The 144,179-nt window shown below is 46.7% G+C and overlaps 1 protein-coding gene across 1 annotated transcript; it reads left to right on the top strand.

The window, feature by feature from the left end:
• Window positions 1-77,768: 77,768 nt before the first annotated feature.
• LOC147697116 (uncharacterized) lies at window positions 77,769-131,065 on the top strand. Its single transcript, XM_086936109.1, has 3 exons — window positions 77,769-78,207; window positions 113,106-114,211; window positions 130,850-131,065. The coding sequence occupies exons 1-3, from the start codon at window positions 77,769-77,771 to the stop codon at window positions 131,063-131,065; spliced, it is 1,761 nt and encodes a 586-aa protein (XP_086792235.1).
• Window positions 131,066-144,179: the final 13,114 nt, after the last annotated feature.

The raw sequence follows: 144,179 nt of genomic DNA, 5'->3' as shown, positions 1-144,179 counted from the left end.
AAAATTTGTTCTGAAAAAAAAAATATTTTAAAACACTTCCCACCCTATTCCCCTTAAATTCCACAACCCGCTCCTAAAACAAAAAAAATCAAAAATGTAAATTTTAAAATATTTTCAAAATTTACATTAAAAATATTTTAAAACACTTCCCACCCTATTTCCCTAAAAACCCACAACCCGCTCCTAAAACATAATTTGTTTTAAAATTTTACAATTTTAAAAGCATTTCAATATTTATTTAATACTAGCAGCCCGCCCCAGCGTTGCCTGGGGCAGAAAGGGGCTGGGGGCAGTACACCTGCTCCCGCCCCTCCCCCCTCCCGTCCCGACTCCCTCCCGCATGTCCCTCTCCCGTCCCGACTCCCTCCCGCCTGCCCCTCTGTGCACACCCGCTCCCCTCCCGCCCTGATTTGAAGCTTTACTTTACCTGTGCTGCCGCTTCCGCTCCTCTTCGCCATGACGCGCCCGTGCTCCTCACCTCACCGCAGCTCCATGTCTGCCGCTCCTCCTCATCGTCATCACGCACGTCGCGGTCATCAAGCACGTCGCAGCCAGCGCTACGTACCGGCCGGCGCTACTTTCAGGGCACTACTTTGTTTTAAAACATAATTTTTTTATTTACTTTTTTTTATTTTATTTATATAGCCTATGTCCATCTACACACCCTGACATTTTCATAGATGTATCGGGTGTGTAGATTGGCGCTGTGGTTCCCGAGTTTACCTGGCCAAAAGGTGCAAGTTCTCTCTTTATAATAGTAGTATAGATATATTTTAAAACACTTCCCACCCCATTCCCCTAAAAACCCACAACCCGCTCTTAAAATTTATTATACATTTTTACTAAATATTTTTTTAATTTAACATATATTTAATAACATAACTTAACAAACCTATAAATTATTTTAGACAAAAAAATAACTATTGCAACATTATAAACAATCTACAATTCACAAATCGATATTCTAACACTCAATATTTTGACTTTCGATATTCTGACACTCTATATTTTGACTTTAGATATTTTTAACTAATACAAATAAACGATATTTTGAACACTCGATATAAACTACTCAATATTTTTTACTTCAATATTTTTTTTAAAACTTAAAAATTTATAAAACTGACATCGATATTACTTATCTCGATATTACTGCCATCTCGATATTCTTGAGTCGACATTCTGTCCAGTCGATATTAAAAACTCGAGATTTAGACTGCACACCGCAGCACATTAGCCTGGGCGTTGAAACATCTACTGTTCTTTAACATAAGGGAAGTAAGCACCAAACTCCAAGCTCTGTTTTTAATATAAAATCAGGGACTTCGATGGTCATACCACTCAAAGTACAAGATTTGAAAAAAATATTATTGTACTGTTGACAACTTTTGACTAAATTGGTCCCCAATACCAGGCTGTGCGTTTTACCACTAATAGCCTAGTAAATCAATACAATATAGAAATCTAAATATGATCAATACACTTCAAATGACAATAAGAGTTTCCTGGTATGAAATGTTTTAAAGAAACCGTGAAGATTCACAGTTTAACTGTATTTCACACATGCCACAAAATATACAAACACAGATTTGGCATTCAAATAGAAGTCTAACAATTATATTTAAGGTTTCAAGGATTATCTTCATCTACCATATCCTCAGATACAACAATAAAATCAGATTCTGAACCCAAAGAACTCTAACTTTATTTTGTTTTCCAAAATGTGAGACCAAATTTAAATATATATATATATATATATATATATATATATATATATATATATATATATATTACCTACTGGCGGTCGCCAGTAGGTATATATAGTTAGGATTTTTTCTCTATGGGATTTTTGAAAATTCTATGTCTAATAACTTTGGCGTTTGTGGACGGAATTGGCTGAAATTTTCAGGAAAATAGCACATTGTGTTTCTGTGCAGCCCCTGAAAATTTGGGGGGGGGGTTCGTCAAGGGGGGGCCGAGAAAAAAGGGGGTCCCAAAACGCGTTTTTCCCATGTTAATTTCCATAGGGCGGTTGGCCTCACTTTTAGCTCGAACGGCTGAATGGATTTGCACGAAACTTGGCAAAATTGTAGGGACTGTTAGCCCGATGTGCCTTTGCTAGGTCTCAATATATGTCCTCCAGTGGATTTTGATAAATTAACGTTCAAAAAAAGATATATATCTGTAACAGCGCTCCGGGCAGCGCTCCGGTTCGCGTACTTGACGCGTAACGGAACTTCGCGAAGCGAAGCTGATTGGCTCTCCGGTGTCTGTCAACATTCTAAACAGTCCGGAGCGGCCGCCATCTTGTCTCTCGGTAGGATCGAGAGACAAGAGGAGGCCAAAACAAAGGGGGAAATGACCATAAGGGGGAATAGTAGATCCTCCCTGACCCCCTAGGTTTGATGTGGAGGCTTTAAAAGGGCCCCGTGGGGTAAAAAAAAACAAAACATTTTTTTTTTTTGCGTGGGAAGCTTCCGGTTCGCGAACCGAGAAGCGGCCCGGGGAGCGTACTATGAGGGAACAAGAATGATAGTCTTTTCAAATATTGTATGTTAATCTATATATATATGTATATATATATATATATATATATATATATATATATATATATATATATATATATATATATATATATATTCACTGAAAAAACCATAGGTTATAGACTATATATAGTTAGGAATTAGCATTTACAAAACCATGAAAATTCACTGAAAAAACCATGGGTTATAGAACATATATAGTTAGGGATTAGCATTTACAAAACCTTATTTTACTCACACAAAACCATTGAAATTTCATATATAGTTAGTTGCACTAACTATATATCGCGCACCCGCAATCCACTGCTGATCATGTCACATATTACATCATTCATGACATGGTCAGTGACATCACTGATGTCATCACTGATGACATCTCAAATGACATCACTGATGACATCACTGATGACAACATCCAGTGACTGTATGTTTCTGAAAAGTCAAAATATGTCTTACATATTGAAGAATGAGTGGATGTATAAGTATCTGGATGAAGAATTTAGTTGGTGCATGACTGACTGTATGAGTGAGTGATTAAATGTGTCTCACTGAGTGCATGGGTTAGTGACTAAACTGTCTTAATTTGTGGATCATTATATCTGTTGTTCTGTAAACTTCTGCATGTGTTGATCAGTAGCTTTATGATTAAGTATATGGGCTATTGATTGGTTGCCCAAGTATTTGTATGGGAGACTGAGTGTGTGTGTGGGTGGCTGGGAGGTGTATGACTCTGTGCATAGATGTGTGAGCAGTTGATTCACTAGATGTATGGGTTCAAAATTACATGTGGAAACAGCTGTATGGGCGGTTGACTGTGTGCATGAGTGTATTGGTGAGTGAATGGATATCTCAGTGCTAAATGTCAAAGTAAGTACATATGTAAACCACAGTACATGTGAGAGTTGACATATATAAATAACTGTGCATAAGAGCCAGTGAATTTGTGAGTGGCTGTATGGATCATTGTGAACTTGTATCAGGGATTGTATACGAGAGTAAATATGTGTTAGTATATGTTTGAATTAGTAAGGTGTGTATAACTGTATAGTTCAGGAAATGGAAGTGTGATTGATTCTTTGCATGACTGACTAGGTGTGTGAGTAACTCCATGGATGAGTGACAGTCTGTGAGTGTCTATTTACTCTGAGTGTATGTAAGATTATATAAAAGTCTGAAGAGGTTCACCGTATTATCACATGAATGATGTCATCAGTGATGTGATCAGTAATGTCAAATGAGACGTCATCAGTGATGTCATCAGTGATGTCATTTGAGATGTCATCAGTGATGTCATCAGTGATGACATCAGTGATGTCACTGACCATGTCATGAATGATGTAATATGTGACATGATCAGCAGTGGATTGCGGGTGCGCGATATATAGTTAGTGCAACTAACTATATATGAAATTTTAATGGTTTTGTGTGAGTAAAATAAGGTTTTGTAAATGCTAATCCCTAACTATATATGTTCTATAACCCATGGTTTTTTCAGTGAATATATATATATATATATATATATATATATATATATATATATATATATATATATATATTCAAATTTGGTCTCACATTTTGGATATATATATATTTATATATTGAAGCTACCTCGATTTGCACCTACTTCGCGCACTCAAAGGACGGGTGCTTTCGCGGGCGGTGCCTCCCGCAGTAAATTGAAGCTCTGACTCGCCTCGTATTTCGAAGAAAAGAGAAAGCACTCTCAGGAGCGGGTTCACAGTTTTATTTCAAAAACCCACAGCGACCAGACGCGTTTCGGCGTTTTGCCTTTTTCGATGGTAAAGTGCGCGTCTGAGGCAGCCATTTTTATTTTGCATACACACGTGGTGGTATTCGACATAGAGAGATGACGAAACGGCAAAAAGTATGAGCGCCATCTTGGCATGGTCATGTACATCATTTACAGCCGGCTATCCGCCATTGCATTATTACAGAGGAACAAGACATTATAGTTCATCCTACTGATTGATAAACATTATGCGAAATCCTCACAATGTTACAATACGTTACAATAACGCCCTGGATGGGCTTTTGACCAGTTTCTACTCTCCCCAGTGTTCGTCCTTCAATCTCGCCCTGAATGGGCCCTGTCTTTACATAATTCATTTACATCTCTATTAAAGATATGCCCACATATAAATACAAGCATTACATATTTACATTCCTTATCTGTTTCATCTTAACTTAGTTTCCTTATCTTTACATTGATCAACATACAGCCATGATCTATTTTTCACTTTTGGACCTGTTATTTTCCCAGATGTACCGCTAGTTCTTCATGGGTATTAAGACCTTCCGGGTACTTCGTTTGTAAATCAATGATGTAGCGAGACTCTTGTCTTCGCAACGTCATGAATCTATCACCCCCCCTTGGGTGTGTTGGGACATGGTCCAGTATAAAGAATCTCAGCAATTCCCTGTCACTATTGTGTTTCTGTTGGAAGAGACGGGCTACCGGATAAGTCATGTCACAGTTTTTTATGGCCCTACAGTGTTCAAGGACTCTTTTTTTGGTCTCATGGATGGTACTCCCAACATATTGGAGTTCACAGGGACAGACCAAACAGTATACCGTGTATGGAGTACTGCATGTGAGGAATTTTTTGATCTTTTTTGGTTTGTCCATTCCTGACATGCAGTACTCCATACACGGTATACTGTTTGGTCTGTCCCTGTGAACTCCAATATGTTGAGACTATAGTGCAAGGGTGTCTTCATTGAGGGGAAGATTGTTTATGTGCAGGAAGATCCACCTTCCTGCACATAAACAATCTTTAAATGGCGTTTTGTAACTTCTATGTGCACATAAAAGTTACAAAATATAAAAAAAAATGTTTTAATGATTGTTTATGTGCAGGAAGGGTCACCTTGCTGCGCATAAACAATCAATGACCTCTTGCAGTTTCTATGTGTGCTGCACAACGCAGCACACATTGAAATAGCAAAAAAAAGAGGAGAAATTAATCATTTTTTTTTCCTTGTTACGCCTGTTTAAGACCAGGTTTTCCCAGGTCTTAATTTATACTGCACTTGTAAATATGGGGCAGCATCTAAATCAATGGGCGTTGCAGTGGAATGCCACCGCACCACCCATTGCCCTCCCCTTTCACGCTAAGTATAGCATGAAAGGGGGTCTTATTTACAAGGCAGCGTTAAGCCACTTAATGTGGCTTAACGCTGCCTTGTGAGTAAGGTGAAACCCCCATCACCACTATCGTCTTGAAAAGTGATGTTTTGCTGGTGAGAGGGGCTTGTAAATATACCCCGTTGATTTTTGTATGACGCTTCGATTTTTCACAATCCTGTGACTTCAGTGATATATTAATGGCAGCAACCCATGTAAAAATTATTCCAGCACCAATTGCTGTGGTAGGAAAGTCCAGCCAGCGTTCAGTGTGAATACTGGGGTGGTAGTGTAACACATTTTAAATCAGAACAAACATTCTTAGCACCTCATGCGCTCCTTTGTACCAGCTGTGAAGGCATTTGTGTTTTTATAATGCCCTTCCCTCGTTTCTAAGCACTGCAATTAAAAGGCCTTTCTATTGCTTAATGTAATGGTTCTCACGTTATGGCCCGCAGAAAGATGGGCGCATGAGTTAACATTGCTTGGACTGGGACGTCTCAGCGGCGAGCGTTTAACTCGCTGCACCATGCATCCTGCGACATAGGCCTTGGGAGTGCTCCTGTCACTCCGAGCTCAGTCAGCCAACACGTGCGCCATTGTGCTGGGCACATGGATTTGTTACTCCTCTATCACATGGCTTGAGTTTATGCCGTACAGTTAATTCCCATGACCCCCACAGTGAACTCTTGCTGTAAAAATCCTTCATATGAGTACACATGAATAGTTGAGTCGGATCATTAGCTGCATGTGACCTCGTTACAGTGAGTGTGTGAGAGAGAGAGGCTGTGATCCCTTCCTTCACACACACACACCAAGAAGCAGCTTTGGGAACCGCGGACTAATTATGCGCAGAATTACACTTTGTTTTGAAGTTTTTATATAGTAAGAACTCCTCTAGAAGGTATTGGAGCGCTTTACATGAGCACCAGTTGCATTACGCAAGATTACATTACTACTTTTTTTTTTGAGGCACGGGGAGATTAAGTGATTTGCCAGGAGCACAATATGTTGAACCTTATGCTAGATTTGCGTCCTTGTCCCATGCGCCGGCGCACAATGGGCTTCCGGGCGCCGATGAACGCACCTTTGCACCATCGTGTAAGGGTGCATGCGTTGGGGGATGATTATTTTTGTGCAGGAAGGCAAACCTTCCTGCACAAAAACAATCACAAGAGGCTTTTTCTACTTTCTATGTGTACTGCAGAATGTAACGCGCATAGAAAGAGGAAAAACAAGGAGAAATAAAGATATTTATCCTTGTTGTGCCTCCCTTACGCCTCCCCTAGGGAGGCCTGCATTTTTGGTGCTGCCTTAGACTTACAATTTCTCGTAAATCTGGGGCAGTGTCAAAAAGAAATGGATGTTGCTTGGAAGACCCCCATCAACATCCATGGATTGCTCTTATCACACAGTTTTCGGGGTGAAAGGAGCACATTTATACAGTCATGAAAAGCCACGTAACGTGGCTTTACGTGGCCTCACAAATATGCTAGTGGCACATTGCGCCACTGGAACGTCAAAAAAAAAGTGATTTGCCAGTGACCCAAAAGTGCAGGCCATAAATGAGGCCCTTAGAGGCATACTTACTCATCTTTTACTCAGTGCAGGGCAGGGAGCAAAGTTGGAGGACTGCATTGCGTGAAAGGGAGAGAGCAGAACTGCTCCATAATGTTTTTTTTACAGTTTTCATATAGTACGATCTCGACCCGAAGGTATCATAGGCTTTACATGAGCACCAGTTGCATTACAGATGGACAAATTCATTTTTAGGCATGGGGAGATTAAGTGATTTGCCCAGGATCAGAGGATGTTTGGGCCTCCAGCCAGACTGGAAACCGGTTCCCCAGCTTCAAAGCCGGCCGCCCTAACTAACAGCACAATCGGTATCATAATCCTGCCAGGCTGGCAGGACTGTGACTGCTGCCCTCACTATAACTACTGGATTCCTGCCCACTCACCCAATGCAGGGCACATGAGGTCTGAACAGTTTGCCTGCTGTAATTGAGAAGGTTCCCGTTGTGGCACAGGGGGGGGCACCCAATCCTTCAAGGGGTCCAAATACCTTGGAGGCCCCCACATTCAGCTCAAGGTCAATGAATATCTGAGAGATGTGAGAGACTCATAGTCCCTCATCACTTTCTGCAGAAGTGGGGATGGCATCATTTTGTGTGACACCACTGCGTATTGTTACGTTCCTGATTCAGGGGTTCTGAAAATGCCCAACTGGAGGAGAACTCACTTGAAGGCCTTAGCTTCATGAGGGCAGGACTGCTAGGTCTCACTTAAGGTTCTGCTGGAACAGAAAAAGGCTGTATTTTCTCAGTTAAGCTTTGGAGGTAGTGACCTCAGGGAATTCTTCAGAGCAGAGGATGAATACCACTCTCAGGAGTTAGGTGATCTGCTGATCTCACTGTAATCTTGTGGAAATCAGGAGGCACTCAGGCATCATGCTCAAACCTCACAGTGTTTTGCCCTGGGACTGGTACTTCTTGGGATAGAAGGTGGTATATGAGCATCCTCCAGGGAAAGGTTTTCTGTCATATTCTGCCAGTGCACCTGGACCAAAGATCCAAAGGGGGAAATGGCCTTTACAATGCGGGCTAAGCCACGTTTGCCATTTCCCCGCAAGCGTAACCACACAGATGGGCAGGGAGAAGCGTTGGAACAGGAAGCTCCGAAGGTGGACAGGTAACTCGGTCTGGGGCCGGGTTTGAGGGGGAGGGTTGTTTTTAGGAGTGGGGGTCAGTTGTCGGTCTAAGGGGGGGTTGGGGCATTTAGGGTTTTAGGGGTCAGGATGGGAGGAGCGGGTCGGGGTCTTTTAAGGACTGGGTTGGGGGGGGAGTTTAATGGGTGGCAGGGTTTTCTGCCTCACAGCAGTGGAAGGGGTTGGGGTAGTGTAAAGGACAGTGCAGGGTATGTTTTAGGACTCAGGGCGGGGCAGTTGGGGTCAGGGTAGTTTACTGTAGGTGCAGCATTTTAAGTCTCATGGAGGGGAAGGGGCAGTTTTAAGGGCAGGGTGGGTAGGTTTTAGGGCTCAGGCTGGGGGTGGATCATGGTAGTTTTTTGAATGGGGGACAGGGTTTTAGGCCTTAAGGCAGTGGAAGGGGTTGGGGTAGTTTAAAGTACAGTGCAGAGGTATGTTTTAGGACTCAGGCAGGGGGATGGGCTCGGGGTAGTTTACAGTAGGTGGCAGGGTTTTATGCCACAGTGCAGGGAAGAGGAAGGATTGTTTTAAGGGCAGGGCAGGACAGGCTTGAGGGTGGTGGGGGGGGGGGGGGGGGTAGGGAGCTAGGATTTTAGGTCTTATTACAGGGAGGGGGTGTTGGGGTAGTGGTAATCTTTACCATGCATATCCCTTTACCAACCATGCCTTTACCAAGAAATTGCTTGGTAAAGGCATGCATAGTAAAAGAATGCATGGTTTTGATGCATTTGTAGTTAGGACAGCGTAGTAGAGGGACGCATGGTTTATCCATGTCAAACAACCTCCAAAGAGAGCTACTGTATTTGTAATTTCTGGGCAGAGCACTACCTGCCCCAGCCACATTTCTTGAATTTGGAGGTTAGGGCTTTGGAGGCAGTGCATTTCCTCACTCAGTCATACCCCCACAGTGATGTGAACCCAGAGACCACTGATTAACTATCACATGGTGTGCCACCCACACTCTGGGACCCTTTTCTTGAAATGGCCTGCTACTCTGACCTGGAGAACAAGAGGTACTGTTGTGGGGGGATCCTCAGGCCACAAGCAGTGGTGAGTCTCCTCTTAAGGTACCTACATACCCGATTAGACCAGTTCCTTTGCACTATAGATCTGTCCTCTGCCATACATCACAGTACGTTCCTGGGAAAAACATCTCTGACCATAATCCTATAGAATTATCGCTGCATTGGGGGCAGGTCCCTACGCCTATCTCAACATGGCAGCTGCAGCCTATGGCCTTGGCAGATCAGGTGTTCCGTGCTAGATTAGCCGACACAGTTACTACGTATTTTGCTGACAACAAGGGCACAGCTTCCACCAGGTCAATTGAATGGGAGGTTTTTAAAATCACAATATGGGGGGTTGCTATGGGAAGGTTTAGTGGGAATTAGGAGAGAAGTGAACTGAGACTTGGCAGAATTGGAGGACAGACTGCAGGTGCTAGAAGTGGCTGCTCAGTGACATGTCACAGGAGTGGAGCAATTGCAGGAGGCAAGGATTAGGTACACCGAGCTATTAGAGCGGCTCTGGACAGTATACCTCCATGCATACACGCTGCATACGCATGCAGAGGTAGATAGGGCTGACACGCTTGATTGCTCCCCCACTGACTCCCACTCCCACCTTGGTGGGCTAGGATGCGCACGGCGCATTATTAACCACCCACAGCAAAATATAAAAAATAATAAGACTTTCCACGACCCCTACACCCTTCTGTATGGTGCACAACCATCAGAGAGAACGGAAGAGACGATGCAATTCCTTACAGGTGTAGACCTTCCCACGGTAACGGATGCATCTGCTGAGCTGTTGGCATCACCGATAACCATTGAAGAGATCCGGGTTGCAATAAAAGAGCTGGCACATGATAAGATCCCAGGCTCGGATGGCTTACCTGTAGAATTTTACTCCACATATGTGGACTCATTTTCCCCAAAGTTATTACAACTGTATGTCACCTCCCTTGAGTAAGGCACACTGCCTCCACTACTATGGAAGCAATAGTCACGTCCAGATTGAAACCAGATAAAGCTCCCACCGAATTGACATTGTACTGACGGTTATCAATACTTAGGGGCCCATTAGGATGGCGGGCGGATTGACTCCGCCAGGGTAGCGGTGGCCACCGCCACCCTGGCGGAGGCAATCCGCCCGCCATCCTTCCCTGCATTCCCCCCGCCATATTACGATGGCGGAGGGGACCGCAGCGGTGAGAAAGACCGCCCGCCTGTTTTCCGCCCCGGTCGCATAGCGGCCGGGGCGGAAAAGGGAGAACATGGTGGCGGTGTCTATCAGACACCGCCAGCCACATTAGAATAGGTATTTGTCAATGCCTTTACGTGGCGGCAATGCCACCACGGAAAGGCTTGCGGTGTTCACTCTGGGGGCCCCCTGTGGGCCCCCAGAGTGAAGGCCAAAGGGGGGAGGCACACGGGGGGGTACCTGTGGTACCCCCCTGCCTTTGCATACTCGAAGAGGCAGGCACCGCGCGGTGCCTGCCGCTTCGAATATGCAAATGCGTGCTTCTGTTTTTAACATTGTGGCGGGCGGAGCGGTGAGCACCGCCCGCCACAATGTTAAATTGTGGAATGCGCCCGCCACTGTGACGGGCGCATCCTAATGGCAATGTCGGGACCCCCGCCCTTCAGGCGGGCGGTCCCGAGTTCCGCTAGGGTGGCGGGCGGGCTTTGCACCATATCTCCTGCATATCGTCTTTATAGGGAGACTCGCCAGGGTTGCCCCCTGTTGCTCCTGTTGTTTGTGTTGGCATTGGAGCCAATGGTACAGCGACTGCGCTGCGTGATGGCCCCATATGGCATACCGTTGCAACCAGTAATACATTCCGTCTCGCTCTACGCGTACATTATGCTGTTATTTTTTAGCCACCTTGGCATGGACATACGGGTCATTGCCGCTGTATTCTCGCAGTTTGAAGACATCTCTAGTCTGCACCTTAATGCCACAAAGTCAGTTGCATACTCCTTCTCTAGCACATACGAGGGGACCGGCCTACAATTTGGTCCAGTGCAGTTCAGAATAGAACCCACAACATTTAAATATCTTGGGCTACGAATGTATAGGTCCGCCGCCGAGACTATCAATGGGAATGTGGTGCGGACTATAAACTCACTCTGGTCGCTAGTATCTTTCTGGAACACCCTGCCGTTGTCCATGGCGGGCCGGCTATCAGTGTCCAAAATGGTCACGCTACCTAGACTTTTTTTTTTTTGTAAACAGATTTATTTGGGTTTTTCAAGGTGACATCATAGGAAAAACAGCCCAGAGGGCACAATAAAGGAGCAAGCAGTGCAATTAAAGTCTGATGTAGGTATCCCCCCGCTCATTGTCATAAGGTCCTTCTACTCCTCCCAGCGTCAAGCCTTCCATTAGGTGGGCAACTGGAACGGCCACCCACCATTCCACCTCCCCTCCCCACATCGAGCCTTATGTTAATATCCCAAGCACCCTCTCAGGGTGGTTACCCCAACAGGATTCCTCATGCCAATGCCACCCTCTACCCCGCCCCCCTTCCCCCAACTCACTAAAATAAATAGGAAAAAGAAAAATATCCCCCCCCCCCACCCCCTCAGGCATGTCGCTGCCTCACCAAAAATGTCCGTTCATGACCACCTAGGGCATCCACCGTGTTCCATGTCGTCTACGTCCCGAGCCCCAGGGGTCAATATCGTGAAGAGAGTGGAAGGGAGCCCCCAACTAGTCCGTCCCAGGACCCACCCCATGCGCCCAGCTGCGAGGACTCATTAGATTCAGTCATCCGGTGCTGCACCCAACTCCCCCAGTGGGTTCTCTGCGTCCACAGGCGAGTGCTTCACCAAGTCCACCAGTGCCACCCATGCACGCGCCATTTCCATTGACTTTTCAATTCCAATGCGCATAGCCAATTGCTACCTAGACTCTTATACCATTTTGTAAATATTCCTGTGGTCCTGCCGGCCGGGAGTTTAAGGTCACTTAATACATTGCTCATGTTCTTGTTATGGGGACAAGGGAGACATGGACTAGCACTATCCAAGATGCAGCTGCCAAGAACGGTGGGCGGCTTGGGGGCACCTGATTTTCAAACGTACTGTATTGTTGGACAATTGCAGTGGCTGGCGTATTAGTTGGCGGGCCACAAGTTGTTTGAAATAGGTTACACCCCGGCGCACTTATGGCAAGGGAAGTTAGAGGCACTGCTATGTCCTGGGGCAGACATGATGCGAGACCCTCCGTTCCTGTTGTCCATTGACATCCACTACTGGAAGCAAGCTCAGAAATCTGATAAAGCCCTAAATCCATATGCTCCGAACATCCCCCTTTATGGTTTGCCTACCCGACATGGTGTATTGTCGGCTGGCAAGGTACCGGACTGGATAGAGGTGGGTACATCCACAGTTGGGGATCTCTTCCTAGACGGTACACTGATGACACATGATGAATTTGTCCGCACTAGAGTGGTGCCGGAGACTCTGTTCCTCATGCATGCATTAGTTGTACAGTATGTCCGGAAGTATTGGCTGGAGGCGCTGACGGAACCCCCTGCATTACAATTGTTGCGGTCACTTCACATCATGGGCCAAGGACGCCACCTAGTACGCTGGCTGTACCGCAGACTGCGAGAGCACCTGCATGCACAACTATTGCCTCTCCGTCAGAAGTGGGAACTGGCACTTGCGAGGGAATTGGAGGATAGGGAATGGGATGCTGCCCTAGAACATCCCCGACGGATGTCCCGTAATTTTCGGCTGAAATCAATACAATTACTAATACTACACAGAGCTTATCTTACACCACAGGCTATTCACAAGATGTACCCCTTAACTGCTGCACAATGTCCACGATTACCCACCATCCTGCCGATTTTACTCATATGTTAGGGTCATGTCCTGCCCTGGGGAGGTTTTGGTATAAAGTTACACGCAGGTTATCTACACTTATGGAACGCACCAGTTGGGACGCCATGGAGGTGTGTCTATTAGGTCTCCTTCAACTCCAGAAGAAGACAAAACTACTACATCGCTTTACAGGGTTGGCTCTGATGCTCGCTAAACGACTAATAACACAGCGGTGGAAGTCTTGCAGGGTGCCACAGGAGGGCAAATGGAGAGAAGAGGTCATCAGATGGGCGGTAGAATATAGGGGATTAAGGAAAAGACCAATTGCGCTAGAATGGGCTCAAGTGTTAGAGCAATTTAAGGCAGAAACAGAGGAGGACACAGTGGAAGCCCTGGTCCCCTCTGTTGAGTTAGCCACGTCTGCCTAATTCTGGCTTGGACAATGACCCGGACAGGAAGGGGGACTGTGCTCAAGCCCCCCCTCACTCTTTCTTCCCCCTGACCACTCAGCCACTTTCCTGGATGCCAGTCGGCACCCTTTCTCCCTCCGTCCTCCCCCTTCCCCCCGCATAGAGACACACTGGAGCAGCACTATCTTGGCTGACCATCAAGACACTGTCCAGGTGAAACAGATTGGAATAAAGCAGCCAAGTTTATGGTTCACAGTTCGTAGAGTGGGAAAGTTGTTGGTGGGATACCGAGGGTGGGTGTCGGGTAGGAAACTGATGATCTGCAATGATATGAGATTTACTGTTCTGAACGCATTATTGTGGTTTACATTGGAGCCATGAGCTGTTAACTCATGTGCCCAGTAATTGTATGCATCAATACAATGTCACACAGGCACTTGTTCAGATATTCAAGCAATCTGACGGCGTATATATAACTGAAAATGTACTACTTATTGTTTCATGGTATGTATTTGAAAATGCTAATAAAATTGTGTTAAAAAAGAGTCTCCTCTTGAGGTGTCTAAGAGACATTTAGGACAGCCTCACAGACTTCCCAAGTTGTTACCCAGACCTTGAGACTGACTCCAACTCCTGGTGACTATCACTGGAGATCCAGTAACCAGCACTCAATCTGCTCTCACACCTGGATTAGATACTGCTGGAATGCTTGTGTGTATTGCTTGTCTGTCCAGCAACGTATATCTCTTCAGCTTCCAAGGTCCATGCATTGCTTCAGTTCTCACTCTTCACTGGGGCTTTCCACCGGCAACGCGTCTCACCAGCGCTGTGATGTCTTGCCTCAGCCAGAGACCAGGCTACTACTCCCAGCCCTCAAAGCCTTTCATGGACTCAGCAACTGGTGGTGGACTCTAACTGCACCACCTACTTCTGATCTACCTCATACGTCATTGTACCTATATATAAGCACCTGAACGCTTAGAAAGAGAGGGTACTGCTTAGGAGTTAAAGTATGTGTAGCTATCTACAAGCGAAATTATGGTAATGTACAAACTTTGCTGCACCTTCTTTCCACACTGCACACTGCCCTCATGCATCCAACACTAGGGTGAGCACAGGGAGCCAACTGGAATCTATGAGCAGGAACCTCATGCTCTGATCGTTGAATGTGTCTCCAGGGTGACAGGTGCATGACCTTTCCTGACAGAAACTTGAAAATAATAAAAACATTTTTCAAGTTCTGACAGTCATATATAATGTCTTTTTTTAAAACCGATTTTATTAAGTTTTCATTTTTAAAATTGGTACAGTGCTTAGGTACGAGTCATGTTACAGATAGAAGTAGAGATCTGGTAACCCATGCCGAAAGTGGGCTAAGTTAACACGCAATATCTAGACATATTTGGTTTACCATCCTGACAATCCGATAAATAGAAACTACAGCTTCTAACAATTCGTTCTCTTTCTAGACCAATATAATCGGAACGTAACCCAATGTACCGCAATCTGCAATTAAACTAAAACATTTTTAGTACCCACCCCCCTCCCTACAATCCTGTATAAGTGAAGAACACCTATATGTATGCAATGTCTTATTCGTGGCCCAGACCTGCAACGCACATCACTTTATCTACAGTTAAAAAGAAAACAACAACTTTGTATGTTAGATCTATCCCTTCATACATATGCATTTATTTCGTTCAGGTTCGGTTTTTCCGTTATTACAATTGCAAGTTACTATGGGTGCTGCTAGGATCTAAGGGCCATATGTATCAAGGTCAAATGGGTTCGGCGAACCCATTTTTGCAAAATGGTATGTATCAAAGAATTTGGGTGCAAAATAAGGGTTTGCAAAATTTGCCATTCCTTATTTTCCGATTGCATTTAAGGAATCGCAATTTTTGCGATTCCTTAAATGCAATGTATCAAGGAAAAAGAAATTCCAAAATGCCCTTAAGGAATTGCAAATTACCACCAACTTCTAGTTGGTGGTAAGTTGCGAATTCTTTAAAAAAAGCATTTTTTGGAAAATCCAATGGTGCCATGTGACGCTCATACATGCCCTTAAACCTTTAGCTTCCTTCCGTCTTATTGCAGCCCTTTCTGCGCTGCCCCAGCGAATTAGCTCGCTATGCCAAGCATGTTCCGTGGGCGGTATCTTTGATTTCTATCGCATAGTGATGGCTCGTTTCGCTAGACTGAGTGCCAGATTCACAAATTTGTACTTTGTGTTTGGACGAATTCTTATGTAGGCCCAGGATACATTCCTCTATAGTGTTGCCTATCTCTCTTTGTGTGACCTCCCGTGTACGTCACCTGATAGATTCCTAAAACTCTTGTAGGTGAGTGCACGCCCACATCATGTGTGGTAGGTCAGCACCCTCCAGCTGGCATCTTGGGCAGTGATGTTGTGTCTGTGGGAACATTTGATCTAGTCTGTGAGGAGTGACATAGGCTCTGTGGAGTAAAATGGTTTGTATAAATGTAAATTTCGCATTTCTGGACACCTTCTTGGGGTGCTCTATGATTTTTGCCCATTCCTTATCTTCTAGATCCCGCCCTATGTCCTCTGTCCAAGTGTTGGGCAGTGCATTGAGTTTGTCGCCGCATGTGCGCGTATCCCTACGTAGAGCCACTTGATTAAGTGTCTGCCTCTGCCCATGTAGTATACTGCTTTAACTAGTTCATGTGTGCCGGGTTCCTGTCGTTGCGGAGCCCATTGTGTTTTAATATATTGCAGTAGTGCAGCGTGTAATAAGTATAAATGATCAGGTGCCCCTGTTTCTCTCACGAAAATGTCATTGTCCATAAGTGTACCGTTATTAAATAAGTCAGTCACCGTACTAATCCCTTCTTCTAGCCAGGGTGCAATATTGTGCTTTGTTATTCTTCCAACCTTCAGTGGTATCCCCAACAGTGGACTATTTCAGGCATATGAAGGATGCAGGCATGTATATTGTAACGTCGCTTTCCAGCACTGCAATGCTGTGCGCAGTAAAGGTGGGAGGTTCTGGAGGGTTTCGCAATGAGGTAATAACGAGTATGTATCTTGCGTGGTGTATCCTATCTCTTGTAGATTACGGCCAGCTGTCCAATATGAAAGCCACTGTAATTGGCTTGCATAATAGTATGCTCTAAGGTCTGGTACTCCCAAGACTCCACTGTCTGTGCCAAGTTGTAGCTTTTTAAGGCTTATTCTCCGCCTAGCATCCCCCCATATAAGGTCTATAAGCATGGTATTCAATAATTTAAAGGTGGTATGTGGTATTAGGATTGGCAAATTGGTAAAATAATAGATAATTCGTGGGAGGACCACCATTTTGGATATGGCCTCTCTGCCAATGACCGACAGCGGTAAGGTAGTCCACAAGGCAATACTAGAGAATATAGCTCTGACCGCTCTGTTCAGATTGCCCTCTAGCGTGTTTGTATGTGTCTGATATACTTGGATACCCAAGTATTTGAACGTGTGTTGCTCTACCGGGAGCACGTTGGATCCGAACGCAATTTCGGTGGGGTATTAATTCCCTTGAAAGAAGAAGGCGTGTGACTTGGTTGGGTTAATAGCTAGGCCCGAAATGTTTTTACCCTGTGTACTTCTCAAGGACTACACTTGTTTGAATAGTGTAATTAGTGAGGCATGGAGTGTATTAAAGAAATGTTGAATTAACTTAATGGAAATGTTCACAAATAAATATAAAAACTTCTGAAGTATGACCATTTTGATTAATGCTATTCTATCCGCGAACGTCAACTGGATACTTGCTCCGTAAGCCGTGTGATTGCCGGTCCGTAGTTGGTCTGTATGATTACCTGCGGGTCTCTATGTATCCAAATACCCAAGTATTTAACTGGGTCCGTCCCCCATTCTAGCGGATACCCCAAGTCCACCTTTGACGTGCATTCCGTCAAGGAGTGCACAGCCGACTTAATCAAATTAATTCCGAGTCCTGAGTGCCACTCAAAGCGGATATATTCCAGAATTAGCCACTCTAGGTACACTGCAGGTTCACACACATATAGCACCATGTCATCTGCATACATGGATACTGTCAGTAGCCTTTGGTAGAAAGGTAGCGCCGCTTGTGCATGCCCTTGACGCAATATACAAGCCAGTGGCTCCAGAACTATTGCATATAATAAAGGCGATACTGGGCAGCCCTGCCTCTTACTGCGTGTGATCTGGAATGTATCAGATGTCTGTCCATTAACACATACGCGTGCTACTGGATCCGTGCACAACAGCTTTATCCAGTTTGTGTAAATGTAGGGCACCCCCATACGATGCAGCACTGCAAACCTATTTCACGAGGAAATGGAATCAAATGCCTTAGCAGTGTCGAGTAGGACCACCGCTGCAGGTAGTGTAGGTTCGGGGAAGTGTAATACCGCGAATAGCGTCCTCAAACTATGTGCTGTGGATCGTGTATGGATAAACCCTCACTGATCAGCACCATGTCAGGAAGCAATAACCGCAGCCGATTTGCCAAGACCTTCGCTAAAATCTAAGTGAGAAGGTTCTATAGGATTCACAGCTCTCAGGTGTCTTCCCAGATTTCAAGATCGCTACGATCAGCGCTTCACGGAGTGTGTCCGGAAGCCGTTGCTGCTCATATGCCTCTTTGTACATTGTACATCACTTGAAGGTAAGGCACCAGTAAGTCAATGTACTCCTTATAGAATCCTACTGGCAGTCCATCTCTGCCCGTAGCCTTTCCATTGGGCATCACAGATATAGCGTCACAAATCTTATCTACCCTCAGTGGATGCATTAGGAAATCCTGCTGTTGGCGTGACAACCATACCAAGGCTATGTCCTCTAAGTATTGCTCTATGTCGTCTGTCGCGTTTGTCTACGGTCATACATAGCTTAGTAGTATTGTACAAAGGAATTAAGATTGCACGGCGTGTCACAGCGAATGGTGTCATCCTCTGCAATAGTTTTCACTATATGGTTTTTAGCCCATGGTTCAGCAATTCTAGTGGCCAAGGCCTTCCCAGGCCTGACCCCCTCTCTATAATACCTGTCTGTCCATCATCGCGACATGTGCCTCACCTCCTGATCTGCTAGGTCGTTATATTCAGTGATCTTCGATCGAATGGTAGCCAGCGTGACTCTATTTAGTGTGTTTTCATAGCTTCATTCAAGGTGCACCAGTTCCTGTTCCAACCTCTTCATGGATCCCCTTAAAGATTTAAGCACGTATTGTAAACTTGAACGCCTCCCATAGCATGCCTAAGCTTTGTCCTGATCCAACATTATTAGTAAAATAGTTTCCTATGGCTTCCCGCACTCCTTCACAGAACTGATCTTTCAGTGCAGAAGATTGCAATCTCCATTGACATTGTGGTCGTCTATGCGTAGGTATGGTCATGCTAAGCAATACTGGGGAGTGATCTCACAACGTGAGAGGCAAATGTCTAACAGTGGTGATCCATGAGTTCACATCACTCGTGGCCACCAGTAATCAAGGCGCGACTACGACTGATGAATATACAAGTGGCATGTGCCCTCCAGCACCTCAGGATTGCTCAACCTCCAAGTGTCTAATAAGTACAAATCTTTTATGCCATCCTTAAATGCTTGAGTGGCCTTCTTTACTGTGTACTCTGCAGTGTATCAGCGGTTGAGTGCAGGTCTTACACAACATTAAATTCATCTCTGCAAATAATCGCAGCTGGTGCTAATCTATGTACTTTACTCCACAGTGTTTCATAGAAACCAGGGTCATCTATGTTAGGCCCATATATATTGACAATAGTCAACAATGTACCTCATAACTTCCCCTGCACCACTATATATCGGCCATACTCCTCTTCATCCACGTGCAGACTTTCAAACTGAATATTTTTCTTGATTAAAATCATAATGCCCCTTGCATACGAGGAGTAGGAGGACACCAAACGTACCCCAGCCCATCTAGTGGCCAATGCTGCTTTGAGTTCCTATGTCAGAGCCAGCAGTGTTCAGTGCATCTTAATCAAATAAACCATCCTCCATCTGTGGGGTCACACCAGGGAACAGTGCCACACTTCCCTCAGAGTCTGATCCGTTCACGTTTTCATCTGAGGAGGCTAAGTCCTCAGCACGTGTGCCATTTCCGAAGGTGGAAGCTGTCACAAGCGCTTGTTTCCTGCCCTTCTGCAGCTGATGCTGCGACTGGTTGGTCAACTGAGTTTTCCTGCTCATCGGCCTGCTAGGGTGATAACCTGTTTCTCCAACGCGTCTGCGTCTGCTGGATGAGCTTTGAGAGGTGGCTTCCATTAGTGAAGTCGGCTCCATCACTTCTAACCCCTCCTCAACATTGTCAGGGCTCTCAAAGAAATGTGTTTTCTGCTCATGGATAATTTTCAATCGGGTCGGGAAATGTAGTGCATACTTCAGTTTCAGGCCTTTTAGTTTCTTCTTGACTGTCATGAAAGAAGATTGTTGCCTTTGTACTAAAAGCGTATAATCAGGATCAAGCGATATTCGGCTATTCTCGAATCTGATCTGAGATAGTTCTAGCCACTTTTGAAGTAGTATGTCCTGGTCTCTATAACTCAGCATCCTGACTATGAGAGGTCGAGGAGGGGCACCTGGTTTTGGCCCACCGGTAGGTATCCTGTGCGCTCTTTCCACACAGTATTGACTGTAAAGTTCCTCAGAGGTGATATGGTCCCTAAACCACTGTTCCACGTATCGGGTTGCATTGGTTCCTTCGCTTCTTTCTGGCAGGCCAATGACACGGATGTTATTTCGCCTTGCTCTTCCTTCGGCATCTTCGACACGGTCCATTAGGCTGGTGACTTGTTTCTGTAATTGTTGTATTTGAGTTGTGTATTGTTTATGTTGTGGAGACCGTTCCTCCAACGTTAGGGCATTGGGTTTCACTTTGTCTGCCAGCTTGACTTGTTCTGCCTTAAGCAGGGTGAATCCGGTCGTGAAGGCACCAATTTGTTGTTCAATGGTCTTGCTGGAGTCCCGCACTTCTTGCAGGATTAGGTCGAGTTTGTCCACTGGGCCTTCTTCATTAGTAGGCGGTATATAGCTGGGTATTGCAAAATGGTGATATGCTCTGTATTTTCCAGGGTTTGGTCAGTGTTGGGGGTGGTGCCCTGCTGTTTCCTTTTGTGCGGCCCATCACTATGTTTGCCAAAGCATGCACGAGGCTTATGGCTGCGTTGCTGTTTGTTAGAGAGGTGGATTCACTGGAGCACTGTGGTTCCGGACGACAATCTAGGGCCTTGTAGATGTGCGACACAGTAGAGCAAGGTAGGGCGACCCCACGGCCTTGTGCTTGTCTATTGCGGTCTCCCTCTCTGGGTCATGGCCCCCTTTGGAGGCACGCATCTGTTTGTAGGCGCAGCCCTCTGGTAATCTAACGCCCCTTCAATGCACACTCACGCCAAAAATTCTGTAAATGAACAGAGCGGCAGCTTGTAATGTAATGGCCACTCAGGCCCGGGTGTGTTATTCACACCGGTATCTATCTCACAGGATTCCTGTGCACTCAGTACCCGGGGAGGGGATCACACGCAAAGTCTATACCTTCATCCTTGGTGTCTGAGAGCGGGCCCATCCTGTGGAAAACAGATTGCGGGTGCGCTCGCTAGTGTGCTGCAAATCAGCGTGTTTTCCTTCTGTGTGCTTTTGTATGCATATGTCACCCGTTGTCTGCCCTCAGCCTCTCCACGCCGATGCACTCTTAACTGTAGTGATGATCCCGTTAGCCCAGGTCATACACCGCCGTCTTCAGCTCCCGCACTAATATTAGAGCCGCATAATGATGTGTATTTTCGCCGCGTACCCGCTCCCTGCGCACCAGGCTCTTCTCGGCTGTGTGCCTTCAGCCTCCGGTTTGCCTGCAATGATCCGGGTTCCCACTATTGACAGTCTCTCTCCACGCAGATCCTCTGCTATTTTTGTTGGCTGCTATAGGCCATATGGCGCCTCTGATCGCTGTATATGTGAGGCCCTTGGGCTCGCCGCAAGCGGCCGCGCACACTCACCGTCCTCAGGTCCGGGCAAAGCCGCGAGAAGCACCACCTTCATTCCGACGGGTCCTGGTGCGGGGAAGCTGGTGTTCCGATATTCACTGTATCCCCGTGTGTGGCAGCACCCCCTACGTCACGGGGTGGAGAAGGGCAGAGAGCGCCCGCGGGGTCCTTGTGCCAACATTGTTCACAGACTCGAGCCGCCAGCAGCCCGAGGCGGTGTACGAGGCTGGAACAGTTCTAAATTCATGTTAATGAATGTCATGTTAATTACCATCTATGATGGAGATTTGATTACAGCAGGAAAGGGAGAGGGGTCTGGGAAGAGGCACGCTGATGTTGTTGTAATGCAGGCAGCTTAGCATCGCAACATGCACTGTGATCATTCGTATAATAATTTGTTTAACACGCTTCCCAGGTACACGGTTTACATTTTAAATAAATATGTAGCAGCTTTAATGCGGGGCAATACCGGCCTGCAGGTGGGGGATCCTGCTTGTACGGAGACGGGCTGTGTACAGAGGTCGGCACAAGGACCCCGCGGGCACTGTCTGCCCGAGACGTGAGCCATGTACGAATAGAGCATGCGCAATGATGATGACACAGAATGATGGTGGGCGTGGTACCACGTCATCAGCTGTAATGTGCGCATGCGTACGCATGCGCAAAACAGCGGAGGGCACTGCCACACGGGGGGCAGCGGATTATGGAACACCGGCACAAACACCCTCCTGTTCCGAGCTCTCAGCTGGGACCGTGTACTGTGCACACCACTCGCTGGCGTTGTGGTGGTTGAACTACTCGTGGCCTCCTTCATCGCTCCGCCTTTCCACTCGCGTCTGGGCCCCGAATAGCACTTCTCTCCTCTACTCGATGGCAGTGGTTTTGGGAGCAGTACCAGTTGTCGGCGCCGCTGCGTGCTTCAGTTGCGAGTATCGTTGGACCTCAATTTCCGCTGATAATAGGGCTATTTTTCAGGATTGTGTAGCCCGGGTCCGGAGCTCGTTTTGAAGACGACCGCCATGTTCGGCAGTTGGCCATGCCCCCGACAGTCATATATAATGTCTTTGTTGAATTATTATCCTTTGGACATTTCAACTACCACCAAAATCATGTGAACAATGATAATATCCCTTATATCATACTTTGTCCAACAAGCATGGTCACTGTGTGTCGAGCTGATTATGTCCTTCTGGGGTGGTGTTAATTGGCATATTTTATACAATCCCTATATGCTCTTCAAGGAAAAACTTTCAGTGCGTTTAACATGTGCTGACCTACCAACTAATAAAACATACTCTGACAGAGTAAGGAGGTGGTGGCTTAGAGGGATGGGACACCAGTAGAGGGTGGGGCTTTGAGACCTTCACATCCAGTAGTTAATTTGTAAAAAAAAAAAAAAAATGTGCTCGGGCTCTTGTCAGGAGGCAGCGTGCACCAGCCCATTTCTCCTGCTATCGCCGGCTAAAACAGAACCAACTACTAATCATTAAAGTGGAGAGAGGATGTGGCGTTTGGCCAAAGCTGCCGACTTCAGAGCCGGGGAACTAGGTTTGAGTCTCCATGTGGGGTCAATATCCTGTAATTCTGAGCAAATCACTTAATTTCGCGTAAATTAATATGTTCTTAAGTGGTGCTCATGAAAATCACCAGTGTTGATGAGTGAGTGCCAGTGCTCACCGGAAAACACTGGCTCAAATTAAGCATTGCTCACATCCATGGAGACATTGGGGGGCTGGCAAGGGAGTGGTATTGCCGGACTGGGAATTCAATGCAGCTGTGAGAAGCCAGGTGTTAGAAATGGGAATTCTGGTTGGCTAGGGCATGCGCCTAAGCCAGGCAGAAATCGCCACTCTAGTCAGGGCAAGGTAGTTACACGCTAAAGATAACCCCTGCTCACCGTCTTGGTAGCTTGGCAGAGCAGTCAGGCTTATCCCAGAGGCAATGTGTAAAGCGTTTGTGCAACACACACACACAGCAGCAACACACTATGCACACCAAAAAAGAAATTCCACACAAGGTTATATAAAAAAAATAGCGTTTGTATTATCCAGAAAACACCTTAGAACATTATCACATAGATACACTGTGCCAACAGGCACTTGTCAGGACTTTACAGGGAGTGCATAAATCATTATGCCAATCGGGCCACAGTTATAACAATATATCAGGCTGACCAGTAACTACTGGTAATATGGCCCTTGGCACAAAGCACCAGGCACAAACCAAAAAACGAAACTGAGCATGGCACATTACGCATACACCGAATTAGCATAAGTGTACCAAAGTAAACACTTGCAGTAATTTACATTAGCCCACAGGCTTCCTGTAGCGCATCAGGGCGTAACCTATAACTTGCCAGAGGGCCACACTACCTTATGGGACCAAAATCATCCACACAGTGTGGAGTACAGAAGTCTCCGCTCCCCTTTAGGGAAATGCGTGAATGTACTTGGGTCCTATGGATATAATCAGGTTCAATTGATCTATGAACCTTAGAAGTGATATTGTTTAAATCATATGTACTTAGTATAAAAAAACAAATTCCCTTGTAGGCACCACTTCTAAATGTGGCATTCATAAAATAGTAATAATAAATCTTCAAACACCAATACGCTGCATTTATCAACACTATTCCAAGCATACCAAACTTGATCATGCTACCTTTCTCATGTCAGGAATTACCACTGAAGCACATATCAGGGAATCCCCAATGCATGAGAGGGCAGCCTCACAGCAGTGAGAAAACAAAAAGGCTGTTTGTCACTACCAAGACATGCCACACAGTTAAGGCACATGTCCTACCTTTCACCTACACTGCATCCTGGCCATTGGGCTAGCTAGGGCCTACCTTAGGGGTGATTGATATGTAGTAAAAGGAGAGTCACAGACATGGTAACCACTTTATGTGCCAAGTCGCAGCGGCAGTAAACTGCGTGGCAGAGTCCTGAGACAGGTTTGAAAGGCTACTTTGGGGGTGGCGCAAGCAGCGCTGCAAGCCCACCGGTAGTATTTAATTTACTGGCCCTGGGTATATGAGATACAATTGTACAAGGGACTGACAGGTAATTTAAATATGTAAAACAGGTGTAGACCAATCTTACTAAGTTTACCATAGAGTGCACATGCACTTTAGCACTAATCAGCAGAAATAAAGTGCCCAGAGTCCTAAAACCACCAACGACAGGCCAAAAAAATATAGGAGGAAGGCAAAAAGTTCTGGGAAGACCCTGCAAAAAGGGCAAGTCCAACAAAGGGTCAGTATATGGTGCTCACTTGTGTAAGTGTAGCATCATACACTAACCGAGCAACCCTTATGGTGATTTTAGGGGTTTAGATAACTATAGAAAGCTCTGTAAGTGGTAGCTGTGGATAGCAGCCTTCAGGCTTAATCTAGGGGGAGTGCAAAGCATCTCGGTTTACCAGTATCTAATTGTTTAGTGTAGACTAAATGAAAAAGAACCACACAGTGTACTTAGAAAAATAGATATTTATTACAATCACTCACTAACACATTACAATATCTCCCATCCGGAGATATTCATAATGCATACAATACTTTGGACATAGGCCAGTAGTTAGCACCAATACACAGTGGTCCCCAGAGGGGAGACAGACCATATATCAAATTAATGGGAAGTGAACCACGACCTAAGTCGAGTCTGGACCTAGGAGACGTAGGGAATCCAAGGTGAGAATCAAGGAATCCCCAATGGTTGGCTGTGAAGGAATATCCAACCATATACTCAATACTGATCAGTGGGTACGCTGCAGTTGCAGTCTTACAACAGAAGGACGATCGATTCTGTTGGAAATCAGAGGTGAGTTTGAGTCAAAGAGTACCTGAAAGCAAAGGGGACAGAGTCTATCCCAAACCGGAACGTCCATGGAAGACGAAGGCCACTCGAGTTCAAGGAGACAAGTTAAGTGAAGAGGCTTCAAGCTTGGGAACACCGAAGCGCTAGCTCTAGCGGAGCCACCGGGATGCTGAGGACAGCAGTCAGTCGGTACAACCAACCGCATGGGAACAGGTCAGTTTTAGCGGGAACAGCCTCGTCAACAGAACCTCCCGATGCTTACAACTCTGTTGGCACGAGTCGGCGGGGTAACCGATGCGGTCACAGGGTGATTCAAGTGATGCAGCGACACAGTGCATCGGGGTTTGGTTCCAGGGCATTCTACGAAGGATCCTGGCCTCAACATCGATGAGAGGACAGCTCAGGCCTTGAAGGCACGCAGAACCACCACCAGTGTTGTGGAGCCTTGTGGAGTCCTTGGGAGCCCATATTTGGCAAACCAGTTGATCTTGTTACAATGCCTACGGATGCAAGGTAGTGACTCCTTCACTACAAGGGATATTCCTTTGGATGTTTTAGATGATGTCCACAGGCCCTGGATGGAACCTACATAGAGCATGGACACTGATGTTGCAGCGAGCTTACAGGACGACGAGCTGAGGAGTCCATGGACTCTTTTCTATTGCAGTCTTGGTCTGGGAGCAAAAGGACGTTGCGATCAGTTCGAAACGGTCAGCATGACTTGGCCAAGATGTCCTGGCAGTCAAAGAAGAAGTGGAGATGGATCTGAATCAAATCCAACGATGAATCTAGGGACCCACCTACAGGTAAGCCCTTAAGTACCCTAAGGTGAGGGTTGGGATGATTCAGGGATCCCTCCCGGAGGAGGGGTAGGACAGTGGGGAGTATACTCCCATGCCCTTTGTCCAGTTTCACACGTGGAACCAATGGCTCCCTGGTCTGGTTTAAACTGGATTATACAAGGAGGGCACCAAATGTGCCCTTCTAACAGCCTATGCGGCACTGGCAAGCGTTTCAGCCCAGCCCAATACACTAAGTCCTGTCTGGGAGGTTGTCACACCTACGAGCAACAAGAAACCTATAGTACTCCCTTTCCTTGCTTGGGCTCGACCGAGCACCAAGAAGGCAGAATCATGTCTGTGGTCGGCAGCAGCCCTAGGTTGCTGTCAGGGTCTGTTAGATCGGTCTCGAGTGGCATGGACGGCCTCCTGGAGGGGCCCTACCGTGGATGGAATCCTACCTCCAACACCAGCAACATGTTTGATACCAAACATGCCCAGGTTCGTTCCGGTCAGTTTAGAGATGGTCATCGCATAATGATGCGATGACCCTGTATATGTTATATGGCTGATGCACTTACAACCCTTGAGAATTGACTCGTTAGGCTGTAGGGATGTCCTGCTCATGCAGGGACACCCTCACACTTAGGACCGAGGACCCTGCCTTCAGAACTGGATGGCCTGCTAGAAAGGTGACTTATGGTTCTCAAGTGCAGGGAGGGGAGATATAAGGAAACGTATTTCTCTTGTGAGTGGTGCATGCACAAACTCACACAAGGTGCAATGGCAGGCCTGTAGTTGCAGTTTTGAGGGTCCCCCCGTGGGTGGCAAAATACAGCCGCAGCCCACAGGGGACCTATGGGGTACCCATACCCTAGGTACCTTAGTACTATATACTAGGGACTTACCAGGGTACACCAGTAGCCAAATAGGAATGTACCATGGTACTTACCATAACCATTTTAGGGAGGAAGCACATTGCTTGGGGTCCTGGTTGGCAGGATCCCCATCAGACTAGTCAGAAAACAGTTGAACACCAGCATTAGGTGGGGGTAACCATGAAAGTAAATCCTACTTTCCTACAGCAGCCCTGGCAATTTTGTCAGACCAGGTCTATGGGGAGGGGAGGGGGTGCAAGTGTGAAGCACTGCAGCTTTTGTTACTGGGGGTTGATATTGCAGCACCGCTCCAAAACCGCCTCCCAGGAAAACGCCAGATCCCGGTATGGCCAGTAAGGCCCTGGGTCACCTTGCTACTCCTAACTCCCCACAAATATGTATAAAAACAGCAGATTAAAGACTTTTGAGGCCCTTCTTCTGTTCTAGGCAGGTTTCAAAATCCGTAATGATTTTAAAAGGGCAGTGCACCCACAAGCGAGCTGGAAACCTTCTCTGTGTAGTGGTTTCCTTTTAACCCCTGCTCACCCTGCGATAGCGGCAGTTCACAGGGTGACTGAGTAAAGTGTGCCGATATCGTTTGACATCCAGTGGCGCTCATTTGTCAGGTCTGCTTCACCCATTTCTAAGCTCCTTGGAAACTCTGCATTGACAGACCAACATTAGATTAGAGAACTACTGGCAAGATGGCCCTTAAGTTAACTGCTTGCTGGTGATATCCGTGTGATCCTGATTTATGGTTTAAAAAAAATAAGAGAACACCTTTAATTGATGTCATTTGAGAAGAATCTGTAACATAATAGTAGTGGTAGTCAGTGAACGTCCACAATCCGTTAGAAGCCTTAACCTCATGCGCGCTAGCGGAATTCCGCTCCTGCGCTGAGATTTTTTAAAACGCATGTTACGTGACGAGCTGGGCTTGTCATCGGCGTGCGAGGAGGCTACGCCATGACGAACCCAGCTCGTCATCAGCGTGGAAGGGGTTAATGGGTGTTGGTAAAACTAAAAGAATCAGATCCAGGGCCATGCAGGGGCACACCAGACAGCTTCCATGTCTTGTGGACTGGCTGTCCACAACAGAACTTCAGGGAGGGGGCGGGGTAACACTTCAAACAATGGGGCGAAGCTATTCTTAGAGCCAATACAAAAAAATAGAGTAATTAATTGTGGATTTTAAACATATTTGGTCAAACCCAGATGATTACAACAAACATGTCATGATGGATTTGATGGTGTTTATAGTCGATCCAGATCTTTAAAAAGGTGAATGAGTCATTTAGTAACTACAACAAAGCTGCTACTGAATTCAATACAAAACACTTTAGAATCTGTTTCTGAAATATATTTCAAGTGGAGGACCCTTTTTGAAAGTTCTCTGAAAATTCTTTCAGTGCAATGACAATGAACTCATGCAATATTTTTAATTCCATCATCAGAAAAACACTCCTGCTTGACTGTTGACCAAAAGGATTGTTTTCATTTATCATGAAGACGTTGCAACATATGCTTGTTTGAGGCTGTGATGGAGCGAGGTGGAAAAACAACATTTTGTATATTCCTCGTGAAGTCACTTTCTCATAACAGTAACATGAATTAATCGTGTGGTTTTGAAAATTAATCAACATAGAATAGAATGCACACACAAGTACACGTGTGAAACTAATTTGCTTATGTTGCAACTATAATCGACTAACTAAGTGATGTTGTTATGTCTAAGAATTAATACAGCAGCTATAAATTAACCAAAAGTGGCATGAATGTGCTTTCTGTTTGTTTATTTGTGGCAAAAACATGAAGACTGGTGAGTAAATCAAGCATATATGTATAGAAGTTTTTCAGCAGTTAAACATTGGTTGCATGAGATAGGTAGTTCTATTATAGGTAGAGTACTAATTCCAGTGACAATAATAATAGTAGTGATTTTGATATTAAGATTATGTTGCATGATTAGAAAGGGAAGAAATGTTAAAAGATCGATAAAGAAGGTGCATCAAGAAAAGCAAGAAAGAGAACGAGAAAAAGGGGACATAGAAATGGAAGAGTTTCAAGAGAAACTCCATAAAGACAGCAGAAAAATGGAAGATACTAGAGTATAATCAATACTAATGAAAAGAGCTTGAAACATGTTAAGATAAAATTTGCTAAATTTTAGGAGATATTTGGTGATAAATCACCAAAGGAGGGAGTTGATGGAGCGAGGTGGAAAGACAACATTTTGTATACCCCTCGTGAAGTCACGTTCTCATAACAGTAACATGAATTAATCGTGTGGTTTTGAAAATGAATCAACATAGAATAGAATGCACACACAAGTACACGTGGGAAACTAATTTGCTAATGTTGCAACTATAATCGACTAACTAAAGGATGTTATGTCTAAGAATTAATACAGCAGCTATAAATTAACCAAAAGCGGCATGAATGTCCTTCTGTTTGTTTATTTGTGGCAAAAACATGAAGACTGGTGAGTAAATCACACATATATGTTGCTTATTCTGCTAGGTAATAACTAACAGTGATACCTTAGTAAGGGGAGAGGTAAAGAGAAGGGTTATAATTCAACAATTAACATTTAATTGTGTTTGTTTCTATAATAGTTCCCGTTCTGACCTGTGAGGCCTAGAACAAAATGGACGTTTCTGTGACTCCGAGATTGCAGTGCAGTACGCATGCGTATGATGAAATGATCTGCAGACAAATATGAGCTGCCTGTGCCTGTAAAGAGTGGGTCAAGGACAGCTTGCCCTGAAAGCCCAGCTGAGTGCCAACAAAGTGGATGTTTGTGTTGAATACGTGAGAACAAATGCAAAAATAACAACTTAAGGACACAAGTGAAACGGATATAAGAAAGGACAAAGAACCATTTTCATAGCGCTGACCATGCGGAAATTAAACAATAAGATGATGAGGTTATGCTCATCCACCCCTCAAATTGACCAATCAGAACTGCTGAAAAGGGTATAAAAGAGTATGTCTGGACTTAAGATAAAACTCTCTCTTTTTCGATTTTCATCTATGTATCCTGACATGCTGCCGGAATGCTGAATTTTCCTGAGGCGTAAGAACTTTGAAATGTTTCTGAACTTTAACTTTACTTGAATGAATGCGGAGTCTTTAGATGAGGTTACTAGCTAGAGAGAATAGGGAGATGAACTTTGGGAACTATTATGTCTTTTGCTAATATTCATGTCCTACAATCTCAATAATAATGTGCTTATTTTCTGAACTTTGAATTAAATGAAAATTAAATGTATGAGTTAAAACTCTTTCTTTTCCTTAAATCTATTTTGCATTAAATGAATAAACAAGTGAATAAATACAGGTCATGCTAGAAGTTGTCTCTTTAAATAAAAATTAGATAAATGAAGAATTAAGCTGGTCTTATTCATCCTTAGCCTCATTTTTACTAGCAGATTCATCGACAATTAATGGTGGTGTGTCCGGATAAATTGTCTCATTGATAAAACCATGGTAAAAACAATTTAAACTGCAAGTGTACATATTATAAATATTTAGCTTAGTTTTAGACACTCCACTATGATCCAGCAGCTCTCCTTTGATTCACACCAATCCATGAAGTAGAGAGAAAGTATGTATGAGTGACTCGCAGTGTTATGGGCCCCACTGATGAGTAAATGTATGATTTAATACTTCAGGGAAAGGTGATGAGGTTTTAAAAGACATTTCTGGAGTAGCGCTGTATCAGTAATTGACTTGGTAGCAGAGCATTGGTTGCTATAGAATTAGCTAGGATAATGTATAAAGTGATTTGATGTACAGAATTATGACTAACATCTGTTGAGTTTGTATTATGTTATATGTAGTGTGGAGAAGGCTTCCGGAAAGTGTGGGAAGTTAGTTACTCTATCTGCAGGCAGAGGAAGTGTGGCTAGTGAAGTCGCACATTGCATAGTCGGTTTCAAAAAGGTAGTGATATCGTCGTATATCACAGTGGTATCGTCGAATATCACATGTTTAGGGACTTTACGTGTGAAAGGATTAATGCATAGCGAGGACAGTCTATAAAATCTTAGCCGTCAAGTACAGGAATCATTGTGTATCCTGATTTAAAACGTACTGCTGGGAGAGTAATAGAACTTACCCTGAGCTTGAGAGAAGGGTAAGGTAGAGGGATGTGCTACTTTATCAACGAGTGTAAAATTCTGTGGTAGAGAAGAGGTGAGCGCTGTCTACTGGAAATACAGAATACTTGTGCAATTGAGAAAACTATCACGTTGGTTTAGCGAAACAGACAAATGGAGTTGTTTTATGTTGTTACTAACCGATTGAGTTGAATAAAAGTGTAAATACGGCTTCTCGATAAACCTTGTAAAGGAGGGGTCAGTCGAAGCTGCAGAAGCCGGAGCAGGGCTGACGTCAAAAGTGTCGCGCAGGGATTGGCCCTTGTGGCCAAGACAGAGTAAGGGCTGATTGGTGCATCAGTAAAGCAGCGAGACTATTGGTTAAGTACTAAGACAACGTATCTTGTTCTAATTGGTGCAATAGTGTGAACCGCCCTGTGATAGGCTGGTGTTACAAAGCAGTATATGGACGAGTGAGCAATCTTTTGAAAGACAGGAAATTATCAGAAAAATTGAGTTTTATTATGGAGAAGAAAAGGAGAAACCTTAATGGTTTAAAAGATTGAAAAATGTATTCAAGAAAGACAAGACGATAGTAGCGAGAGAGGGAAAATTACTACCTCTGCCAAAAACGCCTGCTTTTACATGATGACGAAATATGACTATCATACATGCATTTGGCTAGAGAATTGGGCTAGATATACCAGGAATGATGGTGCATTTGCATTTCCAGAAGTAGGATCTTTTAGTTTGGCAGTTTTGCAAAATTTGAGAGAAAAGATGATGAAGCTTGAACCGAGACCTAGACCGACACAGTTTGAAGCACTAGTTGAGTGGGAAGATGAGATGCATGAGTTAGAGCGAGAAAGGTTGGAAAATCATCAAGGACCAAGAGGTAGATTACGTGGATTATGGGGAGAAACACATGAAAGTAGAATGCGAAGATAGAGAAAAGCTGATATGTGTGTTGGAATGTATCCGGTTAGATTGGCAGATGAAATAGAAGGGCAAAAATGCACAGAGAAAAGGAATAATGTGGAATCAGGAAGAAAAAATTATGGAGATGGTGAATCAGTAGATACGGTGTTGGAGGCGATATTGAATAGGAAACCACCACTATATCAACCAGGTTCTATATGGACCACTCCAAATGCTCCACCGGTAGAGGATAGGTTTGCTGAAACCCCAAAACAATTTACAAATTTTAGAGACCTTCCGGAAAGAGTAGAAATTAGATATGATTCAAACACCCTAGTGGTAGAAACCAGACTTACTGGTACTCCTAAGCAAAATGATGAAATCAGGAGAAGTGTAGCAGGAGTAGAGAGTCAAATTGAAGAACACCCAAGTACTTATGAATATATACGTTCTACAAATGAATTAACTGAAAAGATACAGGAACTTGCTAAAAATATAGAAGCTGTAACAGTCCCAGTAACAATAGGTCCTGTAATTCCAGTGTTTGAAAATCAGAAAATAAAAGAACCAACTTTGACGATTCCATTAAACCAGAGTTTACAAAAAGTAAGAGAAAAGATTTATCCAGATTTGTATGAAATTAGGCGAACAAGTAACATATACCGCCTGACTTGACGTTTAATCAGAGTTTACCATATAAGTTTCCAACCGGAGCAGAATCTGATTCTGCGACACCCGAAAGAAATGCAGAGAAAATAGATTTAGCACAAACCCCAGTAGGACCACCAGAACAAGAATTAAGTGATTGGCTTAAAACTTTAAAAGTAAAAGAACATGAGCCTAAAGTATTAGATGTGGCTAGACTAAAAGTTGACATGGAAGAATTAATTATTGGAACAATTGGAACAATTGGAACGGACAGACTAAAATCATATCAGGACGATGAACTAATGTTCATGTGTAAAAGTATTACCTGGAAAGCAAAATCTATACATGACCAATTGTAAGGATTAGCAAGTGAATTAGATGTAGATTTTGCGAATGAAACATTACAGAAACCCTACAGAGTAGATTTTACAGAAAAGGACATTGAAAATATGAATACTCAGGAAGATGAACCCAAATAAAAGAGCTAACTGTTTTATTAAGAAGATGGGGAGATGTGAATAAATGGAAAGCAAAATGGGCAAAGAAAAGAGAAGAAGCTAGTGATAAATCTACATTAGCGTTCCCTGTGAGAGAAAAAGAGACAGTAGTAAATTAATTTCCTATGAGAGAAATACCGGGAGGAGATATATACATGTTCCTTGGACTAGACAGGACATATTATCATTTGCTAATGATTTCCCCAGATTGAGAGAAAAACCAGTATAATGGTATCAACAGGTAGATAGATTTGTAAAGGTTTCAAAGGTACTATGGGAAGATCTAGATGGATTATTTGACATAGTAGTATCAGCAGATCTATGGTCTGGGTGCAAAATAACAGTGAACTGGCCGAAAACCGAATATCCTCGAGACAAAGTGACAGGTGCTCCTTTGCCTGAAGTGATGACGAAATATGAACAAGTAATAGTGTTTTTGAAAAATAAAATCCCACCAAAGGAGACAGATTAGGTAAAAATTGATAGGACTTTGCAAGAACCAAAAGAATCTGTACATGCATTTTATGAGAGACTGTTGTTAGTGTTCAAACAATAGAGTGGGTATGAGGAACTAAATGAAAAGGATATGAGTCATTTTGTGTATCGATTTGTGTTTGGATTAAGACCAGAAATAGGAGACATGATTAAGCATATTTTGATGGGATGGCAGTCATGCTCCGTGGACGAGGTACTGAGACATGCAAAATACTGTAGTGATGAAATTGAAGTTAAACAGAGAAAGCTCAAAGAGAAAGCCATGTGGGCACAAGTGAAGGTGGCACAGTTGAAAAATAAAAGTACAGATGGGAGTCAAGGAAAAACGAAGGGAAATTTCCATAAACCTAAATTAGTAGGGAACATAGAAGAGCTTAAGAAAAAGTGTCCTTGTCATAATTGCAGTAGGATAGGGCATTGGAAGAAAGAGTGTAAGTATCCACCAAGAGTTAATCCCGAAAATACATCATTGAATCCTCAGGTGCAGAATGAGGTAATTCAACAACCGTCGCAACAGCAGCAGGTAGTTACTCAGCAAAGTCAGGTGCCACAACCGCCACTACCACACAGTGTAAATCTGCAGAGATACACTGCAGAGACAGGATTCAGCAGAGGGGAACAGGTAAACCGATCGCCCAGAGTGAATGTGAGTCCTCAGTATTGGTTACAAGAGAATGGCGGGAGTGAGTCGGATGATAGTTTCTGATGGTGCCTGAGAGAGGAAGAAGAGTGTGTGCTTGGAGCAACTCTTGAGGAAGATCAGTGTGGTCCGTTTGTGAATGGAAAGGTGAATGATGTAAAAGTAACTTTCCTAGTGGACACTGGTGCTACCCGTTCTACGTTCAAAACCTTCCTCTCTCAGGAGAAAAATTCCAGATCGTAGGTGTAGCTAATAGACAGATTAAAACCTCCTTAACAAAACCAGTGGAAGTGGAAATTGGAAATTTCAAAGATATGCACCGATTTATGGTGTGTGACAGTAGTCCAGTTAACGTGTTAGGCAGGGACATTCTAAGTAAGATGAACTGTGCCATATATTGTTCACCAGATGGCATAGAGCTCCAAACCCCAGATGAAGATAGTTTGTATAAAATGACCATGGCAATGATAGAATCAGAAAAGAATGAATTGTTTCCTGTGTTTGATCGAGAGAAGATACCTGTTGAATTGAAAGAAGCAGTAAAAGAGCAAGCATGGGATTTTACGGGAGAAGATATTGGATTAATGAAAGATGTAGATCCTGTAAAAATTTCTGTAAAAGTAGGAGTAAGTTACCCAAACATTCCCCAATATAAAATGACAGCAGAAGTAATTGAAGGAATAACACCAGTAATAAACATGATGATTGAACAAGGCATTTTAAGAGAGATAGAAAGCAGTCCTTGTAATTCACCGATAATGGGATTGAAAAAGCCCAACGGAACATTTAGGATTGTACAAGATCTTAGAAAGGTTAATAAAATTGTTGTCCCATGTTGTCCGATTGTACCAAATCCAGCAGCTATTCTATATCAAATTCCACATGATGCAGAATGGTATACCGTAATTGACTTGTGCAACGCGTTCTTTACAGTTCCATTACACCCAGAAAGCCAGCCAATATTTGCGTTCCGGTTCAGGGATCGCATTTTGGCATGGTGCCGAATTCCTCAGGGGTATACCGAGAGTCCGTCCATTTTTAATCAAATCTTAAAGAAGTCATTAGAAAGTTTGAGCATGCCTGGAGAATCTGTATTGGTCCAATATATTGATGATCTGTTAGTGCCATCAAAGACAAAAGATGAATGCATAGCAGGTACTGTTGCATTATTGAACCATTTAGCAGAGGAGGGACATAAAGTATCTCCATCAAAATTACAATTTTTTCAGAAAGAAGTGCAATACTTAGGTCATAAGATTGCTAAAGGAACTAGACAAGTTACTGCAGAAAGAATCAAAATGAAACAAGGAATGCAACCACCAAAAACACAAAGACAAGTTAGAATGTTCTTAGGAATGGTGGGTTACTGTAGACTGTGGATTAGTGGATTTTCACTAATAGCAAAACCCTTGCAGAGATTAACCAAAACAGACATTAGAGACCCTATTGTATTAAATAAGACTGAAATGGAAGCATTTGAACAGCTAAAAACAAGTTTATCTGAAGCTCCAGCTTTAGGAATGTCTGACTATGAGAAAAAAATTGAGCTGTATTGCAGTGAGCGAGAAGCATGTGCATTGTCATTATTAATTCAAAGGCATGGAAAACTGAGGAAACCAATTGCATATTTGTCAGCTGTTTTGGATCCAGTTGCAAAGGCCTTGCCAGGTTGTCTGAAAGCAGTAGCAGCTACAAGTGTGAGTTTGGAACAAAGTGAAGGAATAGTGATGGGATTTCCTGTGAGGGTATATGTACCTCATTCTGTGGAGATTCTCCTCACTAGTACAAAAACACAGTACCTTACTAACAATAGAATGACAAAATATGAGAAAACAATTCTAGGTGCAGATAATGTGACAATTTCACGATGTGTGAATGTAAATCCATCCACACTGTTACCCGATGCTATGGAAGCTGAAGTAAAAAATGAGGTTGACCACAAATGTTTAGATGTTCTTGAGTACTGTACCAAACCAAGACCTGACATTAGGGATGAACCATTACCTGAATCTGATTATGTGATGTTTGTTGATAGTTCATGTTTGAGAACAGAGGAGGGTGCTGTGAGTGCTGCTTATGCAGTGTGTACAGTGGCAGATGCCCTGGAAGCATCTTGTCTGAAAGGAATTCGTTGTGCTCAAATAGCGGAATTGATTGCTTTGATTCGAGAATGTGAACTAGAAAAAGAAATAAGAGTTACCATAGTGACCGACAGTCAGTATGGATTTGGTAGTCAATGACTACGGGCAACTGTGGTCCCAAAGAGGTTATCTGACCTCTGCAGGATCCCCCATCAGAAATGCTGAATTTGTAAAAATGTTGATTGATGCTATTCAGTTGCCTGATAAAATTGCAATGGTAAAATGTGCTGCGCACAAGAAAGGGGTTGACTACATCACTAGAGGCAATAGGTATGTCGATTCCATTGCAAAATACTGTGCCAGAAATCTTGCATCCATAAATCAGGACAGAAAAGAAGAACATGTTTCAAGTCCTTTAATGCTAACAACAGTAGTTGAGACTTGGCAGGAAGTGAGACAGATGCAGGAAGAAGCTAGCGAAGAGGAGAAAAACATTTGGCTAAAAGCAGGATGTAGACAAAGGGAGGAAGATGAAATCTGTGTTTACAAAGATGAAATACCAGTAATGCCTGATAACCTGATTTCAAATATAGCCCGAATGTACCATGGTCAAGCTCATGTTGGGAGGGATGCCATGTTCCGATTGTTCAGACAGACATGGTACAATCCTAAGTTTAGGATGAGCGCTGAAAGCCTTTGTCACATATGTTTGGTCTGTCAACAGTTTAATCCAAGAAGAAAAACTGTTATGAGTTTAGGAACCATAGGACGGGAGGGAGGTCCATTCACACGAATGCAATTGGATTTAATTGAATTACCACCATGTAACAGACTCAGGTATGGGTTGGTAATCATTTGTCTGTTCTCTCGGTGGGTAGAAGCTTTCCCCACCCGGAGGAATGATGGACTAACTGTTGCAAAATTGCTCTTGCATGAAATCATAACACAATACGGTTTTCCAGTAACAATTGAAACAGATCGTGGAGGCAATTTTCAGAATGAACTATTACAAATGATTTGTGAAGCACTGGACATTCGTCAGAAACTGCATTGCGCTTACAGACCAGAAGATTCAGGGGTAGTTGAACAAGTGAATGGAACAATAAAAAGCAGAATTGCAAAAATGTGTTTAGCAACAGGACTAAAATGACAGGACGCATTACCACTTGTTTTGATGACCTTAAGGAGTATACCTGACAGAAAGACTGGACTAAGTCCACATGAGAGTTTGATGGGCAGAGTGATGAGACAAGCGTTTGTACCAGTTGATGAACTGTTAACTATTAATGATGCCATCATACTGGATTACTGCAAACATCTGTCTGACTTGGTAATATCTGTGTTCCATCAGGTGGGAACTGAGTCAAACACGAAAGAGAAATATCCAGCTCATGATCTAGTTCCTGGAGATTGGGTTCGAATAAAGGTACACCGAAGAAGAAACTGCTTAGTGCCTCGCTGGCAAAGACCAAGACAGGTTATTTTGGTCAGCACGACTGCAGTTAAATGTGCTGGAGTAAAAAGATGGGTGCATGCCAGTCATACCATCCGTGTGCCTGAGCCTGAAAATCCACAGGAGGAAGGTGAAAGCACAACTGATTCTGATTCTGAAGGGGAACCAGAGAAAAATCCCGATACTGAAGCTCGACAAGAACATCAACATCTGGAGGTATCGGATGCTAGTTCTGCATCTGAAGGAGAAGGTGAAATTGTTGAAATACCACATTTTGAAGATCTACCTGAAAGTCGAGATTTGGTAAGAACTGATACCAGTAAAGACATTGAAGAATGTGGAGACAAAACTGGTAATCACGAGAATATTGAAGAACAGTCAGAAAGCTCTGAAAGAAGCAACCAAAATCCTGACACTGGAAAGGAGGAAATAACTCACGACAAGGATGAGATTCCAAGTACCAGTTATGGAGATGTTCCTAACAGAGTGAAAGTGCTGAGCAAAGAGAAACCAGATTCTGAAAAAGAAACTAACATTATAGATCATAGATGAAACTGTTGAAGATACTGAATGTTAAACTGATGACAGTGGAGATGAAACTCAATTGAGAAAAAGCTCAAGGAAAAGAGCTTGGAGAGTGGAACTTAACACTACAGAGCCAAAGACAAAAAGAGCTTGTAAAGGAGATAACTAGCCTAGAGAAAATGATGGATTGAAATTAAAACTGGTTAACAAAGCAAGAAAACCAGAAGATCAAGTAAATGAGATAACAAGTCAGAAAGAGTTGTTGGGAAAGAGAATAGAAGTTGTTCAAATGACAAAAAGAGTGAGGAGACCAGACCAGACCAGAAATATAAATCACCTGAATGGACTTACATGTTTTTGCCTCCTATTGAGGAAGTAAACAGCAGCCAAGAAAACCTGAACTGCCCAGGTCAAGAGAAAGAAAGTGAGTAAAAGAGACTCAAAGAAAGAAAAGGAAAATTTCATTTGAAATTGCAAAGCAAAAGCAAGACTTGAAACATTGGTATAAGAAAAATGCTATGAGCATAAAGTGAAAGTCTATCAGAGACAAAAATCCGAGTAGAGAATACTGTAAAAATCACTGTGTAAAAAATAAAAGAAAAATGGCTACTAATGATGTAACTACGAAATGTTCTATTTTTATAAAATGGTGTTGAATGTGGTTAATATGTACTGGACTATTAAGGTTAGTATGGTTAATTTTAGCTATTATTATTCCCTTTAGAGAACATTTTGAGAAGATGAAAACAAATGTTACCATGAATGGACGTAATAATGAATTGAAAACTGATAAAGTACATGTGTATAAGCCAGAAATTCATCAAGATAAATCGATTAGCGATTTTTCGAAAAAATACTTTTTCAAGGTTGTTATCTGAGTATGTTAGAAACATGGACGCAAGTGATTGCTATGCCTGTGGGAAATTGCAAGCATCAGTGTCAGAGGGGGTGACCTACCACCATCTTTCACTTAAATATGGAGTTACAAGTAGTGAAATAGCAAGTTTGTTTTACAAAACAGGCAAATTAGAATATTATTATTCAAATTCTGATGATGTCTTTGCAAGATTGAAAGTTATAAATGAAATAAACAAAGTTAAGCCTGCGAAAGTTATGGGAGAATGTTTCTTAGAAACTCAAGAATTGACTCATGATTAAGGTTTTAGACATAATTTGACTTGTGGAATGAGAAATGATGAAAAAGTATTTTTAGATATGGGTGAGGAAAGGAGAATTGTATACAAAAGAAATGAAAAAGTGAAGCATGCTAAATCTAAATATTGGGAATCTGAAGATGAAAAATTAGATGGACGAAATGTAAATGTGGCCATAAATATAGATACTCCATCATTAGGTCAATTCTGTATTCGGAGAGACAATACTGTATATGACAATTATTTTGTGGGAGCAAGTAAATGTGAAGACACTTATCGTATAAAAGCGGGTTGGGGATTTAAAGGTGGTAATGACCCAGTTTTTCTTGGAATATATTTCATGTGCGGGAACAAAGCATATTACAAGTTGACAGATCACTGGTACGGAACCTGTTATGTAGGCCTGGTCTTTCCTCAAATTTTCCATGTAGATAGAGGTACTAGCGGGATTCATGAGATAGGTAAACCTTTAAGTCGTAGAAAAAGAAAAAGTGTAATAGAAATAATAGGTGATGTCTTTGGAGCACTCATACCAGCAGTGGGATATCTTTCAATGCAAACAAAATTCAGAAATTGTCAACGATAGTAGATCATTTGTCAACAGACACTGCAGGTGGATTTTTAATGGTAAACACTGAGCTTGTTGCTATGAGAGCTATGGTGATGCAAAATCGTCTTGCTCTTGATATAATTTTGGCAAAAGAAGGAGGAGTTTGTGGAATTGTGGAAGTACAACATTGTTGTACTTACATTCCAGATAAAAGTCAAAACAGTGGGAGATATATTAAAAATACTACAGAATTGCACAAAGAAATTGAACCACTGGAGGTTGATGGTGTCCTTGAACGACTTGGTAGAAGTTTTTCAGCAGTTAAACATTGGTTGCATGAGATAGGTAGTTCTATTATAGGTAGAGTACTAATTCCAGTGACAATAATAATAGTAGTGATTTTGATATTAAGATTATGTTGCATGATTAGAAAGAGAAGAAATGTTAAAAGATCGATAAAGAAGGTGCATCAAGAAAAGCAAGAAAGAAAACAAGAAAAAGGGGACATAGAAATGGAAGAGTTTCAAGAGAAACTCCATAAAGACAGCAGAAAAATTGAAGATACTAGAGTATATTCAATACTAATTAAAAGAGCTTGAAACATGTTAAGATAAAATTTGCTAAATTTTAGGAGATATTTGGTGATAAATCACCAAAGGAGGGAGTTGATGGAGCGAGGTGGAAAGACAACATTTTGTATACCCCTCGTGAAGTCACTTTCTCATAACAGTAACATGAATTAATAGTGTGGTTTTGAAAATTAATCAACATAGAATAGAATGCACACACAAGTACACGTGGGAAACTAATTTGCTAATGTTGCAACTATAATCGACTAACTAAGTGATGTTGTTATGTCTCAGAATCAATACAACAGCTATAAATTAACCAAAAGCGGCATGAATATCCTTCTGTTTGTTTATTTGTGGCAAAAACATGAAGACTGGTGAGTAAATCACGCATCTATGTTTCTTATTCTGCTAGGTAATAACTAACAGGGATACCTTAGTAAGGGGGAGGTAAACAGAAGGGTTATAATTCAACAATTAACATATAATTGTGTTTGTTTCTATAATAGTTCCCATTCTGGCCTGTGAGGCCTAGAACAAAATGGACGTTTCTGTGACTCCCAGATTGCAGTGCAGTACGCATGCGTATGATGAAATTATCTGCAGACAAATATGAGCTGCCTGTGCCTGTACAGAGTGGGTCAAGGACAGCTTGCCCTGAAGGTCCAGCGGAGTGCCAACAAAATGGACGTTCTTGGTGAATATGTGATAACAAATGCAAAAATAACAACTTAAGGACACGAGTGAAACAAATATAAGAAAGGACAAAGCGCTGACCATGCGGAAATTAAACAATAAGATGATGAGGTTATGCTCGTCCACCCCTCGAATTGACCAATCAGAACTGCTAAAAGACATTGATAGTTACTTTATTAGATAGATTAAGTAGGGAAAAAGGGTATAAAAGAGTATGTCTGGGGGGCGTGGCTTGGCGGGCGAAGATGGCGGTCGCAGCCTTGTAGAGCTCCCGCCGGCCCGGACTTAATTCGATCATTTATCCTGACCCCCGAGCCCACTGTTGGTACCCAGTGATTGCTTTCGATCTAGTGAAGTCTCCTGTCTACCTTGGTGTGTCGATCCTGCATTTCTTCCCTTCCTGCGATCGGAGGGAGGCGGCTGCGGAGTGCGGCCTGGTGGCCGGCCGGAGACCGGGGTCCTCGAGTTTCGCGACGCCTGGTGGCAGTTGCGACCTGGCGGGTGCGTGTGGCATCCGCTACGCCGCCCTTGGCTCATTTCTTCGGCCGCGATCGTCTGGAGATCGGGACGGTGCCAACAGCTCCTACCCATCAGCTCACCCCCTGAATGACCAACGAGCGGTGGCGGTGAGGCGTGGCCCCGCGACAGTCTGGAGACGGGGTTCCTTGTGCCCCGAGGCGGCCGGTGACGGACTGGTGGACGGTAGTGGCATCCGATCTGCCTCTCCTGGCCCGGCCCGCTGGCTACGGCTGCCCACAGACCACGGACCCACAGATTCTTCCTTTTGTACCTTGGACGGCTGCTTGTGGGGACGAGTGCGGGTGCGGCCTGTCCCGCCGGGGTGACGCCGGGACCTCGATTTTCGCGACACCCGATCACGGCGGCCGGCCTGCATTCCTCTCTGGGGCCTCATCTGGGCCGTCCCGCTCAGGACTTGTGACAGTGCCCGAAGGTTCGAGGGTGGTGTCCGCCCTGCCCAGCGCTTGCCATGACCAGGGACAGGGGAGGTGGCCCGCCTAAACATGGCCCCATCGATAAATTGACCGGGCCGAGTGGTGGCGCCGGGGCGGCCGGTGGCAGCGGCGGCCCCGGGCCGGACAATGCAGCTATACTGGCGGCCATCACCCAATCCCGAGACATGCTCGATGCCAAGATTGGAGCGGTTGGGGCGGATGTCACGCTCCTGCGCCAGGACCTCCGCAACGCGGTGGAGCGGATCGCTGGGGCTGAGACCCGTATCACGGAGACAGAGGCGGACATTAGTGGCCTAAAGAAGTGACTGGCGGAGGTGGAGAGCGTCCAAAAGACACTGGCGGCCCGCGTGGAAGATGCAGAAGGGCGCGCGCGGCGCAACAACCTCCGCTTCATTGGCTTTCCGGAGCGGTGCGAGAAGGACAACATGGAGCGGTTCCTAACCGGGTGGCTGGAGAGCTGGCTCCCCGAAGGGGCACTGTCTACGTGCTTCGTGATTGAGAGGGCCCACAGGGCTCTGACCCAGCGGCCACCGGAGGGTGAGCGCCCACGGCCAGTTATCGCTCGCCTGCTGAACTATCATGACCGGGATGTTATCCTGCGGGAGGCGAGGAACAAGGGCTCGCTCGCCTTCGAGAATCATACTATAATGATTTTCCCGGACTACACGAAGATGGTGCAGCAACAGAGGCAATCCTTCATGGACGCTAAGGCTAAGCTTAGGGGCCTCAAGCTCCAATACTCGCTCCTGTATCCGGCTCGCCTGCGAGTAATATATCAGTCTCGGACCCATTTCTTCGATTCGCCGGAGGAGGTGTTCCGCTGGACCGATGAGGCGGTGCGACTCCGGCCCCATGCCCAGCCGGGGCTGGACCCGGGCAGGTCCCAGGGATCGTCGCCAGAGCGGACGGATCGCCCGAACAGGAAGGGTCTCGCTCCAAGAAAAGATCGGCTTCCGCCTGTGCATCGCAATCGGGTGGTGCCAGGGACTCGGAACACTCCGATGCGGGCAGCTGAACATTGCTGGGCCTACACGCACTTTGTATGCTGCATACTGAACTGCTCTGCTTTGGCTGGTGAGACTGTTTCATTCTGTCCTTGATGTGCCAGTCGGTTCCCATGTGAAGAGTTATTGCCATGGGGATGCAGTGGGGCTCGGAGGGTACCATTTGTGGGCCTCAGACCCTCACGGATGTGAGTGTTGTTGGGGGGGTGGTGTGTGTGTATCATTGTGGGGTTGTGGGGATCCATTGGTGTGGCAGGCCCTGGGTCCTCTGTTTTGGACCCGGGTCTCCCCATGCCGCGACAGATACTTCAATGTTTTCTGAGGTATTGGGGTGGTGGGTGTGGGGCGTGGGGGGGTGTTCTGGTGTTGCACTTGTTGGGGAGGTTCTGGGTTGGGAAGGGGGTTGCTGAGTTTGCGGGCTGGGGGGGTGGGTCCACACATGTCTGAGGCTTTGATTCTTGTCGATTTGCGGGTTGCACCAGGGTGGGAGGGAGGGCCGGATTCTGGACGGTATATTGACAATGGCTGATACTGCACTTATGTCTCCTTCAAAGACCCTGCGGGTGGTGACATGGAATGTGCGGGGTATCCTGGATAAGATCAAGCGTGGGGCTGTGCTGCGGTGGGGGAAGAGGGAGATGGTGGATGTACTCCTGCTCCAGGAAACTCACATGCTGGGCTCCAAGGCCCTTAGCCTTCAGAGGTTCGGTTACCAACAGGTCTATCATGCTGGCTTTACGAGGGGATCACGGGGGTGGCCATATTGATACATCGTAGGGTGGCCTATGTCCATGAGAAGCAATGGATTGATCCTCAGGGCAGGTTTGTCTTTGTTAAAGGCCTACTGGGTTCCGAGCCGGTGGTCTTTGGAAGTGTCTACGCCCCTCCCCCCCTGCAATGGGCATTGTCTGAGCGGCTGTTTGCGTTGTGGGATGAAATCCCCGAGGTCCTGACCGTGGTGGGGGGTGATTGGAATGAGGTCATGGATGTGGGCCTGGACCGCCTGAGGCGAGCGCATGTAGTGTCTGACCCCCCCCCCCCGTGGCTGCTCCCACCCGATTGTGTGCGACTGTGCGTAGTCTGGGCTGGATTGATGTGTGGCGGCATTTTCATCCCGCAGTGCAGGCCTTCACGTATGTATCGGCGGTGCATGGGTCCTTCTCGAGACTCGACTATCTGTTTGTACCGGGTGCCTGTCTGAGCCGTGTCAGGGACGCCACGATACTCCCCAGGGGCCTCTCGGATCATTCCCCTGTCCTAGCCACCGTGACCCTCCCCTCTAAACGGCAACCCTTTCGCTGGCGTATGTCCGCCTGGCAGCTGCAGCGGCCGGAGTACGTGACGCATTTACGCGAAGAGATCAATCATTTCTGGCGCGAGAACTTGGTGGGGGGTGTCGATGCCATTGTTGTGTGGGAGGCGCTGAAGCCTACGATCCGGGGCATTGATATAGCTTGGTGTGCGGCCGCTCGGCGGGAGCGTCGGGAGGCCATCGTGACTGCCGCGGCCCGCGTGGAGGAGCTGGAGCAGCGTGGTCGACTCGGGGGTGATGAGGGCGTCGTACGACAGCTCCTGCAGGCCCAGCAGACGTATTCCTCGGTCCTGTACGAGGAGGCCCGACAGGCGTGGCTCGCCACGCGCAGCAGGGTGTATCAGTGGGGCGATAAGTCCTGCACCATGTTACATAGGCTTTGCCAGGCGACTTTCCAGCCCCTTGAGCTGCCCGGCCTTACGGCGGAGGACGGCTCGGTCATGACCGACCCGGGTCGGTTGGCGGCTAGCTTTGCCCGCTACTACGAGGCACAATACGCTCCTCGTGACCCCTTGGTGGAGGGCGAGATTGCCTCATACTTGGACGACCTACTCCCGCAGGCAGTCCCGGAGGAGACTAGAACGGCCTTGGAGGCCCCGCTTACGTCCGAGGAACTTGGGGAGGCCCTTGGCCAGTTGAATACTGGGAAGGCGCCCGGCCCGAGCGGTTATCCTGCCGAATTTTATAAAAAGTTCCATGTTCAGCTGGGACCCCACTTTCGCAACGCCCTGGAGGCAGCGCGGACTAGAGGCGAGCTGCCACCTGACTGGCGTCATGCCGAGATTGTAGTCTTTTTGAAGCCAGGCAGGGCGCCGGACCGGCACGACTCTTACAGGCCGATCTCCCTCCTCAACATCGAGGCCAAGATTTTGGCGAAAGCCCTGGCGAACCGCCTTCTGCCCCACATCGCCGACCTGGTCCACCCTGACCAGGCCGGGTTCATGCCGCGCAGGGCCACCCGGCATAATATCCGGCGGGCGCAGGCAGCGATCGACGCCATGGGTGCTAGGGATGAACAGGCCGCACTCCTCCTTGCGGATATGGACCGGGCCTTTGATTCGGTGAGTTGGGCGTATTTGTTCACCTTGTTGGCCCGCCTCAATCTAGGGCCTGTCTTCTTGTCCTATATCCGTCTCCTCTACACCAATGTTACGGCGTCGGTCCGTGTAGCCGGTGCGGTCTCAGGGCGCTTCCAAATCGGACGTGGTACTCGGCAGGGTTGCCCGCTGTCCCCCTATCTGTTCGCCCTGGCCATGGAGCCCCTGGCGTCGCGGATACGAATGGATGCCCATATGCGTGGCTTTGTCTGGAACGATACCCTAACAGATAGGATTGCACTCTATGCAGACGACGTCCTCCTGTTCCTTACCGATCTGCGGCGCTCGGGCCCTCGAGTTTTGGAGATCATGCGGGGGTTTGGCGAAGTCTCGGGGCTCCACCTTAATCTGTCTAAATCGACCCTGTGGATTCTACATGGCGGAGTGGTTGCCGACCCTTGGGCCGCCGACCTGCGTGTGGCGACGGACGGCCTGAAGTATCTGGGTGTCTTCCTCTCGACCTCGCGAGCCGTGGCCTGGACACGCAGTGTCTTGCCGGTGTGGGAACGGGTCCAGACTGATGTCAAAACATGGTCCAGGATGCCCCTTACAATCTTTGGGAGGTCGGCCATCTTTAAGATGGTGGCGCTGCCGAGGCTGTTGTACCAACTCCAACACTTCCCGCACCCTATTGGCATGGAGTGGTTCCGCCAGGTGAACTCTGTGCTGAGCCGCTTCCTGTGGGATGGCGGTGCAGCCAGGGTGGCCCTGAGGACGTGCTTTCTGTCCACATACTGTGGTGGTTTGGCCACATCCGACCTCCTCTCCTACTACCAGGCGTCACATCTACTTGTCCTTAATGACTGGTGGTACGGGGATAGGAGTGACCCGGCCTATGCCCTGGAGAGACATCTCATGGGAGATCGTACGCTCCACACCATTCTTTATTCGGCCCGTATACGCCGTGGGTTGCCGTCGGTAACTAAAGTGGTCTTTGCAGTGTGGCGGCAGTCTCTGCGCCGCATGGGTTGGTGGGGCAAATTAACGGCTGAAACGCCGCTGTGGCACAACGGCATGCTCCCGGAACTGGCGGCCCTGGCCGGGTTCGAGGGTTGGGAGGCTATTGGAATTACACAACTGGGCCAGGTCGTATCAGGCGCCACCCTCAAGTCCTTTGAGGAACTCCGTGTGGAGTTCCAGATGCCTCAGTCCCAGTTCTTCCGTTACCTACAGCTGAGGCATGCCCTCGCCCCGAGCATTGCCGGCCTTGACTCCCTGCCGGAGTTCAGTCCGATTGAGGCGAAAGTGTTTATGGGAGACTTGGGAGACAAGAAGGTCTCTAGGATCTATCAGTCACTTGTTACTCACTGCTCATCCACTCTCAGCTCCCTTCGGGAGGCGTGGGAGGTAGACGTGGGCGCCCTGGACGAGGATGATTGGAGGGAGGCGCTGGAGTCCCCGCGCGGCACCGCTATTGCGGTTCAGCTCCGCCTGATACAATTCAAATACCTGCATCGTGCCTATTATACACGTGAACGTCTGTGGAAGGCTGGTTTGATTGCGTCATCGGAGTGCCTGCGCTGTGGGGAAGTGCCTGGCTCCCTGCTGCATACGGTGTGGTCGTGTGGTCGCCTGGCTGGATTCTGGAGGGGCGTATGGAGTTGCCTGGCTGAGGTCCTGGGCTGGGATCTTCCTCGAACCCACCGGCTAGGCCTGCTGCACATTATGGAAGGGGTTGGGGGCAACATGTATAAGCGTCATCTGTTGCTCCTGGGCCTGGTGGTTGCTAAGCGTGACCTGGCTCGGGCCTGGAAATCTGTGAGGGCCCCCCCCCTGTCTGCATGGAAGGCTGGGCTGGACTACTTTATGGGTCTTGAAAAACCGGTCTTTGAGGCGCGGGGCTGCCCACGCAAACATTTCAAGATCTGGAAGCGGTGGGCCGACTACCGTGGCCTGTCCTTGGAACCCCCGGCGGAGCAGGAGGAGGACATTTGATCGCAGTGACTCTTCTGGCCCAAATGGCAAAACCCTGGTTGCATTATACCTGCTTCTTCTCTGTGTATCGTCTTTGTGTTGCTTCTGTACATGTGTGGCGGGGGGGGGGGGGTGTTGGGTACGGGTGGGGGTGTAGTTGGGGTTGGGGTGGGCTGTTAGGGCATTTTTAAAGCTGAGCTTCATTGACACTTGCTTCATGGAATACTATGTATGTCACTATTACATTGATACTGTTGTGGGGATCTTGGTGTGTGAAGATACCACATTCTTGATACTTTTTTGCTCAATAAAATTGGTTTTGAAAAAAAAAGAGTATGTCTGGACTTAAGAAAAAACTCTCTCTTCTTCGATTTTCATCTATGTATCCTGGCATGCTGCCAGAATGCTGCATTTTCCTGAGGCATTAGAACTTTGACATTTTTCGGAACTTTAACTTTACTTGAATGAATACGGAGTCTTTAGATTACCTTAATAGCTAGAGAGAATAGGGAGCTGAACTTTGGGAACTATTATGTCTTTTGCTAATATTCATATCCTATAATCTCAATAATATTGTGCTTATTTTCTGAACTTTGAATTAAATGAAAATTAAATGTATGAGTTACAACTCTTTCTTTTCCTTAAATCTATTTTGCATTAAATGAATAAACAAGTGAATAAATACAGGTCATGCTAGAAGTTTTCTCTTTAAATAAAAATTAGATAAATTAAGAATTAAGCTGGTCTTGTTCATCCTTAGCCTAATTTTTACTAGCAGATTCATCGACAATTAATAGTGGTGTGTCTGAATAAATTGTCTCATTGATAAAACCATGGTAAAAAAATTTAAACTGCAGGTGTACATATTATAAATATTTATTTAGCTTAGTTTTAGACACTCCGCTATGATCCAGCGGCTCTCCTTTGATACACACCAATCATGAAGTAGAGAGAAAGTATGTATGAGTGACTCTGTAATATGCGCCCCACTGATGAGTAAATGTATGATTTAATACTCCAGGAAAAGGTGATGAGGTTTTAAAAGACATTTCCGGAGTAGCGCTGTATCAGCTGCACACGTGTACTTGTCTCAGAATATGGAGCATACTGGGCTAACACCTGATTTCGGGATGTGTGACTGGCAAGTCTGAAATTTGATTCTTAATATGTCTTCCATTCATCTGAGATTGAATACGTGAGTGCTAATCAGTTAGCAATCTTACTGACTTTTAACCTATTCAGCGCTCATGACGAGCCCAGCTCGTCATGAGTCACAGTAGAGCTGTGCTAATGACGAGCTGGGCACGTCATAACGGCCGCGCTCAGCACATGCGTGATTGATTCCCCGCCTTTGCGGGTGAATTAATCAGTGGGCGGAGTTGTGAAAAGCCCAGCTCGTCATGAGCACAGCTCCACTGTGACTCATGACGAGCTGGGCTTGTCACGAGCACCGCGGCGCGCGCCTCAACCCCCCCCCCCCCCCCCGCACCGTGGGGAATTACTCCCGCAGCGAAGGTGTTATTTACTGTGCAAAAATCTGCACAATTCTAACTCAAAATAATAAAGCTGTTGTTAGCAACTCACATTGAGTGGTTCTCATCTGAGATGACTGAGCTACATACATGCAAGCCTAAAGAACTGGTAAATTGCCTTGAAATAAATTTGTAATGAATAGCGTTCTTGCATGCAAAGGAAACAAGTATTCCTTCAAGGTCCAGAACACACATATAATGTGTGGGCTGATGGACAATATGCTGCAAAGAGTCCATTCCAACGGAAATAGTGCCTTAATAAACAACCATGCTTACAATTCTGTTCTGGAGCCGCTAGCACCTAAAGTGTCAAATCCACTAAAATAGTAATGTTGTTTTAAAATCCTACAAGGGCAATATGTGTTGTGAAATGCAACATTGGTTACAACATTTTCAAAAATTCCCTTGAGAAGAATGACCATATTCTCTATGATGGTTGTTCCTAAATGTGTGTACTAATTAATAGCATTCAGCCTGACCTGGGACAGAAAAAAAGACACCCCTGCATGGGGTACAAGACAGTTACTAGACTGACAACGTGGTTACTACTTTGTCATAGTAGCACTGGTAAAAGGTGTGCACAAAGCAGTGTTTACATTGTGCAGTGAATTTGTATTGACAATCTGTTATACACAACATCAGAATTATGCTGCTTTTGACAGATTCAGGTTTAGCTTGCCAGCAGAATGATTTTTTAATAGCTCTATATTGGTTTTATAGTATACTAGCAGCCCGCCCCAGCGTTGCCTGGGGCAGAAGGGGGCTGGGGGCTGAATTTTTAGCCCGGGGCCAGAAGGTGGCTGGGGCAGCATGTTGTCGAGCGGTGCACTTGCCGACTCCCTCCCGCCCCCCCCCGCCTCCAGCCTCCCACCCCCCCCGCCTCCAGCCTCCCGCCCCCCCCGCCTCCAGCCTCCCGAGTACCGCCGACTCCCTCCCGGCCTGACTATTTACTTTTCTTACCTGACCCGCCGCTCCTCCTCTTCATGTCGCCACCACTGCACCGCCGCCTCTTCATGTCGTCGCCGCCGCAACTCACTGCACCACCGCCCCGCCGCTCTTCCATGTCGCCGCCGCTCCTCCATAACGCCGCCACTCCTCCTTCGTCATGACGCACGTCGCGTCTCGGCCAGCGATAGGTCCCGGCCGGCGCTACTTTCAGGGGACTACTTTGTTTTGTAAATTAATTTTTTTATTTTGCTTTTTAAAAAAAAATTATATAGCCTATGTCCATCTACAGACACTGACATTTTCAAAGATGTATCGGGTGTGTAGATTGTCGCTGTGGTTCCCGAGATTACCTTGCCAAAAGGTGCAAGTTCTCTCTTTATAATAGTAGTATAGACAACAGCCTTGTACCAGCATAGACATCAACACTTTACAACTGGAGCATCAACATAAACAGATGGTAATCCTCACCCCACCGTAATGGCAGTGCAGACCTTGACATTGTTGCTGCTGCCCATACGACCATGCCAACTCAATTTGGGAAGTGGGCAGAGCTCTTAACCGAAATTATATATTACATCCAAAACAAAATTTGACCCTGACCCCGCCCTCTTATGTCACTAAGCGAACGCAACGAAATCCAACTGCTCGCATCCCTCTCGAGACTGCTATCATCCTAGCTGCCTGCATAGAGGCTTCCTTTCATCTACAGATCTTTGCGTCTCTCTCCTCTAACAAATACATCGTATGCTAAGTTATAAGATGTCCGCCTATTGATGTGCTCAAGGCGGTCTGTCATCCGACTTGGGGGCATATTTACAAGCCCCTACCGCCACGGGAACTTCACTTTTAAAGACGTTCCTGTGGCGATACGGGCTTCGCCTTATTTACGAGGCAGTGTTAAGCCACTTAATGCGGCTTAACAATGCCTTGTAAATAAGGCACCCTTTCATGCTATACTTAGTGTGAAAGGGGTGGGCAATGGGTGTTGCGGTGGGCGTTCAGCCGCAACACTCATTGATTTTGACACTGCCCCCTATTTACAAGGGTGGCATAAATAGGAGGCAGCGCCAAAATTAAGACAAAAAACCCTGCTCTTAAATGCCAAAATGAGGAGAAATGCTTAATTTCTCCTCGTTTTGCTCTTTCTATGTGAGCTGCATTGTGTAGCACACTTAGAAACAGCAAAGCGCCATGCATGATTGTTTAGGTACAGGAAGGTGTCCTTTCCTGCACATAAACAATCCTTTTAAAAATTACGAGTTGCAACTTCTGTGTGCTGCACAAAGCAGCACACATAGAAGTTACAAATCGCCATTTAAGATTGTTTATTTACAGGAAGGTCCACCTTCCTGCACATAAACAATCATTCACCCCAACATAGGCACCCTTGTACTATAATGCAAGGGTGCCTGCGTTGGCAGATAAAATGAGTGCCAGCCAGCACAGGGGGAAACGCAGGGCTGCACCGTATTGTTGTAAATACGGCGCAGCTATGCGTTTCAGAAGTGGCGGAATGTGGCGTTAAGCTTTGAAGGCTAACATTGCGCTCTGTCACTTCTTTGTAAATATGCCCCTTGGTTTCCAGTTTTGCCATCTGAATAAGGTTTCACAGGCATTTTGATGCCAAACTTCACAAGTTTGAACAGGTAGGACACAGCAATGCAATGCTTACACAAGGGGAGTAGAGGTGGGCTACCGCTGCATTGACACCATTCTGGAGAAAATCCATGCAGGACATAAGTTAAAGCAAATTCTACATCTCTAGCACAAGACACACCTGCCATCAATGTTGTGGGCTGTATGAATATAGTTCTATACACAAAGAATACAGGTCTAAGAATATGCATCGAGATGATGGTACCTACATATGGGTGTTGCATACTCAGGTACTCAGGCAGGCAGGGCCCCCATAGTCCTACAAATACATATACACACGTATCTATACAGATGCACGTCGCTGATCACATTAACCAATTGAGTTTTCATAACATAAAATAATGTGTATCCCACAACTTTCATTCATTTTTAATTTACGGTGTGTATGTTATATTTTATACATATTTATCTCATGGTGAAAAGTGAACAAAATGGTAGCAGAATATTTTGTTCTTTTCAGCCACGTCTCTAGCCCTGTCCCCATTGCACTATGGATCACAGGCCCTATACCTTTTGATGCATTTACGCCTCGGATTGACCTACAAAATACTTTACACAAGCCTGCTATTAAGGACTAATCTCCTGCGTAGCCCTGCATACATCAGATAAAGAATTGTGAATGTCCTGGAAGCTGCAGCCACCCAGAAGAAGACATTTGGGGGACTTGGAGTCCTTTTAGCCCAATGTGCGGTGTGTGCCCCATTCAATTAATTCATAAGGGAGATGTTAAGATGTGCTTCAGTTGGATTAACTGTGGGACTAAAAAGAGGATGAAACTTGCAACTCAGTTAGGTATTATTGAGATCAAAATGTGGATAACTATCTATGCATGTAAGGGGTATTTGTTTAGAACAAATGTAGTCAAAAGGCAACAGAGTGATGTACAGGTCAGAGGCAAAGATAACAAGAAGTGTGGCAGGGGTAGTTGGGTTCCTAAAGTGGGCGTAAACTGCTCATTCTGTAAATAAGTGTATCTTCAGATCTTTCTTATATTAGAGTAGGGTAGGGTCATGGTGATACCGATAGAGGCCGGAATGGCCACCGGGCGTAGAATTACAGCAAGTTCTCCTTTCTGAAGATCACCACTTCAGTCTTGTCTGTATTGAGCTTAAGGCAGTTGGACTTCATTCAGGTGTCCACTTCTATCATGCAAGTAGTGAAGTTGTTTCTCAATGTGGACGTCGTGTCTGAGAGGGTCAGTATTATTTATTATTTATTTATTTTATGATTTATAGAGCGCCTGGTGACCCGAGGGCATCCCCGCGCTGTAGAGTTGTGAGATCCAGGAGAGGGAAACCGGGGGAACTATTTGGGGAAGAGGAAGGTTTTAAGTTTTTTACGGAAGAGGGGATGACAGGGTTCAAGACGCAGATTGCGAGGAAGTGCGTTCCATTTTGAGGAGGCATTGACCGAGAAGCGGCGGCCACCGATGCGCGACTTCTTGAATTTTGGAACTATGGCCAGATGTTCGCTGTCAGAGCGAAGGTTTCTGGGGGCTTTGTAGGGGATGACCATGTCTTTAAGGGCGGCAGGGCCAGCCCCGTTGATAAGTTTATGCGTGGTGCACAGGGCCTTGAACTCTACTCGCTGGCGCACAGGAAGCCAGTGAAGAGCTTTGAGGGCCGGTTTGGTCGAGGCTCTGGGAGGGAGGTTCAAAATGAGCCTCGCCGCAGCGTTTTGTGCACGTTGGAGCTTGGCCAGGGTGAATTCAGGAGCGCCGAGGTACGCGGCGTTACCGTAGTCAAGCCGAGCTAATATAAGCCCTTGAACCAGTAGTTTCCTGGATAGGGGGGGAAGGAGCGGGAGAATCTTGCGAATTGACCGCAGGAGGCCAAAGCATGTTCCAGCGGTCTTGGCTGCCTGGGTCTTCATGGAGAGGTCCTGCTCCAGCCAGAATCCTAGTGTTTTAATTTCTTTATTAGGCGTGGGGATATTACCGAAGGCGTCCGGCCAAACTGATGGAGGGATGGAGGACCATTTATTGCCTAGAAGCATGATTTCGGTGTTTGTACCGTTCAGCTTCAGGGAAGATTCGCACATCCAGGTGTGAATATCCTGCAAACAATTCAGCAGATTTTCTGGGTGCTTGTCCAGGTGCGAAAGAGAAACGACCAGTTGCGTGTCGTCAGCATAGTTTACTATTTTTATCCCATAAGGGGTCACAACATCTTCCAAGGGGGCCATGTAAACATTAAACAGGGTGGGACTAAGCGATGACCCCTGGGGCACTCCACATGTAAGAGGGAGGGGGTCTGAGCGAGAGTTGCCGTCCCACACCTGAAATGAACGACCGGAAAGGAAGGAGTCGATCCATGCATATGCAGTTCCCACAATTCCTGCCCTGGCCAGGCGATGAAGGAGGACACGGTGATCCACCGTATCAAAGGCGGCACTGAGGTCCAGGAGGATCACTGCCACTGATCCTCCTGAATCCAGGATGCATCTTGCCTCCTCGATGACGGAGAGGAGGGCAGTGTCCGTGCCCTGGCCCGGCCGGAATCCTGTTTGAGACTGACGCAGGATTTTGTTAGTCTCAAGGAATTGGGAAAGTTGCACGTTAACTAATTTCTCAGCCATCTTGCTGATACAGGGAAGGAGCGAAATGGGTCTGTAATTGGCCATGTCGTCCGGGTTCAATTGAGGCTTTTTCAACAGGGCCTTGACGACAGCGCTCTTCCAGTTGGGAGGGACTGTGCCTTGGGAAAGAGAGGTGTTAATGAGATCCCTGATGGTGGGGGCTATGCTGGGAGACACAATTTTTAAGAGTCTGACAGGGGCCGGGTCAAGGGGGGATCCGCTTTTCATTTTGGCCATCGTGGCGGTGACCTCAATGAGGGAGACTGCTCTGAAGGAGGTCAACCGCGGGCTGTTAGTGCAGGCGTCTGTATCAGCATGATTGAGCGGGCTGATATGGGGGAGGGAGTCCAATATCCGCGAAATTTTGGAATCAAAGTAAGTGGCTAGGTCCTTGCTTCTATGCGGGGGAGGGGGAAGAGCAGCGGTTGCTGTAGGGATGTTAAGTAGTTCCTTAACTATCAGGTAAGATTCTTTAGCAGAATTAGTCGCATTTTTTATTCTATTATCATAGAATGTGGCCTTGGCTAGTTTTATAGCTGATTTGTATCATCTTACCGAGCTATTGTAGGTGTCCTTATTACTATGGAGCCAGTCTTTTCTCCACTGTCTCTCAGCCTTTTTGCACTCTTTGCGGAGGTCTCGGAGTTCAGATGTGTACCATAGGGCATGGCCCTTTATCCTATTTTTGATCTCACGATTTTTTAAAGGAATGATACTGTCATGGGAAGAGGAGATCCAATCTCTGAATTGGGTGTCAGCCTCGGACGGGTCCTCCACAAGACTAGGAGTAGAGGAGTCCAGTGCTTTGGACCAGTCCTCCGCCGAGAGTCTGGCCCACGATCTATCTCTGGTGAAGATAGGGGGTTTATGAGATTTCTTGTATGCCCCAGGAAGGTGGAATGTGACCAGAAAGTGGTCCGTCCATGGGAGAGGTTGGGAATTGATGTATTGGAGAGAGGGGATGTTAGAGAACACCGGGTCGAGTAGGTGCCCTTTTATATGTGTTGGGCCGGTGTTGGCAAGAAAAAGGCCATGAGCCGCCAGGTGGCAGATTAGGTCAGCTGCTCCTATGTCCAGAGGATCGTTGAAGTGGATGTTTAGGTCTCCTGTTATTAGGAAGTTAGATGTCAGGTGGGCCGAGGAAGAAACAGTTTCCAAAAGGGGCGCTGCAAAGGGGGCAAAGTGGCCGGGAGGCCGGTACACCAAAAGGCCTGACAGGGAGCTGGTCGGTGTTAGCTGGATCGTGAAGAGGCAGCTCTCTGATTCCCGAGTAGCAATCTCATTGATTCGACAGACGAAGTGGTCCCTGTGGATGATTGCTAGCCCACCTCCTCTACCTAAGGGGCGTGGTTGAGACATGATAAGGAAGCCCGGGGGAAGAGCCAGTGCTATGTCCGAATTTGAATGCTCAGTGATCCACGTTTCTGTCAGGAAGAGTATGTCCAAGTTGAGATCGACAATGAGGTGATTGATAAGCAAGGCATGCTTAGGGAGCGATCTGCAATTGAGTGTCGAAATTTTGAGGACAGGGGGTGGAACCGGGGGTTTTGGAAGCAGTAACTTACCCGGTTTGCAGTTGTTGCAGCTAGAATAGGAAACATTAGGATCCTGCATGACATGACAAGTGCTGTTTTTAATGGGCCTTAGGCTAAGAAGCTCTCTACGTAAGTAGCTTACCTTTGTGCTGACAGGGACGGGCATAGAGTCTGGCCCTGGGCCCGGTCGTGCGCGGACGGGCGCAGACGGGCTTGCCTTAGGCGCTCCCGCTGCGCTCGTCCGCTGCGCTGGTATGGCCGGCACATTTGTAGTCTCTGGGGTGGGCGTGGCCTCGCAGTGGGCGTGGCTATCGCCTTTGGGCGTTTCCTGATTCAGCGCGGGGTCGCTGTGTCAGGGGGTCCAAGAGGGAGGTGAGAGCGCGTTCAAGTCGGCGCTTTTGAGCAAGTGAGCACGGTGGTTTTAAAAGTTCGAGCACGAAAGAAATAGTGCAGTTTTTAAAACAGAAACAAACACACAGTCCTCCGGCTTCCGCCTCAGAGGATGACAACAATCAATTACAATCCGCTTTCAGTCAGCGTATTTGTAGTTTCTGGGGTGGGCGTGGCCTCGCAGTGGGCGTGGCTATCGCCTTTGGGCGTTTCCTGATTCAGCGCGGGGTCGCTGTGTCAGGGGGTCCAAGAGGGAGGTGAGAGCGCGTTCAAGTCGGCGCTTTTGAGCAAGTGAGCACGGTGGTTTTAAAAGTTCGAACACGAAAGAAATAGTGCAGTTTTTAAAACAGAAACAAACACACAGTCCTCCGGCTTCCACCTCAGAGGATGACAACAATCAATTACAATCCGCTTTCAGTCAGCGTATTTGTAGTCTCTGGGGTGGGCGTGGCCTCGCAGTGGGCGTGGCTATCGCCTTTGGGCGTTTCCTGATTCAGCGCGGGGTCGCTGTGTCAGGGGGTCCAAGAGGGAGGTGAGAGCGCGTTCAAGTCGGCGCTTTTGAGCAAGTGAGCACGGTGGTTTTAAAAGTTCGAACACGAAAGAAATAGTGCAGTTTTTAAAACAGAAACAAACACACAGTCCTCCGGCTTCCGCCTCAGAGGATGACAACAATCAATTACAATCCGCTTTCAGTCAGCGTATTTGTAGTCTCTGGGGTGGGCGTGGCCTCGCAGTGGGCGTGGCTATCGCCTTTGGGCGTTTCCTGATTCAGCGCGGGGTCGCTGTGTCAGGGGATCCAAGAGGGAGGTGAGAGCGCGTTCAAGTCGGCGCTTTTGAGCAAGTGAGCACGGTGGTTTTAAAAGTTCGAACACGAAAGAAATAGTGCAGTTTTTAAAACAGAAACAAACACACAGTCCTCCGGCTTCCGCCTCAGAGGATGACAACAATCAATCAGTATCAGTTGCATGTTGTTGGTGTAGGTTAGTATATTGATGTCGTGTGTCTGGATGATAGGCACTGGGGTCATGTAGATGTAGAAGGGGTTTGGGCTGAGGGAGGATCCCTTGGGAGCTCCGATGATAAGTTTCCGGCCTTTTGACACATACAGGGGCATGTGGAGCGTTTAGGTTCTTCAATCAATCAGTGGATTTATATAGCGCAACTAATCACCAGAGAGGGTACCCAGGCACCTGAGAGCCATGATGGTTCAGGTGACTCATTCGAACAGCCAGGTCTTAAGTGCACTCTGGAATTCCAGTAGAGAGATGGAGGTCCATATTTGCAGAGGGAGGTCGTTCCAGGTTTTTGCTGTGAGGTAGGAGAAGGAGTGTCCTCCTCTGTTGCTTCTATGGATGTGATAATATGACTATCGATGAATTTGTCATTAAAGATGAACTATCGTCCATAATAATAGAATCACATGTTCTGAACTCCACATCTACTTCGACACGCAAGTATGTAGTCAGGCAGGCCCTGCGACCTAGGCCCAGGATTATTGATTGATGGGTCACACGTTAAAGGGTGCGTAGCTGCTAGGCAAACACTTAACAAGAAACTCTTGATCAACTCCACAGATAGGCGCAGCAACGTTACAATGGTCAGGGGAGATTGCCCCAACAAGGCGCACATGGCCAGAGTGGGTACATGCGCTTTGGAAAACACTATAAAGTCAGATGCCACATGAGTCAATAACACATAGCCAATGAGGACCTAGCACACGTAGTGATCACGCGCTCTCCATGCCGGGCATCTGGTCACGTTCACCACCGACCACACTGTGTCCTCGAAAGATCAAAACCCACCTATAGTAATTGTTTAACCATCCATCCATCCATCCATTCATTTATGACTCCAAGGCAGCATCCAACATTCCTCACCATATATGGTATGCCGAAAACAGAGGTGAAGCTAGACCCACAATTCCGGGGGTGGAGGGGAGGAGGGGGGTAATGAAAATTTCGGGAGGGGCTAATTCTTCCAGCAACAGGCATACCGGAGATGCAGGGGCTCTAAGAAGGGTGAAAAACAACAAAGCCTTGTTAACATGTAAATGGTCTTTTGTAGACCTGTGAAGTACTTGAGTGTGGCTGCAATAAGACGGACGCCAGACCAGCCAGCCCACAGCACCTCAAAAACTGTCTGCGTGTGCCTGGGAAGCTGTCTCAGCCCAGGCTGACACATGGCAGCGGGGCTGATGCCCTTTGAGCCCTATGGGCATTGCGAGCCTGGCTTGAAACTTTTATTGCGTTTTGTAATTTTGTATATAAACAGAGCAATAACCCACTGTAAACTGAGACAGTCAACAGGCCTCATGCCTGTAATTGTTCTCCTGGCTGAACTGTTTAATTAGACAAACTTTGTTTTTTTAAAGGAGTTTGAACCCAAGCAACAGATGCAAGGGGTGTGGACAAGTGAGAGGCAGGTGGAGCGTGGTCGTCTGGTAGAATGGTGAAAGTTAAGGCGGTGGTTGATATAGGCTGGGTGCTGGTTGTGCAGTGCTTTGTAGGCATGGATCATCCACTTTAATTGGCATCTCTTCTGTACAGGGAGTCAGTGGAGTTTCCTGAGGTGGGGGGTTGATATATGTCCATCTGGGGAGTTTGAGGATAAGTCTGGTGGTGGATCTGCAGAAGGTGTGTAGTGATCCCAGCATAGAGTGTGTTGCCATAGTCTAATCAGCTGGTGATCAGGGCCTGAGTGACAGAACATCTGATGTTCAGGAGGAGCCATTAGAAGACTTTTCGTAACATGCGAAGTGTGAGAAAGCAGGCAGAGGAAAGGAGTTGATCTGGGACTTCATTGTCAGTTTGCTGTCCAGTATTATGGCGACGTTTCTGGTGTGGTCATTCAGTTTGGGTGATGGTTCTGAGGGCCATAAGGAGTTGTTCCAAGGGGTGGTGGTGTTGCAGAAGATTAGCACTTCTGTTTTGTCAGTGTTGAGCTTCAGGCAGTTGTCCTTCAACAGGTGCATGAAGAGCATCGCCAAATGGATGAAGTTCGTTCTTGTGTTGACGGGATCTTCTGAGAGCGAGAGGATTAGTGGGGTATTGTCTGCGAAATATATGATATTAGTCTGTGGGCCGAAGGGATAATGTAAGTATTGAAGAGGGTGGGGCTGAGGGAAAATCATTGAGGGATACATGATTTCCTTGGGCTCGGAGGTGAATGGAGGTAGGTGGACCTTCTGCGTTCTTCAGGTGAGGAAGGAGGTGATCCATTTAAGGGCGTTACCTTGGATACGATTGTGATGCAGTCTTCTAATCAGGGTGGGATGAGATAAGGTGTCAAAGAGGTTGAGGAGGATAAGAGCTGCTGTTTCTCCCTGGTCGAGGAAGTCTCTGATGTCATCGGTGGCAGTAATCAAGGTTGACTCAGTGCTGTGGTTGGGCAGAATCCGGATTGGAGGGTGTCTAGGAGAAGGTTCTACTCCAGTTATTATGTGAGTTGTCGGTTGAAGGCTTTTTCCAGGACTTTGGTAGGGAATGGGAGAAGGGAAATGGGGTGGTAGTTCTTGAGAGCACTCGGGTTGGCAGATGGTTTCTTGAGGAGTGGTATTACTTCTGCATGTTTCTTGTCTTCAGTAAAGGTGGCCTTGGGGACTGAGGAGTTAAAGAGAGTGCTGATACTATGGCTTCCAAGGTTCAAAATGTGGAGGGGGCAGGGGTCCATCGGGGCTCCTGAGTGACTGGAGTTCATGATGGTTGGGGTGTCCTGAGGGGTGAGCTGGTCCCATGCAGTCAGTTGGTGGTCCGTGTTAGTTTTGGTGAGTACATGAAGTTTGAGGGCTTGGGTTCGAAGTTTTTATAGATGGTGGTGATCTTGTTGTGTAAAAAGTCGGCAAGTCTGTGACATAATTCTTGAGAAGGGGTGATGCTGTTTTCTGTGACTGCAGGGTTGGCAAACTCTATGATGATGCTGAATAGCTGTTTCCTGTGGTTGGAGATGGACATGATGCTGTCAGCTAAGGCTTTCGTCTTTGTTTCTTTCACTAGCCTGGGGTATAGGTTGAGAGAGGACTTGAAGGTGGTTCTGTCTTAGGTGTCCTTGCTAGTGCACCATCTTCTTTCCAGTTGCTTGCAGGGGCGTTTTGCTGTCCTCAGTTCCATGGTGTACCATCTTGCCTGCTTGCTGGAGCTCCTGTGTCTGGTGGTCTTGATGGGAGCGATGATGTTGGTGCAGTTGGTGATCCAGGAGTTGACATTTTTGACAGCTTGGTCCAGGTTGATTCAGTGTTAAGGCATGACATATTGAGGGTGTCGGCTCATTGGATCTCTGATACTTTGCTCCAACTGTGGTGGGGGCGCTTGGTGGCTCCGCATGAGGGTCCTGTAAGGAATGGGAATATTCAGTTGAGGGTGGGCCCTTGGATGCTGGTATTGGGTGTTCTTCTGATCAGGGTGGGTGGGAGACTATGTCGAAGGCTGCTGAGAGGTCAAGCAGGATGAGACCTGCAGTTTCTCTCCAATCTAGTATCATCCGGATGTTGTTTTTTGCTGAATGAGGGTGGTCTTGGAGCGGAGGTTTGGCTGAAAGCTTGACTGTGTGGCATCTAGAAACTAGTGTTTGGGAAGGTTGTTTGTGAGGCATCTGTTGATAGCTTTTTCCATAACCGTGGCAAGGTAGGGTAGGAGGGATCTCGGTCTGTAGTTCTCAAACTAGGCTAGACTTGCCAAGGTTTTTTTTAGGAGTGCCTTGACCGCTGCATTTCCCAGACTTCTGGGAAGGTTGCTCTGACGATGGCAGTGAGAAAGGGAGTAGGCACCAGGCAAAAACTGGCACTGAGGGAAAATGTTGAAAAAAGGCACAGGAAAACTGGCACAAACAAGGCACAAAAGAAACGGGCATTAAGGCAAGAACAGGCAAAACACAGGCACAAAGGAGTTAAAGCGAGCGCAAGAGATGCAAACAAGACAAGAAATGGCAGAAAACTGGAGAAAATTGGCAGAATGGCACAGTGGACATGAGAGGCTGATAGAAAGTAGCAGAAACATGTAGGAATGGACAAGAAGGCACGAGGAGCGATAGAGAGCGGCGACAGAAGAGCTAGAGGATGAGAGAGGAGGCCTAGAACAGTTGGAGGACTGATCACAGGTAAGTCCAGGGGGCCTGGGCTGTCACCTGCTTAATACATCGTCATGCCTCCTGGAAAATAAACAACAACACAATGTACCAGGAAACACAGACATGATGATTGAAACCTGATCACATATTTTTCTTAAATTCACGTAATATACCACTCACTGTTACAGTGTGCACCAGAAAAAATCCAACTGAAAATCACAGTGCAAACTTGATTATACTCGAGCCATGGACATTGCATGCAATTTTTTAAAAAACATGCTGGAACACTCTTGGAAAGATATGTTTGTCGCAAGGGCTAAGGAGAGTGACATTAATGCATTTTTATGCTGGGAATCAGTCTTTTCACATTGGCCCATACCAAGCAAATCAAAAGTTTTTATTTTTCCTTGAATAGTCCCATAGCCCTAAAAAAGAATGGGTGGTTAAGAGACTCTTCAATATCCTTAAATTAACTCGCTTGACCCGATTAGGTGCAGAACTAGTTCTTTCTTCTGACATTTGTTAAAGTTGTCAAGAATGTCACGAGCAGAGGGATAATGTCTAGAACTGCATCAGGCTGGCTTCAAAGCGCAAGTTGTCTTGCCGAAGGCCACAACTGCCAGTGGCATTGGAACAATTTTCAGAGTGGGACTGCTGCCATCAATGTTACTTCACTGAAGTCGTAGGGATTATGAAAAATCCAAGCATCTTGCAAAGAACAAGTGCAGCAAATGAGCCACCTCCGTTCAGCAGTAGAGTGGTAGCCAGTGGTGCATTTTGTCGCACACTGTCACAAATATATTACTAAAGCATGGTGTGGTAGCACAACGTCTTTTACAGACAGCACATTTTCATTGAAATAACCATAAGCTTTGCACTGACATACAGTTTTACTGTTAAAACCATATAGTGCACAAGCATTGTGTGGAAATTGCGTTTCTACAAATATGTGTAATTTGAACATCACCAAGTAAAGTGACTTTGACTTGAGCCTATACAAATCATTGTTTCCATCACACTTCAGATTTACAAATACATGTCCTTCCTTTGTGCTTCTTAACTGCTTGTACATATTTGTAGAGTTAATTTACAGGGATTTATATTTTTTGTGTGTTAAAATAAAACTAACACCATACAAGTTTTCCTTTCACGCTCTCTGTGCCCCAGAAAGATTGTCATGTAGTTCACTTCATAAAATTCTTTAATTTTGTAGTCAAACTAAAGAAAATTAAACATCAAGCTGCTTGTTAAAAAAAATAAGCAGCAATTTGTCAGAAGAGGTAGCCTGACATTTGACCTCTGCCTTTGAAGGCACAGCAAATGTGACAAGATGAAAAACAATTTAAAAGACAATCTTTATTGCTCATTCACTTTCTGAACTCCGGCATGGCTAATTTGGGGCTGATGCCCTGCACCCTTACTTTCATCGCCTAAGACAACTGCCACAGTTTTATGATGTTGCCTATCCAAAACCTGTGGTAATGCTGCAGCTTCGGTCCTCTTAACCTCTCTGCAGTATTTTGCCAAGTAAACTAACCAAATAGTTTTAATCGAGCGTCTCACGTCAGCCATTATCGCAGCGTCAGCTCTCGGTGGGTTTACTTCCTGATCAAACCGGGCACAGTTTTTTTCTGCTCCAACTGGTTGCACATCCGCACTGGCGCCTGTCTTATTTAATTTGTGCATGCATCTATGGGCCACTCCAATCTAATCCTTTGGGTAGAGACTTTTCAAATATATAGATCAGCCCCCACCTGGATATCAATGCTAACAACTTTCACTATTTTCCTGATTGTTTACTGGGCATCCATCAATGGATGAAATACAATTGTCTTACACTAAAATCCGACAAGACGGAATAGTTTTATTAAATACAAACATGACCTCAAGGAGTGTTATCCTTTCGTCCTTTTCCCTTGGAAATTCCCCTGGCTCTGGTTAGTCTAAAAATGGACTTTGCTAGGGGCAACAATCTGTGCCTAATCAATCGACAACAAAAATACAATGTATTTTCCTCAGTCTAATTTGAGTTTTTATTTCAAAAACTCTTTATTCTTTATACTCTTAATATCCCATGTGTCAATGCTAATACTAGAGTCCCCCATAGTCTTGAGGAATGGCATGGCTATCCTATCAATAAAATTGATATGCTAACGTGAAAAAAAAAATTATCTGCTTTTTGAAGGTATATTTTTGAAGAGTATATAAGAAGCCTGCTTTTATAATGTGGTTTATAATGTGGCAGGTATACAGCTAAACTCTTCCGGGGCTCTTTTGAAGTTAGAGGCGGGATCAGGAGTGGGATTACCAAAGGAGAGCTGTGGTAGACATGAACCGTAGCAGAGTGACACAGAGCAAGTGGGCGAACAGGGGAGCAAGGCATAATAGGAAAACTCACCCCTTCAGTTGATGGACAGATCCCCCACAGAACTGGGGCAGCAAAGGCACTCTGATCTGCCCTGCCATCGAGCTGACCACCTCACTAATAGGCCCAAAGATGAGGGGTCCAGAGAAATCAATGCAAGGAGCCAGTGTCTTCGTGGGATTCTGGGCAGCTACTTATAAAACACTACTGAAAGGCTCCACTATGTCTACAAGAAGGCAGGCGAAGGGGAAACTCTGAGGGCCTTTTTTATGAGAAGTGTTGCATCGCAGTGACAAATCAGCAATTTAACACTTCTCAGTGCGCCCTCCTTGCGACACCATGGATGTGCCGTATTTACAGTATGGGGCATCATGTCGCAAGGAGTTAAAGAAACCTCAGTATTACTGACGAATCTCTAGGAGCAAAAGTAATGCATTGCTGGAGTGTGTCTGAAAACAGGCACAACGCCAGCAATGTGTCTTTTCATATGGGGCAAGCGCCATGTGAAAGGACCTGCGTCATCCTTACGCCTGCTGTGAGGCAGGCGTAAGGATTTGATGCAATGGCGTCCTAGAAGTGGCACACTGAAATCCTATAGATTTCAATGCAACACTTCTACGAGGCTTTGATGCGGGGTAACGCCCACCCTGCATACATTATACCTGACCCAGGTTTAATGTAGCGCAGGTGTCGCTTCGTAAATATGGAGCAACATTATTTACGCTGCTGCAGCATCACAAACAGTGACGCAACAGCGGCGTGAATGTGATGCAGGGGCTCATAAATAAAGCTCTAAATGCACAAACCACAGGTGCGGTCCGAATGACAGGAAGAGAGCAGATCCTACTGCTCTCAATTTCAGCTCTACGTGCAGATTTAACAGAAGAAAAGGTCACTACTGAGCTGGCTATGTGGAAACTGGGACATTTTGCCTTCATGTTTTTTACAGGAACTCAAATCCGGTGGTAACACTGCAGTGAAGTGACTACAACATCCAGTTCACACTTCTATATTGATATGATACCCTGAAAATAACTCTTTCATTGTATTCCACAAAAGAACAAAATCGCCCAGGAGAGGAGGAGCTAGGATATGGTCCTGGTAGTCCAAGCAAAAAAAGGATTACACGTTTCTACAATGAAATCAGAAGGCCGCTCATCAAGTTATGCGTTTCCCGGCCTCCTCTGTTCAGGCTGGTAATTAGGTTGATGAATTTTACGAGGCAACCTCAGTGTAGGAGTCTCATACAAGACACAGCTTATTTACAAGGCCCTTGCGTCACTTTTACCCATAATAAAAGGGATGTACCGGTGGGGCAAGGGCATGTAAATATGCTCACGTGTCTACCTAGGGCGCAAAATCGAGAAGTGTTCTGTATAATCTTCCCAGCGCTCAGGGGCCTGTCTTTTGACTTTTCCCATTCTCTTCTGGTGACTTACGCGTCCTACAGATGTCCCATACGTAAAGTATACTTCGACAGCGTGCACACGTTCCAGAATAAACTTTCAAGATAAAGGGACGTCAGGCTGCAGATCAAATTCAGGAAATCCATTAGGTTCCTGGCTGCGACATAATCGTCGTGCTCAGCGCGAGGTCAGAGGTCATGGATTGATTCGAATGCTCGGAACGAGAAGCATTCGTGGCTTTAGGTCTACTGAAACCCCGAACCCTCTGACCCGACTAAAGCCCTAATTCCCAGATTACCTAAACACCATTAACCTCAGACCTCTCTTTCTCGTTCCAATCTTTAAATTGTGAAATTGGGATGTATAGTCTCATGACGGAGCCCAGGGCTTTAAGTGGGATGAAGAAACTGGGGGGTCTCTTAAAGGGTCGTGGCCAATGTAATTAAGGGCTTGGCTTAAAAACACGTAAACTACAAATCGGTGCTTAGCATAGTGTGCCACCCGACTTGTATTTTGCTGTTTCTGTCATTGCATCCAGATATATGATACAACAAGTAACATCATGCCTACAACAAGTCAGAATTATTGGCTTTGACAATGGTTGTTAGTTGCATAAGGTAACTAAGCAGCAACTATGGCTTGTATACAATATTGAAAAATCTTCCACTTAAAGCCCTGGTGACACCATGACGATGTTGCTGCTCCCGAGTTTCAACAAGCATTGAAAATGCAACAGGTCTCGCCTTTAATTAAGTTAAAGCCATTTGCTTGGCTAATGGTGCTGTATAGCAAAGCAAATGGCTTTAATTTAATTAAAGGAGCGGCCTATTGCATTTTTAATGCTTGTTTTTCTCTTTCCAGAGTGTCCGATTTCAGAGCATCCTACAAACAGCTTGGGGTAGTGTAGTGTATTTGTTATTACACATAGTCAGAGGCACACTCGTGTCTTTGTTTACTTACGCCTGGCGTTCCTGTTCTGGAATGGATCGGTGGCAGGGACTCAACAGTGACTTCTCTCAGATGTAGTTGAGTTCCAGAGGACTCAACAGTGACTTCTCTCGGTCGCAGTTGAGTTCCAGAGGACTCAACAGTGACTTCTCTCGGTCGCAGTTGAGTTCCAGAAGACTCAACAGTGACTTCTCTCGGTTGCAGTTGAGTTCCCGAGCAGACCGGTCTGTCCAGGTCATGGGCAATCTTCAAGGATAATACATTACCTCTTTATTACTCTAAATTTTCTTTTGCCTTTTTTCTTCACATATTGGCGAGGAGCGGAGACCCACGCTCTTACCCACTGACAGCACGGACTATGTTTTCCTTCTTCAGCAATTTTCAGACTGCCTTTTCCTGCTGTTGGTGTAGTCTGCTTTTAATTCGATTTTCAAAATGGATATATTATGCTTTTCTGGATTCCATTAGCATTGATGCTGCTGTAATTTTTAAAGAAAATAGTTTCAGTCTGGAAGGGTCTCCAAAGGAAATTGTGACAGATAATGGCACATAGTTTGTTTCTGAAGGCATGTGTGCATTTCTCAAAAAGCATGATATCCAACACTTGAGAGTTGCCTTGTACTCCGCTTCATTTAATGGTATGATGGAAAGGGCAAACGAAGCATTGAAGGAAGGTATACAAACTTCAGGAGCTGATGTAGTTAGGTTTTTGAAGGCCTAAGTGTGGAGTTACAATGTTGTACCATCTGGTTGCTGGAAGTAAGTGTAATAAGGGCTAGAACAAGGATGTTTCTAATTGTGATGAATTAATGCCCAACGTGGCTAGTAACACTCATCAATGAAGAAATATTTTGTTCAAAGCATATTATCACCTTCAACTCTTATGATTTTCCCCCCTGCGCTGAAAATCTGTAAATCCCATTGTTCATGACGAGCTCAGCTCGTCATGAGTGTACGAGGGGTGTACCTCATGACGAGCTGAGCTCGTCATGAGCGTCGAAGGGGTTATAAAAGAGGTACTTGTTAGAACCAGTGATTAGGTTTTGATCAAAAAAATACTTATGATGAAGAAAGGTGAATCAAGATTGTCATTGCCCTTACAAGTGGTGAGAGCCAGTAAAGGGGTGGAGTTGTGGGATGGTGGAACAGAAGACAGATGTTCAAGCTCACCTCCAGTAAGCTGTCTCAGTCAAAGAAACCAGAAGAAACATTGGTGAGTCTGGTGTAGCAGGTCTAGATTAGGCAATTGGCTGCACACGCCAGTAAGCGAAAATGTTCGGGAAACACACGTTAGTGCAGATCTTAAGCAAGGTTCTACTGTGGCGTGGGTGAAGATAACAGTTACACCGTTGTGGTAAATCCTGTTCATTGCACTTCTTGTGTGGTTAGAAAACCTGCTAAGCGCCATGAATATGTATTGTATTGAATGTTTCCTTTTATTGTTTTACCATATATTTTATTTTTTGTTCTTGGGGGGGGGTGTTGTGGTGTATTTAATTTATTATTAGACATTGTCAGAGGCACGCTCGTGTCTGTGTTTACTTATGCCTTGTGTACCTTTTCTGTAATGGATCGGTGGACTTATCTCAGCTGCAATTGGGTTCCCGAACTAAGCGGTCTGTCCAGGTCGTGGGCAATATTCGAGGATAAATTAATAAACTACCTCTTTATTACTTTTCGTTCTCCTGTGCCTTCCTTCTTCACAAGAAAATTGGCCTCTGTGTTTTTCATTCTTTATGATCAAAATCTGTGCCTGGGAGCCTTCACAAACTGTTGTGCTGAGGCAAGGGAGTTCCTGTTACAAGGGCCAACCTTAGATGAAGTTAAAACATTTAAGTGAAAATTTGCCAACTCTCCTCATGTCGCAATTCCTGGGAAGTGTTATTGGCTGTTGAACGGGGGTGAAATTTACAGGAGCATGATTGATCTGTCACTAGGCACCTTTACCCACTGAGCAATCTCCTTACTTGGGATGACTGTGGCTGTAATTGGTGTTCCAATGAGACTGATTAGACCGAACGTGGCCTCCAAATGTAAACAGAAAGGCCTTTAACTCCAGTGTGTTTGAAACAAACGCAGCCCTTGTTAACATCTGGAATGGGCGGAGGCAATGGTGGGGAATCACAGTGCGACCCGGAGACAAAGGGGCGGACTGGCTGGCGGAGGAGGCCCCATATGTTAACAGGAAGGAGGCCTAATTGCGCAGCTTGGCGGATGGGCCTGACACAGGCAGTGGCGGGAGGGGCGTGCTGAGGCTGCTGGAGTGCACACAGGTGGTCTGTGGAGTGTGACAGCCGTGAAGGAAAACCCAGGCCCTTAAGGAGCTGGTGAATGCCTACCTGCCGGGCAGCATATGGCGAGAGTGAGTCTGTGCGTAGGAGCCATGCCCACACAGGACAGGGTGGTCTGTGGAGCGTGATAGCTGTGCAGTAAAACAGGGGCCCTTAGGGTGCTGGCGAGTGCACGGCTGCTGTGCCCCGAACAGCATTTGGGGGGCGGGGTTTCGGTGCTGCTCTGCACATAGAAACAGTGCTGACAGAGACAGGGGCGGTTTGTGGAACGTGCATAACAAGCACGCAAGAAGAAGAATGAACAAGCATTGTTTGTGCACGCGCTAGAGCGGCTGCGAGAAGCAATCTGTGGTGGGGGAGGGGGAGAAGCAGGAGTTGTGTGATGGAGGAAATACAGAACAGATGGCAGCTGCGCTCGTGCATGCACACGCGCACGCAAGCTCGAAGCCACCAAAAGCCTGTGGTGGCACTTTCAAAAGCCGCTTACTAAATGTCTTGCAGAGCAGGGCATGCGCTGGCTCAGGCAAGAGCTAAAAAGAGAAGGGAAATCCAGAGAGAACATGTCTCTCTTTAAAGGATTTCCCTTCCCCCGACAATACTCACTTGGCATGACGTCATGCCGTAACTTCTCCACCAGTGAGAAGTGAGTACACGCACATCGATGTCACTGCAGTCCATGAAAAAATGGACCGCCTGTGCCAGGGAACAAAACAGAGCCCTGATAGAGACCCGTTTTGAGGCCCCCTTTAAAAAACTGCCGGTGCTCAGCACCGGTGAGACCCACTTAAAGCCCGGACAGAGCCTTTCCCCTTTAAAGTATTTTTTTTCAGTGAGGAAATCTGTCCTGCAGAGAAAGCATCAGCACCTCTACCATCTACCAGAATCCCAGGAACTTCCAGCCAGGCAGGCCCCATCCCATATCAGATGAAGGCGGCGCCTGTGAGTGACAAACGGGATTGAGAGAAGGGGAAAGAGGACTGAATGATAATTACTGGCAAGTAACATCAGGGCACAAGTCCTATAAAAAGAAGTGGGGGGACTAACCAAGTTAGACACTATGCAAGTGACATCATGACGCGTTCCATCACAGCACATGAGGTCACGACGGAGCACTATCAAAGAAATAAAATAGTGCTATTTAAATTATTTGTGTAAGTACTGGGACAGAACCCCCCATCCTGAGTCTTACAGTGTCAGCACTTATATACAGGGGCAGAACAAAGGCAAAAGCATGCATCTCTTAAGTACCTGTGAAGAGAAGGCAAGCTGTGTGCCTTTGTTTCTCTCTGTGGCATTTACATTTGTGTGAGGTTCCGGGCCACCTCCAGTCAAGATATTCAAAGAAAAGGAGGCCTGATGGCCCCTGAACATCGGCCTGTCTGTAGGTAAAAAAACAAAAAAACACGCCTTGCTGCCTGCACGTTGTTGCTGGAAATGGAAAGCAGGCAATGTGAAGGCCTGTGGCGGTTCTTCCATGGGGGCGTTTGGGCGGCGCCCCCCCTGCTTTCTCGCCGTGCGAGAAGAAGGCAGAAACAAATGGTAGTTATTTATTTATAACTACCATTTGTTTCTGCCTGCCCTTCTCGCACGGCGAGAAAGCAGTCAGCAGAACTTCCTGGTTACTCGAGCCTCAGGGCAGGGGGAAGTGGCTTGGGGGAGTGGCTTGCCCACTGTTGTTAATACTGACTGTTTGGACAGCCTGAGAGGCGTCCAAACAGACAGTATTAGCAACAGTGGGCAAGCCGCTCCCCCAAGCCACCTCCCACTCTCCGTTCTGCAGGATGCAGACTAGGAGAAATGAGGCGGTTAGGGCAGCCGGCCGAACCAATCAGCGCCGGCTGCCATGGAGGGGAGGGAGGCTGCCTGCAGCCTTCAGTGACGAGAGCCCAGCCCACACCACGTCAGACGCAGCGGCGACATTCAAAATCCAGGACGGCGGGAGCAGTCTCGGGACTCGAGTCGGGAGTCAGCGCGGGAAGCCATGCCAAGGTAAGTTTTTTATAAGCTATCTTGGGACGCCTTTTATTTCAGTGCTCGATGTGCTCCCGTGCTGAATCTTATTTATTTTCTGTTCACCAGTCTGACCCCGTTACCCTTTGGTTGTGCGTGCATCTGTTTGTCTCGCATTCATCTTTATTTGGTTGCCGGAATGTGTGAGAGTAGTGAAACTGCCTAATAATAGTTATATAATTCTCTACAAGTACAAGATCACAGAAGCAGCAGCACCGCCATATGTTGGCCAGGCCTCTTTTGTCGTCTGCTGCTGCCGCCTTGGTTGGTGTTTACTGTTGTGTTGTTCCCTGATATTACTGGCACGAATATAGACTACAGCTCAAAAGAGTCAGACAAATGAATGCAGTCTACCCGTGTAAAATAATAGCTACACCGTCACTGTGTATTTTCAAGTTCAAATTTGCCCCGATTTGCACAGATTTATCTCGGGCCTCTTTTATTTTGGTGTCCGACATGCTCATATGGAGCTTATCTATTTTGTGTTTTCCAGACCCTGATGTTGCTTGTGCGTGCCTCTGTTTTGCTCACATTAATGTTTGGATGCCGGAGTGTTGTGAAACTGCCAAATAATGGCCATAACATTCTCTACAAGATCATAGGAGCTGCAGCACCACCAAATGTAGGTCCGATTTGTGTTCTGCTTCTGCCAGCGGCCACCTGGTTTGGTGTTTACTTTTGTGCACTTGTTCCCTGATATTACTGCAAACACAGACGACCACAAATAACAAATGCATGCGGTATACCCTTGTAAATTCATTGCTACATCATCACTGCGTATCTCTACTGTTTACAAGCTCAAAATTGCCCCAATTTGCACGTCATTGTCATCAATCATGTGGGCGGGTTTTTAGTTATTCATTTTTTCGGTTTGCCAGTCTGAATAGGTAACCATGATGTTGTGCTTGCATCTGGTTTTACACCTCTTTTACCACTGGGCACTCAACCATTGACTTTTACGCCCTACCACTTTCAAATGCCACCAGCCGCCACTGGTGAAGGCGCTGCTGAACGTGTCCCGGTGTCTTACATCAGGACAAGTTCAGCATATTTCTGTGGGGCCCAACATTTTGGCTGGGGGGATGGCGTCCACCCTTTGAAAATAGTGGGTAGACGCCATGTACCTGCGTGTACCCCCGACTCATGCCCTGAGTAATATACACATTTCCCCCTCACCTCTATTTCTCGACACAGTCCTTAGTTCGCGAGGGTGTACCAGGAAGTAAGAAATGCTTTGAGTGATGCTAAGGCAAAATCCACGACTGACAGGTCTAAGTGGAGAAATCGGAACATGTGGTAAGAGCTGCCTTACCAGAGAGTGGTCTGTCAGTCCCACTCAACTTTAAAAAATAGTGAACCGTGAATGTGTGCGGGGATGCCCATGCAGCTGGACAGCAAATGTGTGTGATGGACACCCTGCCAATATCTATTCATATCTCTAGTAGAGCGATCCCAAACGCTCTGGGGTAGAGGTGAGATCAGCTGTTTGTGTGCAAGAATGATAGTTTTCCCAACCAATTGGCTAAGGGTGCCACAGAGGGCTTTGCAGTCATATGTTCAACCCTAAGAGCTACACACCAATACTCTATTCACCTAATTGAGATGGCACGAGCCAACTATATCAAGAAGGAGATCCCAGTTATCCCCTTCTCTTACCTATCTGAGGCCCAGGGACAGGAGCACCACATTCTGCTTATAATGAAAGTGGAATAGAGTTTGGGAGCGGGGGATAACCATTGACCATGGAAGGCAAAGCTATTGGATGTCACAACATAATAAGGCTCAGTTCCTCATTACGACCTTTCCCATTCTCTTCTGGTGACCTACGCGTCCTACAGATGTCCCCTACGCACGGTATTTTTCGACAGCGTGCACACGTTCCCTAAATATACTTTAAAGATAAAAGGACGTCAGGCTGCAGATCAAATTGAGTAAATCCTGCGGGTGCCTGGCTGCGACATAATCGTGCTCAGCGTGAGGTCAGCGGTCATGGATTGATTCGAATGCTCGGAGTATGAAAGAAGCGCATGCATTCGTGGCTACTGAAACCCCTAACCTGCTGACCCGACTAAAGCACTAATTCCCAGATTACCTAAAAACCATTAACTCAGACCTCTCTTCCTCGTTCCAATCTTTAATTATTTTGTGAAATTAGAATGTATAGTCTCACGACGGAAGTGCGTAGCTGCCAAGTTTCCAGAGTGTTTATGTGGAACATTTCCATGGTTTCTGTGCAAGTATGAGTGACATTCTACTGCCAAATGTGTGACACCAAGCGTGACACTTTCTCGCATGTAAAACCAAGCAATGAAGTGCATGGAAAGAGTTAACTATTAGAAATAGCACCCTTTGATCAACGAGGAGTTCTAAAAAATATTTTGAAACTGCTATGAAACTCCTGAAATGGAAGGATACCACTTGCTTTTTAATGAACACTAAATGTCTCCACGTTTTGCAGCAGCCTGTCTTATATTGTGTGTAATACAATTTCAAATTAATGTGTATATTCATAATGTTTCAGTTGCAGGATGGGACCTCGAAGTACTATAAAACAGAAGTCACCATTTCCCAATGCGCCAAGCTGGAGTCAATTCAGTTTCTCTCTGGTTAGACACAAAATCTCTGCAGTGATTGCATTAACCAATATTGGGAACTCAGGAGATTTCTGCCTCCTGGTTATCCTTGGCAGCACTTTTGAATTGATGTGCTCCTTGCATTATTGATTGACCTCTTCTTTTTACACCAGTAAGGCCCCACTCACCCACTACCCTACCTTTATTCTGTAGGTGGGGCAGATAGAATCATTCTGATGCTCTCTCCATGTGTGAGCCTCCGCAGCGCTGCAGAGACTAATGCACACCATACTTTATACATAGACTACTTTTTGGCACCCCCAGTGAAACCACCAGTGTTCCCACTCTGAGCCACAAAGACGACTGGGCCGCTTGTTTCACAGGTAGAACACACTGTATATTCTTATTGATCAGCACAGGTAATTTCCACCCCAGGCTCCACTACCTCCCCCACCCCCCAACATGCATCTTTCCTAAAATTAACCATCCTATAGTATATAGCGTATGCAATGCCCCTTGCAAATCCGTGAGGTCCAAATCTGCAGGCTGTTGATGGTGGGGGAGGCAGACTGATGTTGAGCAGATTTGGATCCTCACCTGAATGACCTCATAGGGGGCCCCCCTCCAGAGGTTTTCATAGCATTTTGGGGGGCAACCACCCATCGCACTATGATTGGAAACTAAGACCTGGATTGGAAGTACAGTGATGACCCCTCAAAACTGCACAGGTTTACCAGACACGTAAATCGGATCACCACAGCTGAAACAGTGGTGGTGGTGTAGTCTGGTGGTAGAGTGGAAATGTGAAACTGGAAGACAGCTGCCTCTGCATGCCCTCAGATCGAGTGGTGGAACCTTAGCCGAGGGATCTAGTGGCCTGAGACCATAGGCATGCACTGACCTCTCCTCATGCCACACTCTGGGTGAAGAGACTTAGAGAGGCCGGACACCACCAGAGGAACGGAGAAGATAGCTTAGTATTGAGGGGTAATGGACCCATCTGACTGTACGTGCCTCCCAGGAGTTGGGGAAATGTAGGTCAGGTGAATCTGACACACTGTGTGTGCCAATAAACCAGTCACATCTGGAAGGTAGGAGACAGCGAGTGTCCCCTCGCCCTCAGAAGTCATAACAATGGCCAAGGACAAGGCCCTCCCTAAGCAAAGTAAGTTAGGCAAGTTGTCCAAGTTCTTTCCGCAGACTGGTAATGCACAGCCCAGTGGCAGAACTGAAAATACTAGGTACAGAGATCTTGTCAACAATGCCTACTCTAGTACAGACATCATTCTTCAAGTTATCCAAGCACTTGAAATAAAAATTGATGAAGTTGGAGCAGATGTGGCACTTCTTAGGTAGGATCTACGCAACAATGCAGGTTGCACCACTGAAGCCAAAAGATCTATTACGGATCTTGAGAACATGGTCAAAGACGCCCGCCAGACAGTCCAAAAGCTGAAAAGATCTTGGCAATGCCCGAGCTATTAGCCTTGTCAATGTGAATTTCTTTTAGCCATGTTGTCCAGCAGCACATCTGCTGTTCAGCATGGCTGAACGACACTATAAAGCACTATGATATGGGCAGCACAGGCCACTTCATAGCTATTTTTGCATTAGGAGGGGCAGGATAATAAACTCAAAATTGGCGCAGAGAGACTTGGCATCGGCTGAACATACTGTGAATCTGGGCTTTCAGTAACTTTCAGCCTTGCTGACCAGCAGATGTGCTGCTAGACAGCATGGCTAAAATACATTCTCATTGACAAGGCCAATAGCTCGGGCACTGCAGAGAACTATTGGCTTTCCCAGCGCTTGTTTACTTATTGCAGCCATCCCATAGATTCTACATTTTACTGCTCTAACCGCCCTGGAGATCCTGTGGAGAAACTCCTGACCCCAAAGCAACTGGTCCTCCTGAGTCCTGCAGTCAGAGAACCCGGGACCAAAGAGCATCAACATACAGAAAATACACTACCTGACCTACAACTCCACAGGGCCACCAGATTTATATAACCAAGAACACAACTGCACACCAGCAACAGGTCCATCTGTCCATTCCTCATACAAAAGGGCCGGTAACGTGTCAGATTACATCATTACCATGAATTTATTCACACCTCAGGATATATAACACAATTTGCATATTTACCCAACTTGGAAACTAGGTCGGCTTGTGACTCCTGTGGAGAAATAAGGTTTTTTTCTCCAAGTTTACAACTCAGAAGAACATTCAACAAGGGCTGATACGTTCTCAGTTGCAACGTACAGCAGAACATAAGCAGTCTCTCACTCCAAGTAAACGAACAGAGTGCATTTTCTAATCCATGTATTTGTGACCTCCCTCTTGACAAAACTACAACTTCAAATAACAGTTTCATTCAGAACTCAATGTTCATGGTAATCTTTTATGTAAGTCATTTAATCCTAAATCCTTATGTATCGCAACTGGTTCTTATGTAATGGGGATTTGGGGGGGCAGCCGACCAGCGGGAGGCTTGCCCCCCCGGGGAAGTTTGGGGCACCAGGGGAGGGGGGGGGGAGGAACTTGACCCCCGGGGCTTGCCGTAGCTGGGCTGGTTGGGCTCCTTTGGGCTCCTTTTGGGCTGCTATCTATTTAAGCGGCCATTTTGTGTCACTGCACACTGTTTGTGGTGCAGTGACACAGCAGCCGGGTGGTCCGACATTGTAATTGATGTCGGTTGGTTAGGCCGTGTATACAGCGTGACCGGGTAGCGAGCGGGGTTTTCAGCGCTGTGGTTGTTCGGGCTTGTGACCGGGTGATACCTGTGGCGTGTGCCCCAGTGCGGCGTTTCCGGGGATATGGAGGCTTTCGGTGATCCCAGGGTGGCTGAGGCGATGAGGCTGTTGGGCGAGGCGGGCTGCATGGACATGGTGCGGCCCGACCTCCAGGTAAGGCCGCAGCGGCGCACTGCCAATGGCGCAGCTGCTGCTGTCTTTGCGTGCGAGCCTCCGCTGTCGCGGCAGGCTCTGCGAGGTGGGAGGGGGGCGGAGGAGCGAGGGGCTGGGGACAGCGCAAGGAGCCCGCGAAGCGGCGGAAGGCGAAGAGAGGGGTGGGGAGGGGAGGGCCGGGCGGGGGGGAAGAAGGGGGCACTGACATTTGTGGAGGGGGTGGGGGGGCGGAGTTAGGGCCCTGGAGGGGTGGGGGGGTCTCGCGAGGCGGACAGTGAGCTGGGAGGGCTTGGTGGGGTGGGGGCAGCCCAAGGGGTGCAAGTGGTAGCGCCAGATGTGGTCGTGGGGAGGGGGGCAGGGGGCCTGGGGCGGGGGGATGCGGGGGATGATGGGGAGGGGAGGGACGCGGAGGGGGGAGCAGTGCCCCGGCGAGTGGAGCAAGATGGGATCCTGGGGGGGGTGGGGAGGCGGGGGGATGCATCACCGCTTTTGATAGAGGACACGGAGGTGGAGGCGGGGGAGGCGGAGGGGGGGCGGACACGGAGTTGGACTGGAGTTCGTCGTCATCGGAGGAGGGAGGGGGCATGGTGGGCCGAGCAGGCATGCGTCCGCGGGGCGGGGCGACAAGGCGGGTGTGGTGGGCGGGCACCGGGGGGGGTGGAGTACGGTGGCGGAGGAGTGGTGAGGGGGAGGGGGGGTGGGGATGGGAGGGTGGGTCGGTTGGGGTAGTGGGGGGAGGTAGGGGGAGCGGGGGGGGTGAGGGGGAGTGGCGGGCCAGGGGGTAGTGGCAGCGATGGGGAGGGATGTGGGGGCACGGCGGGCGGTTTGGGGAGGGGGGCGCGGGGTGCGGGCCCTAGTTGGGGGCATGGTGGGTGGGGAGGGCCGGGGGGCTGGGAGTGGGAAGGGGGCTGGGGTATGGGTGGCGGGGGATCCCGTCGCGGCGCGGAGGCCATTCGGCGGGGTGGGGGCAGGGGGCGACGGTGGGGTGGGGGTGCGGGGGCAGAGGGGGAGGCGTGTGGGGGGAGAAGGGGAGTTTTTCCACCCCGGCATGCTGGACTCCACCTTTTTTCCTTGGCAGGAGCTGTTTGCGAGGCGCTCGGGTGAGCAGCATGCAGCTCCACACCACCGAGAGGATGGGCCGGCTCTGTCTGGTGCGGGCGGCCGAGCTCCAGCGTGAGACCTGGTTCATGACAGCAGCGAATGGAGGCGGGCTTCATCTCCGCCGCCCCCCCCCCCCCCGAAGGGTTGTTACGGCTGCCGGGGGTGGGGGATTGAGGATGGATGCACATACTTCTGGGTGCGATGCGAATGTGGTGAACGGGAGTGGGAGTGTGGATTTGTTGGATTTGATGCGGGTGTGTCGGGAGAGAGCAGGTTTGAGCCGGCTGGAACCCCCAAGGGGTGGCCGGGGTTGTGTGGAGCCTGCTGATGGAGAGTCGGAAGAGGAAGGAGAGATTCAGGAGGAGGGGGGTGCGAGTAATGCTGTTGGCAGTGTATTACAGGTGCCGGCAAGGCGGGATGTGCCCAGAGTGACGGCCCCCTCAGCTCCACTGGTGAGGCGGCGGAATCCAGCAAGGACGCCGACCTTGACGCCAGGTAAGGCGGGAGATGGAGCGGGGAGTGGCTAGCGGCGCTGTGTGCAAGTCTCGGTGGGGACTGGGGGCGAGGGAGAAGACGGATGGCGGCTTGTGCAGGGACGGTATGTGCAGGACGCAGGAGTGGGCACGGACAGTGCGGCGGCGGGCGGCGGCGGGTCCGGCGTGAGTGGCGGGTCGGCGGCGGTCGATGGGACGGACGCTGCGGGTGGGGGGAAGGAGAGTTGTGTGGTGCCGGTGCGTAAGTTACCGTACATGGGGCTGACTAAGCCGCTGGGGGCGCACCTTTCATTGGCAACGAAGGAGAAGATTTGGAAGGGGGAGTACATTGATATCTTGAAGCTTCTCCACAGAGAGTTGACGTCTAAAGAAGGGTCGAAGGAGGAAGAGCAGGAGTTGGCTAGGCGCCCAAAGGTGCCGCTGACGTTGAATAACTGGTCGGCGGCTTTCCTAATATACGCGAGCGTGTACTGTGAGAAGTTCCCGGACCGGTCCGTTGCGCTTTTCAAATACATGGATGTGGTGCGGAGAGCGCAGGTGACATACGGCGGTTTCGCGTGGTCCCACTATGACGAGGAATTCCGGGCGCGCATGGCGGCGGACCCAGAGGCGCAATGGGGGGAGCTGGATTCAGATTTGGACCAGCAGACGATGGGCGGGGCCAAGTTTGGCCGCACCATATACACGGCCAGTGGTTTGCCGCTGGTGCCGCCCCCCTTTACAGCCCGCCCCACCCGTGGGGGGGTGGGGCAGGGGAAGTCGGGCAGCCAGGCCGGAGTCGGGGCCTGCTGGGACTTCAATAGAGGAGCGTGCGGGAGGGCGGCATGCCGTTTCCGGCACAAGTGCTCAAAATGCGGGCGGCGGCACACAGTGCTGCGTTGCTGGGGACTTGGGGGCCCACCGGGCCTGCAGCCCGCCCAGGGAGGCGCCCAGGCAGGGGGGGGACAGGGTGGAGGGAGGGGGGTGCCAGAGGGGGGGATCCGGAGCTCTGGGCAAAGGCTTGTACGCCGGTTAAGGTCGAGTGGATGGAGCCCTGGCTAACGGCATATCCGCGGGCAGAGGATGCTGCGGTGCTGCGTCGGGGGTTTCGGGAGGGGTTTCGGCTGGGCTATGAAGGCCCTCGGATTGCTCGCTGGGAGGACAATCTGAAGTCGGTGAATGCACACTAGGGCATTGTGAGAGAAAAGCTGTTCAAGGAGGTCAAGGAAGGTAGGATGGCGGGCCCGTTCTCGGAGCCGCCGATACCGGGTTCGATCATCTCCCCCATCGGGGTGGTGCCCAAGAAGGAGGAGGGGCAGTTCCGGCTGATTCAACACTTGTCTTGGCCGGAGGGGGAGTCGGTCAATGCCTATATTTCGGAGGACTTGGCGTCGGTGACTTACTCGTCGGTGGACGTAGCGCGGAGGCTCGTCTCGGCGGCGGGGAGGGGCGCGCTGATGGCAAAATGTGATGTCAAGTCGGCTTTCCGACTACTTCCGGTCCACCCGGCGGATCATCAGTTGTTGGGAATTCAGTTTGAGGGCCTCATATTTGTGGACAAGGCGCTGCCGATGGGGTGCTCCATTTCGTGCGCGCTATTTGAGCGTTTCAGTTCTTTCCTGCAGTGGGATTTTTCCAGGCGCACAGGCTCGGAGTCAGTGACGCACTACCTGGATGACTTTTTCCTGGTGGGGCGGCCCAGGGCGGCGACTGCCAGCAGCAGCTGGACGGTTTGGCCGGGTTGATGGGGGAGTTTGGTGTCCCCCTGGCGCCAGAGAAGACGTGCGGTCCCAGTACGGTGTTGTCCTTTCTCAGTATCGAGCTCGACTTGGTCGCCATGGAAGCGCGCCTACCGGAAGACAAGAGGTCAGCGATGCTGGTTTTGGTGGACGGAATGCTGGCAAAAAGGAAGGTGATGGTGAGGGAGGTGCAGGTGCTGTTGGGTCATTTGAATTTTGCCTGTCGTGTTGTGCGATCGGGCCGTACTTTCTGCCGGCGTTTGGGTTTGGCGTTGTCCGGTTTGTCATTGCCGCATCACCATGTGCGCCTCTCGGCGGGAATGAAGGAGGATCTGCGAATGTGGCGGGCATTCCTGGACCGATTCAATGGAGTACCCATGGCGCCGGCGGAGGATTGGGAGTGGGACGTCACCATGTACTCTAATGCGGCGGGCGGCGGTGGTTTTGGTCTGTACTGGGATGGAAAATGGTGCGCGGAGCAGTGGCTGGTGGAGTGGCAGGCAGGAGGGCGGAGCATTGAGTTTCTGGAATTGTTCCTGCTGGTGGTGGCGGTCACGGTGTTGGCAGGGATGCTGGCGCACAAGCGGGTGCTGTTTCGGGTAGACAACATGGCCGTCGTGCAGGTGGTGAACAGACAGTCGGCCCGGGACCCGCAGGTGCTGAAATTGATGAGGGTGTTTGTGTTGCGTTGCTTGGAGAATGACATCCTGTTTCAGGCGCGCCATGTCCCAGGAGTGGACAATGACATTGCGGATGCGTTGTCTCGTTCACAGTGGGAGAGGTTCCATGGGCTAGCCACGGCGGCGGAGGAGGTCAAGACGCCGGTGCCGGAGGAACTGTAGTCAGTGGGCGAGGCAGGGTCCTACAGCTGGTGAAGGCGTCCATAGCGGTATCCACGTGGAAGGCATACGAGCAAGCCTGGGAGGAATTCCTGCTGTCTGGCGCGGTAAGGCGAGGGGACCGGTGGCTGCGCGAGGAGCAGGTGGTGCGGTTCATGTTTGCGCTCATGGATAAGGGGCTGTCGCGGGTGACGACTGCGGGCAAGTTGTCGGCGGTGGCGTTCATGGGCAAGATGTGGTGGGACTACCCTCCGTCGGCGGGGGAATTGGGGGCCCGGCTGCTGGAGGGGTGGGCGAGGGAGAAGGGTGCAAGAGCGCGGCTGCGATGTCCCATCACGGTGGAGTTGTTGGAAGGAGTCATTGGCGCGTTGCCTGCGGTGTGCAGGGGTGGGGGTGAGGTGGTGTTTTTTTCTACCCTGATGTCCTGGCTTTTCTTTGGGGTGTTTCGAGTGTCGGACCTGCTGGGCACAAGAGGGGGGCGGGGGTGTTGTGGGAGGATGTGGAGTTGCGAGCGCAGGAAGTGGCGGTGCGTTTGCGTCGCTCAAAGACGGACCAGCGGGGGGTCGGGACGTGGGTGGTGTTGGGCCCAGGCGGTCTGGAGGGGGTGTGTCCCGCGGCGTGGGGGAGGAGGTTGATGGCGAGCCGGTGCAGGAAGGAGGGGGAGGTTTTTGGTCGTGTTGGAGGTGACGGAGTGACGGCGGCTCAGGCGTTGTGGGTCCTGCGGCACGCCCTGCGGTACATGGGTGAGGACCCTATGGCGTATGGGACGCATTCCTTCCGGATTCGGGCAGAGGCGGCACGGATGGGTTGGGGAAAGGAGGAAATACAGAGGCTGGGACGGTGGAAATCGGATTGTTACTGGACGTATGTGAGATTGCGGGAGGTGGATGGGGTGTTGTTACATTGATTCCTGATTTTGATATTTGTGTCTTTACAGGTGCTGTGGCGGGGCCGGAGGTGGCTGTTTTGAATGTGTATATGATGGGACACTCATTCGTCAAGCAGGCAGAACATGCGGAGTGGGACAGGCATCGGACACTCAATTTGGGATTGGATGAAAGGCTATACCGTTGTCACAGGAGGGGGAAAGGGGGTAGGCGTTGGCATGAGTTGTTGCCCTTGTTGAATACGTTGGTCAAGGGGGGGGGGTGTGCCCGGATGTGGTGGTGATTCATCTGGGCGAAAATGATTTGGTGCAGTGTAAGGGGCTGGCATTGCTCAAGCAAATGAAGAGGGACCTGAGGGAAATCAAGAAGCAATGAGCGGGCTGTCATGTGATCTGGTCCGAGTTTATTCCCAGGCGGGTTTGGAGGGGAGCGGAGCACCCAGGAGCTATAGACAGGGCTCGGAGGAAGATTAATCGGGAGATGAGGGACTTTTGTGCCAGGGAGGGGGTGGGGAGGATGGAGCACCCAGAATTGCACTACGGTGCAGTTTATTTTTTCAGGGAAGATGGGGTTCACCTGTCAAGGTACGGAATGGAATTGTACATAGTGCAGTTGAAGGAGGCGTTGGATGGGGCGCTGGGGGTGCTCAGGTATCCCAGGAGGCAGGAGTCCTAGGGGGGGGGGGGTCGAAAGTCGTAAGCGATTTTCGAGTGGCGCTTTCCTAAGGAGATAGGGGGGAATTTGCTGGAGGCCTGGGACTGTATTGGTAGGCGGGGGGTGAGGTCATTGAGGTCACTGTGGTCATTCAGTCGGTGGGTAGGGGGGTAGTTTGCTGAGCGGATGTTTGTATTTCAGTTGCAATGTTGGGGTTAACTTTAGGGGTGGGGGTGGGGGGCTGACAGGCAGTTGTTATTTAGCGGGTAATGTTTGCGCTATATAAAATCGCATTAAATAAAAATTTTAAAAAACAACAAAGGTTCAACCCTTATTCCGAGAGGGAACTTTGGTTTCATACATTACAATTAAGAACAGTGGTTCCCAGCCATTTGTTGAAATGATATTTATATATTAGAAGTGGTATATGTACTCTTTGGCCAACACACTATACAAATAACTAAAGAAAATAATTTTTTTTTTTTTTCATCAGAGACTATTGTATTCACAAAAATCTATTCACCAAAGGCGTGTATGCCACAGGATGCAAGCAGCAAGAGAGCTACTTGAAAAAGAGAGCCTAAACTTTGCATTACTCTTCAGATGTAGCACTGTTGGGTTATTCTCATATTCTACACAGGTTTTGCAATTGACCACTGATGTAATTATATCAGTGTAACACAGCTCATTTAGCTCCAAACCATTCGGCTTTGATCAATTCATAACAATGGAATCAAGTGCTGACGTCACAGTGTACTGATCCAGAACAAGTGAGTGGAAAAAGACAGTAGTGACAGCGTCCCATGCATCAACTGTGCCCAAGCTGCATCCAGTGAAACGTCCCTGTCGTGTCTTAACATCAATAACGACAAACACCAGTACTGTGTGTTCAGGAGATTTATTTCTTGCTTGTTCCCAGTTCCCTGTCCCTACTCTAACTGCCCCTTTCCTGTCTCTGCCCCTCCTCTTCCTCCAACCCCGTGACTCCTCCCATCCCAACTATTAGACCGTGTACATCATTACAGTCCCGTCTGCCATATGATTGTTCAGATAATGTTCCTACAGATCCAGTCATGTGGGGGTAAAGATTGTCAACATTTTGATAATTATGGCCAGAAGTCCATGGGACTCATCACCAGGACAAAAACATTGGGGCTCATCAGGCTTTTGTTAGATTTGTGCAGGGAGTTTACCTGAGGTAGTGAGCTTGTAGAAGCAGATGGTGCACTTTTTGCGAGGCAATGCAACGCATCACTGGACTCCACGCTCGCCGCATGGTTGGGTTTCGTCGCTGCTTAGACCGCGTGGAGTTTCTGTGGTTGGAGTTGCCTGAAGGGGAGCCACCTGCCTTGCAAGGAGTGGCAGGCAGGAAGAGCAGTGGTGAGACTGCAGAGGTTGACACTGGACAAAAGAAAGATGGCAAACTTGGGATTCTTCTTTCTGTGTCCCACCAAGTCCCTCTGTTGAAAGAAGAGGTGTGGCTAAACCTTATGCTGCTTACAAGATGGTGGTTCATTCAGGGATTACAGTGTGAGCTTCCCAATCTAAAATGAGGTTGAACCTTTTCATGTGATCTCAGTTAGTCTTTGAACCATATATAAAGAAGACATTGGCAAGGGAAGGATGCATCACAATGCATTTATTACATTAGTTGCATTCATGGCCATTTGACTCTATTATTCTCCCTGGTTTTTTGCTCCTTGTACCCAGAATTTCTTTTAGATGTCCTAGTTTGGCTCTTTTCTCTGCCCAGGTGTCAGGGAGAGTTAGTTAACTCGGCCACAACATAAGCCCCTTTGATGTCAGTAACCCGCGAAGCAGACATAAGAGCCACAGCTTGAAGACCCCTATTTTCCCACTCGTTTATTAAAGGCTTCAGTGGGCATCAGAGCACACGGCTCTCTCACCCGCACCTTTCTATTTGGGCGTCTGGAGATCCAATACTGTGTGCAGGGCAGAAGCCCCAGCCCCTCCGCTGGGGGTAAGGAGAAAAGTCTAGGAGACACAGATAAGGCCGTTCTATAAACGGCCACCTTACACCAGCTACAACAGTTTGACATCTGTACGAACGAGCCAAAATATTTAGCGCATGCACATATTTGTGTCCAAAGTTGCAGAAGAATATTTCCCACATCGTTCATTAGGGCCGATTCCCTACTGCTTTAATCAGGCCGACTTGACAGATTTTCGTCAGACTTGAAGGCCGGGATCCCCACGCTTCTCATGCGAGTCAGCCCATGGCCTCTGACCACATGCCGTGCAGGATTATGTTCCAGGCAAGGGGCAAGTCATTTGATTTTAAACGTTTTCGTTCAGGAGGTGTGTGTATGCCGACGAAGCTTGCCTTGCTTGCACAGCGAACACCAGAGCGGTGTCTTCAGACCCGCAGCTAAAAAGAAAGGACAAGTCACTCTCAGCCTTTGAACGTTGCACACCCCAAGGAAACGCAGGGTGGGAGTCTTTCTTGTCTACAGTTTACTCACTGAAAGCATCCACCTAAATATGAACAGCGGACTGAAATTACGGTGAGACTAAGTCACAAAGATGTATCTTTGGCCCTAATTTCGAGGGAGCCGGAAGTGAGTGAGCGATTTGCCCGGTGCGGTAAATAGCTCCTATTCAAAGGCCCGCATTGCAAATTAGCAGTAATAGATGAACAATTTACCACATGAGGTAAATACCATTACGCTGGCTGGTGCGAGGTATATAACACTACTTTCGAACTCTCATATTTAACATGCTGTCTATTTCCTGAAAGTTTCAATGCGGTTTTTTTCCTCTACCCGTGACCCTCATTTTCGCCCGTTTTGTTTTTAGGATTTATAGTTTAATATTTGAATTGACCTGCCAGTGACTGACTCAATTTACCTGTAGCACTGTGGGTTTTGTAGTTCAAAGTCTTGTTTTGCACCTGCCCGTGACTACTTATCCTTGATCTATTTCTTTACTGAAAGTTCCTGGTGATTATTGAAACTTTCCTGTGTTTTTACTTTACTGGAAGTTCCTACTGCTTATTGGTACTTCCTTGTGCTTTTACTTTCCTGGAAGCTCCTTGTGTTGTGCATATTGTAACTTCCTTGTGCTTCACGTTCTCCTTGGGAACTTCCCAGTACTGTTTCTGTGTGCTGTGCTTTACTAGGAACTCTGTGTGCTTTTCTTCACGAGGGAGGCTCCCATGTCCTTCCCTGACAGCAACCCGCCTTGGGTGCCGCCGTTAAACCGCCGTAGGCTGGAGTTCTGGGCTGAGCCACCCACCCGCTTTTCACGAGCCCGAGAGATTGCTGAGTCCGTGCGCCCACTCGTCAGAGGAGCGAGCGCTACAGGAGTACTAGGCGTTGCCTTGCAAACAGCCGCCGAAGTCGGAGAGGTGGCTGTAAGAAGGATCCCCAGTGGCGGCTGGTGACATTTGAAAGTGGTGAGCGGCCAATTATTGCCGGCTCGCACGGCGGCAAGAGAGCGTAGCAAGTGAGCCTGTACAACCTCCAGGGCCTCGGGGGATAACATATTGAAAAAAGAGTGGAAAAATGGTGCATTTTTAAGCAAATTTGAGAAAGCAGGAAGGTTAATAAAGCAATACAATTGAATTATTTGTCATCTAAGAAATTGCCAATTTTTATGAGCTCTAGAGGACAATCTTTGCCAGTAGCGCCAAGGAATGCCCTACACTTCTACTGTTGCCCGTGGCCAGCCTTATGTAAAAACTCCATAGGTATGAGTGAACCTACAGAAACAAGATTTTACTGAGACAGACATATAACTTAGAAAACCAACAGTAATAGCTCACTGTGACCCTACAGCACACAAGCATACCATGTCAGTGTGCAAGCGCTGCAAACGTGTACAGAAACAACCAGCAGTAAAATCATGGCAGAACAGCATAAACAACGCACCGTGAATTCAAGTCACAGAATCAAATTCACACTGTGAAATAACAGCACAGCATACCCATAAAGACACATCTCTGATATTTTATCATCTTTAGTACTGAGTGTTGTCAGCAGTCTCTCAGTCAGATACCTAAGGAGGCATGATTAACAGTCACAGCCGCCCTGTAACACCAATGTCGTCTTGCAGATGCTAGCCACAACATTCAATCCGATTGTTCCACCGAAGCAAACGCAAAGATCATTTTGATTTTAGTTAAAGAACAATAACTAAAACCACAAAGAAGCCCTTAATGTAAAGCCTTAGAATCTTTTTTTTTAAATGAAAGATAAATCGGTAAAATGCTGCGAACCCATGGAACTGCATATTACTGAGATAAATACGCAATTACGCATTTGAGCATTTGGAAATTTAAAAGCAGCACATTATAGGATACAGATCAGGTCTATTGTAAGATTCGAATGTCCAGCTTAGGTCAAGGAAGGCTAGATTTGGCTCCATGCCAGCTTTTTGGGATAACCTCTGCATCTAAAAAATATCAAATTATTGTAGAAAAGTGTGCCTTATGTGAATATCCCGAAAATCTGGCATGGATCCAGTCTTCCTGGACTCACGTGGGACATATAGAGTGGGCTGGGGGGGCCTAAAGTTCCGGCACTGTGCTCTGTGGCAGATAAACGGTGGCCAGTTTTACCAAACAGCATGTGTCTTTTAACCACAGAATGCCGGTTTCATGTTTTGCAACAAGCGACCAGGCCTCGGGCCGTTGACCAAAAACGCGGAGCGAAGGTCAGTCAATTTAGACAAAATCAATAATAAGCACACAAACCTTCCCACACACAAGCACACCAGCCTCAAACTAATTTGTAATCACGCCATCACGCGTATGCCGGCGAACACATTTCTGGACACCCCTGGAAGTGTGGGGAGGCAGGCCTCATGGGAAACTGGAAGAAGCCATTGGCTCATGTGTGAACGATCAGTGGCGCAGCAAGCGTGCCATAGACCCTAAGGCAAACACCTAAACAGGGCCGACCTGCCTTCTGCTTGGACTGCAAAAGACGGCCGTGATTGAGGTACAAATGGGCCCTCACACCTCTGGTCCCCGGTGCCACTATACCTGCTGCACCATAAAATGTTATGCTCCTGTAAACCAGTCTTCTAGACCCCTGCATGTTGAGGATTAGGCCTGACATGGAACTTACTCTAACCCAGCCCTACTGGCCTCTTACTCGTAGTAGCGGATACTGGCCTGGCATGAAAACTCTGCCTCAGCCAGCCCATAACCTTGCTCATATACATTGGACTGACAGATATGCGAATGACTGAGTCCGCTCAATCCATACTGGGAGTTTGGAAGCACAGGGCTAATGTGCAACCTGTTCTTCCATAGCCCGTGCAACGCGGGCCTGCCGGAAACTGCAGCCTGAACATGACAAGTGACTGGCTCCTTCTCCGCCGTCCCACCTCTGCAGACACCAGCCTGTTTCATTGTTGACTCTTTCCCAACCCCACAGCCTTTCAAGGGGTGCAAGATTCTCAACATATCCATCCCGATTTCTCCGCACACGTAATTAAGTCTGTGAATATAGACAGGACAGTCACGCCTCCAGTCTCACTTTGCTGTAACTTGAAGTTGAAACATAAATGACAACGCACCCGCAGCAGGGTAAACTAAAACTAACAAACTAAACTGTTCATTAACAAAAACACCATTTGCGCAATACACTACCCAAATCAATATTAATTTATCAACCACACTCTTTCCATACAAAACCCGTTACTGCAGACCTGGCGCTACTCCTGTTGCTGTCATAGGCGCATCAGTGTTCTCTGGGCACTCGCCGCGCATTAGCCACGGAATAATTAATTAAAGGTACCTGGGCAGGCTGGGTCACTGGGTGTCCATCTCCCACGCCGAGGAAGCTGCGTTAATTACAAGGAGCGGTCCCTCGAAGCCTCTCAGGAGATGCTGCGTGCTGTTCTGGGGCAGTGTAGCATAGCTGTGCAGCCAGGCCTGCCAGACACCCCCCCCCGTGGCTCCATCAACAATTCACTGTGTGACAGTGTGACTCATTGACTTTGTGCAGCGGATGCGTGGTATATACACACATTGTCCCCGTCTCCGCGATAAGAGCTGGTAACTGGATCTGCCGCAGGTTGGGTTACAGCCACTGCTGATCTTTGATTAGGCGGCTGCATTGCAATAGCGGCTAATTACTAACTTTTGGAAATTGGAATAAGAAAGGGCGCAGGGGCGCGCAACAGGAAAACTTACCTTGCCGCCTTCTAGAGCGGAAATCCCGCCCTCCGTCCTCAGCCAATCCTGGCGCTGGAGCAGCGCCAGGATTGACACAGGGCATGGTTGCTTTCTGCCCGACTGCCCATTAGGAGAGCGAGGTTTCGCTCTTCTAATGGCATGCGCAAACCGAACAGGCACAAGTGCGCATGCGACGGCAAGGCTGAAAAATGTGCCTCCGTCCCCTCTCATGCGCACCTGTGCTGCTGCCTGCCCCTGACATTGCCTGTCAGTCAACATGACACAGGACCGTCCACCCCCTTCAGACTCTGAAGGGGGTGGGCGGTCCTGCATCATGCTGACTGACAGGCATTGTCCCCTCGGCCTCGGCGTCAGTTTGAACTGAAGTAAACTCAGTTTATTAAGGTTCACAGCAGCAGTACACACTGAGGGAGCTGCGTCTGCGGGCGGGGGGGGGGGGGCAACGCCCCATCGCCCACAATGGACGCACCGCCACTGAGGATCCCTGCTCGTTGCAGCCCAGCCCTGATTGAGCCTCAAAGCCGAGGGCCCCAGCCTGGGCTGGACTGGCTACCTGGTGATTTGGCATGCTGCCAAGCTGGGGGCTGATGTCACTGCGGTGGGGGCTAATTTCGTTGATGGAGACCTGCTTCGAAATAAACAAAGCAAAACGAATTTCGTTCAGCACACGCAGGTCCCCATCAACGGAATCAGGCCCCAGCTCGGCAGCATGCCAAAACGCCCGATAGCCAGTCCGGCCCTGGCAGCGTATCTTTAGTGAAGGCCGGCTGCAGTGGAGAGTGAAAACGCTCGCAGAAGAAAAGAGGAGCAGGATCCTCGCAGCCGCACCGAGGCAGTGCACTGCACCCAGCAGAGGGGAAACCATTGCTCCTCCCCCTCTGTGCAGTCGGAGAGGCCTCACTGCAAGTTGCCAGCTGGTCTCTACTGGGGACCGACTGAGGACCGTTCTCCCACCTCTTTCTTGAGGCTACTCGTCGCTGTGCTGCTATCTGTGATTTTACCTACTCTGTGGAGGCATTTCCTAAAGCATTACCACACTACTGGTGGTAGCGTGCCGCATTCCTGCTCCCTGGCCTACCTTACAAAACTGATTTCTTTACCGTCAATATCCGCGCTTTTAAGGTCAGCCTATTTCCTAACATTTTATGACGTAGATGACCTATGAGAATTCATGTAATCTAGTAGCATGGTTACTGTCTCACCCTAAATGTTAGGTTGATGACAATGGTGTACTATCAAAGTGATTTATGTGATTGTGGTCTCAGTGTTTCAAATAAAATTTATGAGATATTTGTGTAACTCCCTTATCCTGTCTCGAGTGGTGGGTTCTGCCTGGCCGAGGTGCAGACCCTAGCCAACCAGAAACCTAATATCTAACATTGCAGAACCTGCAGAAATCCTGATTGTGGATTGACCTGTCTGTTTCCAAGGAGATTCTGAACTCAGGAGCAGCTCCCTGCCTAGCAGCCTGAGCTTGCTAAGTTTGGGAGCTTCAGCTTCCCTGTGGCCAACATTGCAGTGAACAAAGGACCAAAAGGTGGTAAAAGACAGACTTTTTGCTGTGTATTTCCTGAAACTTTAAAAGCGATTTCCTCTACCTGTGACTGCCTAATTTTCAGCTGTTTTGTTTGTGCGCTTCACGGTTTAATTTTTTTAGGATTACCTGCCTGTGACTGCCCAAATGTATCTGTAGCTCAAAATCTGTTGTTTCGCACCTGCCAATGACTGCTTCAATTTCACTTGAGTGGGGTAGTTCAAAGTCTGTTTTCCACCTGCCTGTAACTGCCTAATTTTCCCTCCAACTCTATCCCTAATCTGCTCAGATCTGTGTGTAGGCAATCCACCCCCCCCTCCCTTTTGATTTAGCAAGTGAGTGAAACAAGATTGCCCCCCCCCCTCCCTAACAAAAATACATATTATACCCCAGAGGCCAAGCGGAGTATGCTCTGAGAATGCAGTAATCTGCTCTTAGTATATAAACTATGCTTGAAAAGTGATTGTATTTATGAAGAAAAAGTACCCCCCCCACTTATTTTTCAGAACAGCTCTTAATTATGAGCAACACATCCACTAGAATTAGATATGTTCGGTATATTTATTTGTACCTTGAATCCAGCAATTATTTAGAAAATTCTGTACATTTCATGTTAGACAAAGAACACCACAAATATAACATAAGTTTTAAACATAAATAAAGGAAAAAATCACTAAATACATGTACTGTACACAACAAAGCATGACACCAGTGTTAGGGAAAATCACAAAAATCAATAATGAGAAATTCTTTTCACAGTAATAAACAAAGTCACAAACGAAAGGAGATATCACGACACATAAATTGTGCCAGCCGTTACACAACACTCGTTTTTTGGTCGTGTTAATTATTTATTGTGGTTGCTTGTTCTTTCTATCCCCTTTCTTGCCGACGCGTTTCGAACTCCGTACATCAGTTACGAGTTCTCTTCAGGGCCTTGTTATTACTATATGCCTGTGTGTAAAAGGAAACGCTATTTAAAAGTCGAATTTTGGGTCTCATCTCCTAAGATCACTTAGGGTCTACTGCAATTTTTTCAAAAAAAGAACAACAAATTTACCTGGGCAGTGGCCGGGTTTATCCTATGTCTTGTTCTGGGTAATTGAAATTTCAGTCTACAAGACGTTAAAAAATCAGTTTAGAGTCAAATATCAGTATTGACCCTGCAATCACATAAGCAGACATTGCAAGACATACCTTTATAGTAGTTTGCACGGTTCGGGGGGGGCGTCTCCCTATGGCACGGGGAAGCTTCAGTAACCTGGGGGGGGCGAGGAGGAAATCAGTACCGACAGAGTGAATCCTTTCAGAAGCCAAGACATTATGTTAAAGGGCTCCCCTTACCTCGTAAGGTGCCCCGCGGGCTTCGGGAGTATTTCACTTTGCGCCTCAATCGGTCAGTCGGTTTCTCGTGGCTGATCAACCATGCCGCGTAATCACTCGCTACTACTCTCCGGTCTCACACGCTGTTGGACAAAGGAGAGATTGGTTTACATTTTACTCACTCAAAAGAACAGCCCGTCTCAGTTTGGCATTCAGTTTCTACGCTCACCTCTCGCACAGCGATTCACTTCCCAAATGACTCAATGTCGAGGGCGGCGGTGAGGTTGCCTAGAGACTAAATGCGGTCACATGACCGTAGGTGTTCTGGGGGTTGTAGTTCTGGTTACTAGCGTACCACTTGTTGTTTATCTTCCTCTTACACCCTTCAATCAAGGTGGGACTAAGAGGTCCCATGGAGTCCCATTCAACCTTAGCATTATAATCTGGACACCTCGGACAGAGTATTCAATCCATTTTGTGCGCTATTAAATTTTAAGATCAGATAAGCCTCTTTTCTTAGCAGGGTCTCTTCTATGTCAATTGGGCCTTTGTTACCTGATGGCGCTACTGTACAAAGTACGGTCCATTTGAAATCCGTTTCACTGTGGTCTAGGTTGAGAAAGTGTTGGACCATAGGAGCACTTATCACCTTCTTTTTGATGCGTGACCTGTGTTGGGTGATGCGACTGTTGACCTGTTGTGTCGTTTTCCCTATATAGAGTTTCTGGCACGCGCAGGTGATTGCATATATCACATTGCGTGTCTTACAGTTAGAGAATCCATTAATTTGATATTTGACACCCCTATGTTCAAATTCAGACCCTTCGATTGTGGACTCACATGATATGCAATTTCCACATCTATGGTGGCCTACTATTGGCTTGAGGCCCCATATCGACATAAGATCACTTTTGGGCTTGGGGGTCAGTACATCGGCCCTAATGACACTTTGGCCAATACTCTTGGTTTTCTTATAGGCGAATATTGGTCGCGGAAACGGACACTCAAGTCCCTCTAGTAGATGCCAATTCTTCAGTACCATTTGTCTTACTCTATGTGTGTCTGGCCCGAAGGTTGACACACATACCAGTTTGTCCATCTGTGGTTTTACTGTTCGCTCGAGTAAGCACTCCCTAGGGGTATGGTGCGCCCTTTTCTTTGAGTTGCTAAGTAGTTTCTTAGGGTACCCTCTGTTCTTCATTTCTTCACAAAACCTGGTTGCATGTTTCTCATATTCAGCTATTTCTGAGCAATTTCTTCGAATCCGAAGAAGTTGCCCGTAGGGCAAATTGTCCCTCAGGCTTCTTGGATGAGCACTTCGGTGGTGAAGAATGGTATTGGTGTCTGTCTTTTTTCAAAATACTCCGCCATATAGAGTATGGCCATCTCCGGCGCATAGGGACAGCCCATGGCCGTGCCTTTAACCTGCATGTAGAATTGATCATTGAACCTAAAGTAGTTCTTTTTGAGAGTGATTTCGGCTAGTTTCAAGATAAACGAGGTTGGGACCTGGTGGGGCCTATCCCTCTTATCAAGATACAATTCCAACACTTCAAGAGCCTCATCTTGAGGAATTTGGGTGTACAAGGACGTCACGTCCATTGTCACCATTAGTTCTGTTAATGGATCGAATTGTGTTTCCTCAATTTTTACCAAAAAATCAGTGGTGTCTTTCAAGTATGATTTGACACCACTGATAAAAGGCTTCAAGAAGAAGTCAATATACTTAGAGAGTGATTCCAAGCAAGACACCCAAATTCCTCAAGATGAGGCTCTTGAAGTGTTGGAATTGTATCTTGATAAGAGGGATATGGCGGAGTATGAGAATAGATTTATCTACTCTGGTAACCCTTACAACAAACATATCAAACAATGGTGGAGATACATCGACGACGTGTGGCTCCTGTGGCAGGGGAGCCACGCCGAGTTGATGTCCTTCCACCAGTGGATTAATGAAAGACACCGTGACATTAAGTTCTCACTGGAGTCCAGCAACCAAAGAATGACATTTCTAGATTTAGAAATAACATGTGTGGACGGCCACTTGAGATCCAGCCTTTTTCGAAAAAAGACAGACACCAATACCATGTGAGTCCACAATCGAAGGGTCTGAATTTGAACATAGGGGTGTCAAATATCAAAATAATGGATTCTCTAACTGTAAGACACGCAATGTGATATATGCAATCACCTGCGCGTGCCAGAAACTCTATATAGGGAAAACGACACAACAGGTCAACAGTCGCATCACCCAACACAGGTCACGCATCAAAAAGAAGGTAATAAGTGCTCCTATGGTCCAACACTTTCTCGACCTAGACCACAGTGAAACGGATTTCAAATGGACCGTACTTTGTACAGTAGCGCCATCAGGTAACAAAGGCCCAATTGACATAGAAGAGACCCTGCTAAGAAAAGAGGCTTATCTGATCTTAAAATTTAATAGCGCACAAAATGGATTGAATACTCTGTCCGAGGTGTCCAGATTATAATGCTAAGGTTGAATGGGACTCCATGGGACCTCTTAGTCCCACCTTGATTGAAGGGTGTAAGAGGAAGATAAACAACAAGTGGTACGCTAGTAACCAGAACTACAACCCCCAGAACACCTACGGTCATGTGACCGCATTTAGTCTCTAGGCAACCTCACCGCCGCCCTCGACATTGAGTCATTTGGGAAGTGAATCGCTGTGCGAGAGGTGAGCGTAGAAACTGAATGCCAAACTGAGACGGGCTGTTCTTTTGAGTGAGTAAAATGTAAATCAATCTCTCCTTTGTCCAACAGCGTGTGAGACCGGAGAGTAGTAGCGAGTGATTACGCAGCATGGTTGATCAGCCACGAGAAACCGACTGACCGATTGAGGCGCAAAGTGAAATACTCCCGAAGCCCGCGGGGCACCTTACGAGGTAAGGGGAGCCCTTTAACATAATGTCTCGGCTTCTGAAAGGATTCACTCTGTCGGTACTGATTTCCTCCTCGCCCCCCCAGGTTACTGAAGCTTCCCCGTGCCATAGGGAGACGCCCCCCCCCGAACCGTGCAAACTACTATAAAGGTATGTCTTGCAATGTCTGCTTATGTGATTGCAGGGTCAATACTGATATTTGACTCTAAACTGATTTTTTAACGTCTTGTAGACTGAAATTTCAATTACCCAGAACAAGACATAGGATAAACCCGGCCACTGCCCAGGTAAATTTGTTGTTCTTTTTTTGGAAAAATTGCAGTAGACCCTAAGTGATCTTAGGAGATGAGACCCAAAATTCGACTTTTAAATAGCGTTTCCTTTTACACACAGGCATATAGTAATAACAAGGCCCTGAAGAGAACTCGTAACTGATGTACGGAGTTCGAAACGCGTCGGCAAGAAAGGGGATAGAAATAACAAGCAACCACAATAAATAATTAACACGACCAAAAAACGAGTGTTGTGTAACGGCTGGCACAATTTATGTGTCGTGATATCTCCTTTCGTTTGTGACTTTGTTTATTACTGTGAAAAGAATTTCTCATTATTGATTTTTGTGATTTTCCCTAACACTGATGTCACGCTTTGTTGTGTACAGTACATGTATTTAGTGATTTTTTCCTTTATTTATGTTTAAAACTTATGTTATATTTGTGGTGTTCTTTGTCTGACATGAAATGTACAGAATTTTATAAATAATTGCTGGATTCAAGGTACAAATAAATATACCGAACATATCTAATTCTAGTGGATGTGTTGCTCATAATTAAGAGCTGTTCTGAAAAATAAGTGGGGGGGGGGTAGTTTTTCTTCATAAATACTTTAATCAAGGTCCATCCTTCCCCATTTTCCCAGGACCTAACTCCTTCACTCTGAAAAGTGATTGTAGCACTTGTTTTTTGGCTTAGGCGAATGAGTTGTTTATGTGTTGAAAAACAGTTTTGTTAGTGGCCTAGTTTAGGCCCGTCCCTGCAGAATTCCAGAGTGTGATTTGAGCCTTTCTGTCTCCAAGGAGATTCTGAATTGAGGAGCAGCTCCCAGCTCCATGCCCAGTAGCCTGTTCTTGAGGTCACATGCACCTTATATAAGCTGCTATTAGATGTTACATTTGTGCATTGATTGGTGGCTGTATCTAGTGTTTCTGTTGGGCTTAGGGTTGGTGTTCTGAATGAATGATAAGTCTAGGGTTCTGATTGGTCTCTGGGTTAGTGATTCTATTGGATGTCGGGGTTAGGGGTACTGAACCCTCTGTCCCCCAGGGGTACTAAACCCTCGGTCCCCCAGGGGTCCTATCTAAAGGTTCCCCAGGGATACTGAACCCCAGGGGTACCATCTAAAGGGTCCCCCAGGGGTACCAAACCCTAGGTCCCCCAGGGGTACTATCTAAAAGGTCCCCAGGGATACCGAATCATAGGTCCCCCAGGGTATAATCTAAAGGGTCCTCCAGGGGTACCTAACCCTAGGTCCCCCAGGGGCACTATCTAAAGGGTCCCTTGGGGGTACTATCTAAAGAGACCTCCCCAGGGGCACTCCCTAAAGGGTCATCCAGGGGTTCCTAACTCTAGGTCCCCCAGGGGTACTATCTAAAGGGTCCCCTGGGGTTACTTTCTAAAGAGACCCCTCCCAGGGGTACCAAACCCTAGGTCCCCCAGGGGTACTATCTAAAGGGTTCCCGGGGGTACTATCTAAAGGGTTCCCCGGGGGTATCAAACCCAAGGTTCCCCAGGGGTACAATCTAATGGGTCCCCAAGGGGTACCCAACCCTAGATCCCCCAGGGGTACAATCTAAAGGGTCCCCCAGGGGTACTCTCTAAAGGGTCCCCCAGGGGTACTCTCTAAAGGATCCCTCAGGGATACTATCTAAAGGGTCCCCCAGGGGTACCGAATCCTAGGTCCCCAGGGGTACTATCTAAAGGGTCCCCCATGGGGACTATCTAAAGGGTCCCCCAGGGGTATCGAATCCTCAGTCCCCCAGAGGTACTATCTAAAGGGTGCCTCAGGGGTACCGAACCCTAGGTCCCCCAGGGGCACTTTCTAAAGGGTCCCCCAGGGATACTATTCAAAGGGTCCCTCAGGGGGACCGAACCCTAGGTTCCCCAGGGGCACAATCTAAAGGGTCCCCAAGGGGTACTCTCTAAAGGGTCCCCCAGGGGTACAATCTAAAGGGTCCCCCAGGGGTACCAAATCTTAGGTCCCCAAGGGGTACTCTCTGAAGGGTCCCCCAGGGGTACAATCTAAAGGGTCCCCCAGGGGTACAATCTGAAGGGTTCCCCAGTGGTACAATCTAAAGGGTCCCCCCAGGGGTACTCTCTAAAGGGTCCCCCAGGGGTACTATCTAAAGGGTCCCTATATACATGCAAACCTTTTTCCATCTTCTATGCCTCCGCTATCCTTCTCAATCCAAATAACTGACTAATATCCACCACTCAAATTACTATCATATTTCACTATACTAATTCAACACTGATCCTTTATGGGCTCCGGAGTAGCATGCTACTTGTCAAAAGAGTGGTTCGACGCCTCGTCCGGGTTAGTAAGCGCAATACAAATGCAATTACAATCCAATAGAGATTCCCCACTAATCCTTTTGGCTTACAGAGTAGCATTCTACTTGACAAAAAAGTAATCTGACGCCTCGTCAGGGGTAAAACTGATGACATCCTCCACTTAATCTCTGATGCACCTCCTCACACCCTAATATAACCTTTCATACACCCACTCAAAAATACAGACTACCATTCTCGAACCATAGACAAACCAATACCAGTTAGTACATACCCACTCACTGATTCATAGGTCTACAAACACACATCCACTCACTCACCCATACAGTCACTCATACATGCAGTGACTCATCCATACAGCTACTGATATAAGCACTCATACACCTATACAGACACTCACAAACTGCCACTCACCCATAGAGTTACTCACACACCTAGCCACAAAGAGTCAATTGCACTGCCATTTACTTACCTATAGTTATAAACACACCACCTAACGTATTCATACAGATACTAACACATACTTACTCTCTTGTACAATCACTTACACAAGCACACACTCATCCATACAAGTGCTCTCACAATCACTCACTCTCACATACAGTCACTTATATACTCCAACACTCACATATACTGTCTTACACATATGCAGTTACTCACCCATATACCACTGAGACTCAATTTACTCAATGACAGAGTCATACGTACACTCACTCACCCATACAGCCTCTCGCAGATGCAGTCATGAACCCATACAGCTAGTGAATCACCCACTCACACATCCATGCAGAGAGGCACCCACCCCCACCCACCCACACAGCCACTCAGGCACCCTTACCAGGTACTCAGACAACCAATCAATAACACATATAGACACTCATCTAGCTACTCACCAACCCATGGAGCCACTTACACCAACTGACCTACTGATATAGATATTCACACAGAGAAGTCAGTCACCCATACATTCCCAGAGATACATATAATTACTCACTTAGAGTCAGTCACACACTCACTGAATCATCCATACAGACACGCATACACCCATTCATTCTTCAGTATACCTTGGCGTACATATATATAACATTCTTAAACATTTTAGAACCACTCACACTCACTGAATGATGTCATCAGTGATGTCATTTGAGATGTCATGAGTGATGATATCAGCAGTGCATTATGGTGGCACGGCTTATAGTTAGCTCAGCTAACTATAACGGCTGAATTTCTATGGTTTTGTATGAGTAAAATGTCAGCTTAACTGTGTTTTTCAGCAAATATATATATATATATATAAATATATATATATATATATATCAATCAATCAGGGTTGGTGAAGTGCAGCTACTCACCCGCGAGGGTCGCAACAAGGCGCAGTGGCGGCTCCGTTGAGTGCTGGGGTCATGGTTACTAACTCCGAACCCTATACTAAATCAACCTGGTGGCAAGAGAACAAAGGTTTTTATAGATGCAAAACCTGCAAGGCTTGCAGCCATGGACAGAATACAAAAAACTATAGGGACGGGTTCACCAATATTCAGCATCCCATTACTCAGGTTTTAACATGTAAAACAGAGTATGCGGTATATATATTGGAATGTCCCTGCGCACTGAAATATGTGGGCAGCACGAAGAATGCTGTCCACATACACATTCTTCAACATTTGCGGGCCATTGCTAACAGTGACAACACCTACCCAGTGGCCCGCCATTTTAAAGAATGCCATCACAGTGACAACACTCAGCTTAGATACTGGGTGATTGATTCAATTATGAACAGCAAGAGAGGGGGAGACAGAGATGCCAAGTCGAGGAAATTGGAGACCAAATACATTTTACTCCTTAATACCAAGTCACCAATGGGCCTCAACATCACAGAGGACTTATACACATGTTTGCCTTAAATTAACTTAAAATGTTGCCTTTATGATCAGCAGGAACTTTCCACAGTGGTGCTCCTAAACATAAATTCCCTTGATGGAAAAGACTGTGGGAACATCAGGTGGAGAGAAGATTGACTTTATCAATTTCAGTTTTCTTAAATCTGAGGATGTTGTTAACTATATGAAATCATTGATTATTGGGGAGCACGTACAGAAAATATTCAGATTGTGGTGGATCCTAAATTCCAGTCAATCTAGCAATATTATTCATTATACAAAGTATATATATATATTTCTCACTTTCTATTACTGAATAGGACTATGGAAAACAGTATGTAATCAGGTTAAAGGGCAAGATTATGAACTAGGGGTTATAGGGTGGCAGGGTGTACCCTAACATCCCTCTTACACTATTTACTGAATAGGGTATTTGTTGTTTAACATACAGATATGTGTTGTAATTAGAACTGTCATAGTTACAAGATCACTATAACTTGATATTAATAATAATTTAAAATGTTGCACATTTTGCGGTCTTTGCACATTTAACTGCTATTTTTGCACATATATGATTGCGAAATTTGCACATAGGATGAGCGTATTTGCACAATCTGGTATAATACCAAAAAACAGCACTTGCACTTTATTATTGACAGTTTTGATTTAACTTGATTTATGATATGTGACACCCCATAGTGTAAATTTTGAATTTTGTATTTTACAAAGAACTTTAAGGACGAAATGGTACAATGTCATCAATCATATGGTTTTACATATGTATATACATTATCATGCAGAGGTCAAATATTTTCGATTCAACAAAACTAGTATTTTACTAAGATTTTATGTTGAAATGATGCACTGTGAATTAATATCCATATTTATACAAATATTTATATTTATGCAAAATATCAATGTAATCAAAAAGGACTCCCTAAATATTAATTCTTTGTATGTATACGTTTAAACATTAACCAAAATCCCGTATTGTATTGGTATTTCACTGATATTTAAATCCTGCCGTTCATTAAGATACCCGAGCTGAATAGGTTTATTCAAAACTTTAACTGAGTATGTTTTCTATGTCCATACTTCAGACTCTCACATGTGCAATCAATGTACCCATCACTGGCACTTTAAAAGGTGGACACCGACAAACAAACATTGTCATGTGAACAAGGCTCGTGGGAGCCGAAACGTCATGGACTATTTTTCTGCACTAAATAAATAAGAAAAAGAAACCTTACTGGTCCGTGTCCGAGTGGTGCTTTGCCTGGCTGGTTGCTACTTCTAAGCCAGGTGGGACGGCGGAATGTACGATATATATATATATATATATATATATATCAATCAGGGTTGGTGAAGTGCAGCTACTCACCCGCGAGGGTCGCAACAAGGCGCAGTGGCGCCTCCGTTGAGTGTTGGGGTCATCCGAAGAGCCAGGTCTTGAGGTCTTTCCTGAACTGGTGCAGTGTGGGGGATTGCCAGAGGTGGAGGTTGATCCAGCCCTTAGCAGTGAGGTAGGAGAAGGATTTTCCTGCCATTCTGGCCTTATAGATGTGTGGAACAGTGGCCAGAGAGAGGTCGGCTGATCGGAGGTGTCTTTTGGGTGCGTGGGTGGAGAGGCGTTTGTTCAGGTATGTTGGTCTGGTGTTGTGAAGGGCCTTGTATGCGTGGGTGAGGATTTTGAAGGTTATTCTTCTTTTGACTGGGAGCAAGTGGAGATTGCGGAGGTGTTGGGTATTATGGCTACTGCGGGGGATGCCGAGGAAGTCTGGCTGCGGAATTCTGGACGGTCTAGAGTCTACGAAGGAGTTTCTTGTTGATTTTGGCATAGAGAGCATATCTGTAGTCCAGTCTGCTACTGATGAGAGAGTATGTGACAGTTTTTCTGGATTCTTTTGGGATCCATCTGAATATCTTTCAAAGCATGAGGAGCGTGTTGAATCAGGTCAATGATACAGCGTTGATTTGGCAGGGCATTGTGAGCAATGAGTCTAGTATGATTCTGAGGTTTTGCGTGTGGTCTGAGGGGGGAAATTCCGAGGGCATGGGGTCACCATGAATTGTCCAATTTGGAGGGGGTGGAGCCAAGGATGAGGACTTCTGTTTTCTCTGAGTTGAGTTTAATGCAGCTTTTCTTCATCCAGGTGGTGACGGCTTTCATCCATTCGTGGAAGTTGTGTTTGGTGTTGTTGGGTTCCTTGGTGAGCTAGATATAGATATCTGTATATCTAGCTATATAAATATATATATATTTCTTTCATTGAGGAAGCCAAAATGTGAAACTCGTTTGTAAGGAGGAGGGGGGGAGAAGTCTGCATAATAAATATACCAGCAAGGAAATTATCCGTGTGCGCTCTTCGTTTTTCGGCTGCGGGAGAGGCTGCTGAGTGACAGAATATATATATATATATATTCACTGAAAAAACCATAGGTTATAGACCATATATAGTTAGGAATTTGCATTTACAAAACCTTGAAAATTCACTGAAAAAAACATTGGTTATAGACCATATATAGTTAGGGATTAGCATTTACAAAACCTTATTTTACTCGCATAAAACCATTGAAATTCGCATATATAGTTAGTTGCGCTAACTATATATCGCGCACCCGCAATCCACTGCTGATGATGTCACATATTACATCATTCATGACATGGTCAGTGACATCACTGATGACATCACTGATGACATCTCAAATGACATCACTGATGACATCACTGATGACATCTCATTTGAAATCACAGACAACATCACTGATGACATCATTCATGTGATTATACGATGAACCTCTTCAGACTCTGATATAACCTTAGATACACTCAGTGTAAACAGACACTCACAGACTGTCACTTATCCATGGAGTTACTCACACACCTAGTCAGTCATGCAAAGAATCAATCACACCTCCATTTTCTCAACTATACAGTTATACACACCTTACTTATTCAAACATATACTAACACATATTTACTCTCTTATACAATCCCTGATACATGTTCACAATGATCCATACAGCCACTCACACATTCACTGGCTCTTATGCAGTTATTTATATATGTCAACTCTCACATGTACTGTGTTTTACATATGTACTTACTTTGACATGTAGCACTGAGATATCCATTCACTCACCAATACACTCATGCACGGTCAACCGCCCATACAGCTGTTTCCACATGCACTTTTGAACCCATACATATAGTGAATAAACTACTCACACATCTATGCACAGAGTCACACACCTCCCAGCCACCCACACACACACTCAGTCTCCCATACAAATACTTGGGAAACCAATCAATAACCCATATAGTTACTCATATAGCTACTGATCAACACATGCAGCAGTTTACAGAACAACAGACATAATGATACACAAATTAAGACAGTTTAGTCACTAGCCCATGCACTCAGTGAGACACATTAAATCACTCACTCATACAGTCAGTCATGCACCTACTAAATCCTTCATCCAGACACTTATACATCCACTCATTCTTCAATATGTAAGACATATTTTAACTTTACAGAAACATAAAGTCACTGGGTGATGTCATCAGTGATGTCATTTGAGATGTCATCAGTGATGTCACTGACCATGTCATGAATGATGTAATATGTGACATCATCAGCAGTGGATTGCGGGCGCGCGATATATAGTTAGCGCAACTAACTATATATGCGAATTTCAATGGTTTTATGCGAGTAAAATAAGGTTTTGTAAATGCTAATCACTAACTATATATGGTCTATAACCAATGGTTTTTTCAGTGAATTTTCAAGGTTTTGTAAATGCAAATTCCTAACTATATATGGTCTACAACATATGGATTTTTCAGTGAATTTCATTGGTTTTTTAAAAGCTAATATCTATAGCTGTAAAATATATTCTTTATTACGTGACGTATCACGTAGCCACGTGAGACGCCTCATGACGAGTCACATAAACGTGACATATCGTCTCTGCAGCGCAAACAAAACCCGTAACGTAAGCGCGCCAGAGCACGCTTACAGATATATATATATTGTTTTTAACCTTAATTAGACAAAATCCACACGTGCACATATCTTGAGGCCTTGCAAAGGCACATCAAACAAACAGTCCCTACAATTTTGCCAAGCTTGGTGGAAATCTATTCCTTTAAATTTTATTTTACTTTTTTACTGTTTCTTTTGGTTTTCCCCTTGTTCTGCTTACCGGAACGCTACCCGGTACGCAAACCGGACGCTCCAAAACACAAGATGTCGGACTCCCGTTACGCTACCGTTTAGCTGCCCGGTTGGCGTACCGGGAAGCACCTCTACCTCGAAAAATCTCAATTTTTTTTTCTTTTTTCCTTTTGCCCTGCGGGGCACTTTAATATCCCCCTCATCAATCCTAGGGGGTCAGGAGGGGTCTACCTTGCCCCCTTTCCTTCATTTCCCCCTTCGTTTTTCACCACCTCTTGTCTCTCGATCCTACCGAGAGACAAGATGGCGGCCGCTCCGGACTGTTTACAAAGTTGACAGCCAATCAGCTTCTCCTCAGACTCCCGTTACGCTGCCGGTTAGCTGCCCAGTTAGCTGCCCGGTTCGCGTACCGGGACGCGCCTCTACGGGGAAAAATCACAATTTTTAAAAAAATTTTTTTTTGCCCCGCGGGGCACTTTAATATCCCCCTCATCAATCCTAGGGGGTCAGAAGGGGTCTACCTTGCCCCCTTTCCTTTATTTCCCCCTTCGTTTTGGCCTCCTCTTGTTTCTCGATCCTACCGAGAGACAAAATGGCGGACGCTACTGATTGTTTAGAATGTTGACAGACACCGGAGAGCCAATCAGCTTCGCTTCGCAAAGCTCCGTTACGCGAAAAGTACGCGAACTGGTGCGCTATCCAGGACGCTGTCACAGATATATAAATTTTTTAAAACGTTAATTTCTCAAAATCCACTGGAGCACATATATTGAGACCCAGCAAAGGCACATCGGGCTAACAGTCCCTACAATTTTGCCAAGTTTCGTGCAAATCCATTCAGCCGTTTGAGCTAAAAGTGAGGCCAAACGCCCTTTGGAAATTAACATGGGAAAAACGCGTTTTGGGACCCCCCTTTTTTCTCGGCCCCCCCTTGACGAAACCCCCCCAAATTTTCAAGGGCTGCTCAGAAACGAAATGTGCCATTTTCCTGAAAATTTCAGCCGATTCTGTCCACAAACGCCAAAGTTATTAGACATAGAATTTTCAAAAGTCCCATAGGAAAAAAATCCTAACTATATATACCTACTGGCTATCGCCAGTAGGTAATATATATATGTATGTGCTGCTTACATTGGACCCCCCCCCCCCACCCCAGCGAGCCTTGAGATATATATATTAATTTCAGTCTCCCGTTTCGGGGAGTTGATTCCTCGTGCACTCTCGTGATTCTTTTCGGAAATACACCACAGAGCACCCGGAAGCCTAAGACCTGGATCAAATGGGAGGTATATATATATATATGTATGCTGTGTGCCGCTTCCTCGAGGGTACAATAAAGATGAAAATTGCTCACTGCACCTGAGGTCTCCGTCTTCTTTCCTGCGCAGCGGTTTCCTGCATTGGGCTCCGGGCGAGAGGTTGCTGAGGATTGTTCTATATATATATATATATATATATATATATATATATATATATATATATATATATATATATATATATATATATATATATATATACACATCCAAAGGTGCCTCTGATCATAAGGACGCCACTCCGACACTAGACTGGTTCACAAACCTTTTAATTCCAGCAGCTTTACATGAAGGTTGGTTATTTGCACAGTCCCAACGCGTTTCAAAGCAAACATGCTTCTTCCTCAGGGGCAATCAGCAAGTGACGAAATGACTGCAACCGTCACTTTCCATTATGTAGGCTCTCTCCGGTGAGGCATACTGGTAGTTGCAGTCCAATTAAATCCCTCAGGTGGGGTCCGTACACATGCCTTAATTCATTTCATGCTTTTTTCCTTTTTAAAACAGCCCTCCAGTGGGCCCCAGACTCTGACATGTATCTGCCAATTTTAGGATTCTTGTGCGCTGTTTCCCGGTTAATTGTTTATAGCCAGGCAGACCCGATTCCATTAACTCGGGCGGTGCATCCTCCGCGGCTGAGGCCGCCGCGTCACATAAACATCCAAAGGTGCCTCTGATCATAAGGACGCCACTCCGACACTAGACTGGTTCACAAACCTTTTAATTCCAGCAGCTTTACATGAAGGTTGGTTATTTGCACAGTCCCAACGCGTTTCAAAGCAAACATGCTTCTTCCTCGGGGGCAATCAGCAAGTGACGAAATGACTGCAACCGTCACTTTCCATTATGTAGGCTCTCTCCGGTGAGGCATACTGGTAGTTGCAGTCCAATTAAATCCCTCAGGTGGGGTCCGTACACATGCCTTAATTCATTTCATGCTTTTTTCCTTTTTAAAACAGCCCTCCAGTGGGCCCCAGACTCTGACATGTATCTGCCAATTTTAGGATTCTTGTGCGCTGTTTCCCGGTTAATTGTTTATAGCCAGGCAGACCCGATTCCATTAACTCGGGCGGTGCATCCTCCGCGGCTGAGGCCGCCGCGTCACATAAACATCCAAAGGTGCCTCTGATCATAAGGACGCCACTCCGACACAAGAATCCTAAAATTGGCAGATACATGTCAGAGTCTGGGGCCCACTGGAGGGCTGTTTTAAAAAGGAAAAAAGCATGAAATGAATTAAGGCATGTGTACGGACCCCACCTGAGGGATTTAATTGGACTGCAACTACCAGTATGCCTCACCGGATAGAGCCTACATAATGGAAAGTGACGGTTGCAGTCATTTCGTCACTTGCTGATTGCCCCCGAGGAAGAGGCATGTTTGCTTTGAAACGCGTTGGGACTGTGCAAATAACCAACCTTCATGTAAAGCTGCTGGAATTAAAAGGTTTGTGAACCAGTCTAGTGTCGGAGTGGCGTCCTTATGATCAGAGGCACCTTTGGATGTTTATGTGACGCGGCGGCCTCAGCCGCGGAGGATGCACCGCCCGAGTTAATGGAATCGGGTCTGCCTGGCTATAAACAATTAACCGGGAAACAGCGCACAAGAATCCTAAAATTGGCAGATACATGTCAGAGTCTGGGGCCCACTGGAGGGCTGTTTTAAAAAGGAAAAAAGCATGAAATGAATTAAGGCATGTGTACGGACCCCACCTGAGGGATTTAATTGGACTGCAACTACCAGTATGCCTCACCGGAGAGAGCCTACATAATGGAAAGTGACGGTTGCAGTCATTTCGTCACTTGCTGATTGCCCCCGAGGAAGAAGCATGTTTGCTTTGAAACGCGTTGGGACTGTGCAAATAACCAACCTTCATGTAAAGCTGCTGGAATTAAAAGGTTTGTGAACCAGTCTAGTGTCGGAGTGGCGTCCTTATGATCAGAGGCACCTTTGGATGTATATATATATATATATATATATATATATCAAGGCTCGCTGGGGGGGGGTCCAATGTAAGCAGCACTCGAACACGACTTAGCTTTTCCCCAATAAAGCTTTAATAAGGTATGCAGACAGTCTTCCTCAGTCCATTAAGTAAAGGCACACGACCATTGCCTTACGCGTTTCGTTTACACTTCATCTGAGGCTTCTGGGTCGAAAGAGGCATTTGCGGGACACACCCCGAATTTAAATAACCAAATCAGGAGAGCTTGCTATGGGCATGCATTCAAGAGGCATCCATTGATGGACATTAAGAATGGACTACACCTCCCATAAAACCATACACACAGTCTCATTGGAGCAGCTGAATGTCAGCGGATGATTTGGTTATTTAAATTAGGGGTGTGGCCCGCAAATGCCTCTTTCGACCCAGAAGCCTCTGATGAAGTGTAAACGAAACGCGCAAGGCAGTGGTCATGTGCCTTTACTTAATGGACTGAGGAAGACTGTCTGCATACCTTATTAAAGCTTTATTGGGGAAAAGCTAAGTCGTGTTCGAGTGCTGCTTACATTGGACCCCTCCAGCGAGCCTTGATATATATATATATATTTTTTTTTTTTTTTTAAGTGAAAAAAACATAGGTTTTAGGGGTGTTATAGTTAGCTGGACATTTTACTCGTACAAAACCATTGAAATTCCTCCATTATTGTTAGTTCTGCTAACTAGAGCTCGCGCACCCGCAATCCACTGCTGATGAAGTCACATATTACATCATTCATGACATTGTCAGTGACATCACTGAATTTCAAAGGCTTTTTAAATGCTAATTCCTAACTATAACATATCTGAAAACGATGTTTTTTCCAGTGAATATCAAAGGTTTTTTCAATGACAATTTTTAAATGTATTAATTGTCATATTTATTTTTTGATACTGATTTACTACAATTTTTAAACTATTTATTTTTAGATATTTTATTTTTTAATTACATTATAATTACATTATACATTACATTACATTACAAAATATACTTTCTCAGAATAAATTACTTTAGTTTTAATACTTAGCAAATAGGCAATAGACTTTTAAGTACAGTAGTTACAGTTGTTGCAATGGGCAACACAATTTCAAACACAATGCAACATTGAGCTCAATGTGAATTTCTAGTTAAATGCAATTAGTTACTTCATGGATTACTTTTCTAACCACAGGACTGAATCCTAGATTCAGTCCTGGGACATCTCCTGTAAACAGTTGAGTAAAAGTGTTTTGGTTACAGTAGTGATTTTTAAGGAATAATATTGTATTTCAAAAGTAGACACAAAACATTTTCACATAAAATCACCAATGTTATCCTATGGGAGGAAATTCACTTAACAGGTAAGTAGTGTTATTGTTACTTTTTCTTAATCAGTGGTGGATCCTGGATCCAGCACTGGTGCATCTCCTGTAAACAGTTGAAAGAATGCATTTAAGTCATACAGGCGATTTTTAAGGAATATTTGTAGTTTGTGAAAATAGAAACTTACAAACTTTTCTGGTGAAAACCAGACAATGGATTCCTATGGAAGAAAATACAAGTTACTGGTAAGTACGGTTAGAATTACTTTTCAGGGTCAGTGCTGGGCTAAAAGATGCAGCACTTGGTTCTCTCCTGATAACAGGTGAGTAAATAGGAATTCGTTGTTCGGATGATTTTAGGTGAAAATTTTAAAGTTCCAATACTGCACACTTAGAAGAATTTCCAAGTGAAACCAGTCAATGTTAGCCTATAGAAGGAAATTCAAGTTACTGGTAATTATGGATAGAATTACTTTTCAGGATCAGTACTGGGCAGCACTGAGGTCTCTCCTGATAACAGGTGAGTAAATCGGAATTCGTAGTTCGGCTGATTTTAGAGGAATATTTGTAAGTTTCAAAAATCAACACTTGGAAACTTTTTCAGCAAAAAGCAGGCAATGATATGGCAGGCAATGATATGGAAGGACATTCAAGTTACTGGTAAGTATGGTTAGAATTACTTTACAGGATCATTACTGGGCTCAAAGATGCAGCACTGATGTCTCTCCTGATAACAGGTGAGTAAATTGGAATTCGTAGTTCAGCTGATTTTATAGGAATATTTTAAAGTTCCAAAACTCCACCCTTAGATGATTTTCCAAGTGAAATCAGTCAATGTAAGCCTATGGAAGGAAATTCAAGTTACTGGTAAGTATGGTTAGAATTACTTTTCAGGGTCAGTGCTGGGCTAAAAGATGCAGCAGCTAGTTCTCTCCTGATAACACGTGAGTAAATGGGAATTCGTAGTTCGGCTGATTTCAGAGGAATATTTGTAAGTTTCTTAAATCAACACTTTTTCAGCAAAAAGCAAAAAGCAGGCAATGATATCCTATGTAAGGCAATTCAAGTTACTGGTAAGTACGGTTAAAATCCCTTTTCAGGATCAGCACTGGGCTCAAAGATGCAGCACTGAAGTCTCTCCTGATAACAGGTAAATAAATCGGAATTCGTAGTTCGGCTGATTTCACTTCGGTCCAGTATATATAGAGCCACTTTCCTACACTATCCCCTCCCTTCACCACTGTGCAAACACGCCCTCTAGCGTGTTTTAAGTTGGGGAAATAATTCCCCTTCAATCCTAAGGGTCCCTAGAGTCCAACTAGCCCACTAGGTACATCCAGTAAGCGCCACAGAGCTGCGTAGCAGAGAGATGTAAAAAGGGATACACCTGCACCACCTCTCTCCAACGCAGTGCAGTGGCGCTTCCTTCAAGCACCTGGTGGGCTACTTGGCCCCCATGGTCCCTCAGGATTGAAGGAAAATATTTTCCCCAACTTTGCACACATCACCTCAGGCCCCATTCCCTCCATTCACCACTGTGTAAACACACCCTGTGGCTGATCTAAGTTGAGAGATTAACTCCCATTCAATCCTAAGGGTCCCTAAAGTCAACTAGCCCACTAGGTACCTCCAATAAGCACCACAGAGTTGCATTGCAGAGAGGTGTAAAATTACAGCTCTTCAGATACTGGGTACTCCCTTACAGCTTGGCAAGGACAACACTGTGCTAGTCCTATGCTTGAAGACTTTGCTGAAGAAATGGCAAAAGACTTTGTCCTTTTCCATCTCGGCGTGGATGGCACTTTGCTAATCCTATGCTTAAAGACTTTGATATAAAAACAGACATTTGAGGTGAGCAGATCTAGAGGGTTGCTGGTGTTGAGAGTGCTCTATCAGGAGCTGCTTTCCACCTAAACTTGAGCACTTCCCAGAGTTCTCTCCTTTTTTGAATATTTTATGCATCACTCTATGCCTGAAAAGGTTTTGTTTTGACTTATACTCGGTGCTCCCTGTGTCTGGACAAAGCTAACCTCTCTGAAGAGCTCTAATTAGAGTGAAACACTGTGTCAGGGGTTGCTTTTACTCATTTCAGGTTGGCTTGAGTTGATATTTCACCAATTCAAAGCTGTAATACTGTGCCTGGAGTGATAAATGGCTTTTGTCATTTTACAGCACGGCAAGGACAGCACTATGCTAGTCCTATGCGTGAAGACTTTGCTGTAGAAATGGCAAAAGACTTTGTCCTTTTCTATCTCGATGTGGATGGTACTTTGCTAATCCTATGCTTAAAGAATTTGATAGAAAAACAGACATTTGAGGTGAGCAGATCAAGAGTGTCGCTGGTGTTGAGAGTGCTCTAACAGGAGCTGCTTTCAACCTAAACTTGAGAACTTCCCAGAGTTCTCTCCTTCTTTTTTGTATATCTATATTGTCATATAGTTACTGCTTTTCTATATATTGTGTTAAGTTAGCATGAGTTTATTAAATGTTTAAACAACATATTTTCCTTCGGCTTCAGTTTGCACACAACACATAATTGTTATTGTAGCTTTTGACCTAGACGAAAGATGTGATTTATTTGAGAATAATATGTTATTGCTCTGATATCAGTTGTGCTTGGTACACTTGGTACACTGTCTGCACACTGAGAACTGCACCCTCTAAGAATAACCTAACACAAGGTTGCTGGGAGGCCTGATCCTCGCACCACATTAGACATAACACAAACAATGTTGCTGCCAACATTGGGCTCTAAGCGGGTTTAAGATAGAGTTACCGAGAATGCAAAAACACACTTGATGGTGGTTCGCATGCAGAGAGTTGGTAGCTGACGATGTGATCTTCTTCTGCTGACATTTAGAGGTATGGGCCCGCCCTGCTAAAACCCAAATGAGACCTTCTTAGATATAATATAGTATGCTAAATAGGGTGCGCGAAATATAGGTGATACAGATTTCTATAGATTTTGCATTATAACATGCTATCACCGTTCGCTTACTATGGATTAGTGACTATGCTGATAACTCTGATTTTTATAATATGTATGTTGGTATTATATAAGATACTGCGTTTGAGAACCTTGCATTGAAAAATAAATATTTCAAACTTGCACGTGTGTTCTTTTACTCCCCGTTGTGGTTTGAAATGATTACAGAGCGAAAGAGTGTTCATGTGTTCCACGATACCTGAGGTAACCTAAGTTCATGTTCTGGTTTGTCTAAGTCATTGGGAGTTTGTTATTACCAATGAGACACTGTAGCTAGCTCGGTAAGGGGATTTCTGATACTAAGGTGAGTTTTGGGTCACCTTAATTCACCAAGGTTCTAGATCTCTGTGCACAGTTCTGTGGGAGAACGGAAACCCTGCTACATGGCGCCCAACGTAGGGCCTTATATAATGACACTCGAGTAGTTTATCATTCAAACCTTAACCCCTTCATTCCCGTTTCCGGAAAACGGCGGTGTCGGAAAAACCTACCTATTTTTGAAATAGGTCTTTTCAAGCTTGAATCTATCTAAAAACGGTTTCCTTGAATTACTACCCAGTTGTGCTACAAAGTAAACTTTGTTTTTTCACATTCCTGTGCAGTCATGGCACAAGCCGTGGACATCCCGCTGCATAGTCGCATTGCGGTGCGGGACCATTTGCGGGCTTATGATGTCCCTTTGGAAGGCTTGGCTGTGGTTATGGTGGTGAGTGCGGAACATGCTTACCCTTACGAACTCTTTTATTCGTGGGTGACATTCCCGGCGGTAGACGCTAATTCTGGAGTGTTCCATTCGTACACTCCCTCTGCTGTACCTGCGGTTTATGCTCCGTACAGGGCACAGGAAGTACCTATCGATGTTTGGTAGCATGGAGTTTGGTTTGGTGGCACCCTACCCCATTCTTTAACGGCTCCGAGGTTAGGTCCTTTGTCCATTCCGGGCACAAATTGGCCCGCTTTGGCTGGATTTACTCCTCACCCTAATCGCGCCACTTGTAACGTAGGTGACCTGCGTCGTCTACACGAGGTCGCGGTTGAAGTAATTAAGGCACTTGTTCATTACACGAGTCGTAATGTTCAAGGCGCGGCCCCTAGGGGTGCGCAGCTTCAAGCAGGTCAGGCTGGTTTGAAAATCAGTCCTGTCATGGTGAATTCCATAATGGGCAAGAAGCCCCGGGATAAGGATGACACTCCTTTCTGGCTTGCCGAGAAATTTGACCAGCTGGAGGCTGTGTTTCCTAATACGAATCCTGGTGAAACACACCGGATTCTTACGCTTAGTTTGCCGAAGGATTTGGCCCCTGAGCTTGTTGACTGTGAGACATGGGGTAAGACTTTTGCAGCGGTCTATTCGAGGTGCTTTGGCTCCCCGTCTATGTCCAACCTGTCTAAGGTCCTTAAACGTGTTCAAGATGATCACGGACCGGAGGCAGCGGTTGAGTTGGGTATGCGCCTGTGTGGCTCCTTTGATGTAGTTTACGATCTGATCCTTGCGAATGTCAAGGGGGATGCAGTGAACTTCCAGGTGGCTAACGCATTAGCGGTGATTCCCGACGCGGACAAACCCCGTCAGTTAGCAAGGATAATTGTAACGGCTTATAAAATGGTTGGCCGCAATGCCAAGGGTCTTAAGACTTTTTCTGATAAAGAGAAAAAGCAGCCCCAGGGACAGTCTTCGGAGGCGAACGCTCTGCCCAAGTCCAAGAAACAAAATTGGCCTAGAAAACAGAATCAGGGTAAGCAACAGCAACAACAACAAACACAGGTTTCGCGTCCTGCGTCTCCGTTGCCTGCGCAGTCGGAACGTGTTTATGATTTGCGCGACCGCGCAATGATTAAGTCTCCTGAACGTTTTCAGGCTTCTGACCAACGCTCTCCTCGTTCCTTTCAGGACTCGTCGGCTCCGTCAACCGGTGGTGGAGGGGGCGGCAGGGGCCGGGGTGGCCAGCAAGGATGTGGTCAGCCCCGCCCGCGGAACAGTGCAGACAAGCAGGAGGGCTCTACGCCTCAGAGACCGCAGTTTGCCAAGAAGAAAGTCGCAGCCTTAACGGCGCATCGCTATGCCCCAGATTGTGAGAACGAGGCTTCGGAATCTGACTTGGGCTCTGAGCTTGCTGGACAGCGCGGCGGAGATTACCATAGTGAGAGAGGCCCTCCGTCCACTACTAAAGGTGACAGCGACTGACACTTATGTTGTGATTGAGACAGCTGATACAAGAGTTGCTCCCCCTGATAGACTTTTTGAAATTGTCCTGTTAATTGAAGGTGACATACAGCGTACCATAAAAGGGGTATTTTGGGAAAATCTTTTGTCTACGTATGACATTTTGCTTTCGGAGGCTGACTGGCCCCCACCTTTTGTGCTTGCCGCTCCGAGAGGGAAGGAGGTAATCCTCCCCAGTTTCGCGAACACTGTTTCAAGAGTGGAGGCGCTGCACTTTGCAGAAGAGTGGGCTCTGGCGCTTGCACCGGCTGTGTACCGTAATCAGTGTGGCTGGGATAAATTGTCCCCAAACCACGAGATTCCTTTACGGTCTCAGCCGCAGCCTCAACCTCAATTTCCCATACGACGTGAAGCCAAAGCTTCAGTCGCAGCGATCCTAGAACAATTGGAATATCAAGGTGTAATTGAAACGTGTGTGTCACCGATGAATAACCCCCTTTTTACTGTAAACAAGCCAGACGGCTCTTACCGTTTGGTTTTGGATTACCGGCATTTAAACTCGCATTGCTGTAACTGTGCAGTACAGAATACTCACGGCTCTGCCCTTGTAAATAGTCTTGTGTGGAAGCGGTTCAAAACCACGCTTGACATTTCCAATGGTTTTTATGCCCATTCATTGGACAGTCTAAGTTCCCAATGGACTTCTTTCACATGCGGGGGGGTCCAAAAAATGTTTCGGCGTCTCCCAATGGGCTATAAGAATAGTCCTGGAGTATTTTCTGCCCGCATTGCCTCTCTGTTGGAGAGGGTCGACCCAGATGCTTGTTCCTATGTGGATGATATCTATCTCACGGACGACAAACTTTGGGAGCATCTGTGTCGAGTGAACAGTATTATTTGTAACTTTGCTGACATGGGTTACAAGTTTAATTTTGCAAAATCGCACATTGCAGAGTACACAGTGTTGTTTCTAGACTATGAACTAACCAATGAGGGAAAAGGCTTGGCTCCTCACTTCCTGGAGAAATGTGCACAGTTGCGGTCTCCGACAACACTGAAAAAATGACAATCTTTACTGGGCTTTTTGAATTTCGGAAGAACTTATATTCTGAAATATGCCCAGCGTATCAAGCCTTTGTATGCTTTGATACAACCATCTTTTTCCAAATCATGCTGGCTGCCTGAGCATTCAGCTATTCTGCAGTCATTGCAAGCTGATTTGCTCGCTTCTGAATACTTACAGACTCGTGATAACCAGACCAACCTGGCGATAAGAATTGTCCCGGGGACGGTAGGTTTCTCGTACCTAACTTTTAATGAAGGAGATACAGTGCCTATGGCTTACAAGACACACTTGTACACTTCTGCTGAGTTGTGCTTTTCCACTGTGGAGAAAGTTTTGACGGCTGTGCAGATGGCAATTCTCAAGGAACGTGCTCTGTCACAGGGAAAACGCATGTTGGTTGTTACCCCGTGTCCTGCCTTGGAGACAGTTACGAAGGCCAGTGTACCAAATTCTAAAGCTTTGCACCCTCGGTGGATTCAATGGGCTGAATCCTTGTCATCCCAGGATGTCGCGTTTATTTTTGACACCACTTTACGGTCGCAGGAGTACTTACAGTATGAATTTGTTCATCCTGCTCCTTTAGCAATGCGGCCGTTGGAGGATTTCCATTGCATCATTTACACTGATGGTTCGGCGCAGGTTGCGCATGGCTCTAAACATGCCTACGTTTCCGCTTGCGCCATTGTGGTCGGTGCCATGGTGAACGATGAGTTCAAGTCCAGTGTCGTGCACACGCAGACGCTTGGAGACTGCACCGCACAATTGGCAGAGCTTCGTGCTCTGATGCTTGCGTTGGAGTACGCAGATCCGAGTGTGACGACTTTGATCGTAAGTGACTCTTACTACTGTGTCCAGTCTTACAATGAGAACTTGTTCTTTTGGGTTCAAAATGAATTTCGTGATTCCAAAGGTAGCACTATAAAACATAAAATGATCTGGGTCCAAGTGGCGGAACTCAAAGAGAAGTTGCCACTCGTGTTTGTAATCCATACTCTTGGCCATCAGCGCGTGAGGGTCCACGCTGTCGGTAATTCGCTTGCTGATGAAGCAGCGAAGTCAGCAGTATCAAAATACTTATTTGCAGCAGTCACGAGGTCCAAAAGTAAGATAGATGATGACATCTTGGCAGCGGTTGCTGCTACTGAGAAGGGAAGTAAATATCCTGCGGGGTTCCCTTCTAAATACACATACCACTTAAGTCCCGATAAGGTTCCTTATGTGAAAATTCCTGAAGTTGGCGAACGTTTAATTCCCAACTCGGATCGCAGGGCTGCTTTGATTACAGCGGCTCATGAAGGTGTGGCGTCTGGGCATGCAGGTGTCTCAGCCACTGTAACTCAGCTACAACAGAGGTTCTGGTGGCGGGGACTGTACAAACAGACGCGTGATTATGTCCTTCAATGTGACATTTGCCAGCAGATTAAACCTTCAACTGCTGCGCGGCCGCCTCAGACACAGCTGTATATTTCTAATAAACCACTGGGTTGCGTTTATTTAGATCACTGCGGTCCCTTTTCTTCTGATACTGCATATAAGTACATCTTAGTAGCAGTAGGCGTGGGCGGAAAATCCGTTCCGCTCGCGGATTTTGCGGATTTTCGGGAAATCCGCAATCCGCGAGATTTGCGAATCTCCCGCAAAATCCGCAAATCCGCGAGCAGCGGATTTTGCTCGCACTGCTCGCGCTGTTCGCGTGAGTTCGCGTGAGTTCGCGCCCCGCGAATAAGTGCAAAATTGCAGAAATACGATTTTAGCAAAACTGAAAGTAACTACTTACCAGGTTCAAAAGTTCAGGCTCATCATTAGTAGCCATTTCCTGTAGTGCTTCCTGAGGGGCCCCTCCAGAGTTCAGTTGCCAGTTGAAACTATTATGTGACCCTGCTCTGAACCTCAGAATAGTTACACATATGCCACAAAGGTCCTGAATTACAGCTAAGGGAGACAAGCAGGAGCCAGGCTGGAAGTTAAAATCCATTAATCAGCCCCTAATTCATTATTGTCAGTTGGGGCAGGGCAGGTGTTGTAACTAATTTTGCAACAATGAAAGCACTTAGCAAGTGCAAAAGATCACTAATCAGGGCGCACTAAGGAAGCAGGTGCCAGCTAAAAAAATATTCTGTGACACATTAATCAGCCCCAAATTAATTCAGGTCACTTGAGGCAGGGAAGGTGTGCTTTGCTTTGCCGAAAATAATGTACACTGGACAACCAGAGGGTGTGGTGATGAAACAGAGGGTGGCATGGGTGGGCCAGAGGGTGGCATGAGTAGTCAGAGAGTGGCAGTGGTGACAGAGAGTGGCAGTGATGAAGAAGAGTGTCCCAAACAGGCTGGACACGTAGAAACAACAAGTTCGCGAAACTTGCAACCCGACAGGTAAGTTCGCAATTTGCGAAAGTGTACAAAACCCTCGCGAACTGGCAGAAACACGGGCGAACACAAAAAAAAAAAATCCGCAAATTCGCGGGAATTCGCGGATTTTGCGGATTGCGAATCCGCAAATCCGCAAAATTCGCGAACGCGAGATCCGCAAAATTCGCTCATGCTTAAGTAGCAGTTGATTCATGCACACGCTTTGTGTGGGTCTGGCCCCATCAGAGCGCTGATTCACGGACTGTCATTAAGGATTTGCGAGTCTTTGTAGGGATTTTTGCCTGTGGTACCTTCCATTCGGACCAGGGTCCGGCTTTCGCCTCTAAGGCGTATAAGGATGCTATGGTTTCGTTGGGGGTCCAAGTCAAGTTTTCGTCCCCGTACAGACCCGAGGGCAATAGTGTAGTGGAACGAATGAACCGTGACTTAAAGCAATCTTTGACAGCTCGAGTTATAGGCACTGGCAGAAACTGGTTGGCCCACCTCAATGGCGTGCAGCGTGCGCTTAATAATCTCCCTAGAAGGTCTCTGGGTGGGCGGACCCCATACGAAATGCTCTTTGGTATCAAGATGTACGTTCCTGACCTCGACGGTCTAGACTGCAAGGCCCAGGCCACGGCCTTTGATGTAGATAAACATTGCAATGTTTTACAGGATCTACAAAAGACCAGAGACAGTCTAGCAAAGGAACATTTGCCCTCCACATCGGATGATGCGTTGCAGATCCCGGTAGTTGGCTGGCTACCCCAAGTTGGAGAACTGGTTCGAGAGAAGATCGATAACAAGAAAGAGTTTGGTCCCTCATATCGTGCACCAGTTCGAGTTCTTGGAGTGAAGGGCACGAGAACAGTCATTTTACCACCACTTCCAGGTCGTAAGGAAAACAGATTTATCTCTATTGACAATGTCAAGACACACAGGGTGGCTGATTCTTCATAGCATGACACCGGCTGTATCCTGTCCTTCCATGGTGAGGCATTCTGTGCTGGCTATTACTTCTGGTGCAGAACAGGAGGTGTCCCTTGAGATGCCTGCGATATCCAGTCCTTTATTAAATACTATTCCTGTTACTAACATTGATGAGCTGAACTACACCTATCCTGCTGATTTATCTATGCCAGATTTGCAGACTCGTTTGGCCGACCAGTCCAGATTCTCTTTTGACTCTGTTTCGGAACTTTCAAAGAAACCCTCAACTATTGCAAAATATGTCACCTTATTTAAAAAACATTTTTTAATTCCCCCTTGGACATACATTTGGTTGATTCTATTTTCATTTTACCTTTTTATGCCAATTGGTTTTGTGTTTTATTTTTTCCGCCTGATCGATGGCCACTATGTTAATGAAAGAACAGGAATTTGGTACCTTAATGGAACATTGGCCCCTCTTTCCTCTTCACATTCAGCACACAGACTGAAACGAGACTTGAATACAGTCAATATTACTGCTTGGCCTGTCCTTGATGGGATTGTGTGGGCAGATACATGGGCCCACTGAAGTGATTAATGTTCCGAATGTGCTTAGAGTAAACATGGGAGATGTGATTAAACAAAATATACCTTCTGATGATTGGGATATTCAGGCCGTGGAAGCATTATTCTCTGATTTGAAATATTATGCAGCTTTTGATGCTGAGGATTTATATTTAGATTCTGTTAATTATGGTGATTTGTTTTGCTTCCAACATTATGGCAATCATTTTCTGCATAAGACGAATTCCAGGAGGGTTGCTGTGAATTACACACAGTGGGAACACTGCCCAGCTCCATTAATAGGCAGCTCCAGTACATTTCTGAAACAATACACTTATTTTACAGACTTTAATCAATCGAATCCTAAGTCATTTTATTTCAAAATGACACAAAAGCCCATGTCCAAAGTTAGACTTACCAATACAAAGTTGCTGTATTCAAAGTCCTTTCTAGACAAATTAGCTGTAGATGGCTACGAATTCTGGAAAGGAATAATTGACCTTAAATCGGTTTGGGGTACCAAAGATTGGCAGGTACAAGGCACTGAGGCTTTGCACCGTGCATGTCTCATCCCAAATCACATGTTGTTTCTAAATTCTACTATTTCCCAAACAACATGCTTTGGATTGGCTACTTCTAAAAAATTAAATACGCCAATTATCCCCGTATTAGAAGAATATTCAGGTTGGGGTAATTTTTCTGAATTGTCTATTCGTGAGTTACAGTCTCTATTACACAATTCATCCTTTAATGTATCCAGTTTGGATCCAAAGGGTTGGCTGATGTGGCAAAGAAGTGCTGATTCTTGCCAACGTCGCTTTCTGGGTTTGGCTGAAGCGTTCACACTAGTCAGACCAGATCCCTGTTTTGAAACTGATTATACTGTCACCACTTACTCTGTGGGGAAACTGTGTCAGAATTGGTTACAACATTCCACTTTAGCTGCAGTTAAACTACATCTGTCTCAGTTGACTGAAAATGTGGATTTAAATGATTTTATAAAAGGCCCGGCTAAGGGTAGGTCTAAACGGTGGATTTATGCAGTTTACAATGAAATTTGGAAATTTTCGCAAATTGAAGCTGCTAAGCGCCTGAGGGCAATTGACCAAGCAAATTTGGAGAAAGTGCTTGCAGTTGTCGATAACAGTATTAACATGCTTTCTTCCCGAATTCACACGTTGAACAATATTGTCTCTTTTGTCGTTGACATTGTGAATGATGAAGTGTCGGTATTGTACCATGGACAAAATCAATTGCGTTCTGTGATGCAGTTTGCATGGACACTACAGACTCTGAAAGCGGGTCGCGTGCCTTGGAGTTACATGAACGTGTCATCACTATTTGCCCCATTTAATTTGACTGACAAGCAGCGCATGCTTTCCATGCGAGATGCATCATTCTCTATGTTACACATTGAAAAGTTAGAATCTTTGCCCTTTTCTGTAGCTGAGGCAGCTGCTGCTACATGGCTTATCCAAGGTGTTATTACTTTACCATTTGCTTTGTATAAATGTACTAATTGTATGCGATATATTGTAATAGGGCGATATGAAACACTAGGCAGTGCTTTCCTACAAGAGGCATGGTCTTTACAATACACATACAGATGCCTGAAGGATGGGAAGGAAGTGAATCTGAATGGTGAAGAATGCACACAGTCGCCTGACCGTTCACTGATATGCAGACACATCCAGTTGCATGGTTCTTGTAATCAGGACCGGCCTAATTTAGCCTGTGTTTTAAAAGGCACACCGGTTCCTGCAATAGTTCCCACATTCACTTTATTGACAAACGGTAGTTATTTACTTTTGAATAACGAGGAGTGTTGTGGGTTAATGGTCGGTATCGCCTATGTGGTTACTGTATCAGAACGTGTGGTGTGTTGCAAGAACGTGTTATATCCACCCACGCATGGGAATTCAGATGTTTCCATCTGGCCGCGCATCCCAACCTTGAAAGCGGAGTTCAATGGTATGAGCCGAATAAGGGCTCTTTTGTCTCAAAAAGAAGTGGCCCTAAGCTCGGCCCATGAAACTTATGTCCTTCACATAGCTAACACACGCACAGAGGTTCAGGCACTTTTAAATACTGACTTGCCGTTTCATTTCTGCGAATTAGTTCATCAAATCTTTAATGCCTCCTCCATGTCTGGGCTGGCTCATTTTTTTAAATTGGTTAGTAGTGGTCTTGTGACTACATTTGAAAAGATTTTTGGTGTCATCCCTGCTTTCTTTCATTCAATATTTTCGAGTTTGTTTGGCGGATTCCCTGTTTTGCTGGCGCTAGCTGCAGGCGTTTTAATATTATTCTGCTTCCTGAAACGTGGATGCCCATCCTGCGCAAGAAGCCGCTCAGCCCCTTCTGACACTGTTTCGCAACCGGATGCTTGACTACTATGGCACCCTGCCGCTTGCGACTTTAAGCACGGCATTTGGATTATCGTTTCGATTTTCCTATTTCACATGTGTCCAGCCTGTGTTTCATTGCCCGAGCTGCGATTTTGACTGGGCCATTGATTTGTGTCTCTACTTGCCGTTATCTCCTGAAGTCGATTTTAATCACCTGATGGGCCCCGTAGTTGCTCACGAGTTGGTTTGTTCTGGCGAAAGGATTATGGCCTTGGCAGCGATGCATGGACTAATGGGTCAGTGGGACGTCCCCGCAGCGGCGCATGAGTTTCTGGCACATAGCGTTCTTGAGAACTCACCGAGTTGTCCTCTGATGTTGCTAGAGGGTCCGGTGCTGGAGGAGCATATATGTTCTTTCCCATTGCTTAATTGGATGGCTGGACTGTTTTCGGATGATGACAGTGATTTCATGTTGGAAGCTGTGGCTACCTATTTTGCATATTCTATCCACCCATGAGTGGCTTTGGAGACTTTCACTATAATGGCACGTGACTTTTTAGTAATTCTGAATGGTGCCTTTTCTCTTACGGACATTCGACTTTTATATGTTCTAGGCCTATGATTTTATTTTTGGCCTCCAGTTCAAGACTTTTATTACATTTTTTGTTTGGCCACTATAGTCATTCATACATATTTTGTATTGTTGATTTTTATATACATCTACATACATTTAGCTTGGCTCAATATTGTTGAACTCTGCTTTCATGTTATGCCTTTATTATGATATTGGCTTGTTCTTTTTTGACCGTCCTCGAATCATTGGGGGGGTGTCATATAGTTACTGCTTTTCTATATATTGTGTTAAGTTAGCATGAGTTTATTAAATGTTTAAACAACATATTTTCCTTCGGCTTCAGTTTGCACACGACACATAATTGTTATTGTAGCTTTCAACCTAGACAAAAGATGTGATTTATTTGAGAATAATATGTTATTGCTCTGATATCAGTTGTGCTTGGTACACTTGGTACACTGTCTGCACACTGAGAACTGCACCCTCTAAGAATAACCTAATACAAGGTTGCTGGGAGGCCTGATCCTCGCACCACATTAGACATACACAAATAATGTTGCTGCCAACATTGGGCTCTAAGCGGGTTTAAGATAGAATTACCGAGAATGCAAAAACACACTTGATGGTGGTTCGCATGCAGAGAGTTGGTAGCTGACAATGTGATCTTCTTCTGCTGACATTTAGAGGTATGGGCCCGCCCTGCTAAAACCCAAATGAGACCTTCTTAGATATAATATAGTATGCTAAATAGGGTGCGCGAAATATAGGTGATACAGATTTCTATAGATTTAGCATTATAATATGCTATCACCGTTCGCTTACTATGGATTAGTGACTATGCTGATAACTCTGATTTTTATAATATGTATGTTGGTATTATATAAGATACTGCGTTTGAGAACCTTGCATTGAAAAATAAATATTTCAAACTTGCACGTGTGTTCTTTTACTCCCCGTTGTGGTTTGAAATGATTACAGAGCGAAAGAGTGTTCATGTGTTCCACGATACCTGAGGTAACCTAAGTTCATGTTCTGGTTTGTCTAAGTCATTGGGAGTTTGTTATTACCAATAAGACACTGTAGCTAGCTCGGTAAGGGGATTTCTGATACTAAGGTGAGTTTTGGGTCACCCTAATTCACCAAGGTTCTAGATCTCTGTGCACAGTTCTGTGGGAGAACGGAAACCCTGCTACAATATATATATATATATATATATATATCACTGCACCCTAATTCATCGTCACGTGGCCGTATTCAAGCAGAATTCAAAAGAGCAAAGAAATTGGTCAGAATGCGGCCCCCCCTTTACCACTCATTATCGCAGGGTATGTACAAGCTCAGCGCCAAAGGTACTACTAAATCATCGCCACGTGACCGTATTGAGTCAGATGTCTTATTTGGAAGAAAATATATCATAGTTTTTGGAGATATACTGCAACTTACTCCCGTGAAAAGACAACCTATATTTATTAGAAAACTTGATTTGAAAGACTTTGCTACCAGTGCGTCCTGCTCGGAGCATGCATCATCGCAGGCGCCACAGAACTTTGTTGCTTCAGGTGCCACTAACTCGTTGCACCACTTATCATCTTTGCCTGCACACACACTAAATTATCAATACTGTGCAGCTCTAATCAATACCACGTGGTCGTGGGCTCTTGCTAACCGCTGCCTCCTGCCTACACTGCGGTCCTCGAAGCTCACAATTAATTACACTGTTGATTTATTATTTGCAGACTACAATACCAAACTAACTATTACAACTTTTTTTATATCACTTATAGATTTACTTGATTAATAAATTTCACGCTGCAAGTGCAAAGGTACACTCAATGATAGTCTACACTGTGGATAGCATAGGTCACAATTTGAACCTCACTTTTTCTTCATTGGAAACCTGAATTTTTTGGGGAGACAAAAATGGCTACACCACTGGAAGAATCATATGATTCTGATAATTTTGTTGCTGAAGAATTCATAACCATCCATGGCACTTTTTTTCCCCCTCAAAGTACATACAGTCCAGTATGCAACAATCAATGCTTCGAGTGCAGCCCGTTCATACCAAGCATCACTGCATGGTGAGCACACGCTAAACACCAGACGTATCACTAACTCAGTACACCATAAATATTCACCACAAGCCTTTATTAAGGCAAAATTCAATAGTCAAAAGACATTATCCCCAGATCAACTCTGTCTCATCTTCCTGCTTCCACAACCTTCACCTCCTTCGTAAGACCTTCAAATGGATCCCCCTCGAACACCGAAAGACAGTCACTCACGCCATGGTAACCAGCAGACTCGACTACGGCAACGCACTCTATGCCGAAATAAACAAAAATCTCATCCGCAAGCTACTGAACATCCAGAACGCCGCCGCAAGACTGGTCCTCAACCTGCCAAAACACTGCCACATCTCCCAGCACCTGCGCACACTCCACAGGCTCCACGTCGAGGCAAGAATCACCTTTAAGATGCTCACCCACGCACACAAGGCCCTCCACGGCACCGGACCAGCATACCTGAACGCCCGGCTCAAATTCCACGCACCCCAAAGGACCCTACGATCAGTCCAGCTCTCCTACGCCGAGGTCCCCCGCACCAGAAAGACCAGATCGGGAGGCCGCTCCTTCTCCTTCCTCGAGGCCAAAGCATGGAACGCCCTTCTGCTCCACCTCAGACAGACAACATCGCTCCCCATCTTTGCAAGAAACTTCAAAACCTGGCTCTTCGACAGACCCCCTCCTTGATGGAATGAAACCTGCACCCCCCCCCACCCCTAGCGCCTTGAGACCCTTACGGGTGAGTAGTTGCGCTTTAACAAACTCCTGATTGATTGATTGATTGATTGATTGATTGATTGAGGTTATGTACACGCTCAGTCCCAAAGGTACTACTAACTTAGTGCACCATAATTCTTCACCACATAGCCATATTCAGGCAGAATTTGACTGATTCTTCATTCATTATGTATAAAGTGCAGTACCAAATAAAGTAACGTCCCTCAAAACTACACAAAATCGCCACTTGGCCTTACTAAGCCAAAATTCACAAGACAAAAAACATTACTATCAGTACTTCCTACCCAGTCCACACATAATCGCAGGTTCCACAGAACCTTGTTGTTTCAGGTACCACTAAATCAGAGGAAACCAAACTAAGTATAACACCTATCATACCCATCACAATATCCCTTTAGTATTCTTCCTTCAAATTGTTTTTTAATATCACTTATAGATATACTGGCAGATGCATCAACGAAAATACCTCCCGGTAAAACACGAATCGGCAAAACAGGCCGTTACCGAACGCAAAACCAGAAAATGCTATGCATCAACCCAAAATCGGAAAAAAATAAAGAATCGCTAAACCCCCCCCGCGGTAAATTACTGAATTGCAAATCAGACAATCCGAAATAACGACCACCAAAGGTGACCTCGGAAATACCGAATCGCTATTAAAGAATCGCAATGGAATGCATGAAAAATCGCTAATACCGAAAATCCCAAAAATCGCTATTTAGCATGAGCAAAATAAGGTGAATCACAATCAGGAGGTAAATTAATTTGAAGGATAGGAAAAAAAAATTACACCTTATCAGCAGGTGCTGACAATCAGTAACCCTTCACAAAAGCCCTGGGAAACCCCATATGTCATCCAAAATGGCTGCCCTCTACGTGCTTGCTAGGAGGAGGAGGATCAACGCCCAGGCCCAGCGCAGGAGGATGATCTAGGACAGGGGTCTTCAGGGTGCGCATCACTTTGCTGGGGCAGACCGAGAAACAGGTGTACGATAGGTACAGACTCAACCGTGCCATGATCATGCGCCTAATAGCAGACCTGGAACCATTACTGCAGCACGAGACCCGTAGGACCAACGCCATACAAGCCCATGTCCAGGTCCTACGCTGCCTGCACCTGCTTGCGTCTGGAAGCTTCCAGGGGGTAATAGCTGAGACTGGAGGCGTGTCACAAAGCGCATTATCACGCTTCTTCCACCGGTTCCTAGAGGCCATGCTGACATTAATAAATCGCCACATCACCTTCCCCACAACCCCCCGAGCAGCTGACCCGCACCAAACGGGAATTCTACCAGGTGGCACAATTCCCCCATGTGATAGGGTGTGTTGACTGTACGCATGTCCCCATCTGTCCGCCATCAGCCACCGAATACATATTCCGCAACTGGATGTCATATCATTCTATTAATGTGCAGGTGGTGTGCAATGCCAAGTACATCATTACGGGCCTTGTAGCCCAATTCCCCGGGAGCACACACGACGCTTACATATTCCGTCACTGTGGCCTCCACAGGCGCCTGATCAATGCTGAATTTGGAGAGGGACACCTACTAGGTACATATTGATGCATCATCGTACTCTCCATCCACTCCATCCACACATGTATATTTGCATTCATACTGATGACCATTCTCTCCCCATCCTGCAGGTGACAGCGCATACGCATTGCGTGAATATCTACTCATTCCCTTCCTCAACCCAGCTACCCCGCAAGAGCAGCACTACAACAGAGCACACATCAGCACAAGGAATGTGGTGGAGCGTACATTCGGCATCCTCAAGATTCGCTTCCGAATACTGCACAAGACTGGAGGTGCCTTGCAGTACGACCCAGTGACCTGCTGCCAGATCATTGCTGTCTGTGCCATCCTGCACAACATCGCCACCCGCAGGGGGATACCCATAGAGGTGGACGGAGAGGATGAACTACGTGCACAGCAACCCCCCCTCCCCAACACCGACAGGCGCATGTGCCCAACACAGCTGAAGGGCAACGGAGGCGGACATACATCACACAGCATCATTTCTGAGACAGGTAAGAGAGTGCCTTGACAACAGGATTAGATTTGCAAGGGTTTAATGGTCATGAACACCTGACTGGTGCAGATATATGTAACACAAACATGATGCAGCTGCAGTTGAAGTCAAACTTAAATTGTCCCTTCTCAAAATGGGTGATGCATGTGGCACTATAGTCTGCCCATGGTTACGTCACCATGGACAGTGTGACTTTGCCACATGTCTACTTGCGTTTGCCGCGTACCCCCAGTCTCTTGTCCTGTGACTCCTCCGCTTCTCCACGATGGGTGTCAGTGGCTGTTGCATTGCGCCCACTGCGCCTCCTCCCGCTGGTCTCCGGCAAGGAGACGCTGATGACACAGGAGGCTGCCTCACTCCCCTCTTCCGCTCCCAGACTGCTGACACTGGCTGACCCAGGCTGCAGTTGCTCCACTGCAGTGGTCACCCTCTCAAGGGCCTTTGCCACATCCCCACAAAAATGGCCTAGGTCCACTTGCAGGGACACGGACCTGCGGGACAGCACAGCAGTGCTGTTGCACAGCTTATTGATGGCCTTGTTAGTGGAATTCACTGCGAGCATGATCTGCCTGTGACGCCGGCGCTCACTTTGTTGGCCTGTGACTACGGCACGTGTCAGTTCCTGCAGGCAAAGCTTGATTTCATTGTTGCCGGCAGATACGGCAGTTGTGTGCTCATGCACAGCGTCAGTCATGTTGCCTAATTTGTTGCAAAGTTTGGTCATGGAGAGTTTCATAGCACCCATGTGTCTCCCCTGCAGGCGCTGGACACTCAGCATCCAGGTCTCCACAACTCCGTACCCTTCGGACGGATCCACTGGTCTTGCAGCTGCCCGACCCGGGGGCACAGCCCTCTGTCTGATACACTGACGTGCTGCAGTTTGGCTGGTTGGAGTGACGACAGCCTGGCGTGGGACATTTTGGGGTGCTGAACTCTGCTCCAACTTCATCACGGGCAGGGAGGAAACATCTGCCCTGCGGCTCTGCGGAGTGGGCCGCACTGGTGGTGGTGTCTTGGACTGCGAGGATGGCGGTGGTGGTGGTGGTGTCTTGGACCGTGAGGATGGCGGTGGTGGTGTCTTTGACCGCAGGGATGGTGGAGGTGTTGTCCGCCGTGGTGGTGAAGGGGAGGACATGGCTTCAGGTCCCTGTGAGCACTCCGCATCGGTCAACACTGGTGTCTCTGAGATGACGAGGCGGCCACTGTCGTCAGAATCGATGGGGGATGCATCTGTGTGTGAAACAGTGCATAGTTATTATTATGGTATTGCATTTGAAAATAGCTTTGGCATCTCACAATAAAGTACTTTTTCGGACAGACATTTGGCCCTTTGTAGCTGTATTCACCTCTGGGATCAGGCATGCTCTCATTCATGTATTGACTACAACTCCCATGATGCAACACAGTGGTGAGGGTATGTGTTTTGGGGACCGCTACATGTGCACTGGGTCTGGCATGGGGGAGTGGGCAGGGAATTACTACATGCTGCATTGTTACACTGCCATGCATCTTACCTTGTCCTCCTTCCGCAGCACCAGAGGTGTCCAGACGTGTGACCCCCACAACAGCTTCCGGTTCTATGGTGGACTCCACTAGGTCCTCCAGGGCTGTGTTAGGTATCACATTGGATGTGCCCCCACCTGTGCCAGCAGCATCCTTGACCCTCTGCGCAATCCTCTCCTTGGCCCTCTTACGCAGGTCATACTAGCATTTTTTTAAATCGTCAATGCTGCGGTGGGTGACTCCGCAGGCATTGACCTTGTCCTTGATGCGCAGCCACATCTTTCTTTTTTCGGCCTCAGGCACCTTTAGCGACAACTTCCCAAATAGTCTGTCATTGTTGCTGGTCACACACTCTATCAGGATTTCCAGTTCCTTATCAGAGAACTTGCGTTTTCTCTTTCGGTGTGTGTCCTTTCCCTGCTGGGGGGCCTCCTTCTCTATCTTGTCCTGTTTGCCTAGTCCTGGTTGCTGCTGGTTCAGTCTGGGTCCTCAGCTCCTGTGCTCTGCCTCCTCCTCTGAGCACCTCGGAACACTGAATGGAGCATGGGCTGTCCTACTTCCTGGTTGTGATGTCATCGGCCTGCTTCCGATGCGTCGCGTATTTTTCCCGTTTTCTCTATTACCGATTTCGCAATTACCGGATTCACTTATACCGAATCGGTATTTGCTAACTCGGTATTTGCTAGTCTCGCTAACGTACTTTCGCTATTTAATTGCGATTTTTACCGATTCGGTATTTTTTACCGATTTCATTGATGCATCGCGGTTTGCATGTCCTTAATAGCAATTCCTTATTTTTCGCTATTACCGACATGTATTACCGATTTTTGATGCATATGCCCGTTAGTTGAATAATAAAATGCACGCTGCATACATGTTTGATCTTCCACTTCCACTACAATTGCAGATGATGCACTCCAACCTAAGATGTACACTGCAGACAGCAGGGTTTACAACTTGAATTCACCTTTGCATCTAGACTATAGACAGTAGGAAATTCAACCTTGATTTTTTTAATGCAGAGACAATTATACTGTATGTATTCAGATTTTGTTAAAAAAGTGAAAAAAAGCATTGTTCTATAACTGTACTGTCTACTAGCTTCCATGTACACTGTGTACAGTAGGGTTCACAACTTTAATTTAGCTTTTCATCTACACTACAGACAACATTAAATTCAGTCTCGATTTATGTAAAGCAGAGAAAAAAATAGTGCTGTTGCACTGCTAGTATGTGCAAGCACCTTCAATCGTTGCATTCTGTGAACTATCATAACAAGGAATGTAGAAAATTGCACCAAAATGTACTTCCACACCGGCAATACCAAGTACCTCTAGGATATCACCTTCAAAATCCCCACCAGACAAACGTCCCCATTTTGAGAAAATTAGAATGCACTACGTGAAATGCAATCGTTTATTTTTGTTATGTGGGGCAATCAGTAGACCTAGTTTGCAGAGCAATTGATAACCATCGATGCTAGTTTGTTTTTTTCCCCCCTCAAAGTTCATATAGTCCAGTATGCAACAGTGAATGATTTCAGTACAGCCCGCTCAGACCACGCTACATCGCAGGGTGAGCACACGATAAACACCAGACGTACCACTAACTCAGTACACTGTTACTAATAGCCACGTGCCCTTGTTAAGGCAAAATTCAATATTCAAAACACATTTTTACCAGTACGGTCTGCTTGTTCCACGCATCATCGCAGCCTCCACACAAACCACCCCTACCTCAGTGCACCACAACTCAAGAACCCTGTACGATAGAATTTTCTGTGTATTATTTCACATACAAAGCTCCTACGTTTATGATTAAATATCTGCATATGATATCATGATTACTATTCTACTTGTTACCAACAACAAGGTAATAAAATGGATTCGAGCACACGTGTATTTATTGTGTTTGTGAAATGCTGCTCCTCTGCCCTACCACTTTATATTGTGCTATAAATAGCGTATCCAACCATCTTATCTGTGATAGTAAGTGTGGGCTATTCCTCCTTTTTTTTTTTAAACAAAAAGCATATTTATATAGCGCAAAATCAACCCAAAACGATATCAGCTATTTAGATGAGCACCGTATTTACAGTACATTTTCAGGCATGCGTACATAACATCATTACTCTACAATAACAGGATGTGGACGCAACTCCGAGACTCGAACACCGGTTTCCAGCATCAAATTCTACAGTCTACCTGAATGACCACATACGTATATACATTAGCTGCCCTTCATGTGCCAAAAACTACAACTTAACACTATCGGTGCGGCGCATTTTCCCGCTGTGCGCTGAATATTTAAAAATCCTGCGGTTTATGACGAGATCAGCTCGTCATGAGCGTACGAGAGAGGTGTACTTAATGACGAGCTGAGCTCGTCATCAGCATCGAAGGCGTTAAACCTTTCACAGCCCTGTATTACTACAGCTACAACACTCCACTGAATGTACAATAAGCATTCATAATCGCAGAAATACGTCATGTCCACCATCTTTTATGTATGCAACTATGAACGAATATAGAGTCAGTGATACCCCGTACCTACCATGTTGGCCAAGTTGTGGAACTTTACAGATATAATGACACATTAGCTTTTAAGACCCGGGTGATGTCAGCACTACAAAACGGACACCCGAATCACTTGATTTCTCATATAACTCACAATGGGACCATAGCTCTGGAATCATGGTTCAGAGCCTCGCACAGCACTGGCAAATGTCAGGCCAGCCCACTCCACTTACGCTTCCAGGAAAACACAACAACGAAACATTTTCCAGATTTTCATTGTAGTGATTTTTTAGTTCCAGGTCTAGTTGTCAGAACGGCACACACACTCCCTCATGGCTGGTATACACCCACACCATGACCATCAAGCGCATCTGTCAATACACAAGTGACCGTACCTATAAAAAAGACAGGGCGCACGTGCTGTACGCCATTTTAGAGTTGCTCCCATCGCAAGCGCTGTGATGGCCTGTCCTAGTGGTTCGGACGCCTCATTTAGGCCCGAACCACCGAGTACAAGGGCCCACCACCTCATGCGTGGCCTCGTTGGTTACTGAGTTAGTGGTACCAGAAGGACTGAGCGGGTGAAGAACCTGCGATGATGATGATGGGAGCACGAGTATGTAGTTAGCCATAGCTATATCAAGACTCTGCACCATATGTGAGACTTCTTAGTGGCAGAACGGGACTGCATGATGTAGAAGGTGTCCTGTCCACAAAAAGGTGAGCAATGAGGCCTAGGTGCGCATCGGGGGGAGTCGATGGGGTGCAGCACACTAGATACAAAAAAGCGACGCAGCAATTTAGGCGTACGCAGTCTTATATAGCGTATCGTATTGCATATATATATATTTTTTTTCAATAGCAGGAACGTTTTTATAATCGGTCAAACATCCGGAATATAAACTATACAAATAGTTGTTTTTAAATGCGAGAGGGAAGGTGTGTGAAAGGGCGATGTTATTCAACCCCACATTAAGATAGTAACAATTACCAATCATAACATCTTTGTTTTACTGTCTTTTATATGTAGAGCTTCCATTTCCACTCGCACACTCAAGTGTATGTGTTAACCTGCCCCGCCCACGCGGAATGCGTGCTCCGCCATGCAATGCCAGTGAGTGATGATTTTCAAAAGATGCACCATCGCGGTAGCGCGCACATGCGGTTGGCGGGGTGTGACCGTGGTGGTCCTTGCACATGTAGCCAATGGAAACAGGTAACCACCTAAAATCAGATGTACCAACATGATAAAGTGCCTTCAAAGATAATCAGAGCCCTGTAGCCCCATCCAAAGTCGCAAACGCAATCAAACCTGGATCGTCGTCGGGCGCCCCACCAATTCACCCGCACCCCTCAGTCTCACTCAACGCACTCTCCACCTGTCTGGCGCCGGCAGTGTCCCCCCGACTAGCCTCAGTATTCTCCCCTCCATCCTCCTCCTCGGAATCTGCAGATGGGGTCTGCAGTTCGGTCACCAGTGCCTCCCACGCTCTCGCTGTCTCTAACGCCTTCTCATTAGTCGAGCGCCTAGCCAATTGCAGGCGGAGGGTGCCCTCGCTGTTTGCCCGGGTCAAGAAGCTTGTCCGCCATCTCTGATAGTGAAAGCCCGTCCTAGATGCATGGTGAGTTCCCTTTATGCCATGATCAGCCCCAAGTCGTAGAATTTACTAGTAACTTTGGTACAAGAGGTATATGGAAACCAAAGCAGCAAACAAGTAGCCATCTCAGCCTCCAGTGCCTGCCCCGTCACACAATTCAGACACGTCACCAGCTCTTCCCAATAGGATCCCAACCCTGCACAGGTCCAGAACATGTGCCGGAAGTCGGCACCGTCCGCAGTACATCACGGACACGTTGAGTGGGATACCCGGAAGTACCTCAGAATCTTGGCCGGAGTCAGGTACGCCCTATGAAGCGTGAAAAACTGTACCAACTGGAACCGAGCATTGCGCGTACCCTTCCAGGCTCGCTGCACTAGGTGGGGACACGTCGTCTCCGGTATGGGCCTGCCGATGTCCGTCTCCCACTTACCTTTTAAGGTATCTAGTGGGGATAAGTGTTCAGTCGACAGGCATCAGTAGAGGCAGGTGACGGCTTTAAAAGTGCCCGCCGCCATGGTGACATACTGGCAGCCCAGCGAGGTCAGAGGTTCCTGCAGTCCCGTCTTCCAGCGGCGCTGCAGTCCCACCACCAACGCAGCATGCAATAAATAGTCTCCTCGTGGTAACCCAAACGTGTCTTGTAGATCCTGAAAGGACAGCAACACGCCATCCCTATACAGATCTCCAACCATATGGAGGCCCAGCCAGCTCCTCCCAAACTGCCAACGCAGTCCAATTACCCCCGTGGGGGAGGGCCGTACACATGCCCAACGGTATCTCCGGGGCATACGGGGAGGAACAACCGACTTGTTTCTGACTCCGATTCCAGCACAGGCGGAGAGTGCGCTCCTCAAGAGTGAGCTGGCTAAGTTCGATCTTTTGTTGGAGAACTATGAAAGACAAAACGTGTCGAGGGATCACTGCCACAGGGTCCCTCAGGTCCCCGGAACTCCCAAGACACCGCCAGCTAAGCCACTGAAGCTGTGCCGCTAGGTAGTACCATTCAAAAGCAGGCACCGCCAGTCCCCCATCAGCCCGTGGACGCATCAGGGTGGTAAGCGCGACACGCCGCCTACCCGTACCCCAGAGGAAACCCGTAGTCATAGCTTGAAGTGTCCGGAAGACCGAGGTTGGAATCCACACAGGCAATGTGCGGAAAAAGTAGAGCAAGCGCGGGAGCGCCATCATCTTTAAGAGAGCCACTCAGCCCGCAACCGACAGAGGGAGAGAGCTCCAAAAGGCCATACTGCCCTTCAGGCCCCTTATCGCCTTGTGCACGTTACCGTCCAAGAGATCAGACTGTGTATGATAAATACGGGTGCCCAGATAAGTCAGGCAGCAGGGTTCCCACCTCAAGTCCTCCCCTGCCGAAGGCTGCCGCCCAGTCGGGGTCAAAGGGAATAGGCAGGTTTTGTTCCAATTCACACACAGGCCCGACAGTCGAACAAAATGCTGGAGCAGCGCTCTGGCACCCCGTATTGCCTCGTCTTCTCCAGACAAGAACATCAGTAGATCGTCGGTGTATAGAGAAATGTAATAGGACTCTCCACGCAACGACAGGCCCTCATACGACCACCCCAACCTAGCATGCGCAGCCAATGGCTCGATCGCGAGTGCAAATAATAGCGGGGATAACGAGCAGCCCTGCCGGGTGCCCCTCCCCACCTGACAACCGGCTGATATGGTCGGCCCCGTTTTGACCCTGGCGGAGGCTGAGTTGTACAGTAACGCTGTCCACTGCACAAACTGATCTCCCAAGCCGAACTCTCTCAAGACCTGAAACATATAGGGCCATTCCACGTTATCAAAGGCCTTCTCAATATCTACTGAAAGCACAGCAGCGTTCGGAACATCCTGGCAACCCCCTTCCATAACTAGGAGCAATCGACGTATACACGTAGCCGTGTTCCTGGTAGAGATATAGCCTGCCTGATCTGGGTGCACCAAGGTCGTCATATGCTCCAAAAGCTGGGTCGCAAGGATTTTACTGAGTATTTTATAATCCACAGTAAGCATAGTGAGCGGACGATACGCTGAGCGCAAGCTGGCATCTCCGCCCTTCTTCAGCCACGGTATAATAATCGCCTCTCTGGCAGATGCATGCAGTCTTCCCAGATCCCAAGCTTCCCTATATACCAAGAACAGTCTTGGCGCTAGGAGATCCACATATTTAGCGTAAAACTCTACCGGGAGACCATCAGCCCCCGGCTTCTTCCGCCGCGCCATGTGCTTGATCGCAGTTCGAATTTCACCCAGGGAAATAGCTTACCCTAACTTGTCTCCCTGATCTGGATCCAATCGTGGGAGCTGGGCCGCTAAAAGGAAGCCCTGGGTCTCCTCCGGTAGGTCCGGCATCACGCTGTGGTAGAGAGCAGTGTAGTAGCTAAAGAACTGATCATTGATCTCCGCCTGCGAATACACAAGGTCCCCAGTAGCAGTGCCCAAGGACAAGATCGGAGTGCCCCGGGCCGCCGGATTCGCTAGCCATGCTAATAACAAACCCACTTTGTCCCTTTCTGCATAGGCCCTCACCAGATACTCCTTGTAGTCAAGACAACGCAGGCGCTCCACCTGAGTGGCCACTGCCTCACGCGCCTCCAACACTGCCGTCCGGCCCGCCGCATCAGCGTGGCTTGCCCTTTCAGTGCGACGCAGCCGGTCTTCCTCCAGCGTGATATCCCGCAGCAACGTCTTGCGGGCTCCCGTCGTGGCCGAGATGCACACTCCTCTCATCACCACCTTAAACATGTCCCACTCATGGGCTCTACTAGACGCCGTACCTGCATTTTCAGTGAAATAATGTTCTATGCTATTGTTAACTAAAAACAGGGTCTTCCAAGGCCGTGGGGTTCAATCGCCACATGGGAATCGCCTGTCGCTGCCACGTCCACCACACCGCAATCAAGCAAGAGTTGTGATCCGATAGCGTCCGCGCCAGATATTCACTGTGATAGACCATGCCCTGGGCTTCCGGTGAGCACAGGATACCATCTATTCGCACGTGTAAATCATGCGGTACAGAGTAGAACGAGTAATCCCTATCCGTTGGGTGATGGGCCCGCCACGTGCCCACCAGGCCCCATGTGCTCTGCCATTCCTGCCGCACCTTCGCTATCCTATGTACCGGCGACTGGGCCAGTGGAGGATGGGAGCGATCCAAGCCCACATCAGCGACCGAATTGAAATCGCCCCCAAAAAACACCATACCAGTCAGGAGGGTTACCAGCTTTCCAGACAGGCGCGAGAAAAAGGCCGGCTGTTCCACATTCGGAGCATACACACTGCACAGGGCCACATCCCTTCCATCCATATGCCCCTGCACTGCTACAAACCTCCCCTCTGGGTCAATCACCGTGGCCAAAGGCTGGAAAGGCACACCCGCACGCACCCAGATCAATGCACCTCGCGCATACGCAGAATATGTAGTATAAAACAATTGACCCCGCCATCTACGCTGCAGCGCCCGGCCTTCAGATTGAACAATATGGGTCTCTGGCAGAAAAGCTACCTGGATCCCCCTGCGCACTAAATATGCATGCACCTTATATTGTTTCCTCATGGAGTTCAGCCCTCATACGTTCCAGGAAATGCATTTCAAGTCAAGGCGGGTCCCCATAGTGGAGTACATCAAGGCACAACTTCTCCCTCTCCCAAGATGGCACACTGGCAACACCCCAATACCCCAAACATCCCCAACCAACCCCCCTACCTCCCATCCCCAGAACAGGCGCCTAACTGCAATTACCCATTCAAACTTGGTCCCAAAAGCGGGAACTCTCTGGCAACTACCAGAGTCTCACACCTAGCGTGAGTATGGGGGGGTGTCTCTACACCTGAACGGGCTAGGCGGTAATAACACCCTACGCTATCAGCGCTCAGCCTCCAATATAGATCCCCTAGGTCCTCAGCGCCCCGCCCCGGAGGGACTCTCCAGCAAACTCCGACAGCGGTCATCCCCTCTTAACACAAATAAAACAATAGGAATATGCACCCATCCCGATGACAGTCCCCCCCAGCTCTCATCCCAACAGGGCAACCCAAAGCCAGGCGAACACCCCCTTACTGTACACAAGCTGGGCAGATAAGAGTCACTCGTCCAGGAGACCATCAGCAGTTCTTGGCGTGACATGCGGCAGGGCCCGACTGTCCACATCAGAACCCTCAGTTACTAGGTCCTCCGACCCCTGCTGGGAGCCCGATTCCACCACAGGATCTACGTCCGCTGCCCCCGAAATGGCGGAAACCGCCTGGAGGGCCGCCCGGCGGTTCAGTTCCGTCTGTGATTGTGATGGCGTTCGGGTGAATGCCATGCGACCCCTGGGTCTCCGCCTCCTGCGTGGCTTCGGGCTGGTCTCTGCCGTCTTCTCCACTGCCTTCTCCGTCGCCTCGTCGCCATCCCTGCCAACCCTATATGTTTCCAGCCAACACCAAGCATCCTCAGGTGAGTCAAAAAAGTATGTTTTACCATCCACCAGTAGTTACAGCCGTACAGGGAAAAGGAGAGAGTACCGTATGCCCTCCTCGCGAAGGGCCCTCTTGACCGCCAGGAAAGTGTAGCGACTGCGCTGGATATCATATAAATAGTCAGGATAAATGGACACTGATGCATTATCCACCCGGTAAGGGTCCAGTGCTCGCGCCTTCAGCAGTATAACATCCCGGTATTTAAAATGCAACAGCTGTGCCACCACAGGTCGGGGAGGGTGGCCGACGGCTGGCGGGCGGGCAGGCACTCGGTGGGCTCGCTCCAGAGTGTAAAACTGCGACAGACCCTCAGGGGCCACCACCTCACGCACCCAGGTCTCCAGGTAGGCAACCATATCGTTCCCCTCGATTTTTTCAGGCAGGCCCACTACCCGGTCGTTGTTCCGCTTGTTGTGGCCTTCAGCATCCTCCGCCCTCTTCTCCCCCACCTCTGCATCAGTCGCCTTTTGTGCTGGCTCCAGCACCTCCAAGGGCAGTTCCGTGGCTTTAACTCTGTCAGCCAGCTTGCCATGATCCGCCGTCAGCAGGCCCAAGCTCGCGGACACCTGCGTGATGTCGTGATGCAACGCCTCTCTTGTGGCTGTGACGGCTTGTAGGATCTGCTCCTGCTGTTGCTGTTGTAGCCCCGGTGCCTACACTCCAGCAGATTCCTGATCCTGGCCCACCGACATCTCCTCTACAGGATCGGGAGGTGGCACTCCCTTTGTTGCCTTCGGCTTCCCCATGGTCCCACAGGGCCCTTGCACTTCTCAAGGCCGTTCAAGCAATGGCGGCACAATGCACACTTATCCTTGGCAACAAGAGAAACACGAGGTCAGATCTCCGCTCTACACCAGGCCAGAGTCACAAGCCTGTGCCAGCCGCCTCACCACTAGGCCGCCCCTGGGACAGTTGGGTGTTACAGTTGCAAGGCGTGGTCCCCCGGGATCTGTCTCCCCCGATGGTGCCTCCGGCCCCAAATTGTTAAGTTGCCGCTATCGTGGGGCAGCCGCCGTCACTCTACGCAGTCCCGAGGGGGTGTCACCAGCTCCTCAGGCGACCATAATCCGGGGCTGCTCCGCTACTCCAGGCCTCTCCTGCGTGGCCCCAGCCAGGTTGCGCTCCACGCCGTCGCCGCTCAGCACCAGGCAGCAGGGCTATCACTCCTACCGGGGTGTCCCTCATAGACCCCAGCGTGGGGTCCCCGTTTGCAGATGAAGCAGGGTCCGGGCACACCCGCGACGAATCTCCGTCGCCGTCTGCCACCCGGCCACCGAGCAGGCGGTCAGGCAGCCAGGGCCCAGCCTTGAAGCCCCAAAGGCGGGTAAATCGGTAGTTAAGAGCCTCCTGGTCAGGCTCGACCCATCACCACCATTTAGGGGCCCAGCTCAATATTGGGCACAGGGATCTACCAGTGAGCCATGTAATCCCAGCCCCAAGGCCCAGCCGGAGCAAACGTCGGAAAGCGCTCTCCCCGACTTCACAGGGCCACGGTGGAGGGCCCCACAGCCATCCGGGTCCGCCACCAAGGAGGGCGATCCCCGCAGCGACAGATAGCAGCCCCGCTGTCTCTCCGCCGCCGGCCACGGCGGGAAAAGTCCGGCCCGGCTGCAAGATGGCCTCCTGAGTACGCGAGGCCGGGGATGAAGTGCTGGAACCAGGCCTCACCAATATGGCCGATCGGCCGATAACAGGCCTACAAAGTTTTCGCTCCGGCGGCGGCAGGGCTTCGCCGGCTCCTTCCGATCAGTGCAGCTGCGTCCCTACAGCTTAGGGAGCCCCTCCAGGACCCATGCGCCGCACACCAGGTATAATATCAGGATAAATCCGGCGAGGCAGGCGCGGAGCTCCGAGCTCAAGCAGCCATGCCCGTCGGTGGTTAAGCCACGCCCACCCCCACCCTCCATGTAGACATGGGGCCTGTTGGGAGTTGTGGTGTTAGCTGCTTTGACAACATGCAAGCCAGGGAACATACGAGGCAACATTTGTGGTTGATCATGGTGGGTGCATTTGAGCCCTGGACTTCACATTTGGGTGACTGTGTGGTCCACATGCATGGATTGAAGCCTGGGAGATGAGTCTTGGCAGTTGTGCAAGGCAGACCATGACAGTGTGATAGTGGTCATTGGTTTGTACTTACCAGCCTCAAGTCCCTTTTCTATTTCTTCCAGGCTCTCAGGGTGCAGTATGCCCAGCTCCTTCTCCTCCCATTCGGAAAATGGTATAGGCTCTGGGGGAGTGTCGCCGCCAGTGTGTTGTGCCCGCAGGTGGTTCTTGGCCTTGATGCCTTTCACCCCTGCCTTGAGGTCGGGTGGTTTACAAAGCTCCCCGGGGCTTTGTAAACCTTGCAGCCCCCCCCCCCCAACTTTTATTTTTTGTATATCTGGGAGGTAATGGGGCTCTCCAGTGCCCCAGGAGGGGGGCCACGCAGTCCCCCTCCCACAATACATAAAGCCCTGGAGGGTGGTGCTCCCCACCTCTTTGGGGACCTTTGACTCCTCCTCCCACCATTTATTTTCTTTTTAGCCCCTGGGGTGACGATCCCCGAGGCTGGGGGGCCCCTCTGGGCCCCACATAATATTTAATAATTTTTCGCCCGGTATTTAACCCCCCGGGGACTAATTATAAAAAAAACTCTTTTTTATTTTATTTATTTTACGGCACAGTCCACGCACCCTACACGCACCTGCCTGGTTTTAAAAAAAAGAAAAATTGTGGGCCCTGGGGGTCCTTCTGGGACCCCCTAAGCAGGTCTAGAGGGTAAAATTATTTCTACCCTGCCCCCTTTCTACGTTTTGGACACATATTCCACTGACTTCCTCATCCTCGTTCTATCGAGGCACAAAATGGCTGCCAACAGATGAAGTACCGGGTTTTAAGAACCCAGCGGTGCCAGGGTACAACACCCGAAGACTTCGAGTTCTCCTGTTTCGGACTACAGAAACACAGAGTCTTCTAGGTGAAGTCAAAGATCGTATTTATTGGCTGCAGCCAGTAACAGGTATCCTAGAAGTACAACAACGTGTGTATTCTCAGGAGACTGCTCAATCTTACAAAGCCAGCCTTCTCTTTTTATACAAAATATTATGCTTTAGACAAACATTCCTTATTTTACAGTTGACCATTCACATATTTCCACTACAAAGAGAAAGCAGAGTCATGATGACAAGCCCATATTTCAGTTCGTTCAGCCCATAATTAACTATCCGGCAAGGTCCAGTATTTCCATCAGATATCGACGGACCCCTAATAAAAACGGGCCCCTCCCCATCGTAAAGCAAGCCATAAAGAAAGAGACAGGAGTGTGTGAGATTAGACAGTTTGTATGTGATCAAAAAGGTTTACGACATGTGCACCTGGATGCTAATCTCACTCGGCCACTGGGAAAGGAACTGGCCGAACAGGTTTGGCTTCAGGCAGTGGACTCAGCTCGCCCAGGTCACAGGGGAGTCAGCGAAAGTATACGTGTCCTTCCGACTCGATCTCAGCTTCATCATATAGCCTGTGTGAGGGCAATCACGAAATGGCTGCCGCTCACAAAATGGAACCCGAGGGTTCAAGACGGAAATTCCAATTTCAGGGTGATTTCGTCACTCGAATATGACGGAAATGCTTGTGCATAGTATCTCAATCATTACCGGTCTGTTGATACCAAAATCGTCATGATACGACGATATTTATAACACAGGTCCAGAATCTTCAGTACTACAATTTCCTGTTTTTGAATGTTGACAACTACTTGACAGCCAATTAGCATTCAGCGCGTGATCGAAGGGTGCGCTTATGGTACGATGACAATCCTCGCACACTCTGCGGATCCACCGCGGCTATAGATATATAAATTACTTTAACTATATTTTCTCAGGAACAACCGAACAGATTGACACCATTTAAGTGAAAGGCACAAGTCTGATCTGAGGACTACCTCTTTGCCAAATTAGGTGTAATTCTGTTCAGCCGTTCGGGCTGTAGCTGTGGCTAAATGTCCTATGGGAAACTGCATGGGGAAAACACGTTTTGGGATCCCCCTTTTTTCTCGGCCCTCACTTGACGAATCACCCTGTAACTTTCTGGATAGGAGCAGACCAGAGCTGGCCAAAATTTTGGAACATTTCACAAAGATTCATCAATCAGTGCCAAAGATATTGGGAATAGAATGTTGCGGATTTCCTATGCATAATAGGTCCTAACTATAACTACCTACTGGCAACTGCCAGTAGGAGATATATATATAGATATATATATATTCCAAGTTGCCCCCCTAGGCATTAACACACTTAGACATCTGGAAGCTGCAATCCTTAATTAGGTAGAAATAGAACCTGCATGTCAATGCGAAATACAGCATTTGTGTCTTGTACGCCTGACGCATTTCAGTGCTTCCTCCACTTTCTTCAGAGGCTCGACAGTCTTGTGTGCTACACTGACACCCCCCCAATTAAATACAAAATTTACGCCCTCCAATGGGCTGCTCAAATGATCTTGCGTTGATTTGTGGGTCTTGCAGTGTAGTCAGCAAAAGATTTTTACCAAATGGGTGCACTTCGTTCATGCTGTTGACCAAATTTAAAGCCCTCGGGTGGGCCTTAGCATACAGGTCTGTTTGTAAATCCTACATAGATGTCCCACATTACGGCTCCTTTCTATACAAAGCTCCATGGCCCCTAAGCATGGGTGAATTTTGAGAATTCGCAATCCGCGAATTTGCAAATTTGCAATCCGCAAAATTCGTGAATTCACAGGTACTGGAGTTGAAGGTCAAATTAAGTTACACAATCATTAATCACCGCAAGTTTGGGGTGATTAATTATTGTGTAACTGAATTTGAGCAGCACCTGCTTTACTTTATCTATTAGAGCTTCCTGTTGAAGCTGACTTTTGTAACTATTGTAGTATGGCTCTGGCAGCGTGCCGGCGCCATTCTAAAAGAGTTACAAAAGTCAGCTTGAACTTTTGACCCAATCCGTTCCGCTCGCGGATTTTGCGGTAAATTCGTGAATCTTGCGGATTGCGAATTTACCGAAAATCCGCGAGCGGAACGGATTTTCCGCCCATGCTTAATGGCCCCCAAGGACCGTAGGGTGGTGCATCTATCAAGGCTGGGCTGCCGCGTGAAAATGAAAGCTCCGAGTTGCTCCCCAAGGCCTATATGCACTCGGACATCTGGAAGCTGCAAGCTTTTATTAGTTAGAAATAGAACCTGCATGCCAATGCAAAATTACAGCATTCGTGTCGTGTACGCCAGACATGTTTCAGTGCTTCCTGCACTTTCTTCAGAGGCTCGACAGTCTTGTGTGCTATGCTGACACCCCCCCCCAAATCAATACAAATTGACGCCGTCCAATGGGCTGCTCAAATGAGCTTGTGTTGATTTTTGGGTCTTGCAGTGTAGTCAGAAAAAGATTTTCACCAAATGGGTGCACTTCGTTCATGCTGTTGACCAAATTTAAAGCCCTCGGATGGGCCTCAGCATAGAGGTCTGTTTGTAAATCCTACGCAGATGTCCCACGTTACGGCTCCGTTCAATACAAAGCTCCATGGCCCCCAAGGATCGTAGGGTGGTGTGTGTATCGCGGCTGGGCTGCCACATAAAAATTAAAGCTCCGAATTGCCCCCCTTGGCATAGACGCCCTCGGACATCTGGAATTGCAAGCCTTTATTAGGTAGAAACAGAACCTGCATGCCAATGCGAAATTACAGCATTTGTGTCGGATACGCCTGACACGCTTCAGTGCTTCCTGCACTTTCTTCTGAAAGTCGTGTGTGCTACGCTCACACCCCACTAATTAAATACAAAATTGAGCTCGCGTTGATTTGTGGGTCTTGCAGTGTAGTCAGAAAAAGAATTTTACCAAATGGGTGCACTTCGTTCATGCTGTTGACCAAATTTAAAATTGTCTGTTGGGCAATCTTGGAGCTGGAATCTACACGCGGCAGCCCTGCCTCGAAGTACGCACCACTGTGTTATTCCTGGGGGCCACGGGGTTTGGTATCGCACCAGTTTAAATTTGTGCACCCATTTGGGGATTAATTTGTTTTTTCCTGACACTGAGTAGCCCAGGATTCCATGCACAGCACTCAATGGAGCAGCCCATCCAAGGGCGTGCAATCAGTTATTTAAATGAGGGGTGTGTTAGGACATGCACATTCTGGACTGTCGAAGCCTCTGAGGAAGGAGAAAGGAACTCTAAAATGCGTCAGGCATTAAAGACAGGAAAGCTGTATATGGAATCGGCATGAGGTCTACGTTTCTCTTCTGCTAACACCTTCTCTCTTCCATTGACTGCCCACCCACCACAAATGACTGGACAGGGATTAGGTGGATTGGCCTAACGGCTAGGGTGCTGGACCTCGGACCTGGGGATCTGGGTTCGAGTCTCGGTAACGACGCCAAAACCTTCTGTGATTCTGGGTAAATCACTTAATCTCCCCATGCCTAAAATGAATGTGTGTCCTCATGTAACGTAACTGGTGCTATGTAACGAGCTCTGATACCCGATTCGGTTCGGGTCTAGTTCGCACTATATAAAACTCTGCAAAAAAAAAAAAATTGTGTTGGCAAAGGAAGAACACTGATGAGATATTGATGTTGACAACAAATATTAGTGATTATTTTATAACAAGACGAAATAGATTGAAGGAAAAGATGATGATTGCTTTGACAAAGCAGTTTGACAAAGGACCACAGAATGAATGGGTTCAAATATGAATTTTGTAGAGAATGGAATGAATGGGATGAATCAAGGAATGCAGAATAGAGGTGACGGGATGAATGCAAATGTTGTGATGTTGAAAAAGAATACAGCGTGTCATTATTGTGGAAGGATTAGACACTGGAAAAGCGAATGTGGACAAAATCCTAATAGGGTTCAGGGATATTCAGAACAACCTCAGCAACAGAGAAGTCAATGGCCATTCTGTTTGATTTTTGATTGATACGGGGCTACCCATTCTCCAGTTTGTTCTGTGGATGTTCCAAACCTACTCCTCTCCGGAAGAGAAGTTTTAGAGATCAGCAATAAACAAAATGTGAATTAGGTTACGACATTTGTTCCAGCCAAAATACCGAAGAATAAACATCAGTGTATATAATTTAATTCAAAAAAAATTTGGATGGAAGGGACCTTCTTTGCAAGATGAATGGGTAATATATTGCACACTGGATGGTGTTGCAATTGAAACGCAAGATGAAGATTCAGTTTTTTAAATTAATTCAGAAGGCACTAGATCTGAGTTGTATGGAGTTTTGACAAAAGATGGTTTGCCTCTGAATTTAAGCTATGAAGTCAAAAAAGATGTATGGGAATTCATTTGGAAAGAAATTGGGCTGATTAAAAGGGCAGAATCGGTAAAAATAAAGATTTAACCAGATGCTATATTACCTAGAACTAGACAGTACTGGCTTACAAAAGAAGATGATGAAATATTGAAACAAGTATTTGAAAAAATGATAGAGCAGGGATTCTTTGAGATATGCTTGGAAGTCTTTGCAATTCTCCAGTGACTAAATAAAAATCCAAATGACAAATGGAGGATCGTATAAGCCATCCGGAAAATAAATACAATTGTTGTGTCTTGTTGTCTGGGGGTACCAAATCCAGCAGTAATATTGTTTCGGATCCAACCGAAGCAGAATGGCACTCAGTCAATGGCTTACGTCAAGCATTCTTTTAAATTCGATTACATGACTTCTTTGCATTTATATTTTTTAATAAAGCTCTTGTACAGTGTAGAATCCCACACAAGTACATTTAGAGTCCTTCAATTATCTTCCAAATACTGAAAACAGATTTAGAAAGTTTAAAATGCAGTTAACTCAGTTCTAGTAAAACCAAAAAAAATACATAAATATATATATATATATATATATATATATATATATATATATATATATATATATATATATATATATATATATATATATATATTACCTACTGGCGATAGCCAGTAGGTATATATAGTTAGGATTTTTTCTCTATGGAACTTTTGAAAATTCTATGCCTAATAACTTTGGCGTTTGTGGACGGAATTGGCTGAAATTTTCAGGAAAATGGCACATTTTGTTTCTGAGCAGCTCCTGGAAATTTGGGGGGGGTTCGTCAAGGGGGGCCGAGAAAAAAGGGGGGTCCCAAAACGCGTTTTTCCCATGTTAATTTCCATAGGGCGGTTGGCCTCACTTTTAGCCCGAACGGCTGAATGGATTTCCACGAAACTTGGCAAAATTGTAGGGACTGTTAGCCCGATGTGCCTTTGCTAGGTCTCAATATATGTGCTTCAGTGGATTTTGAGAAATTAACGTTTAAAACAAGATATATATCTGTAACAGCGCTCCGGGCTGCGCTCCGGTTCACGTACTTTTCGCGTATCGGAACTTTGCGAAGCGAAGCTGATTGGCTCTCCGGTGTCTGTCAACATTCTAAACAGTCCGGAGCGGCCGCCATCTTGTCTCTCGGTAGGATCGAGAGACAAGAGGAGGCCAAAACAAAGGGGGAAATGAAGGAAAGGGGGCAAGGTAGACCCCTTCTGACCCCCTAGGATTGATGAGGGGGATATTATAGAGCCACGCGGGGCCCCCAAAAAAAAAAAAAAAATCCGATTTTTTCGCCGTAGAGACGCGGCTTGGTACGCGAACCGGGCAGCTAAACGGGCAGCTAACCGGGAAGCTAACCGGCAGTGTAACGGGAGTCTGAGGAGTAGCTGATAGGCTGTCAACATTGTAAACAGTTCGGAGCGGCCGCCATCTTGTCTCTCGGTAGAATCGAGAGACAAGAGGAGACCAAAACAAAGGGGTAAATGAAGGAAAGAGGTCAAGGTAGACCCCTTCTGACCCCATAGGATTGATGAGGGGGATATTATAAAGCCACGCGGGGCCAAAAAAAAAAAAAAAAAAAATCCGATTTTTTCGCCGTAGAGACGCGTCTTGGTACGCGAACCGGGCAGCTAACCGGGAAGCTAACCGGCAGTGTAACGGGAGTCTGAGGAGTAGCTGATTGGCTGTCAACATTGTAAACAGTCCGGAGCGGCCGCCATCTTGTCTCTCGGTAGGATCGAGAGACAAGAGGTGGAAAAAAAAAGGTGTAAATGAATGAAAGGGGTAAGGCAGACCCCTCCTGAACCCCTAGGATTGATGAGGGGGCTATTAAAGTTCCCTGCGGGGCATAAGAAAAAAAAATTGCGATTTTTCGCGGTAAAGGTGCTTCCTGGTACGTTAACTGGGCAGCTAACCGGCAGCGTAACGGGAGTCCGACATATTGTGTTTTTTGAACGTTTGTGATATGTGCACGTGTGGATTTTGTCTAATTAAGGTTAAAAAAATATATATATATCTTTAAGCGTGTTCTGGCGCGCTTACGTTTTGGGTTTGGTTTGCGCTGCAGAGACGATACGTCACGGTTATGCGATGCATCATGAGGCGTCTCACGGGCTACGTGATATGTCACTTAATAAAGAATATATTTTACAGCTATAGATATTAGCTTTTAAAAAACCAATGAAATTCACAGAAAAAAC

The sequence above is a fragment of the Lissotriton vulgaris genome, chromosome 8 (genome assembly GCF_964263255.1).
Source record: "Lissotriton vulgaris chromosome 8, aLisVul1.2, whole genome shotgun sequence".
NCBI classification, from domain to species: domain Eukaryota; kingdom Metazoa; phylum Chordata; class Amphibia; order Caudata; family Salamandridae; genus Lissotriton; species Lissotriton vulgaris.
This window is presented reverse-complemented; position numbering and strand designations above follow the sequence as displayed.

What these genes read in the sequence shown, in the direction of transcription:
- LOC147697116 (XM_086936109.1), top strand. Translation starts at nt 77,769, where the DNA reads ATGGGGCTGACTAAGCCGCTGGGGGCGCACCTTTCATTGGCAACGAAG. An exon ending in CACCATATACACGGCCAGTG is followed by an intron (nt 78,208 to 113,105) that starts GTTTGCCGCTGG and finishes CTGAGCATTCAG; the next exon opens with CTATTCTGCAGTCATTGCAA. An exon ending in CTTATGTGAAAATTCCTGAA is followed by an intron (nt 114,212 to 130,849) that starts GTTGGCGAACGT and finishes CGTGTCTTGTAG; the next exon opens with ATCCTGAAAGGACAGCAACA.